The sequence below is a fragment of the Monomorium pharaonis genome, chromosome 2 (assembly GCF_013373865.1).
Source record: "Monomorium pharaonis isolate MP-MQ-018 chromosome 2, ASM1337386v2, whole genome shotgun sequence".
NCBI classification, from domain to species: domain Eukaryota; kingdom Metazoa; phylum Arthropoda; class Insecta; order Hymenoptera; family Formicidae; genus Monomorium; species Monomorium pharaonis.
This window is the reverse complement of record NC_050468.1, coordinates 28,325,462-28,469,640: the sequence shown is the minus strand read 5'-3', so window position 1 is coordinate 28,469,640 and position 144,179 is coordinate 28,325,462. Positions and strand designations below refer to the sequence as shown.

The window sequence follows — 144,179 nt, the reverse complement described above, 5'->3', positions numbered from 1 at the left end:
GTGATCCATGACTGTACCTTTTCTTGATTTTAATTTAATTATTTTAAATTATTATTAGTTAATATTATAAATGTAATCCAGGAACAAGCAATCTCACACTTGAGAAAATGTAAATACAAGATAACAATTTATTGCAGTTGCCAGAAGTGAAAATCTTTTCTGCTACGAAACGAGAGCGATCATCCCGCTCGTAAAACATATCTCGTCGACATTTTGCGTTTTTGCAAAGTAGTTTTACTTTGATACAACGTCGCAATTACGCAGAACGAGAATCGAGACTTTATTTTCTTGCACTTCGTCGTGTCGGCGGCTAATTGCATACGAGAACGACGATCATTTTCCGCGCTCGCAGCCTCAGAATCTCTTCTGCGCCGTGTTTTACGGCACTTTCTTTTCCTGCACGGGAATTTCATGGACCCGGTTATGATAAATTCAACATTGCGCATTTTCTCGTTCTGTTTTCCGGAAGCCTGTCGTCGATCTTGCTAATTGACGTTGAAGATGCATCAGACGGTATGTGTCAAAACAAAGACATAAAAACTCATATTTATATGAGAAATCAGAAGTTCGAGGTAAAAAAAAATATAATCTACAGCCACAAAACTGGAATAATATTTTTCAATGATAAAATTTTTTATTATTATCAAATAACTTGTTTTTTTTAACATTAATCTAATCTCATATTTTATTTATTACTATTATTAGTAAATTGTAAATAAAAATAATTTTAGACTTTATTACTAAATTTTTAAGTTTATTATTATCTATTGTATACATTAATTGTATGCAATTTGTAACAAACTGCATTAAATTAATAATGCATTAGCTCTAAGTACAATACATTTTCACGGTGGTTCTGTGATAATTATGCCAATCTCCGAAGAATTAATGCCGCGGGCATTAACAAATTGTCAGACATTAAAAGCAAACAGTTAGAAACTGTTTGACTTCGTTTACACCGTCGATTAAGTTTCAATGTCTGCAATTTCTTCACTAAGGTAAAAGCCTCCATTCTTAAAGAGTAATCGTCCTGTTAAATTTTCCCGTGTGTTTTTGTTAATGTCGCATCGCCAGGCACGGGCAGCGAATAATGCGGCCACGGGAATACGTGAGATTACGTTGTTGGCGGATTTTGTGGTCGAGCGGAGTCATTAAGGGATGCCGTATAATTTCTAATGTCGGCGAGATGCACAATATTACACGAAGAGAAGTCATTTGGCGCGCGCCGGGACGCACATAAATCGCGGCGAATGTACGCCGTGGTGAATACAACACTGCAATGTGTAACACGATATGCACCATACATCGCGAGGAAATCAGATCTCGGACATGAGGAAGAGAATAGCAGGTCTGATGGTGCAGCGTCCCCTCGTATTGCACCTATTGTTCAGACAAAATTCGCTGGAACGCAAAAAATTGCCTCAAATCGTTTGAATTATAATACAAACACTTGTTTTCTAACATGATGAAGATGACAATAAAATAATAATAATAATTGGATAAAAACAGACAAACAAAATAATCTGTTTAAGAAAGCCAAACAAACAATGAACCAAACCAAGAGAGATAAAGTATAAAGTGTAACATTCTGTATAAAAGATATTCAGTTTTGTTCCGTTTAATCTTGTAAGCGTTTATTAATTTACAGTTAAACGTATTATTCTATTAATAAAAATTTATGAAATAAAACTATGTCAAAAGTGACGAGTACGGACAAGCGGGTAAGCGGTAATATTTCATAGTGTGTATCTCCCCGATTGTATCGACGCTGTAATTGAATTTCCGTACGACAGGTCTTGAATTCAGGTGACTCGTCATTAATCTACTTGCGATGTTCATACGCGAGATCGTGTGCGAGAGTAATAGATAATATAATAGAAGTTTGTGGGGGCTGTCAATTTTTCTACTTCTTTTTTTCTACGGCTCATTATATATAGTTATCTCGAGAACCCGATCTTCGTTACAATCGTGATCCTGCCATATGTAGTGCCGCATGTCGAACTCGTGATCGTGGTTTCTAGGTTATTGCCCAATTATCCGTTTATCTGGCTGGTCTAATGATCCGATACTAATCATCTCTGTACAGGGTACGTTCTTCTTTTGCCGCGCATTGTGTTGGGCTTGCTCGCTTAATTAAAAATCTCGGATGGCACATTTTCTTATTCTCCCCGTTCTTACCACGCTGCCCATCGCGGCCTTCGTTCTTCCGCTTTCTATTGCTTTCACTGAAGGAATTGCATGCGGCTGGGCGTAGTCATTAAAAAAAAACAATATTTCTTTTAAAAAAGTATCGACTTACGTGCCAAGAAGTTCTGAGTTTGGAAATAATTTATATCATTTGAGAAACTTTTCCTTACTTTCAACGCACATCGTCCCATGTATTCTTCGGAGTCTACACAGAAAAAGTGTGTTAGTCTCAAATCTACAATCATTATCTCATCTATCTATATAAATAAAAATGTAAATGTTTGTTCCTCATCTAAGATCTCCGTAAGTTTTTCACCGATCGTTTTGAAATTGTGACACAACGTTGCATTCGTAACCGGAAGTGTTCTTATGGGGTCTGATTTTGGAAATACGTGTGTTTCAAAAATGATGGCCATAATTTAATTTTAAACAATATTTTTTTAATGATATTTTTTTGACACAACGTTGTATTGAATTTAATTAGAAGTACGTGAATAAATGAATATTAGATTTATTACTGGTCGTTTCATAAATGCAGGCCTTTAATTTGAGAATGTTTCTTTTATCGTGTATATGACAATTTAAAATCAATGGCAGGATTTGAAATTTTGACACAATGTTGCATTCAAAAACGGGAGTGTTTTTATGGGGTTTGATTTTGGATATACCGGTGTTTCAAAAATGATAGCTATAATTTAAGTGTAAAAAATAGTTTTTTATTAATATTATTGAAATTTTGACATATTGAGACGGGGAGAGACGGGGAGAGACCGGGAGAGACCGGGAGAGACAGGGAGAGACGGGTAGAGATGGGGAGAGACGGGGAGAGACGGGGAGAGACCGGGAGAGATAGTGAGAGACCGGGAGAGACAGGGAGAGACGGGTAGAGATGGGGAGAGACGGGGAGAGACGGGGAGAGACCGGGAGAGACAAGGAGAGACGGGTAGAGATGGGGAGAGACGGGGAGAGACGGGGAGAGACCGGGAGAGACGGGGAGAGACGGGGAGAGACCGAGAGAGACAGGGAGAGACGGGTAGAGATGGGGAGAGACGGGGAGAGACCGGGAAAGACCGGGAGAGACGGGGAGAGACCGGGAGAGACGCAGAGAAACGGGAGAGACGGGGAGAGACTGGGAGAGACGGAGAGAGACCGGGAGAGACAGCATAGCTAGTACATAATATAAACGTAAATATAAAATCTTTAAAGAATTTATTATAACCTTAGACAGACATAACTTGTTTTGCAGGAGGAGATTTGCATTAATTTAATAAAGTGTTAAATTATTAGACTAATTGGCAAAAAGTGCAAACAAAATGTGCACGTATTTTTAATTTTACACAATAAATGCATTTATTATTATCAATAACAGAATTTATCTGTTAAAATTGAAAAAATGTTGAATTTATTCTATAATATGAAAGTGACTGTTAGTTCTCAACATAACCTTATGATATACATTACATTAACATTATAATAGTTAAAGTAACATGTTACATATGTTATTTTGACATGATTTTCTCATTAAATTGTTACATAAAAGTTATGCCAAATTATAAAATTTACATTTATTTTATGTTAAAATACAATATAACATAATATTTAAGTTAGATTTACATATGCTTAATATGTTAAATTAACAGAAAAATCTTTATAGAACGTTTGGGATATGCAGTATATGTTAAATTTAACTCAAATTCTTCAACTGTGCGACTAAATTGAGACTTGTAAAAAGCGCTAAATTAAAAAAAATATTTTAGAGTGTATTTTTTTTTAATCAACCCATTGCGGTACGAAGAGTCACAATGACACACAAGACATAAATTATTTTCAGTTCTCGAGACTTGAAAACATTTCACGTGAAAAAACGTCGTATGTTTCTCTCATTCTCCCGTAAGCCATATATATAACCGCCTCAAAAAATTTGCCGAAGAGCAACGAGACGATATTCGCGCAGACGTGGACCGCTCGGCGAAGCGATGACGCGCGGCGTCGATGTAGAAGAAGAGGCGTGTCGGCGGGTGCGCGCTGGTGTGAGGTGAGGTGAACTCTCGAGGTCCGATCTGCAAGAACCGCAATGCAAGGGAGTGTAACGGCTTCAAGGACGAGCGTGCATACGCGCCGGCTCTCCCAGGAAACTGCTAACCGACATCCGCGCGAGGACACACGCGTGTGCATCTGGGCTCGCTCGGCTGGGCCGCGCAGGCAAAAACCAGTTGCCGGCAGAATCGAAGAGGTGCCGAAGGGGGAAAGGGGGGGGGGGGAGGAGACAAACGGGGAGGTCCTCGGGAAGGATGAGGGCCGCGGATCCTACTGCGCACGGGGAAGGAGGAGGGAGGACGCGGTTAACGAAGGTTTACGTTCCTGACCTGGAAAGTCTCGCACTTCCTCCTTTTCGTCTCTTTAACGTTGCGGCTCGGCGGCGGCGGCGACGACGACGACGACGTCCCGCAAAATAATATGATATTATGTGTTTACGGGTGATTTATGGGGAGCTTATGATACGTTACGTTATTTTTCTGCGGCGCAATGCTATAATAGAGATATTTCGTTGCGTAAATTCAACACGTGAGTCTTGCGCAATGTCGCTTCGGCAGCGCCGTGTGGAGTGCACGCGCGAATCTCGCTCCCGATAATATATACATATACATATATATAAAACCGTAACCGAGTTTCTTAATATCGCCGGTAAAACGTAATGACACGAATAATAAAAAGTAAATAACGTCCGTTATCGCGTCGTTAACGATAATTAAGAATCCCGTAACTGTGCCGCGAGAACGTCGAAAATGTGCCGTTTATCCCGCAATTGTGGTACAATTACAATGTACAATCTCTTTTTTTTTTGCGCGCGCGCGCGAAAATCCCGCACCGTAATTTATTGGAAGCGCAATACCGGAAGAAGTTACGAACGCCGGCTATTTTCTCAACTTTCCTCGCGGAGTTTTTATCGCTCCGCGCCGCTCCTGAGCGACGCGGACGGACGGCGGCGTTCGGTAAAGACGATCGTTAACGTAATCGTTTCGTTCTGCATCAACGATGCGACTAACGTCGATGCTGTGATTTCGATGAGATGCCGCTAAATTTCAACGTGGCTATTCGCGACGATCAAGTAACGCTGGATCGACGAATTTGTCGACTATCGGATGACAAAAGCGCGCCGTCGAACGGTTAAACAACCGGCGTATACCACTCGTTGTAATATAAACGATGTAAATCGACAATTAAACGATCGGGAAACTTTCAAACGGGATAATCGATTGATTAACATGGCAACATCCGAATCAGCATAATAATGACCACGTTCATTATGTTCTCACTTTATACAACCTATATATTATATTTAATAGCCGCGCCGATCCTTTGTTACGTATGTATGTAGGTATATATATCCCACTACATCGAGAAACAATTCATTGATGCAACGAGGTCGGCAGTGTTTTACGTTCTTCCGTTGAGGCGTATTTAAATCAGTGGCGTAGTTGCCTACTTTCTACACAACTAATTCGCGATCCCTTAAATTTAATTCGGAAGCATTACATTACAAAACAGCGTCTAACATTTAAAATGCTACTTTATCAGACGCAAATAAGCTCCACAAATGGTTGAAACCAGATTTTTAAAAGCAGTTTTTAAAGCAAAAAAAAAGAAAATGTTATTATTTAAAAAATTCAAGTCTTTTTTATGATGAAAATAATGGATTGTTTGACACTGACGTGATACTGCAAGATTTTTCTCATGCATATTCAATTTCTATATTATACGTTAAGAAATCTTGTATGTTTCTTATTTTTTATTTTTATTTACTTTAATTTCGACGGGCGCGCACAACGAGAGCACGCCATTGCACTTTAATACGCAGCAAAGCCGACTTGCAGGTAATTTCGGTTTTTACGAGCGATCAGTTTCACGATCCTTGAGCGTGCTCGATAGCGGCAAAGGAGAAACAACGTAGGAGGTGTTCCCCCTCCGGGCGCGATCGGAAACGTCGAATGATCTTTGGTGGCCACTGAAGGCGGACGGTTGGATTGACGACGGGAGCGATCGTCAACGCTAAGCATTTTCACTCGCGGCAAGGACGTTATTATAATAATGACTCATATTTATTCCGTACAATATTTTTGTGTGTATTAGATAATATTTCCGGAATTTATTTTATGTACAAAAATTCCGCTATTTTAATACATTGTTTTAGAAACAATACAATTTATATATCTAAATTTTATTTTTAATAATGTATAATACGTTACAAATGTATTATATTTTAATATATATTTATTTTGTTTTTTCAACTTTATTACATATACGCAAGTTATAATTGTGAGTCTAATAAATATAATTATAATTATTTTCTTGTGAAATCAGCATTTCATAAGTTTTATTTATTATTTATTACAAATGATAAGAAATCAGTTTGCAGCACATTTGACAACAATGTTGATATTTCAGAATCAAGAAAAGATGCAAACTATTGATTGAATTTCACAATAGATGAGCATTTTTTTCATTAATTGGCAATTACAGGGTATTTATTATTTTTAGGAAAAGGATATATTTACATAAGCATATGTTTATTAAAAATTTGTACATATATTAATATAAGCGTTAATATATTTTACAAGTTTTATAAATTGTTTAGTATAAAATTATATTATATACGCAAAATATCGCCACTACTGTTACAGTGTTTTTCTTCTTGTCACGTGCAAACAGTTGCACCATCTTGTGAACAATGACATCGAGCTCGGCTCCGTCTTTTTGTGATTTTAGAAATCGAGCTTAAGGACACTCGATCCAAGATGGAAACGATTTGTACCGTGGAACGCAGATATTCATTTTCGCTATGAAGATGACATAATCTGTTTCAAAATATTCGAGGAGAAATCAATATTTCTCATACACCGGACAATATACTTAGATAATCATTATCTCAGAATATTCTGTAGAAACGTCGGCCGTTTTGATTGAAGCATTACATTAAGAAGCAATATAAAATTTATGTGAAAATACATTTCAATTTATTAATCCTCTTTTAAAATTTCACATACAAAAATGTAGTTATAATTATACTTTAAAGTAAATAGCGACATATAATATGTCTTTCTACTTTATGGGGTATATCAAATGGGGTTTATTAATTTCTTCGCATCTCCATATATAGCAGCATTTTTTTCGTATTTATAACCAATTATTGAATTTAATGCACATAACAACTAATTTTTTTTAATTGCTACATTCGTGCTTAAATGACATCGGTATTAAGAAATGCCTCCGGATTGCGATTTCATCGCTCGATTGCGAACATTTTACAACAGTCGGCCGGTATTCCTCCCGGTCATTAAGATCAACGGGTCAGATCGAATTCCGTTGTAAATGATAATTGAGCTCGTTTTCGCGAACACTCCAATTAGTCCACTTTTTGCTGGCGTTGTTTTGTCAAAGCATCTCGCGATGTCGCGGCCGTGTCAATGCGATACCAAATAATACGATACCATATAATTATAATGTAAATCGCACTGTCGCGCCGGAAAAACTAATGACCGTGACGATCAGCTACCAACTGGTCGATTTTCCGGTCAATTAATTGACCTTAAGAAACAATTGTTTCTTAAGGCTACTGTACAGTAGTTTGGAGCGAGGAACTTACGACCTAACGATTATTGCCGAGTAGATTTGTCAGTAGTTTCGCCACGATCGAAGTTGCTGTTGGCCAGATAGCAATCCAGAAAACCGAAGATTGAAAAATTGCCAGAAAAAAATCACGTAAAACGCAAAGAATGCAGTTTCCACATTTTGAAATGTCTCGATGATGAAAAAACTTATTTAATATTAAATAAAGATAAAAATAATATTAAATGTTGAAACTGAAGTTATTTAATATTAAATATAAGATTTAAAAAAATATGTGCCATTAAACTGGCGAATTATTACACCGAGTAATGCCGAGAGTAACGACCGCGATGGATCGCAAACAATGCATCGGAAAGAATTTTAAGTCGCTCTATCGCGCAGACAAGGTGCTTCGGCCTAAGCAAGGAAGTCTGGAAATTTTATTGGATGCGGTACGAAGGCTTCGCTTCGCAAAGTATCGTGATTTATCGCGATATTGCGACACGACGAGGTAGCGAAATCTACATCATGGCGGATGTCTTTTCTTTCTCAAATGCGTCGATCACGTCGGTGTTACACGACCCCGTTTTACTTGATTGAATAAACCGTAAATACCACACGGTGTACAATACGAACAAATCAAGAATGCGCGGTACATAAAAATTTAATCAGAAAATGTTAACAATGGCGACTTGCTAGTCGGTAATTGACAGACTAGGAAGTGAAGGATGTGTTTTTTTTTGCCGATTTTTTTATCGTAAGGAATGATTTTTACGCGTTTTTTTTGTGGACATATAACATAACATACAATATATTTTAATAAACAAGAATCATTTTGTACAACTTTGTAAGTTTCAATATTGATATAAACAGTTAAGCTTAATTGTAATACATTTAATAGATTTTTTTCAATAAATAGACTCGATTTAATAAATATTTAAATCGTTAAAAATTATGAATTCAAATTAAAACTAAAAAATTTAGTATATAAATATGATTAATGTAAATTGAGTTTTATTAAAGCGAGAGGATTATTACACAAATATTTAAAACGTTACAACTACGTAAACTATATATTTTAATTAAATGAGAAAATGTTCTTTGCATTATTATTATGCTACTAAATTATTATTATATACTATTATTATGTCCTCAAAAGAGATGAAATTCATTTCTTTACATTTCTTATTTATTTTATATATTATTATATCACACAAAAAATATAGACGTTTAGGAGATTTCAGGGATTCAAACCCTCTAAAATTATTTCTTTATTTTTTATTGTTAGTTATATAAAATACGATAAAATATAATTTTACTTTTGATTAATCTCTGCATTATATAAAATATTATTTTCTCTTTGTTACAATTGTGTAAATAATTTCTGGAATCTGGAATTTCGCAATATAAAAGTTTAAAATATTTTATTTTTATAATAACTGTATTTTATCTATATTTTCTTCAGGAAAAAAATATAGATAAAATACAGAATATTTTTCCATTTAAAATAAAAAACGAGAAGATATTCTAAACTCCAAAATATACAAAAAGCATTTCATTAACAAAAAATTGCGGTTTTGTGTTAACATGAAGATTAAGATCCCTCTCTATTCACCGAATCCTGGATATGTCTAAATAAATATATGCACCGTAATATCTGAAAATGTGATAACATAAATATAGTGAAGATACTAGCTATATCATTGCCTACATATATCGCTGTCTGAAGAATCGATCGTTCTATCAACTGCTAACGCCGCTATATGCGTATATACGAAGATTCCGCTTGAAGATCGAATCGACACGTTCCGCGACTTGTTATCGTCGCTGGATTACCGGATTATGTACTACACGGCCGACGAAGGAAAGCTTTCCCGCGCGGTGGATTCGCGCCGAGTGCGAATGCCGACGTGTCGCTGATAGCATGGCCAGGATGTTGTTGTGTCAACGCGCGATTACCACGCGGTCTCTCGCGGCGAAAGCGTCTCGCTTCGACGGCGAGGGAGGAAGAGGGAAGGATCCCTGGGGCTCGACGCGGCGAAGAGCACGGGGGAACGGTGGACAGGAAGGGAAAAGGGAAAGGACCCTCTCGATCGATGTAAGAACCGCGAGGCGAGTAATATATACCGACGCCAATAAAGGATCGATAACGACATAAATCGCGATATACGGATGGCTACACGGGCGGTGCTTGTAGCGGCGGTGGATCCGACATGAGCGGCCGCTTATTATGCGCCTGAAGAACGGACCGCGCGGGCCCGGGCAGGGTCGTATCATGGGTGGTCCGTCTGTATGCTAATCCGCATCCTCGCGAACGTCAGGACGGGAAATCACGCTTTACCGAAAGTTCAACTTTGTTTTAAGCCGGCCTCTCCGCTCCGGGGCGAAGCGAGCGAGCGAGCGCGCGCGCGCGCGCGCGCGAGAAAGTCGGATCGCCTGTAATTCATATCGGGCGTCAGCGCGTTGTGGCATCGCGTCGCGTCGTGACGAATCGGATTTGTATCCCTGTGTGTTGTCGGAGCTGTCTCCGTTGTATACCGGGACCGGTACAAAAAAAAACTCGTTTTCCGAGCGCCAACTGCGATATTTTCTCCTCCGTTGACTGATTTTATGAGTAATTGGTGAAACAAAAGATTTTAAATTGTATTTAAATGAGATTATTTTATACAAGTTAAATTAATCGAGCCGGCAGGTGCGGTTGGCAATTAAAATCATTTAAGGGGGAAACGCTTGAATAAGTAGGTGTTAAATCGACATTACTCGCGTCAGCCGGTTAACATTCAACTTTCTTTTACCGCGAGGCGGCTGATGGGCGACGAAATATTAATCTTCACGTAGACAATCGGGATCCTTACACCTCGCTTTCACAGCGCGTCCCGTTTTTTTTTTTTTCTGCATGCGCTCCGTCCGCGTCGATTTCAAAGGGAGGCGATAATTTTAAGGATGGCGCGGAGATCGGTAGGCCGTTCGCCTGCGTTCATTGGCATCTTTTTAGAGCGACTTCCAAGAGATCGGCTCTCTCGCGTTTCCTGAACGCGTTTGCCCCGCCGCTGTTACGTAAGGTAGGCGTTTAAATGCAAATTTCTGCATCGCAGGGAGACGGCCAAGAGAGTTACCCAGCTAGAGAAGCAGCCGGTCGCTTTACCCCAGAAGCGATGGAAAAGAATGTCGCCCCGCAGCACACTCTAACGCGCTCTAACGCGGTTTCGAAAGTTGCCGCCGCTGCTGCTGCTCCGGCGCGCGAACCTCCCGGTCGTGCAAGTTATCCGAGAAAAATATACGGCCTGTGGAATTTTTCGACGGATCGTTTCGCGAGTGTATCAGCGGCGTTAGATCAGATTATAGCACTCCGATGAACCAAGGAAAATACCTAAGGCTTGAGAAACGTAAGGAATAATATTGTGACAAGGTTATAACAACACGAGCGAAGCAACTTTACAACGCGGCGGAATAAGTGTTGCCTTAGCAAGTGGGATAAACTCGCGCGGTGTTGTAGTTAAAAAAAAAAAGGAATTACAAGAGAGTTAACAGATTTCTTTTTGCAAAGGGATACGACGATCATCGTGAACGCAAAGAGCAGCGTGCGGGAAAACGCGAATCGAGGAAATTTTTCATTGTTCAACTTTTAACAAATTATTTTTATACAATCGAACGCGTTTACGCCAATCCAGATATTTCCTGCCAACAATGTACAAAAGTACGTTTGATTTATCATTGAGTCTTTCATTTTCAGACAAAAAGACTTATATCACTTTCGTAGACAGATATTTAATCCATAGTTTAATTACAACTGATTTCTCACGACCAATCGAATCCTAACAGCGACCTTATTCTGACCCATTAGAAAGATGATCTGTAATTACTCTTGACTCTCACACATGTAGACTGACACGTCGGTACACGCTTGCGTGATTCATCGTCCGTTAGTGTACATCGGGCTTAATGATAGCGCTATGCGATGTTTCAAAGGTGGAGGTCGTAGGTGAGAAACGATTTAATTAAATCGTCGGCTCGCTCGTGTCATCGTCGAGTTCGAACGTGGGCAAAACAAAAGGACTGCTCGTAGGAACGCGGAAGATGTCGGAGGCATCGTAATATTATATCTCATCGCGAGATAAGGTCATTGTACGCGTAACTTGTATAGAACAGAATAACAGCTTTGCAATCGGTCTTTGAATTGTCAACGTTACAACTTTATTTCTGCACGAAATGAAAAAAATTTTACGTTTTTATTGCTTGTTACCAATTTTTCGAAATTAACATTTTGTCAACGAAAATGAATGAAAAAAATAACATCTTTTGCTTATAAGTTTTCAAGTACGTAAGTGTTTGAATAATTAATTTTTTACAAGTTGTTTATTATTATTAAAATTTCTTTCTACTGAAAAACATAAGTAAAGAATCTATCGATATTTTACTTTTTTAAATTTTGATTGTTTTTACACTAAGTATATACTTGTCAATAAGAAACACTATGTTTCAATCATCAATGCTACATACGCTTCATTTTTATTTTGGCATTTATAGATCCAAAATTGATAAATACATTTTTATATTTATACATAGAAATTAAATGTTGAAAATATCCAAAACTTTATTATTTAATTAAGATTTTTAGTTTGGTATTTTGGAACATTGCTGTTACATTAGATACTCCAATTACATTAAAGAAACAAGCAATATATAAAGGAAAAGGTGATAATATGACCAGCGCGAATAATATAGCCACCCATATTATCTCCGTTATTAGCTGACGAATTTTAGTAATTATTTGATATCATTTGTTTAGTACTGTTATATAATAATGCTAATATAACAAAACACAACAGTTGTCAACATTTGTTATAAGGCATTTTTTACTTTTAAGAATTTCGAAAATTTTTTAAGGTATATTTTAATATTTAATTACACATACTCATTCTTTTTAAACTTAACCGTATTATCACCCAAACGTAGGTACATTTGAGTACTTTCTTATTATTTAACTCTTTATTCGGCTGTATATATTTCGAATTGTACAAAATTAAACGATGATATAGGATGTTGTCAATATAACCATCTAAATATGCTAGTAATATGGTCACTTTTTTTCGAGATCTCTATATCAACAAAATTCCTCGATAAATCGATTAAAGGGTTAATTTAAGGCTGTTAATTTTTTAAAATCCTTTATATAAATAAGGTTCTTTAGATTTAACGTTATTTTTAATTAACTTTTATTAAATGTGAATAAAAATTACCTGTTTTAATATAATAACTTATTTTATATAAATATATATGTTTCTAATAAAATACTGTAACTTTTTTAAACAAAGCCAATTTTTTTACATTTGTTTTTGTGGTGGCCATATTACCCTCCCTATTTCTCTTCGGCCCATTATGCAGTTACATAACTGTTACATTTTTATAAATAGTATAATAAATATTTTAACTTTGAATTGAAAATCTAATGAGCAACACTTTGATAAATATAATTGTAAAATTTCAACTCAAAACATTGATTATTAATAAAGTTATTAAACAAAATATAAATGGACGTCAATATTACCACCTTCTCCTTTATCGATCATTTTCATATTCTCAATCTATAGTTTTCTCAATATACTTTTTTTCTCGACCTACGTTAATACGGAACACTCCGTATCCCGAGGGCGGAGCAGTGAGTCAGGAATCGAGGAACTAAGAATTGTGGCGTTGACACTGCTGAGGCCGTGCGATAATCTCGAGTAGTTAAGGGGAAAAAATGGCCAGCCCACCGTCTTCGCCTAGGTGTCACGTGCGCGCGCTGTGTAGGCAGAAGGCCGGTTCGGGTTTGGTATCGGGTCTTTCGGACGCAGAGGTCGTAATGTCTCTCCCGACGAAGGAATGGCTATGAGAGAGGAAGGAATCTCTCTCTCTCTCTCTCTCTCTCTCTCTCTCTGTCTTTCCCCGTCGTCCTACCTATGAAACGCGTCGCGTGGGAGAGAAGACGATAGGATCTCGGTGAAGATCGACTTACGGCTTCCGTCGCATCTGACGGAGCACCATGTGCACGACGTCGACTCACCGAGGGATAAATCAATAAATAGATCAGCGAATTCCCACGCCTGCCGTCCTCCCGAGCGCGGTATAATGTATCGCGAGCAGCTTCGTGTCTTCCTCGTCTATCTTAAATCTCATTTCTTGGCAGGTCGGGCAGGTTTATAGAGGACATTTGTAAAGGGAACGTGGAAATAAAAAGGGCGCGCTATTATCCGACATAAACAATATCTCTCCTTGTGTGTTAATTCGCATACAATTTATCATTTTCCCGCGTCGACGCTCTCGAAAACAAAAGCGTTTAACTTAACACCGTCGCATGGGAGAGGATTAGATAACTTTCTCGACTTGTAAGCCGAATCCGCTAAAGGCGGTATGCGCTCGTTACTTTTGTTGCAGCATTTGAGCGTTCGCGTATCTTCGGCCATGTCGCAATCAAAACTTGACTCTCTCGCCGGCGAAAACAAAAATGGCGCTCGTCTAGATTCCTCGCGACCTAATTGGTTTCTAAGACTCCAGACAGACATTAGCGTACCAATCATTATCCGTATATTTCGCCACCGCGTCATGCGCAAAATATTATATTACGCCTCGTCATGATTCGCCCGTTGTCTGTGAAGGGACCGCAAAGACGCTTCTCATAACCGATCACGATATTCGACTTTTTTTGACACGGAGCCCGGTTTCGCAAATTGCTCGTCGTAAATTAATTAAACGTCCGATGGCGCGGCGTGGCATCGTGCGCGGCTCTTCGTGGAATAATTCGACACACAGCGACACGAGGCGTTTTTTTGCAATTACGGAGCGCTTCACATTCAGCGAGGAGAGTCAAGTTTTGTTAATCAAAGGGTACCAGGTAAATTAGACGGTTATAATCAGTATGGTAGATTTTAATGAAATCCAATGATCGAACGCTGAACGTTCGTTTCCAACGAAGGAGAAAATTTTATCCGCGGCGCCTGACGCGGATCAGTCACGTGCTGTTGCAGCGAGGCTGATATCGCGGTCCAGAAGATATCCGTTGCTTTCCCGCGAGCGAGGACTTCTTCTTGAGATTATAACATCGAATATAACGCAATATTAGGCTCTAATTGTATCCGCGATGCGGATGATTCGTTAGCATTTCGATCGCTTTCACTTTCACGCGGTTTGAAAATAATCGTCGTAACATCCACCGAAGCGTTGTTATTAACTCTATCATTGTTGCATGACCGCATTCGTCTGCCGGACGCAACAAATTATATATTTTATTCGTACGCGCAAGTTAACTGCGAATTGATCCAGCGGCGTTCGCGTGAATAATTGCAAGATTAAAGCTCGGTCCCTTTTACAATGCACGCCCGATAAAGGTATACGGTGTATCCGCGATGTGTGTGCAGACCTTTTGGAGAATGTTTCTCGTCTGGCATTATGAAATTTACACACCACGCCTCCGATTACCTCGGCTCGCGCCGTCTTGCGCAGCGACGGCGGCGACGGCGGAGGCGGGCGGCGTTCTCGGTGCGCTCCGGTATTTCCGAAGGATTCTAAGAATGAACGCTGGTATGCCGTGTTCTCGCACAAAGGATTTCAGCCCAGGGGTTAGCGCGGTGAAGAAACGGAGGATCGGAGAGGACGGGATAAGAACGAGGCGTTTGTGAAATTACTTTACAAATTGCGCTACGAGCGAAGCCGGCGCAAACTGCTTCCGGTACTTATCGCCTTTACTTCGGGCAATCGAAGGAGAATCAAAAGCGGATCCGTTCGACAATCTCTAAATGGGTCGCTCTAGTCTGTCTCGCCAGTTGTTGCTGTCAAGAGTTTGTTATCAAGCTCGAATTTTGAAAGCTTAATGCCATTATTTAATAATATTTTTCAATAATAAAAGCAAATTGAAAATCCGATTTAGTAAAAAGAATCTGTAATATGACACAGATAAATAAACAAGTTTTATTTAAAAAATATAAATTTATACTAAAAAATAGATTAAAATTTATATCTTATTACGCTAATCTGTTTATCAATTCATTAACTTTGCTTCTATCTTGATACATTTACATTAACTAAACAGTGGCATCCAATTTTTTAAAGCTGAGATTGATAAAGTGCTAACAAATCGTGTTAGAGTAATCTGATTAAATTTCACATTCAATGAAATTTAAATACTTGATAATTAATGTTATAATAATTTATAGCATTGACATATGTATGTTACATATATCTTGTTAGTAGATAGATAAGATAAATATTTCCTAATTAACGAGAAATATGTAAAGTAGTAACTGTATTGAATTTCACGTTTTCTCTTCATAATACGTTACATATGTTTCAAAAATACAATAAAAAACAAAATAATAATATTTATTATAATAATGCACAATTGTTGATACGAGCAATTATGTATCATTATATATAAAAACGATGCGTTATGTACACGCGGATATTAAGCAGCATTAAGTTTGTATCAGGGTAAAAACTCGTGAGATTCTGGTGTAATTGCAATTACATCCTGTGGCATACCTTCTCCTGGTATTTACTATACTTACGCAACCGAAGACTGTTATTTAGAGTAATTTCAGGTTGATCCGCGAGTTCACTGTTGCAAACCGGACGACATTATGATACCATAATTAGGTCTTAATTAATTGTTTGTGAAATCTTCGACACGTGATAATATATATATGTATAGCAAATATTATAAGTAACGAACGTTTAATTTTAATTGCAAGATGAAATTTAGATTAAACATGAAAATGTGAGAATTTACACATGATAGTAATAAAAAAGACATAGAGCTACATACAATATAAAGATAAAAATGCTTTAATATTAAAACTGTGTTTATTATACACAGCTATCTGCTGTGTTTATTATACACATATATTTCATTAGTTAATATTATATAGTTTATTAATGTATTTTATTAAGAGCCACTGGATACAACTTCGATTAATTTAAGAAACTTATTGTGTAATAAATTAAGAAGTATTATTCAATGAAAATTTTTGATAAATATAATTTAGAGAGTTTATTTGACGAGTTCTTTGCTGTAATGTAATATCTATAGATGTATTGCGAGATAGTAATATCTATTAATTACACGTTGCGCCGCTTGTCCTAATGGTACAGATATCTATATAATCAGGATTATTAAGTCAAGCAAACTGTTTAATAGACAGAATCAGTTTGAGACGTCGGAATCGTTACTTTACAAAGCAATAATTAATAGGAGTAAGTGGAAATAATTCCCGATGTTTAATGACACATCGGCCGAGTCCGAACCATTAGATATTTATAGACGCGACATCAATTTACGTTACATCCTATTACGAAATCGAGAGCAAATATAAAATTCGATGATATAATAAATCTTCAGAAGTTGCACATAGATGTAATGTTTTCTCTAAATTTATATCACTCAATGTAATTTAACAGAAATATATAAAATAAATATTCTAGTGGGGCAATTTCAGAAATTGTGTATGATAAACAAATGAATTAAAAGGAGATTAATTGTCAATGCGTATTGGCCAGTTTGGGAATATTTTGTATGGCATTTAAAGAAGGCAGCCTTTCCGTACAAAGAATTCTCGGAAATGAGAAGAAGTCGCAGAAGAAGTTGACTGCCAACTGAGCAATTGGCTTGATTACGCCATTGTGCAGCGGCAGAAACACTTCTTTCGCGCTATTGTCCGGGCGTATCAAAGCGTTGCTTGTGTATCACGAAAAGTCGACGAACGCGTTGCACGGATTGCCCGATTCGGATCAGTAGAAACTAGATCGCAGTCCATTCGTTCCGGCGTAGCGTTACAAATCGACGAGGGCAAGAGTGTTGCCAATCGAAAGTTCCTATCATATCCGATCAGCCGAGTGACGAACCGCGTTATAACGGAACGTTTCCACTACCATCGGCATCGCCGATCGTGGAAATTGCTTTCGTTTAGACGGGCCCGCATTTAAACGCGGCGAGGCTTCTTTTCGAGTAAACGTATGCATCATATATGCTCCGGGAGTAACAGACTTCCATAAAGCCGATCCCTCAGCTCAGCGGGACGTTCAATGGATATCCGTCCGACGCGGCGGATTTATTCCGCGGCGTCATCACGATTGGAGAACGCGGAGAGATACCTTTAAGAATTATGAAGGAATATTTACATATTTTTTTGAAAAATGATACAACGATACATTCCGTGACAATTATGTTACGCAATCATATGCCTATTCCACATTTCTTAAAATTCAATTGTCCTATAACAATCCCATTCCGCTCGGCGCTTCGCGCCGAAGGCACCGGGAGGCGTGCACGAGCGAGGCTGGACGGCGAAGCGGCGACGGTCCAGCGTGCCCGCGCGTTTCCTCGCTTCTCGGGGCCCGGGCATCGGACTCCCGGGCACTCTGTCGGGGCACCATGCGTTACACTTCTAATGACGCACCGCGCGGCATTACGTCCACCGCGGCCGGCGTGGCGCAGCGCGACGGGCGTGTATACGTGCGTCTTGCGCGCGCGGGCAGGGCGCGTGGCCGGCCAGCGGCGCGTTACTTTCACTCGATCTTGCTCGCTCCTGCTCGCTCGTGGCCGTCCGCTCGATGCTCCTCTTCCCCCCCTCTTGCACGAAGCTCCTGGCTCTCCTCGACGGTGGCGCGGGCGCGCACCATCGCCGGCGTGGCACCGTCCGGCGCGGACTCTCCCTCCTCACGCCGCGCCCCGCGATCTAATCTTAATTACCATTTTACTCTTCCTTTCGAGCGAGCTGCAGCTGCGGCAACTGCGGAAACGCATGCAGCCCGCCGACTCGCCGCCGGTTTACCTTTCATCCGCTCCTTTTTCACTCTGTCCTTTTTTCTTTCTTCTCTTTCTCTTCGTCTCTCTCTCTCTCTCTCTCTCTCTCTCCCCCCGATCGAATGGAGAGAACGCTCGTTCTCGAGATCGATGAGGTCGCCCACTGCGCGGGACGCAAAAGACGCGCGATTTTAATTGCGATTTTTAAATGCGTCGCGCCGCCGCCGGTGAAACGCGTTTTCGCGAGGCGGAAGAGAAACTTCGAGGCTGCAGGATGTGTTCACGTGCGAGTAGGTGGCGCACTAAACGCGTTTTTTCTGCGTTTTGATCGCACGGACAATGAGACGCGGTCACGTCTCGAGGTGCTCCAGTTTAGATCGGTATTCACAATTGTGTCTCCGTTTGCACGATAATTTTCGATTTTTCATGAAGGTACGCTCAGGTTTAACAAAATGATTTAATCATAAATTTTCGAGAGCATCGATACATTTCTTTGTGCATTAACAAAAAAATATTATTTTCGCACATCTTTTATTACACTCTGGGAAAAAATAGTTTCCTTAAAATGTGGTTACAAGCCACTTTAAAGCTTACGATTTAGTAATCAAATTATTTGAATTGCTTGTAACCCTAATTTTACGTTTATTTTTTCAAATTAACCCTGTACTAAAAATTACAATTAGCTATTTTATCTATTTCAAAGATTTTTAAGTTATATTAGTCAAATCTCTCAATTAGTTCCGTTGATATTCAAATGCGCAAAGATAAGTTCTTTTTTACTTAAGTAAGGCACTAATCAAAATATTAAGTTGTTTAATTACAAAAAAAGGTCCAAATTTTCCTACAGTACGAATAATCCAAATAATTTGACCATTTAGTCCTGGACCCCAAAGCGGGCTATTTTGGGAAAACTATTTTTCTCAGAGTATTATTATATTAATTAGCATTTTTGTCTCTTACGCCTAATCATATATTAAACAACTCATCAACAATCATATAATAAACTGCACAATATGTGTGCGTGCAACAATTAATTAACGATATTACTTATTTAAAAAATAAATTACCTTCATTTTTCTTTCTTAACCATTTTACAAGTAGGGTACATCGAGTTGAATCCTATTTCGCAAGTTCGCTGAAGAATCGTGCCAAAGTCGGACGGTTTCTCAGCGGAATTTATCTCGAGATGCTGCCGTTTAGTAATATGCAACCGCGAGCGGCGGCGTGAACGCTACCCGATTTGTGGATTGGAACGTTAGCCACCGTCAGCGAATTCGGTCATCTCGGCAGGTGGCTGGAAAATGAATTTTGCATCCGCGCACAACGGCGAGCTTTGTGCGCTCCGCTGAGTAGAGATAGCCAAGGCTAGGAGTTTTGCCAGGAGGTATCGCGTTTGTGAGGTTTCTATATATAGGAAACGGGAACGAGGCTTTTTATCTTCGGTACATCCTGATATCGCGTGAAACTCTTATAGGTGAGACGAACATCGTCCGGCGCGCCAAATCGGTAACGATCACCTAATTATAGATACAGCGCGAGGAGCCAGCCGACCGTGTCCTTTTAAAGAGTATTCTCGCGGTTTTTATTGTTTGAGGCTCCGGATGTAACAATATCTTCCTGCATGCATGTGTCAATACTATTAAAGCATATGCATAACAACTGTGATGTACGTGTAGATATAAGAATGCGAAACGGATCGCAATTAAAAGGGAGACATCTCAATGTCAAATAAGTGAAACGACACCGAGAAAAACGGCAGAGATATATATTCTCCTCGAAACCTACGCCAAACGAGCACTTTCGTGAACGCAATCTACATGAATAATCGCGGCACTTCGTGTCGCGGCAAATCCCACGTGTTTTTTGGATGCGAGTGTCGTAAGTCCACTCGAACGGGCGAGAGGACGAGAGATCGATCGCTCCGGGTCGCGGAACGGTCGCGCAAACTGGGCGCCGTTCAAATTGTCACGCGCGCACCGTCCGGGAGTCGACTTCGCCGTCGCCGGAGCGGCTTCGGAGCGATCGGGAGCGGCAGCGCGCGTATCACATACGGGATCCGTACTACGATCGACGAGCGCAAGAGAGACAGAGCGAGCGCACAACATTGTGGGCGGGGTGGTCCAGAGAAATCCTCCTCGCGCGTACGTACGCTGCTCGGTTGCACGGGAGAAACACGCACACAACGCCACCGCGAGGCGTGTGCCGTTTTTTACTTTTAACCGCTCTCGGTTCCGCTTCATGTTTTAGACAGGACGGTTGAGAGAGAGAGAGAGAAGTCTGGGACGAAACGCGGCACGTAGACGCGAGGCAAGAGCAGACATGTGCATTAAGCTGGAATGCGAAAATTAATTACTTGGGATATACTAGACCGAAGGAAAAATCGATAGGAGTAATAGGGGGAACTGGAATACCATATTTAACTCGAGCGAGATGGAGAGAAAGATAGCGTTTGACATTTTCTAACGCAATTTGTTTTTTTTTTTTACGTTCTTCGAAGCTCAATGTTCGATCGGCTTTTTATTACAGGGAGGTCTATAGGCGCACAGCTAGAACTACTGTTTTTTATTAAAGTCCTTGCTTTGATTTCTTTGATCACGTATAAGTTGTAAAACAAGATCTAAAACATAGTGAGATACGCTTTTAACACTTGTTCACTCTTGCACATGATTGAAAATCCTTGATTGAATCCGTCGGTGTATTAAACTTTAATATCTTTAATATTATGAATTTTACATTAACACCTCGGAACGAATTAATAATAAATGGTTAATCCAGTTCCAATTGACTGAGCGCATTTTCTACGTATCAGAATGCGGATTCTTGACTTTTTTTCGAGCATACTAGAAATAGGGAAGTAGCTCTTTCGCGAACGGCAGCGTGCAATAGCATCCAATTAAACGTCATTATGCGCTCTTGCTTCAAATGACTTCAGAAGGAGTCGTGTCGATTGAACAGCGATACGAAGAAGCCGTAATATCGATACCGAGTATATGCGTTTATGCAATTTCCTTCTTACAGAAATTCGATCAAAAGCTGCGAGATATCCTTCGACAAATATATATCAAGTGAACACAAGATTAAAATGATGCATTTTCGTTAATTAATCAAATAAATTGGAAATTAATAAAATAAATTCTAAGAATAAGTTATCTTTACCGTTTAATATATTCCTAAATGAAGCCTTCGGCTCGGATGATTACTTCACCAATCGTAAGCCAATAAGGATACGTAGTAAGACGCCTCGTATGCGATCTAGCATGAAAAATCGTATCGTGTGCCGAAGGCATCATTTAGGAATATATTAAATAGTAAGAAGATAACTTATTGCTAAAATTTATTTTATTTATCTCCAATTTATTTGATTACATAACGAAAATGCATCGTTTTAATCTTGTGTTGTAATGCTACCATAATAAATAATAATATTTTGCGCCGAGACAATAATCTTAATAATATTTCTTTTAACCTATCTTGCAATACAAATTTACATATAATACTTTATAAAAGAATATACCTGCGATGTATTTCATTCGCATTTTCCATCAAGAAGAGAGTTAAAGAAAGTCGGTGGAAATTCGTAATCGCGTCAAATTCCGCGAGTTTTACCTTTGCGGTTGACAGCCTCAAGAATCGCCCCGAAGACACGCACTTGCGTATACGAAGAAGTGTAGATCAGCCGGTCGGTCTAGTTTCTTCCACGGCTTTACATCCGATGAAAGCGAAGAGACTCTCTCGTTTGGCCGTGGAAGGATTGGATACTGGATACGTCGCTGGGCACGAAAGTAATATCGAAAGTGAAGCCGCCGACGACCAACAAAAAGTGCGGATCCGGCAGTCCGTTTCCTCGATCGTTCCATCAGACCGCTTGAAAGCGGATACCGTGGCTAGCTGGACTTCGACAGTTTCCGATAAAATCGAGATCGGATTCGCGCGTAATGGTGTAGCCATTTATTTAACCGGTCGCTATTGGGGCTTGAATACTGGTTACGTCGCACTAAATAGTTCCATTTACGATCCAAATGGGCGGTTAAACCTAAACGCGCCCGACAATTTTCTATGTAGGAGTATGACAGTTATTTGTCGTACAATAATATTTATTTCTCGACAATCTCGTAACGTTGATTTTTATTTTGATCGATAAAAGTTATTTTTTTATAATTGCATCTTATCTCGATTATTCAGGTAGTATATACATTATATCTTTTTATTCTTTAAGAATCTTTTTCTAATTCTTACTCATTAAGACATAAGCGAGCGTTCAATTCAGCTAAACTAAGCGATATTGGAGATAGTCATTGTTGGTCTATCATCTAACAAACTGTCTGGCAATTTGTAAACCGTTCCAGTCATTAAACGACTAAACTCTAGTTATTATAGATATACTCGTGTGCAATTGAGCTCAAAATTTATACTCGGAGAGAATTTTCTCTTAAAATTTACCCTTAAAATTTGGTAATTGTGGGGTAATGTGTGACCTCGAGGAATTTTACTATACTCTTTAGTAAAATGTATTAAAAGTTCTAGTAAAATTTATTTAAAATATACTAAATTTTACTAAAAAGTATAGTAAAATCCCTCGAGGTCACACATTATCCTATAATTACTAGATTTCGAGTGTAAATTTTAAGAGAAAATTCTCTCCGTACAGAATGGCGTTGCAGTGCGAAAAAATTTGACGATAATTTTGTGCAGTATACACGTGCAGTGTACAATATTGCCATAGCGTTACTAATATAGGTATTGCCAGAATATATAAAGCTAGAAACTATATATAAGTACGATCAGTGTCATGCTCCATTAATATTATCTTGTATTTTTATTATTCACATCTTTTTATTTATGTTTAACTACTTTTACTTTGTAATTTGCACTATTTAATTATTAATACAATTTACTATATATATAAAAGAGCTAAAATACTATTAATAAATTATATAAATAATTATATTGTACTATATTATAATTAAATGCAACCAAACGTAAGCTGAAAAGGTATACATATTTCTTTAACTAATAATAATTTATAATTGAACTAATAGTAATACAATTTTTACATACAAATTTTCTGTTCATAATTATTTCGCCCCATAATACTCAACGAATTTATTGGCAGCAAACCGACAGAAACTTACATGATCAATTGATTCGGGCATCGCCTCGAGATTATATAGAAATCATAACCGTAATATTACCGTCACGATTTACTACGTCGTAAAGGTTCCGGAAAGTGCAACGGAGTTTAAAAAAAAAAAAAAAACCCTCTCTCGCGGCGAAGAACACGACGTTTCTCACCGTCTCTTCCGTGGACACATAAATTTCGAAATATCCGGATCGGCGGTGGCGAGCACGGAATCGCCGCGAATTACGCGGCAAGTCCATAAATCGACAAGCTCCCAAGCCGTTGATTGTAAGTTGCGGCAAACCTCTTCGGCGTGTAGGGGAGGACGGAGGAAGTTGCGCATTTTCTGCTGGAAGTGGATTGCGCCGACGGCGCCGGCGGCGGCGGTGGCCGATGGATCGTCGATCATTAACTTCCCGCAGCCTCGTTTCGAGGATGGAAAGTGGGAAGCCGCGCCGAGATGGACTTCTTCTTCTATCGGGAGCATAATGCGCCGCACAAATTTGCCGCACGCGCGCCGATTATGCTCCGCGAAAGTCGGAGATGATTGTATAATGCGTTAGGCGAATATGAAAATAAGCCTCTTTATGCAAATTTCGCGCGCATTAGCATTTAGCGTTTTCCCGCGTCGCGTGCCCCGCTCTTACCGTATCTTTCCTCGGGGCGCCACGCACACCGAACAGTGAAAACGTCTAATCGACGTCTTCCCCGACCTCTGACGTATCGGGATTAATTGAGAGTAAGATGAATAAGAGAAATCCGCCGGAGTTTTCAAGCTCCGCGAACCATCTACCTACCGTTTGGACACGGGATATCGCGGTAGCGGCGGTAATGATCGTCATTATCTTCGATCTGGACACCAAAGGCGATAGTCGCTCGCATGGTTCGGGTGATCATTACGCTACGTGGGATGTATTCGAGGAAGCGCGAAGCGTGTCGCCGAGCGTGACGCCGCCGCTCGCTCGCGCCTGCGGACCAGGTGTGGACCGGCCTTAAGATGGTGGTGGTGTGCGCTGTGAGCTCGCGTGGCGGGCGGCAGTCGCGACCCACATCCCGGACTCCGGAGATAAAGTGCTTCGAGAGTCCGCTTCCCGGGCAGTGGTTCTCATCGCGACCCCGCCTTTCCGTTATTTCGACGCAAAAATCATGATGGAAGGTTCAACTTCAAAATCATCGATGTATATAAAGAGATATATATATTTGACAGTTCATCACGCAAAAGGCTTCTTTTAGGCTAATTAACATTTTGGTATAAATAGAAATAGATTTCTAACATAAGGAACATAAAAAAGGTAACATAAGGTAATATAAAGAAATTAATAGTAACGGTTATAACAAGTTATTGCATCTTTGTTTTCAATAATAAATGAATATTTTTACAATTTGTAAACATAATAATTTCTTTATTCTCGTTTACTTCTCGGAGTTATTTAAGTACAGTAATTTAACAATTTCTTTTATGTTCTGTTAAAGGTATCAACATGTTCTTTCAAGCTTGCCGTTTAATTAATTTCCCTTTTCCAAGTGGTAAGCCTCTAAATTGCGATCCTCTGGAATCAGCGCAGCGTTGCGACGCAAATGACGGTCCGCTCCCTACATTTTTGAAGACGTCGGCCACCGTCGAGCGACCAGACCGCCCATACGTCCGCTCGCATTCTCTCTCTCCTAGGCTAGATAATGTGTGCACATACGAGGAAGAGAAGAAGTAGGGGGCGGCGAGAGTGGACACTTCTCGGGAGGAGAGAAGCGCTTTTGTATGCGTATAGAACGGGGAGGGAGTGGAGGTGGAATCTACCGCGGCGGACAGTATCTGCGTAGTCTGGACATGCCCTGGAGATCAGCAGCGGTTGAGTAGGATAGCCGGCCGATTCCTATCGATGCATCTGCGCTTTAGATTACGCCTCGGTTTCTCGACGTTCACCACCTCTTCCTTCTCCTCCCCTTTCTCCGCGGGCCACCTAGTTGGCGCGCCATCATCGCCGACACCGTCGTCATTGCCACCACCATCGGCTACGTTCTCCTCCCCGGGAGAAGTTTGCACGTGTAGTCGCTTCTTCGTTTTTCCTTCTCGTCGTCGTCATACGACATTGTGGACTTATCACGTACGCCTCCAGGAAGAGACTCGCGCGTGGCTGTGGTAGCGGAGGAACTTCCGGAAATTCCGACTGTCGTGCACAGTAGCGGCGCGAAAGCAATATTTTTTAATGCAAAGTAGAAATCTCGCGAGAATTTAGAGATTACGCTCATTAATTCTATTTGAGTTTGGCAGTAATTTAATAATTGTCATTAAAAACATATTGAAACATTTATAAAAATGCAGTTTAATTGATATTTCTTACTTCTTTATTGACACAAGATTTTATTTGTCACATCAAGATGTGCAGAGATAATATAAAATACTTCAAAGAATTTTAATATAGAGAATATATTATAACATTTAAATTTTTTATTAAAATAAAAAATATATATCTCATAAATATATAATTTTTCGCATTTTATGTTTATTCTTCTTTGTGGTTTCTATTTTATAAACCATTATTTATTAATGGTTTATATATAAATTACTCAAGAATAAGAATACGTTTTTATCCTTGCTGTAAATAATAATATTTATTTTTAATAAATAATAAACATAATAATTTAATAATTTAGAATTTTATGTTAATATTATTTTATTTTATGTGTGTGTATAATAAGTTTGCACTTTATTTCTTGTAATATTTATTACTGTTTATAAAATTTTATCCGTATCTTATAATATATTTCATTATTTAGAGACTTTATTTTTCTATTTTTTACTTTATTATTGTTAACACTGAAGTTAAATTTCAGTTTTTGAGACTTTTATTAATTGAAGACCTAATATTTCTTAAGAGTTGTATATAAATTAAAAGCCTATGCATTTATCAGAATGTTAATTTAAAAAATTTCTTATTATTTACTCTACTATATCCCGATGCGGTAATATTAGCAAATTCATTCCGGTTCATTAATGTGGGAGGGAAATTATTGCTATCGAAAACAAGGCTAGGATAATCAGCGAGTGCACTTGCCACTCGGAACTTTCTCCTTACGTCCTCGCTGTACATTTCTTCGTCGCCCCTTTCTCTCGCCTTCTCATCATCACGCATGTGCTTTTATTTCGTTTTTCGTCGGCGCGCCGCCCGAGATAGCATTAAATTATTAACGCGTCCACCGCCAGGAAAAGACGCACGCACCGACGGTGAATTTTTACCTCCCGCCAGGCAAACTTAACGTGGTGGTGAGTCGAGCTCGCTTCCGGGGCTACCTCGCTACCGTCGATATGCATCTCACCGCGCGGAAGTTCTAGCGATGCCGCCTCTCTGCGGTTTCGTATCGGGGCTATCGGGCTTTCGACGGGTTCTCGAATGATGCTCGATATCATGTTTTTTTTTTCCTCACGACGTGAGGTATCGAGGCACTGCCGGCTTCCGGTATTTTCTTCCGGCAGGCATGGAAATCTATTCGCGTGGATAATTAAAGATCAATTCGTCTTGTCATTTACGGTATGCAGCGCAGTGTCAGGTGAACCTTTTGTTGTTATTTATATTTCGACAACCTTTAAATCTCTCTTTTTATTTTAGTAAGGAATATTAAAGAAATATGTAATTGCAACTGAGTTAATTATCTTTTAAGAGTTTTCAATTAACATTAATTAAAATTTTACTGAGAAATGAATACGCTCGGTAATGAATACGTAGATATCCTAATTCCGAGAGTCATTTCACCTGTGATATGATACCACACGCGACGCCATAGAGGATCACCCTCCGGCATCGGTCGAAATAGATAGTGAACTCGTGCGCACGGCCGCTACTGCTGATAATTAGAAATGTCGAAAGCCTGCAGAACTGCCGGCTACAATTAACCATCGAGGTAAGCACGATTATCTGAGCTATTAGATGGGTCACTTTCTACGAAACCACGCGATTCTTCCTGGAAGATACGCGGACCGGGTCGACCAAGAGTGTCGGCAGAGGATACGTTCCCAGAAGCCTCCGGTGCCGGGGTCCCGCATTCCACGACATCGGATGATTACATCGACATCATCGCGTACCTCTCTCTGTCTCTCTCTCTTTCTCTCTCGTAACTGCGCGCTAGTAGAAAAAGAAGTCCCGCTAAGAAGAACGCAGGCTGGGCGTGCGCGCCTCTTCCTTGTCCCATGATAGGATAGTGTGTTACAACTCGCGAACCGATGGAACCATAAAAGTGCTCCTGGAGAAATTGCAGGAGCGAATTGGCGGTAAAACGAGCTGATGCAGTTGTTGTGCGCGAGAGAAATGGTGAAATAGCGATAGAGGAAAAAAAGTTGTATCAAAGCTTCGAAAGAATTTTCGACTTCTCTACTGATTCTCTCCTATGTATATTATACATTTTAATTTAAAATAACTCTTTTGTTATCTAATTAACTTCACGTAAAAGTTTTCTTTTCAAGTTAAAAGAATATAAAAGATACGAAACTTTAATAAGTATAATTTATCGTGTTTGCTGCAAAATAACGTTCTGTTGCAATCGCATGAAACTACAACGGTCGATTTTTTTGTATTTGATCGAAGCTTATATCAAGTTGCGTTTTGATAGCGACGATAAATCTTCTCGGTTATGTCAGAAGATATTCCGAGGATGATCGTCGTTTGGACTAGTATTTGGAAAACTGCAAGTGATATTTTCCCTCGACATTTATGTCGATTATTTGGCCGACTTACGTTTGACAGACATTATTATGCGTTTTGTTATTTCGCCAATTTTACGATTGTTCTGACCTTTACTTCGCTGCAACGCCAATTTCGATGTCGGTTTATCGCGGCAATTTCCCCGACCATCTTTACGATTTATTCTATAAACGCACACGCAAAGATAACATTTTCGCATTTATACGAAAAGTATGACACGAGAAGATATTGGTTTTAGGTCAACATTTCCGTGCAATAACAACAAGATGTAAATATCGTCTTTTGGAGTTTGGAAAAATAGAAAAATGTATCCATTATTCTGTCTTTAAATATATAATACAAGTTAAACATGCGTTTGCTTACGACACTGTAAATTTGCTTATGTTGTACATATTAAAAAGAGGATATCGCGCATTTTGTAAAGAGACAGAGATATTTGTTTCGCAAAATTATAAAAAAATTCCACAGGTGGTTCTTTACCTGATTATGCGATAGATAATTGAAAAAGATAAATTGGTTAAGATATATATTCTGATTTATGCAATCGTTTATTATCACCACGTCTCAAACATCTTGGCGCATAATTGAAAAAAGAAGAAACAAGCAATGCTTCATAAATAATTGAACGAGAAGAAGCCAAAGATGCAGTGCAGTCATATATTTTCTCGATCAGAGTAATTCGACGGTGGCGCGCATTAAAATCAAGCCGGGATAAAATATGCTCTTATTTGCATTCCCGGGATTTTATGAGTTGATATCGTTAATCAGACTGGTTCGACAATATATCGATCGCCGACGGAGAGTGAGAAAACTATTACACGCACTTTGCTAAAGTAAAACGGCGTGTAATACATCGAATTATTGTTACAATTAATATTATCAAATGGAATAAAAGATAATATTGCGACGATGATTGATAACATACGACATATATTCGCAGATTTTGAAAGTCTTGAAAAAGTGATCAAAGAAAATTAAATGTGTGAAAATTAAATTACAAAAAGTTGTTTCTACATGGAAATTTTCAAGAATTAATTATCCAATACTAGATTAGAGATTTTTGTAATCGCTTTATGATTCTTTGATTGTATGTAATTGATTTTAATAAATCTAACAAGAGATTTTAAAGCGATAATGATTTTCTCTAAAGTTACCTTATTTATATCTTAATTTACAGTAATATATTTAAAAAAAAAACAACATTGCTGGACTAAACAAAAAACCAGTGAAAACAATTTATAAGTACTAGTGAATTTAATCTGAACGTTATTATTTTATTATATTTGAAATTAAAAAAAAATTTTATACCTATATAGATCTTTCTACAAATCTTTTTTAAAGATAATAATTTTGTTTAATATTAATACAGTAGTCTAATTTAATCGAATATATCAATATTCAGCATTTCAGATATTAAATTTATTATTCCATTCGTGCATGCATTCCGAATATAGTTTAATACGAATATAGTTTAATAAATCTCCATATTATTATAAAATAATTTCGATTAATTAGCTTACTTATCGTCTATATTTAAGATGGTACGATATATATACTTCACCGAGCTCATTTTAATAACTATGTAGAAAGGTACTATATTAGCGCAAGTCATTAATCTGTGCCGTGCTGCTCTTGTTATAGGTACTTAACGTTCAAAGAAAACGATTCGATCGGTTGAACGCTGATCCAGTTGTGTCTTCAATGCAGCGCGCACTTCCATATTAGACACGCGACCGGTCTAGGCGTATGCATTTAAGTATCTTTTTTACATTCAAAGAATTGGATGCTATTAGCGGAAACTTCCTGCGCAGCACAAGGAGACATCGATTAGCTAAAACTCGTAATGATTCTTATTCCGTACATATCTATATTTAGATACGATGGATTTGTATATCTAATAAAAAAAATTATAATTACTAATAAGTGCCACTAAAGTCTAATAAGTGCCACTTTCTAACTAAATGACAAAAGTCATATACAATTTAAATGTTTTTCAACTTTGTCACATACGCACTTATGTATGTACAATATTAGGTTTTATTTTATTTTATATCACAAATATAATATATTTTCTTTTTTAAAGATAAACACAACGTTGGCTTTAACAATCCATATTGTACAATTATTTGCGTGTTACAACTTTGTGTAAAATACTTTGATATAAAGCGGATTCGCTCTTTTTAAGAACTCTAGTTCGCAGAATGGAGCGCACACTAATTAATCGCTGTACACTCGTTCGATTTAGTCGCATATACGTCAACTTGTTTTTTCTTTTATCGATAAACAGGTTCATTAAAAGAGCATGTTTGTCTCGTCATTAACTGCGAAAAGTGCCACTTCAAATGGTGAAACGTAATGCCAAAAAAGGGGTTTGGAATCAATCGTGATAATTTTACGTATTTGTGCAAATTTAATTTAACAGAAAATAATAAAACAAGAGCGATATGTTTTTTGTAATACTCCTTTCTTTTTCCTTGCAACTCTCTTTTTCATTAAAATTATTTTTAAAAAGCTTTTGAAAGTTATAAGCTTTTGCGTGCGATTATTCACGCTCGTATTTAACAGTTACATTTAAAAATTACATTCGAATTACATATCGATAGAAGGAACCCTATACTTTATCGATATGAGAAATAAATTTATAATGACATATAACGAAAGGTAATTATTTAAATTTACAAGTTGATATTAATATTAATAATACAATTTTTTTTATTTGAACGGCAAATGTTCGATTCGTTTTCTCTCGCGTGATAATTACCGAAACGGTATGATTACCGTGCAATCGCTCAAAGCGGAGGCTGTACATGGCAATTATGAGAAAGAGAAATAAAAGTGTCCGAGAAAGTAATTGATACCGTCACGGCAGATGCTTCTAATAGCTTGGACTTAAAAAATGCAAAGCAGATTACAAAATGTCGCCGTTTTAACAATGTATATTAAGTTAAGTTGATCAAATATAAATTTTAGCTAACCGACTCTAACAGCTAATTATAATATTCTAATAAATTCACTAGAGGATTTTATAGCTTAAGAGATTGTAAATCAATTGAGGAATTAAAACAATTTGTTATAATAGTACAAATTAAATAATATATTAATATTTTTTTATGTGTAGAAAAAATTGTGTGGAACTTTAAGAAACAACTGTTTACAGATTTATAAAAAAATAAGTTGACATAAATCATAGGTCGATTTACAAGAGGAAAGAATATTTAAGAATTGTTTAAGAATTTATTACGATCATGTGCGCATCAACTTTAATATTTAACAATATAACACTTCTTATCTTTTTGTGTTATCGTATTTTACGTGTATGTATCAAAATTTTGATACAATAATAATATTTAAAAATCCGCACAGACTTGTGTATTACGATTTGATATGCAACGATGATACGGTGCGCGAATACGCAACGGGTAACCCGCCTTTAGACTACTTAGATCGGTAAATCCCGCTGCCTGCGCAGCATGGGTTCGCGTGAAGACGCATGGGACACGAGCGATGCCGGAAATGAAGATATGGTCATTCGTGCCCCTTTTGTATCTACAGGTACGGGCAAAGGGGCAGGGGCCGCGCAAATTCCGCGCGCGCGCGCGCGCGCGCGCTATATACACGTGGTATCTCTTCCTACTCTGCGATTATTACAACAGTGGACAGTAGTTAGTGCATACGGAGCGCGCGCGCAACTCTGGCGCAATCATAACGGTACTTCATCCACTCCTCGGGCTGAGCTACGGAGTGGAGCACGAGCTTGGCGGCTTAGCGAGCGATAATGTACTGTTCGAATATCTTGAGCGAATCGGGCTGCGGAGACGCCCGACGTACGCGTTAATGGAATGCTTTCGTTTCTTATGCGAAACACGAATCTCTGCGTTTCCATAAATTTGGTTTATTATTAACTGTACTTGTATTCAATGTAGCGTGCTCTCGCGTGAGATATATCTTACATTAATTGCCGTACCCCTTTCGCATATGAATTTTCTTAAAGTAGTTAATTTATTTTGTTAAAAAAAGCAGAGAAGAAATTTTGACGTTACGTACATGATAAATGAACTTCAGAGGCAAGCAAAGTGTTGCCGTTTAGATAATAACTTAAAATTATGCAGATAAAACAAATTACGTATCTTGGATAATCTTGGATAAGATAAAGATGATTTAATTTTATATTAATCTAGATAAAAGGTAAATTATATCTTTATATCTAGACATTTTTAGGCTAATATAATTATTCAGCAAACAATTTAGAATATAAAGACAATACATATTTTTATTCAATAAGACAATAAATATTTATTTCTTAAAAAACAAAATTTTTCTAATAACCTTTAATCTGACAAATTTTTTTTTATATAATTCATATTTTAATAATTAACAGTTTCTTGTAAAAATTTACAGATCACTTATAATTTTGAAACAATTTTATGTTACACTAGCTATGCCCTGCCACGCGTTGCTGTGGCTCTCTATTCTTATGCTACGTTTTTTTCAAATTTTCTTTGCTTTCGTTGTTTAACTTTCAAGAGTCTTGCTTTACTGTTGCTCTTTTTATTTTATTTTTAAATAAGCATTTATCTATCTTTAATAAATCTAATATTCATTTATTCACGTACTTATAACTTTTTTTCTAAAAGCTGCCATGGATTTAGAAATTTATTCAAAAGACTGTTTAAATAAGTTCCTTTTTTTCAATAAAATAACAGCCATCTCTATTTTTCTTATTATTTTAATTTAAACACAATAGAAACATTCTTTGCGTCTCCCGATCTCTCCCAGTCTCTCCCCGTCTCTACCCGTCTCTCCCGGTCTCTCCCCGTCTCTCCTGGTCTCTTCTCGTCTCTTCCCGTCTCTACTCGTCTCTCCCGGTCACTCCCCGTCTCTCCCGGTCTCTCCCCGTCTCTCCCCGTCTCTCCCCGTCTCTCCCCGTTTCTCCCCGTCTCTCCCGATCTCTCCCGGTCTCAAAACTTATAGTTTTGAAACAATTTTATATTACATTAATATTTTTAAATCTATCTATCGTTATCAACAAATTTTGCTGTTAAATCATCTCCTGTCCTCCTTTTAAATGATTATTATAATATTGAAATAAATTTATGTTGCTATAATTTAAGATTGTCAAATTCCTTAAACAAGATTCTTGTTTATATATGTGTGTATCATATATAAGACAATAATTGTTGAATTGCTACAAATTTCTTTTGTGTACTCTGCAAACAGATAAAACTTATTACAGTAAATCTACAAAAAAATAAAATAAAATTTTAATTAGAATTTTTGACAATAATTTAAAATTATGAGAAAATGCATTATCTACAGCAAGATCAAAACATACTTAAAATCTGCATCGACGTGACTGTCGGCCCGATTGAAAATAAATCAGATTCACGAATGCGTCTCAATCACACTCTTAATTATCCTCCCTCCGCATAGGCTCGCTCGTCATAATTAATCGCGTGGATTCTTTTCCGCGTACGCGCGCGCGAGCTTAATAATCGTTACCGGTAATCGGGCGCGTCGCGAATCGCAATGAAGCGCCGTTAATGTAAACCCGGTCTCGGCCCGCAATTACTGCGTTTCACGCCCATCGCGTTGGATCGCGGGGTCCGATCGGCCAGCTCGCCGGCCAGCCGGCGGGGTCGCGCGTAAAGCAGCGAAAATCAAGAGAAGACTTATTGCGCCTCGCGAAACGCGCAATGCGGGGGTCATCGGTCGAATGCCGAAGCCCTGCGCGATCGGACCTCCTCCGTTTTCGTTGCTGAAACTATATATATTATGTAGAGGCGTGTACCGGTAGTAGCGAGTGAACGAGCGAAGCGAGCGTACGTTTTCTTACGAAATAGAAGCGCGTACGTTTTCTTATGTAATTCACTTCGCAGCTGGCAATGCAACACCACGCGTCTCGCAATTCAATAACGTCGAATGGATTAATGAACGGGATGGATTGATGAATTTAAGAAAAGCGTCGGCACTACAGAAAAAGCAGACTATTTTTACTTTTGAGATAAAAAAACGAAAAAAAACTGTTTCTATCAAAATAATTAATGAAATAAAGGTAAAATTAATTTTTCTTGGTATTCATGGACACATTTAATTCTACGTTATTTCGATGTGTAATTTTTTTGCATTTATAATTTTGAATCAAGACGAAAATGTCCTTGCGTCATTAATTGCACGGAAAGAATTTTCTCTTAAAAATTATTCTGAAAATCGTGGTAATTGTAGGACAACGTAAACCAAATTTTATTAAAATTTTACTAAATTTTAGTAAATTTTATTAAAAGTATGGTAAAATTCTTCAAGGTTCACATTGTCTCACAATTTACCACGATTTTCTGGGTAATTTTTAACAGAAAATTCTTTTCGTGTGCAATATCTAATGAATTAATAATGCCTGCGCGAATTTGGCTTTCACGCGTCGGAGATATAGAAAAAATTTTATTCGACGAAGTGCTCATTCACGTATCTCGCCGCAGAGCAGCGTATCGCGAAGGATATCGACCGATAAATAAGATCGGCAAATAAATTAGTTTGCCTGGAAATTATACGTTACGCGAAATGCGTTTGGTTGTGCAACCGAAATGGACGAGTCGGTCTGACGGCTTACCCTCGGAAGGCTTTCTTACTCGTGTGGTAACCACCAATCAGTACAATTATATGAATAGTTAAAACGCCTATATAATTCGTAGCGGCAATTTGTGAAAATGACATGTGTTTTGGTTAGGTTTTTGATATTTAATGCCACGCATATTTTTCTAATTCTCTTTTATATAACATTCCTACAATTCATTTTCACCAAGATAGATTAACTTTGGTGTCTTTCCAACTCCTCTTTATCTATTTCTAATGTTTAGAAACTAAAAAAAAGATAAAGAGTAACTGCACTCGCGACCAAAGTTAATCTGTCTTGATGAAAACGAAACGTTAAAGCTAGGTCTCATTGATGAAAGGAAAGGAAAGTCGAAAGAGAACGCGAAAAATCGGAGAATCCGTGTACTATATGCGTTAAATGGGTATCCTGTTGCCCCAAGTGCAGCGTACCGTTTGACGACGAACCGAATTATATACGAAACTGGTTTCGCAGGAGCAGGTCGTATAAATAATCCCGGCCGTGCATACTCGCGGCTCCTTTCCTCTTTGTTGCGGTTTAATTAGCCTTTCCGACTGGGGCACCGCAGGAAAGTGCAAGTATCCGCGCTGCCGGCCGATGACGTTGGGGAAGGCCACGGCAAGTTGCAGCTGCAAGCCGCCTCGCTTCGCCCCGGAAAGGATAAGATTCCTTGCCGCGCGGCGCAAGACTCGTGACTACGGCTATTTTCCATCCATTTTTCATGTAGCAACACGTTTTCAGCGGAAAAGATTATATTTTTCAAAAATGACTTTTATTTTGCAACATTCTACTTTAGACAGATTTTATTTATTTAAATTTTTATATCTTGAAAAACTATACTAAATATACACAGCAATAAAATAATAATAATTATATTCCGTATTATTTTTTTAGCATTCTCATTATTATTATTAGTTTCATATTTTTTAATTATACATACGTACATAAAATATAATATTTTTATAGAATTCTTAATAAAATGTAATTAAAAAAATGAAATTATATCTAAACAAAATACAAATAGCTTTATTTAAAAAGTTATTCTATTTATTGTAAATAATTGTCGTTTTTCTAACAACGTTTTATTTAAAAAGTTAATAGGTGTTACAGATTAAATTTTTAACAAAATAATTGAACGAAAAGAATAATCCTTCCACGATTCTTATAAAAATTTACCGTTTTCGCGTGTTTTGATCTGTATTTATTAAGAATTTTACAAAGAGGCCAATTACACCTAATTCATTACCTTTTTTAGTTTAATTACTTTAATTTTGTTTTTGCATCAATTTTTATGCAAAGAGATTAATGCGCATTGCACATGCACGAAATTATGTAAGGAATTCGATTTTACATTTCATCTGATAAAGCATACAGCATAAGTTATCGAGATTTTAGTTACGTGTCTCAGAGATTTAGTTCTCGAATTAAGATTATCGTGCCGTGAAGAAATAAATTTGGATCGCCAGATTGTAACACAAATTTCGGCGATGTGTGCCAGGAGCATTCGTTCGTGGTCATATCGAGTAAACGTCATTATCGTTTGCCCGTTTTATCGTTAACGACTCAATCAATTTGCCGACTGCACGAAAGCTCGTCCGCTCGCTTGCTTGTGTTAACACGCCAACGTATAAAAAAGCGAGGCGTCCGTTGTATAACCCGTAGGCATAAAAAAAATCGATTATCACGGCTAGAGTGACGCAAAAGTCGTGCCCGCGTCCTCTCGTCGAAAGATTGATATACTCCCGATCGTCGAAAAGCCGCAAAAGTAATTATAATTATCGGTCGCACGTGATGCAACGTCGGCTCCTTGTCGCAGCGTGTGTCTCTCCCTTTTTCTTGCCTTTTTATTCTCTCCATCTTCTCCTTTCCCTTCCTCTAATCGCATTTTATCACCGGGGAGAGCGATCGTTTCTTATTTACGGTTGAATGGCCGCGGGTGAAAATTACTCCCTATATATAATATGCAATTATTTCAGGAAAATACCAATTGGTTAGTCGTGCATCAGATACGGTGTCGATCGCCTAGGCATCGGCGGCGGATCGTTCGCGGCACATAAATGCACGTATCTATACCTGTCACGTTGCATAGATTGCAAGGAAAAAAAAAGAATAAAAAGCGGGAGCGCACAGAAGGAAAAGGGAGCGTTTCGTTTACCCGGATTACGCCGGGCAAGTGGGTGATTGTAAAATCCGAGCGACTAATTTATACGACGTAAAACGGGACAATGCTTTCGCTCCATTATTTCGCGTGCGTTAATACTCGACGAACGCGAAGCGGACTACTTCATCGAAACGCGTTCCCTCGATCAGCGATAACTGAGCGGCATTCTCGCGGATTCCGTTATAACGATAAAATGGAATCTGCACAATGAAATTGGACATCGATGAGCATTTCGCTTACATCGATTTGCGGTCAATTAGAAAGCAGCGACGAGTGAATAGAATTGGAGGTCATATTGGATACAAATTAAAATCAGATATCTCGGGTCAGCGTATGCTACTAATCGTTAAAAAGAATTGGTTAACAAGGTTGCGTTTTGATGAAAAAGTGCACGTTTTATTCTCATGCTAAGAAAAGCAAGTTCTCAATTTTTAGTTTTTTTTTCCTTTAAGTAATTGCTATCTTTGCAAAGAATATATTCTTAATAAAATACACTTATTATTTATTTAAAACAAGTAAGATTTACTTAAAACAAAGCTTCTTCGTACAAATAAATGTGTGTACTTGAATAAAACAAATATCACTTATTTTAAATTCATAAGTTTATATATTCGCAAATCTATCGTAAGTTTGTCACAATATATTTATTCAAAATATATCCTGAATTCTAGTAATTTAATACTTAATTAAGAATATCAATACTTTAATACAATTAATATTTAATACTTAAGAATATTAGGTCAAAATAAAAATTCGACTTATTACTTTGACTTATAATACTTATTACTTTTCTTCAATTTGATTTTATAATATTGTAGAAAAAAGTATAAATTCTTTTTTCAAATATATGATAATAAATTTCTCTAAAATTTACGACAAGTATATTTTAAAATTATTATCAAGAAAATACTTTATTAAATAACTATTACCTGTTATGAGGAAAGAAGTAAATTGCGTAAACGCTTTTCTTGCAATAGAATAAATATTCTGTGTGTACTATTATATCCCCCTCCGCTCTCAATCCTACTCTGTACCTCAATGAAATTTCGGTGGCAGCGGATTTATTTCGAAAGTATCTCACGGAGCCACGAAATTTCACCGTGATTGGCAACGAATTTACACCTGTCCGCCTTTATAAGTGCGCATCGCGTCTCTCTCTCTCTCTTTCTCTCTCTCTCTCTCTCTCGGCTCGTCGTTGCCGTCACTCGCGTTTCAAGGAGTAATTTGCGAGCGAGCATTTTCGCACTCGCGCACTTAAGCCGGGCTAAGATCACCCTCGGTATTCTCCTGTCCCGCGAAGTAGTCCGCAATCAATTAATCCGCTTTTCGTCGTGTCTGCCCACCCTTGACGCTCATAAATTCTCTGCTCTTTTTTTTACGACGCACGCAAGAAGCGAAAAGAAGCATTTATATCTCGGCGCAATAAAAGCCCGAGTAAATGCGCCGTGTCGCGCCAGCGTTTCTTCCACGTTTTCTCCTTTTTGACAATCTGCGGAACCCCAAAAACGTGCGCGCGGAGGCCCCCGTCGAGTCGGCCCGTGGATTCGTCCCGGAAATTTACGTAACTTGCGAAAAACAAGCCCGGCGAATAACAACGCGGCGATGGTAGTCCAATGATGTGGTCCGGTGTCTGTGACGCATTTCGACGTTCGAAAGAAACGGTTGCCGTATCGGTCCATTGTTAATTGACTGTGGCGAACGGCAAAAAGAAAAATAAATGATGGATGATTTAATTTCCCGTCCGTATGTCGAAATACACGTGCGGGTGCGTAACGCCGAAGAGAAATTGATCACGAAGAATACATTTTTACTATGTATGTAATTTTTTTTATATATATTTATATATATAATTCTTTATATATATATTGCGGTCGGAAATCGCGCGACCGTATTAATAATCTTGTCTCTCTTTCTCTCGGGAGAGCATTTTAAAAACAACAAAATTAGCGCAAATTAACGGATTAATATTTCAAAAGTTACCCGCCTTTGCGAATAAGATGTAAAAGCGCTCTCTTTTCACCGTTCGTCTCGGGAAAGAGAAATTTACGCGGACGCGTTCTGCCGATTAATTGTAATTCGATTTATTGGACGGCGCGCGAACGAAGATCGGCGCGGTCCAGGGTGCCCACGTCTTTACGGCGTGGCGCCGGCAAGCGACTTACATAAATTTTGCCAGAGGAGCCGCATTCATCTCGCGGTGCGACTTGCGGTACCTGGATCTCTGCGGTTTTCACAGACGCGCCGCAGCTGCACCTGTCGCCGGCCGCAGAGAGCCTTCTTTAACGAGGCGGAGAAGCCTTGGTTGAATCTCCGGCGCGACGAAAGTGCAAGATATCCTATTAGCCGTCTGATTGGCCTCGCCGGTGCGTCCATAACTCATAGGGTAATTAGACAACACCTAAGGAGATGCGTCACCTCTATGAAAGATTAATACGCCGCGATTGACGGACAAGTAGAACGAGTCTCATCACCGCAGCTTGGTAATGGAGACGAATTATCGAGATGTCTTCAACGTTGTTTTAAAGCGATGTAACGCAATCTTTTTTTTCTAATATTTTTCTAAAGTAACAACGGCTATTTATTAAGAAGAAAATTAATCTTTTTCGACAGCTGATTCTTGCAACTGCTTCAGGAATCTTTCAGGGAAGGAAATTCAAATAGATTCGAATAGAGTCGGTTTCTCCTCGCGAGATCTCGAGGTGTTCTATGCGCCTTGCGGTACATCGACGCGGTGCCGCGTGTGTTTCGTGTGCGTATACCTTGGGCGCACTATGTCCTCTCTACCCGCCTTCCCCCCTCGCGGTACCGTTCTCTCTCTCTCTCTCTTTCTCTCTTGCTCTTCGCTCCTCCGGGTCTATCCTCTCCGCGTCTCCGTCGAGCCTCGCTCCCGGTGAAAGTGAGCGCATTCCATGGCCACCGGGACCACGCCCGACCAACACATTCTCGCCGCCGAGATCTGCGAGAGCGTTCAGCCAGAGAGACCGTCGATCGTCGGAGGAGAGTGTCGGTGTGCTCCCCGATCGCGGCCGGTGATAGTCGCAACGTGGAGACGTCCGTAATGCTCGGCCTGGGCCGCGCGCTCCGGTTCGAGATCCAGAACGGGTCTCTCTCTCTCTCTCTCTCATTCTCTCTCCTCTATTCGACCACCTAAGTGATATGTATTTAACGTACCTTATCGCGCGTGTCCGTCCGTCCCTTTCCCTCGTACTTCACGCCATCGCCGTCGCTGCCGGCGCCGCCTTCTATGCTCGGCGCGTCAACATAAAAGCGAGGGTGGATTGGCGCTGTGAAAAATGAACGCGTTCAACCCGACTCGTCGGGATTGCGCAACCCAGATACTGACGTCGTCGGCTCGGACATTGGAGCGATCGTAATTTCCTCTCCATTTCAAACGATACCGCAACTCCCGACAAAGGAAATCTTAATTCATAAAAAATAATATAAACGTTTATTGGTACAATAAAGACACTGGAATTATTATCGAGATATGCATCTTTTGTGTTTGTTGACTTCTAAAGAATTTAATTTAAATTTAATTTAAATATTGATAAAAAAAGAAAATAATTTTAAAAGATGTTAATTTGTCAGTTTTGATTTTGTTTTTTTCTCTTTTAATAGATATATTAAGGTTTTTTTTCTGTAATTGCGTTCACGGTGTATGTCAATATCGTTGCAATAGAGAGCGAGAATAAATTTGTTTGATGCAAGCAGAGATGTATTAGATTGCCACTCTGGCGTAACGCACGACAGGATCACGCATTCGACCGGAATATTAAATGTTCGCAAACGTAGGGAAAGATTTATTATTTTTATTTAACATCTGCATCGCGTTGGTTTATGCTCCGTTAGAGATCAGGACGGGTTTCTGTTGCATGACTACCTAGGCGATACTAGAGTTCCTATAATAAGAGTCTGGACATCATTGTCAGTAATTCTATTGGTGCCAACAAAGTACGGCGGAACCAATAAGGTGTCTCGAATTAATACTTTGCTTGCAATATTTTTTAACTGATAGAAATTGAACGATAGGAAACACATTTGTTTTTAAAGGTTTTATTTGTACAAAAATATGAACAATATAATTTTGAATTAAAAATAGGTAACATTATTTAATAGCTGCATGCCTAGCCATAATTTTACTACTATAATCTTATTTTTTAATCGCCCTTTCTTACAATCAATTTTTTTTTCAAAATAAAATAGAACGTTTTATTATTTTGTTGAATAAATTGCAGCAAGTTTCCAGCGTGTGTAACGAATATTAACCATCTTGGAAATAAAGAATTTTATTAAATTACAGTTTTTGTACATTGAATGCAATTTTAAAGATTAGAAATTGTGATTTTTATGATCATGCATTACAATGTTTCTTTTTTCTAACTTCATTTCATTTTTTATAATATTGTGTTTTTATTATTTATACCTTTATAAATCACAATATCTTTTACACAGTAACACACCACTGTTTATGTTTACGACGCCATGTTTTGTCGAACTAGAAATGATGTCCAGACTCTTATTATAGGGACTCTAGGCGATACGCGTTCAACGCGCCACGTCCCGCTTATTCGTCTATGCTTCTCGCATCTATTATATCTTTTTCCTCTATATTTTACGAGCATGCGTGGATAAACGCGGGAAGAAATAGATGCGTTTTACTGCTACTCTTATGCAACTGCGAAATGGACGGTCTTGCGTCAAACGAGATACTTTTATTATTTTTATTATGATAAGTTAATAGATTTCTACATTATCCTTCTTAAAGCACTTAAGTGCTTGAGTAAATAAAAATATATAGAAAAAGATCGCCAATAATAGACTTCCTAAACAGCATCCCCTATATTTCGGAAACTAAACATTGTACTGTGTTAATATTTATAAAACATGATTTGTTTAAATAATTAAAGAAATAAAAACCAATAGTTTATACATTAATGGATTTTTTTCTATATACAATATATTAAAAATATATCTAATTTTTACATATATTTGCGTTATATGTTACATTTTGCGGAACAGCATAAGATATTTGTATAATCGACAAAAATGTTTTACATCGAAGTGAAAGGTTTCTAGGAAGTCTCACATATATTAACTTATAAATATTTTGTACAAATGACACGTTAAAAAAAATGCAAAAAAAGAGTCAATTATATCAATTATATCAACGGTCCAGTTTTTCAGACATTTATTTTTAGTTATGTCGCAAAAACACTAATTATTAAAATATAAAACAGTATTATTAAAATTGCTACACCTTCTGATACACTTTTCAGTTTACATTTATGTTTTCAAGTTTTATTTTTAATTTTTGTTTAAGAAATATTATCCAAAAATGGTATGGCAGTATTAGTGACTTTACTCTATTTTCTAAATTGAAATTAGTATATTAGCATTAAAAAACAGTGAAGTATTGATGATGAGTTATTAATAATTATTATATGCATTGCATTGCAAATCAGATTTTATCGATTCCGATTTAGAGAGTATAAAAATATAATCGCAAGAATTGTAAGAATGCAGATATAGATAAATAGATAAAGATGCAGAGAGAGAGAGAGAGATAGAAAAAAAGGAAAAAAAGAAAGAAATCTTGCTATTTATTGTTCTATACTTTTAAATAACATTTATAAAAAAACATTTAATTATCTCCTCTCACTGTGCCAGTTTCGTGCATTTATTAATTAACGATAGTTTCGTTTACCATTTCTGGTTACGTCATAACTGGCATTTCGCTTATAGACTCGTCGAGTCTATACATATGTACGATGCGAAAAGATTTTTATTAATTGTGCTCGATTTACTATGCCTACTTTTATAGTTGCGCATATTATTACGCCGGATGAGTAGGAGCATACAAACACAAACACACACACACACACACACACACACACACACACACACACACACAGAGAGACATTCGCCGTTATCGATAATTACACATACAGCCAAGTGTATCTGAAATTTATATTAAATGAATCTATGACATTATATTGCTCCTTTTATAGTTGCTTGATAATTATATAGCTCTGTTATAATTAGAAGGCAACATTTTACACTCGTTAGAAACGGTCGTTAGAAACATATCATTCGTGTTCGGAACAAGGTATGAGCATATATTAATTGCTGTTTCTCTTATGAATTATTATTTTGTCGTGTACCATAGAAGATATCAAAGAAGATGACACACAAGAATATAATGCATAATCGATAAAAATATTTCTTGAAAAGCTAATTCTTTTTATGAAATATTTAATTTATATGTTTACAAAATTGAACAATCTTGGATCTACCCGGTTACCAAAGCATTAATTTTATGTAAAAAAAAAAAAGATTTGCATCATGAGTGATGCATTAAATACACAATGCAATAAAATTGCACATTTCTCTTTCAATACAATTAGTTTCCTTCTAATACATTATCCTCTTACACTCTTCAACTAAGAATAATTAAGAAAGTCTAAACTATACTTTCAAACTCTAAATAAAGTTAGAATTACTTTTTATTATCTTCAATGTTACATAAAAAAATATTCTTAAATATAAATGTTTTATAAAACATAACACTGATAAATTAACGAAAACAATAAAACCACGTACTATAATATTGGTGTTTTACACATCCATTATTGCAATTATATTTATATTTCTAATATTTATCGAATTGAACGGAATTTTATATAAAGAAACGGTCTCTTTGATTTTTATCATTATTATTGCATTTTTGCGTCAAATATCTTTTCGACGAAACTATAACTATACTTAAAAAAAGAAGCGAGATAATGTCATTTCTTGCGTTTCCAGGTCCGAGAGCTCGTTGTAACGGACACGCGTGCAGGATTCCCGTGTTCCTCAAAGAACCGTAAGCGCCAGGTCGCACTGCCCCAGGAGGCGAGACGCGTAGTTACGCGATAGAAAATAGGCGCACGAGCGCACAAACCCGTATTCGGGATCTTTTATCGAGAACGTAACGGTAGCGAGTGAAGAAGTATCTCGGGACGGTAACGCGTGCCCCCATGGCCCGATACAGTTATCGGAAAGATGAGATGATGGTAATTTTCAGCGTCTCTCGAATTCAGTAATTCCGAAGAATTCAGGAGTTACGAGATGCCTGACCGAACATGATAAACGGCCCATCGCGAGCGAAACGCAAGCGAGAGGGAATAAAGAAAACGAGAAATAGTCGCTCCTATTTTGCCGGGATTCGCAGAATCGGGGAAGATGATATCGCGTAACAGAACAATCCACATCCTGCCTGTTGAGCTTTAAAATTATTTATGACTCACGGCGGTGAAACATATATCAGATTATACCGGCGGTTTGTATGGGTTGCAGCATATGATTCGGGTATGGCAAAATTATAGTTAGCGCGGGAATTGTTTCTTCTGAATGAGCGCACCTGCAGCCAATTCTTTCGTGGATTCTCGCTCGCTTTCAGAAGAAAACCCTTTTTATACCTCATAACTAATTGAAAATGAAATATAATTGCGATCGTAATCACGGGGAGGGAGGAGATGAAAGTAAGTTATGAGGAAGCGTCAACCAGTAACATGAGCTTTGACCCGATCATGTAATTGATAGAGTGGTGCTTGTCTATACCGCACTGACGTTTTCAGAGGGGCACACACGTCTTCTCCATGCCGCGCGGCAACAGGAAAGCAACAGGGAAAAGTGATAACATAATTGGCGGATGTTAGCGATAATAACGAGGCAACGCTAACGGCCGCCTTCCATAATTTATAGAGATCCGCCGTGCGTACGTCGCGGAAGTAACATGATCTCTCTCTCTCTCTCTCTCTCTCGTTATTGAAGAACGATCGGTATTAAAGGAAAGTAATACCAAGTATAGTCGAAGCCGCCCCTTTCTCCTGTCAGAAGAAAGAATCGGCTTTTGCACGTAAAAAATATTAATCCGAGAGGAATAACGTTATCTGTCGACAGCTGTCGATGTCGTCGTTTATCTATCGCCCCGGCATTGTAAAAAGCGTTAATAGGTACACGATAGAGACGGCGGCGGGGCTGGAAAGCAAATGATTAGAAACATTTCGTGAAATGCTCCACTTTTCACGGTCTGTCGCACGGACATCTTCCGCCATCGTACGGTTCATCGCAGCTCGAGAAGGAAACCTTGTGCAGCTGGCGAAGCGACCTTCTGATGATCGAAGAACGCGTTTAATTTCGCTTTCGCAATCCGCGGCCGGATTGCGATTAATACATCGCCGAATTTCGAGGCCGACATGTCGCGACAACATAAATCCTCTTTGAGACGACCGGTATCATGGAGTAAAGAGCAAATTAATTTTATTCAAAGAGATCCTTCTCTCGATTAAAGTGCGCAAAAAAGAACAATTAAAAATACACTTTAATAATATTTTTTAATTTACAAGATGAAAAGAGAGAAAGAGAGAAAAGGAGAAAGAGAGAGTAGGAAATATTTACAAGTTAATAATATTGCGATTTTGGGAGCGTCCCAGATGCGCACAGATCGAAACGAACACCACCAATCAGATTGCTGAGTTAGAGTTAGGATAAATTTATAGAATTTGATTAGTAATGTCCGTTCCGATCTGTGCGCATCTGGGACTCACTCGCGATTTTGTGTAATAAAGACAAATTTTTTCACAATACTATTTGCAATAATTTCGTCAGTTATATGTGAAGGATTCATCCTCACTTTGCTTATACGATTTATTAAACTTCTGGAAATAAGAAAATTAAAAAGTTCTATAAAAAATTTATTTATTTATTATATTGTAACGATTTTAAATATCTTTTTCACGCGTCTTTTATTGTTTCCATGTTTATGCATGAATTAGTAAGTCATACGTTTGGTTTATTCAACTGTGTGTCATGTATAATATAATACAATGACTATTCTCTTTATTTTAACAGATTTTGAATTTATTGAGGCAAGTTGAACAAATACTATCCCGATTTTATTTTACAGGATACATAGAATTTACATTACTCTTATGTGCTTTATTTCACAAATATGGCGTATAAAATTTTTCGTTATTTTTTGCGTAAAAAATAAAACTATCTATTTTGTAAGAAATAAGTATTGTTAAGAAAGAATATAACAAGAGCAGCATATTTTCTTATTTCTATAAATTATGTATCATTTATGTTACTTGTAATCAAAATATTAGAAACCATATAACTTTAGTTTATCTAAATTCTCATTTTATCTAACTTTTAAAAACTTTTAAAAATTGTCTTTCTATATTACTATCCAAGGTATGTAATAAATAAATTTTTGTAATTAAAATCAAAATAAATATATTGATCAAATCTTTCAGCTGGTATTATTGTTTTACGCATGAATAAGAATTAAAAATGTATCTCAATCAAGAGTTACTTGTGATATCTGCTCCCATAACTTATCCTGTAAAATTAATAAGTTTTTTTGACTACTTAAAAGTAAAAGTAAAAGTATAAAAATTTAGCAGTAAAAGTATACGTAATAACAAGATAAGAAAACTTGATAGTATAAAAAATCTCATATACATACAAAGAATAATCTTGAAATATTTTTACTCCTGTTTACTTCTACCTTGCACACTTGTCACTTTACACAATTAACTTCGTTTTTTAAGTATAAAGAAAAAATTCCTGACGGAATAGAGCATCTAAAATTGCGGCCATTAGAAATCGTCGCAAATGGAGCAATGACAGAGACGGTTTTGCCAAGGTGTAAAATTACGCTCGAGCGTAAAATTCGATAAAAGACAACGAGTCCTCGGAGCGATTGTTAACAAATCGGCGCCGGTACACGTTTCCCCTGGTATAATATATCACTGTAATCGTCAGAAACGCCTGGAAATACCAGGCCGGCTTGCTAGATTGGTCGAGATAGAATCTCGAGAAGTATTTTGAGGATTTAGCAAGCAACCGGTAGACTTTCGTTCCGGTGCCCTACGAACACCCACGTAAGGCAATGCCAGTGGAGAGTCCATCGGAATAGGAGAGACCGCAATGTGCTGTATGTACATTGGTGCCGACTGTAAAGCAGCAGCTATCGACACGCTTCGAGAGGAGCGCATAGACGGGAGCAAGCGCGCGCGAACACGCACACATACACACACACGTACACACGACGACACATCCGACGATGCACATACCTACACGAACGGCGAACATGCTCCGGCAGGGCGTGGTCCGTTTATGTAAGGCACTAACGTTTTTTCGTCACCCGTTTCGCGGTCCCCGATTTATCTCTCAGGCTCCCGCGATCTATCGAGGCACCCGGTCAACCCTCTCACCCTTCTCCCCGTCGCCTCTCCTCGCAAGCGCACCTATCGAGAGAGATCTCCCCTGACATTTTCGCCGGCGCGCGAGATGTCGCCGATGAGATTCGATATTTCCTCTTGTGTGTGAATGGGATGCTCTCTCTGCTTCTTTCTCACCATCTTTCTTTCTACTCTTCTCTCTCTCTCTCTCTCTCTCTCTCTCTCTCTCTCTCTCTCTCTCTCTCTCTCTCTCTCTCTCTTTCTTTCCCTTTCTCGATCGCGGTGTGATTCATGGGATCCCCTGACATTTGCCTATCGATACCCACGTGGGGGAGGGTCGACGATCCGAGACGTCGCACGTCGAATGTGCGCAATGGTGTAGATGTATGTACGCGAGAACCTCCTTCCTCTACTCACGATGTATTTTCCACTTTGATCCCTCTCCGCCATTCAGTGATAGGGCGTAACAGGCGCCCGACAGAAAATTAAAATCACTCGTGGATAACGGCGGAGAAACAACGCCGATGTTGATTGATGCCTGCACCATTCGTTAAAGCATTCTGCACGCTGCGAACGGAGATGGATCTATGTGTGTGCGAAAACCTCAGTTTCAGACCGATTATCGATTATTAAAGTGTAAAATTTTACGGGACACATTTTATTTACAAGTGCTTACTAAGGACATTTGTAAATAAAATACATTTCGTGAAAATTATTAGTAGTTTTTAAAATTTATTTTGAAAATATATGTAACTTGCATATTTATTATAGATATTTGTATATAAAATAGATATGTGTATATATACTGTAAAAAATAAAAAATATGTATGGAGAACAAAATATATACTTGCGTATATAACATGTAGATTGTATCTTAGGCACGCTTATTCTCAATATTCTCGTACGTAGTTGTGCTCTTACTGAAAACAAAGAGTCATTAATTCGAACAATCCGGAAACACGTGTTTTCAAATACAGATTCCTGTGCTTCAGCTTTCCATGTTGAACTGAAGGTACATTGAAGTTCCCTGCTCGGTACGCGTTTTCCTATTCTCGCCTGTGAATAAGATCGTCTATCTTCCTACGATCTAAAGTATCTTTCGACATTTGTTTAGAAGTACACTTCTCTCAATATCGATATGTATCAATGAACAATAGTAGTCGTTAAATTTATCTGTTCCACTTCAAACTGTGTAACTAGTAGAAACTGGAACCGTATTCTGTATTACTTATTGTTAGTCGACATCTCTTTACTGATCCACAATATGCGTGGCATTGAATGGGAAGAGTAACGGTATCTTTTTTTTTATTTTGAGAAATTAGAAAATATATATATATATGCAACTACTGTAAAAAGCAGGATAAAATAAAGCTGTGCCATATTTCTCCCGTTTATTTAATAATTACATTCGAATCTTGCCGGATTAAGTCCGTGTGAATTTTCTGGTTGAAATTTAAACAAAAATCGTATGCAACGCGAATGATGTGTGTGCACCACGTGCACACAAGACTAGTTGCGCCACAATTTAAGTCACGTCTTCGAGCATGTGCGCGCTGCTCAATGCTCGCTGCTCCAGTCCGATCGGGAGGAATCCCTTGACATTTGCACTCTGCGTGGCTGTGTGCAAAATACACACGTCGCATACACACGTGCCTATGCGCCAGGCCTCCACCCAACAGCGACGACTCCCACACCGCCATGCGCTTAGTTCTCCATGCGATGCGGCGCGTTCGCCTGTACACATAGAATATCAACAGGCAGACAAACATTATTTATTGCCGAACGTTCTTACGTAATAGATTCGTCTTCTTCATTCGATCACTGGGAACATCGTTCAGCATTGAGGACCGTGCGACTTAACGTTTCGCAAATATTTTATCGAAAGTGCCGACAAAGAGGAGGAAAATTATAAGAATGAATACGTAGACGTGAAAACACTTTATGATTCTTTAGATATATTCTTTAGATTATCCCTCGCAATTATCACAATCGAATCCGCCCACGTAACAGATCGTTAATCATGGAGGACGCGATCATTCGAGTTGGCAGGTCAGAAGATTCTCAAGAGTATAATGGCGCGCGGATGTGGTATGCCAATAACAATTATTTGTACCGATCGAGAGCACGCGATAAGGCGTAATTGCCAATGGAAATTTTCCGATGCACGATCTTGCGGTTGCGACCATCGATTGGCTCATCGTCAAGGTGCCTCTTGTTATCTGCCTACTTGCTAACCGGAAAAAGATCAGTTATATAAATCACTTCTTCTTCTGCATATGGCCGTCACGGTTACGTTTGTTTGGCATACGATATGGCGTTTGCTTTATGTCTTGTATTTATGTCATTTAATCTCTTCATACATAGATAACAAAATTAATTTCTATAGGAAAACAGTAAATTAGATAAGAGTGTTGTAATACAGATAATTAACAAACAAACAACTAACTTTCTTTACGTGAAAAATACGAACGATATTTTTTTCTTATCTCAAGCAATCAATATTGTTTGTATGTTTTGTGTAGCTGATTAGCTCCAATTGAGGTAACTGTAAAATGTAAATAACATCCTTTTAATCGCATTAGAATATATAATTGCTGCTAATTCAAGAACGGAATTTGTTAATCGCTTGCGTTTAACAAATTGGCTGAGTCAGCGACGAGCATCTTTTTCTGACGGCCTTTAATCATATACCTGATTCTTTTTTGCTGTGGCGCTGATACTAGAGGAGAGTCATCGTGAGAGGCGGTCGCGAAGCGAATATTCCATGCCTGCCAATGTTAATCAATTTTCTTCTTTCTCTCTCTCTCTCTCTCTCTCTCTCTCTCTCTTTGTTTTCATTTTGCAGGAAAATCCAGTGATGGAAATGAGAACGATAAGAACGAAAGGCTGTCCTGGTAGGTTCGAGTGAACTTCGCCGAACAGTGAAAGTAATGTAAACCGATTTGCCTAGACATCTTGAGAGAAAGATAGTGAGAGATAGAGAGGGAGAGTCTTTCAAGCTTGCCTTCCTGGACATGAATGTCCTTCCTGCATATATATATACGTCCAAGTGGACGTACGATATTATCGCATGGTTGACACGCGATTCATTATCTTTCACGCTGGACGAGAAGGAAGAAATTCATCAAGTTTTTTTTAAATAAAGGAAAAGCAACGCTGAATGAATACACAGCTTGTTCTCACTGTTTACGCTATGTTTAAAAAGTATCTTGTTTGTTCCAATTAGATGATTATGTTTGGTTATGATTACTCAACAATTGCAACAAATAATGTTTCACTTTTCTGTGGATGCCCATGTAGATCTTGTAAAATTTTATAGATTTTAAATTGAAAAAAATTTATAACTACAATATAGATTAAATTAATCAAAAGGAACCTATTAAATCCTTGCAAATCTTTTAAACACGTTGAGAAGAAACTGTAGTTAATTTTTTTTTTAATGCAGTAATATTAAAATATTTAATAGAAATTATATAGACCTGTAAGTATGATATATACATTAAAGATATACAATAAGATAGTAAATAATTTATGCAAAATAATATCGCAACGTCGTTTCTATAATGAAGTTGCAAATATGGTTTTGCTTTACGTCTTGAGAATCGTAGGTGGCGGCGATCGAGTTAATTATATAACGACGTAGAAGAAGATGTTGTTGATCAGCAGGACAACTTTTTATAACGATCATATATGTAAAACGATGATTGCACGAGCATCTCCAGGTAGTTAATAAAATATCGCTCGAATATTCAAGGATATCGGACGATATCCTTCGCATAACTTTGCGTAGGACAGCTAAAGCTTATTAGAGTCCTCGAGCAGCGTGAAACTACGTGGAAGCTGATTACTGCGATAATGACGTATGGAAGCCAAGAGGATTTTTTGGCAAGCGAATCGTAAATTTAATATTATTACGCTATTACTTACGTTCCGTTATTCATCGGGTGAAAATAATTTCGTCCCCGTGCGCATAATTTATCGGCCGGGATATTTATTTGTAAACGGATAACCGTGCATCTCTCTCTTTCTCTCCCCCCGTCTCTCTCTCTCTCTCTCTCTCTCTCTCTCTCTCTCTCTCTCTCTATCTATCTCTCTCTACCGAGCTATCCGTTTTCTATTCCACGATCTACGAGCCCGACCGGCCGTCTCTGCGTATACACGGCAGGATTAGAGATCGGTGGGTGTGTTGCGCGCCGGTCAGATCGGGTGTGCGATCATGCGTTAAAATGAAAGGAGACGCGCGACGTGCCGAGATGAGAAATAAGAAAAACGAGCGTGCAAGACTCGATGTAAGCTGGTCGGTTGGTGTCCTAAAAGGAGAGTCCGATATCCCCGAGCGAGACGGGATCCGCGATCGTTGTGCGTTGCGCTCGCGAAGAGACTCACTCATTTAATCCGCGAGCGCGATGATGAATAAGCACGCGCCTCGGACCTCTCGGAATCCGTGCGCCGAAAATTAATCAATCGCACGCTGCGAGTGTGCGTTACATTGCACACTCGGTTTCTCCCTCATTTCTCTTTTTTTGCCCCACCGCCGAAACGACGCCGCGGTTTGAAAAATTTGCGACTCCGCGCGACATAACTCAACTTTGTAAATCGGAGATGCGACAATTTGTCAAAATCCAGCTCTCGCTATTAAAATACGGAATTGAAACTGTTGCACGTATAATTTCAATTCTTATTTGAATCTGCATCCAGTCGGGCAGGAATCGATCAAACTGTCGTAAGAGACTTCGCGTTCGCGATTTTAATTATAACGCCTATCAAAAGCCAGCAGATAATAGATAACGAAGCGGCACTATTAGCGACGTACTATCGATCTCTGCGCCGCGGCGCCGCCAGTCGATCGATCGAGTTGCCGCGCGCGCGGTACGATTTTTTCCACTTTCTAAACGCGCGGGTTCTCCGCACCGAGACCGGAGACCGCGTGGAATTTCGTGATTAGCTCGGCCGTTTTTGTCAACGTCACGTTGGCAATAATGTTCGTTGGCGCGTAGAATTATTGCCCCATCGATGCCGTTGTAGGCTCGCTTGTCTCTCTCGGGCCGCTCTTTTGTGGCTCGGAGCGATCGCCGATACCCCTATCTCCGTTCATGAGCCGCAAGCCGAGAGAAGCCGTCCGACTCCTTTTCGCAACAAAGGAATCCTCTCGCGCCTACCGCCCCTTTCGGCCATTTTCTTCCTTCTGTTTGCATCCCAGCTTTCATTCACACGATTCTAGAACGCGATTGGCGCTACTAGAATTTTGGAGGCGCCATTCGGATACTTCCACTACGATCGGTTGGCGATTCTGTCCGAAAGCGAGCGCTCTGCTTGACCAATCATTATCTTTCGCTGGCCGTCTTACCACAGAAAAAAAAAGTAGGAACATGATTGACCCATTATATGTTCTTTCGCCATAAAATTGGAAACTAAATTTTATGTCCGCATTGAGAAAAAAAATGTGATTTTGCAACTACAATTGCATAGTAAAATAATTACAGTCGCGTGAATATCATTTATAATAATTTTTATAGTAATTATTATTATAAAATTAGTAAAAATAACTATATGCTTATAATAATACCTATATTATAATGATTATTTTATAATACAGCTTACTTAAAGTTTTTATTTTAGTTATAGCAATATCATGAGTTGCGTAGATTAATATTATAATTATGAAAACTTAAATATAGTATAAACAAACTCTAATTTATATTATTAAATAATTATAAAAATATGGTCGGATCCAAAAATGACTATAAATTATAAATTATATTATTACTGCAACTTTTTTTCTTTTACTGTATTATATTTATATGTTAAGTCTATATGTAAGTATATTTTGTAGTGACACAATAATTATTTAAAAACTGTATTTAATTATAAAGTAAAATTTATTTAATATATAAACATGTATTATAAATTTTACTTTAAAATATATTATATTTTATAATATATAAATTGTATATAAGCGCTATAAAATACTTATATATTTTTTTTATATACTTATATACTTATATATTATAACAATATCAAATTAAATAATCTAAATACATGGAATTTTTTTTATTTCTATTACATTTTCTTGACTTACACCTCTTGATTATTTCATACGTGCCCTTCATCGATGCGGTGAAAAATTGACTTTGTGGTCGTGATGAGTTATAAGGCATGGACTTTTACAACTTTGCTGATAAAAATACTCTGCTCTTTTTGCAATCAAATCAGACTGTATAAAAACATAATAACGATGCATTTTCCATAACTTCATGGCAAATTATTTAAAAGGATTGTAACAAAATGTTTTAAAATTTTACGTGTATGTATTGAAAGTTATTCGACAGAATTGTCGGTTTGTTTGTGCAACTATATTCACTTTTGCTTTGCAAATAGAAAATTGTTTAGATTATGACATAATGCTTACCTAAACGCAACACTCTATAATCAACGATAAAGAATCCAAATAAATTCGCAGTTTAAATAGTATTATTAAACGGTGTAACGAGAATATCAGTTTGACTTTTTATTTTATTAAAGCGTGAACTAGAGAGCGCGTTATCCGAGTTTCTTCCGCGATATCTTTACGTAACAATGTTATCACCTTGGCACTTACGTACAGCCAAGATCCGTGAATGCAGCGCAAGAATGCAAGAAGATAATAATACTTAATTACATATATCGCCAATATAGAATATAGAAGTTATTACTAATTATATTTTATTTAGAAATAAAAATAAAAGTGCTTACGGTTTACATAAATTTAAATAGAGCAACTATGTATTAAATTGTTGATTTACAGTACAATTATAAATATAAAAATAATTTGTGGTTTTTATTTACAATGCAATTCAATTATAAACATTATTAGCGTGACAATTGTTGTACTGTCAAATTACATGTAGCGTCATTTATTTGTTTTCTTTCGCGATTCGATGATAAGAGGTTGTGTAGTGTATGTGCAAACATTGTTGTTCAGTCAGACAGACTTGAATGGAATCGAATGGAGTACGATAATACATCGGATCGAGTGGGCGTCGAGAATCGATTCAAACGATTGCATAGTACAGGCAAAGTTCAACCTTCATTAATTCAACGCCAGGTCATCCGTCAATTAACTCACTTAATCGCTCATAGCTGAGATTTTTTCTAACTTATAACAATATTTGTTTTTTATTTCTTACATTGACTGCATATAATATTATCAATATTAAATTAATAATAAATTATAATCAGTTTTTCTAAAATTTTTGTAACATATAAATTTATCAATAATTATCAATATTATTGCAAAAACAGACATAATTTATGATCTCTTTTATTAAAAATTTTTTTATGATTTAAAAAGTATATTTTCTTTTTGTGAAAACAATTGTAGTTGAACAATACAAGGAATAAAGCGTAATCTAGCGTCTTAAGGATGAATGGATAACTGCTGCAGCGCATCTTGCCTTTAGAGCAGACCTTATTTATCGTCGATAAAAGAGAAGCCTCTTTACACTCCGTAACAAGTTTGTAAACTGTTTTACATAGATATAGTTCTTAGCCAAACAAAAGTTGTACAATAAATTTCAATTTCCGATATAATATTGTCCAAACTCGATTTTTTAAATTAAAAATCAATCGTTAATCATTTTTATAACAAAATTAAGTTAAAGATAATTCTATCATCAAATAAAAATTCTGAAATAAAATTTAATTTTTTATATAGCCGGTATTTATTAAAAAAAAAATAAAAAATTAGTTTTAGACTATTTTTGTGAAAAAATTAAAATTAAATACTGGTTATTAAACATTCACATATATGAGACACAGGTTCTCATAAATTTTTATGTTTGTTATTCGTTTCTTCAATTTATATACCCAAGATATTTTATTATAACTTTTAATATATTCTTTAAATAATTTAAAGATAGATATTTAAAAAATGAAGTTGCCGAATTTGATTACAACTCAAAAAATTTATCCAAATTGTTACATATTCGAAATTTTTACTTCTATAATATTATAATTTGTTACAATAATGCAGAATACGTTTACACTAATCTTTCTGACGGGTGATGCCAAGCGGTATTGCAATTTTTAACAGGCTCGTACTATATAAAAAATGTATAATTTAAACAAGCCTTTTTTAGGCACCTACGAAATTTGATTTTATATGATAGAACTATCTTACATATAGTAAAAAGTCTATGACATGTATGTTGTCATACATTTAGCTAATAATGTTTATAAATTTTTAATTTATATGCAACTATTTGATAAATATAAAGTTGTTTATCTCGAAGTATGCAGTAATAGAGTGCAGCACAAGTCAATAGAGAGTGACCACTGAAGAAATACGTTGCATTTGCCTTTTACAATCGTGAAAGTTGAAGTATTTGATCAGAAGTAAGATGAATACATAAACAACTATCTAGTAGTGAAATTGTTTAATTAATAAAAGTAGAATACATCCTTACTTTAATTTTAATGTTGTTCATGATAAAACATAAATAATAATATTATAATAACCTAAATATACTTAATATCTTTCTAATCAATCAAAAATTGATTAAGCTTGATTTATTATATATAAAAAAATATATATTTTTTAAGTTTTTCTTTTAAGGTTTTTACTTTAATTTGATTTATCTTTTTCATTTTAGCAGCCACTACGTAATTATTTTTAAGAAGAAAAATATATAACATTGTTTTCCTATATACAGAATAATAAAAATATGATTTATCAAATTTTGTTAGATTAAATAAAAGATCTTAAAGGAATTTAAGGCAAAGGAAAATCGATAGGTAACATTATCGCTTAGGTAACCAACTTGAAGTGTAATATTTTAATAGTAATCATAATGAAGTTACAGGATGCCTTTATACAGTATGTATAGATAGACAGCGTCATAATATAGTTTTCCTTAAGTAATTCGTTCAATATATTTATGCTTAATCATTTCATAAGTTTATTATCGTCTATAATGAGAGAGAAAGAGAGAGAGAGAGAGAGAGAGAGAGAGAGAGAGAGAGAGAGAGAGAAACAGAGATATGTAGAATGTGTATTCGTAAAACCTTTATGTGAAAAAACAAGCCTCAATTCGGTGATTACAAACGAATAATATATTCTTTGTTTCATTTGTTTATTAATTGCGAGCGTACTTGGTACACATGTATACGCGTATACTATGCTTATCTCTCATCATCATTAATTTCCTCGTTCCATCGGTGACACGTTGGGGACACGCATTTTAATATTTCTACTAGATCAGTGAAACGCGAGGAACGTTTTTCTTTAGCTTACATGATTCTCCTGTCTTGCCTACCGCAAGAAAAACCGTTCTAGAATTGTATTTATATATTAATAAAAATTACGCTGAAATTTTTTTCCTTTTTATCTTTACAAATGTTATATCACCTAATTGTGGAAATTTGTACAGTTTTTCGTAAGGATTTTGTTGCCTTCCAATTTTATTTAATTATACACATTCTCGCACATAATAAGTGACTACGCGCGATACGTTAATTTTTTCTTTTCGTCGCTTTGGCTTCGCGGATAGGACTAATATACATCAATTTTGATGCACGAACACGATGCGAAAGTGTACTTTTTTTTATACTTCGCTTTTCTTATACTTCCTAGGTTTTGCAGCTAGATCCTGCATCCAGAAGGTGAAATTTTTCTTTTTGTAATATGTTATTTCGTTCAGCAATATTCCAACATAATTTAACAATCTTGGGGGAAATCTTCAAACTGATTAAAGCGATTACAGTCATCTTACGACTGAAGTTTTACAACAATCTAATTTCGAACTCTCGAAGGGCGCCCGCGTTCTGAACGCGATGCAACTAACACTGCCGTTCAAAAACAAACCAATCGAGAATAACGCAATCAGATACATATAGATATATATTTAGGATCTAAAAAACATAAGTGGCTGGAACGTTAATCGTAGTGGATACATCGCAAGCCGTTTAACAATTTGCAGAGCTCTCGCAGAGACGCTTCGATCGTTCTCGCTGACGTATGATCCTCTTTGCCGAGCGATGATGTAATAATAACGATAAATTAACTTTTTTTTTTATTAATAATAGTAATAAATAATATTACAGATATGCGCTTCGTCTAATCGACGCTAAGGACAAAGAGGAGCGGAAATGGGGATAATATTAAATTTAGTGCGCATTTATATTCATAATAAATCTGTAGAAATTATAGAACTAGACTATAGAAGAGCTTGTGACATGCGTGTGTAAGGGAGCTAAATGGTCCATTCGTTATTCTTTACAATACGCTTTTCCAGTGCAAACAAACGTGGAGTGTAAAAAAGGATTAAGTAACAAGAATCTTCGGGGAACTTTGTTATGTTCGTCGAGTTCTTTACGTTCTTTTTTTTTTTTACAGAGCACCTGTTTTACAAGTATAATGGGGTTTACTAAATTTCTTCTAAAAAATTCCGGTATAGATATATTAATGTATAATTATAATTATTACTATAAGCTGTCTTCCATAGGTTTTACGGTATCGTCACGGTGTGTGATCACGAAGAATAATAACCCGATTATACTCGAGAATTGTTCGCTTTGTAGAAGCAAATAATTGATATTCTGCAAAGTCGAAGTACGCGGATCGTTCTAAGCTAAATAATTCTGCATCGACGTTATTTCCGAAGTAACGCCGTCACAATCGAGAGTTCTAAGACGAACGTATATCCCACAATAGTTCTGTACATTTTACTGAAGCCAAGTTCTCCTTGTTCTTAGAAGCGATCACGTAGACCACCCAGACTGATCTCTGGGCTATGTCGAAATCTCGATCACCGGCTCTGCGGTATTATTATTGAGCAGCTCTTGCTTCTCCCTCAGTTTCAGGTCATACTGCGACGGCGACGGAGATTCCTTGGCCTCGATCGGCGACAGTCCATCCGTCTCTTCCAAAGGAGATGCACCCTCCTCACTGTCCTCGTCCTCGTCATATTCAACCTCCATTTTGGATTCGTTCATCTCGTGCAGACGATTGGGAATATAAGCTGGGTGCGGCAGTCCGTAACCGCTCTCACCGCTGTAAGTAACCTTGCCCATAAAGGACCTGATCTCGTCGAAGTAGGTGTCCTCCCGCTCGTTCTCGTTACTGCTTCCAGGCGAGTCGGCCACCGACACCACTCCGCTACCGTCGTCAGCCTCGTGCTTCTTCAAATGTCTGTCCAGATTGGTCTGCTGCCCGAAGCACCTTTCGCAAAGCGGACACTTGAACGGCCGCTGCTTATCGTGAATATTCCTCACATGTCTCTGCAGGTTGCTCGAGATGCTGAAAGACCTTTCGCAGTACTTACACTTGTACGGCTGCTCGCCCGTATGAGTCCTCAGGTGTCTCGTTAAATTTGCCGAGCGGGGGAACACTTTGCCGCAGAACTTACAGGAATACCGATCCTTCATCTTGCCATGGACGTGATGATGATGGTGATGATGATGGTGATGATGGGGCGCCATTACGGCTTCCTGAAACGGCTTGACACCAGGGAACGCGCTCAGCGGCGGACGGGCAAGCAGATCAAATCCTCCTCCTGGCCTAGCGCCGCTGAGCCCGTTCATAAGCGAGCCTAAAAAAGGAAGCCCGCGCGGTGGAGCGAAGGGTGGAAGCGTAGGTATCAGCCGAGATTCTGGGGTAGCTCCACTTGGAGGTGGTGGTGCGCTGGGAAAGCCCGGGAAGGCTCCCGCAGGACTACGATACATCGTTTCGAGAAACATTGGATGTATCGGTCTGGGATAAGCCATATGCGGCGGTGTATTGGTCGGTGGTTGTTCGATTGACAGGCTTGTTCTCAAGTGAGGACTACTCCCTTGAATGTCCTTAGACTCGAGCTCCATCGGTGGCGGAGCGGCAATATCTTCTTCCGGTTTCGGGGGATCAGGAGGTGCAGGTGTCCCCTCCATTGGTACTGGCGCTGGCGACGGAGTACGGCTTTTCCTGTCCGCGGCTTTTGAAATGGTGTCCTGCTTCTTAGTCTGCACCCTTAGATCCAACGGTTGCTCGGTCGTCTCCTCCTTCGAAGTGCTTTCGGTTTCCATTTTTCGTTCATTGCTTCTGGCTGCTTCTTTTCTCTTCGAAAGATCGTCGTCACTCTCCGGTGTCGGTTGAACGGGAGGTCTAGCCGGAGATGGCCTGAATGTAGAGGTTGCTTCCTCTGCCGTGGAAGGAGAAACCTTATTGTGATGTGATAATACTCGTGGAGGAGTAAAACGTTCCTTTTTGGGACTGTCGCTCCTTTTCTCGGCCTCCTCGATTTTCGGCGGGAAAAGCAGAGGCGTGTTCAGAAAATTCGGGGCGTTCGGAAAAAGTCCCGGATAAGGGCCCATTAAACTAGGTGGATAAAAAGGCAAACCGCCTGGTAGGCTCACAGGAGGTCGTGGGTATACCAGAAAGGGGCTCGTTGCTGGCGTCGGTAATTGAGGCATCGTACCAGGCGGACCGGTCGGGGTCGTGGAGTCGCAAAATCGCTTATGTTTCGATAACGATGTCACCGTGCTGAAGGATTGTCCGCATTTAACGCACTTGATCTGCATGCGGCAGTCGGCGTGCATGCGCTTGTGTCGGCATAAATTGGAGAACTGGGTGTACGCCTTAAAACAGACCTCGCACTGGAAGGGTTTCACGCTGCTGTGGATGTGAGTGTGCTGTTTCAGGCCGGAACTGGTCGCGAAGGTCTTACCGCACTCCGTGCAAGCGTGGCTCCTCGCGCCCACGTGATGCGTTCTGATATGGCGTTGTAGGTTTGATGGGTCCGTGAAGACCTGCCGGATGTTCGACTTTTAGCGATACAAGAAGATGCTACTAGGTCGGGATGTATTGTCTGGTTTTAGCGAATAAACCACGAATTTGAAGCTTACCTTCGGGCAATTTTCACAGGGATAATTTCGAAGGTCACCGTGGACGATGGCACGATGTCGCACCAGAAGCGGCCGCCAGGCGTAAGCACGAGGACAGCTGTCGCAACGATGTTGTTCCGCTGGATATCTATGACAAGTCACCAGGTGGCTATCCAATCTGGAAATAAAAAATGCAAGTCTCACTCAATGCAATATAAAATATAAGCAATAAAATAAATCAAAGAGAGATACAAAAAAAAGAGAAAATAAAATTGAAAGATAACAAACGTTCATAAAAGTCAAGATAAGTTAAAGATTATACATAATCTATATCATTTCTAATAAAGGAATGAACTTATAACAGTATTCTCCTTTATTTCTTCACAAATTTATTCGGATTAAACATTTGGCAAAAACTTTATTGTCACGTAAAACTGTTTTCAGACATTACTCTCTATATATCTTGCCCGTAAAATTTGATATTATTTAATCAAAGTACCACATTAAGCGAGCAGGATGTGATACGGCAACCAACCTGTATCGACAAAGATTACGTCGCGCGCAGTCTTGGACTAAGTTACTTCGACTGCACAGTGGCGAGTCGACGGCTCTCGTGCAATAACGGTCGCACGCCCATGAAGAAGAGGGCGGCCGCACGAATGCACGCCGTCACGAAGAAAAGCCGTCCTAAGGGGATTGTCACACACGGGGTAAGCACATGGGTTATCGTCACACGGGATGGTGCGCCATAGTGTGCGGCATTGATTTTACACCCCCGAACACACGCGCCGTGTGAAACCCATTCGTAGCGAGATAGTGCCCTCATGGTGCCACACCAATGTGCTGCGTCAGATGAGCTACGAGCACGCGACGCCTTCGATGATGCATAAGGGGGTGGCTCTAGTGCGCCCGATTATGAATCCCGGGTTTAACGCCCCACAACAGGTGAATCCGCTGTGTCGAAAAATGCGGTTTAATGTCGGCTAAGAAAGTGAAGACTAGACACAGAAACATCAATGTAGAAATTAAATTCATTTTTTTTAATCAATACTTTAATTTGCTGATGTCATTTGAATTATTCGGAAATACATTATTTTTGCTAGTCCTATAAAGAATGGCAGATATAAATCGAATTACAATTATTTCAAAAAACAAATACGATCGATTGTAAATAGAAGTTAATAAGGGAGAGAAACAAAAGGGTGGCATGAACTCATCTACAGAAGAGCTAAACGAGAGAAGAGAACGGAATATTTGTTTTCAGTTATAATTCTTGCATTCTTGAAAAATTGAGTATGAATGTTGCAGGCATCAATAGAACTTCATTTATAGGAAAAAGAGCGCTTAACAAAAAAATGTACCATATGTTAAATATCATATGTTATGAATTTTTGACTGGCATGTATAATATTTGATTGAGTGTGTCATTAACGAGATATAAAATATTTAGTGACAAAATTATATTTTTAAAAGAATTTAATAATACTTATGGAAACTGACATAAGATATTCGTGTACACCAAAACAATTTATTATAAAAATATCATAAAATAAATGTTTTGATCCATTATTGAGTCTCTTTCAATGCACACTTCTTCAATAAATAACTTTAATAAATAAATAACAAGTATAAAAATCAGTTGACCTATTTAAAAATAACAATTGAAGACGTCGTATTATGTAGCTATAAAGTCAGTTAAATTATTAAAATTTTTTACAATTAAATTATTAATATTTTTCACAATTTTCAAAATACAGTTATCTAATAAAGAATTCATGACTGGCGTTCTTTCTCTTAAATAAAAAAACTTGTATAGATTACTAGTATTATAACTTATAATAAATAATAAATAATACAAGATAATAAAATGTAGTCAACAGTAATTATTACCAATTTGAAATAAACAAGCAAAACTTTAATAAATTGTGTATAAATAAGACCAAAAATTATATACTTATAAGAAGTCCCAATAACGAATTAAGATGTTTACTTTGTGATATTTTTGGATATTTGAAATAATTACTCAAGTACATTTTTTTAATAATAAATCTTGAGGTATATACACATGAGCAACTTTCTATTCTTCATATTCTTCAGTTTTTATATTTAATTGTGCCAAAATTTTATGTTTATTAAAGCGAGAGAAAGAGAGAGACAGAGAAGGAAAGAATATTATATTCTTTATATATTAATTAAACAATTATACAAAATTGAATATAGTTAAATATTTGATAAAACATTTATATTCTCTCTCTCTCTCTCTCTCTCTCTCTCTCTCTCTCTCTCTCTCTCTCTCTCTCTCTCTCTTTCTCTCTTTAATAAACATAAAATTTAGGTTCAGTTAAAGTAAACATTTAGCATTATTTTACTTGTTACAAGTTCATGCTAATTACTCTTTCATTAAAGGCAATGACGTGAGCCTGAAACAGAATAAAGGCTGACTAAGCATCATATTCAATCCGAGCAAGAAGTTTGAAATGTTTAGGGTTCTAAAGAAGCCGCTCGCGTGACAAAAGGCTTTTGTGACGGCATATCGCTAGTTTCGAGATTTGAAAGTGATTATGTACCACTCGATCTCTAAATTTGATCGATTAATTAATAATTAATGACAAAATCAACGGACGCGGGGAACGTTTAATGTCGAAGCGTTGTCTTTTGATTTCAATCCGGTGTGTTGCTCTGTCAAGCACGTAATTATCGCTCATCTGATTTGAAAAGCGTATAATGATGTACCATAAATTCTTGATGAGTCTGCTCTTTGTATCGTCGCGCAACGATAATAATCTTGGAATAATGGAATGCATGGAATAAAGGCGTTTTGCGGCAACAGAACTTTTACAGGATATATACAACTATATAACAAATAAAAAAGTAAAAGTAAAAAAATAGCTGTTTTATTTACAATTTAGTATAAACATTAATAAATAAATACAAATAATATTAAAGCGCGATATTTTTTCTTATGTAATTTTTTTAACAGTACATATATCTCTTGAAATATTAAGATATTTTGCGCTTTTCTTAATGCTTAAAGTTTTGCCAAAATACTTTTCTAAGAGACACAAATAAAATATTATCTTTTCTTGTGTATTTTGTTATTTGTTAAAAAAAATAAAATAACTAGTACAATAAATACTTACAGCTCGATATCTTGGAATGGCTTGTCGCAGACAGTGCACCTCGTTTCTCCTTCCTCCTCGTCCTCCTTATCCTCATCGACAGTTCCACTGTGCTGAGAGGCTGTAAATGACGAATACAATAATACAGATCACAAGTGTTCCCGACACATTGGCGATAGCGCGAGTAAAACTCGCAATCTTTTCACAATTTATGTGTATATGTGTGAGTGGTCGTATTGCTCTATAAATTATAACCCCCTGCAAACGATGATACGTGACATGTCATGGTGTGGGCGAATTACGTGATCCAGAACCGCGCGAGGGCCACAGGAGTGGCGTGACAAGTGGATTGTTTCTGAATTATTAAATTAAAGTGGCAATATCGTCTGATCTACTAAACGAAGACGTCGATACTTCATGGAATTCGATAATGATTTAACTGAGCTTTGTAGAAATAATTTTCAACAAACTCGCAAAGTTCACGCCAAATTACTCAATTGGTATTACAATATTTACGTAATTATACGCTTTTGGTTGCGTTTGTTAAATAATTTTCGTATTCAAATTTGCGCTAGTATTGATTCATTTTTATTAATTAATTTGATACAGAAATTATATATATATATATATAGTTTAAGCGTAGATTTAACATAAATTATATTCATTTTCAAAATTTAGCTGATCACACAGAATCATATATAGCTTCTTAATTATAAATTAATTTGAAACACACACACATCAGTTTTTTTAATTGTTGCTCTAGTAAGATAAATAAAATAATTTATTATATAAAATATTTACCGTCCAACTAAAAATCTCTGCCAAATACTGATTTATATTTATTATTTATAAGACAATTGTACGCGCGTGCGGGCAAGCGAGTTTGTAAAATCAAAAAGATTGACTTGATCACAACGCGATTCAAATTACTTCACTACACTCTCATTTCTTTCTTTTCAACAAGTACGATCCGACACACAAGCGATCGCGAAGACAATAGACACAATGATATTTTCGTTAGTTGACGGTACACCGTCCAGTAACTGTAAACGCAAACGGGGGTGCCTAGAATCGCTTGCTATTGGTACAAGCGACGTTGGGGATCAGCCAATCGCAGGTGAGTCTCGGCAGCCCCCCAGCGGCATTTCACCCCCGAATATCAGAGCGCAACGGCAGGTAAAATCAGGGATCCATGAAGAAGACGAAGCGCGATGATCAATGATCGAACACGCAACTATCATGAGTGATAGTGTGAAATATAGCGTACAAAATAATGTATAAAATAATCAATTTTTACATATAAATTTATTTATAATATATCAATTTTCTGTTTTGCGTGCAAATATTTAAAAATATAATAATGGATAAAATTAGTAACAAATAAATATTAAAAAAAAGAACCAATTATTAAGTTAAAAAGCCAAAAATAATTTCGAAATATTACTTTAATTCTATACTGCGAGTATACGCAAAATCCAGCTTAAGTTTGAACGATATCCGACCTCCAACGGTTATTTAAATCTGCCGCTACACTTGTTTTAACCATATGGTCGAGTGATGGCCCCCAACGGACCTTCATGGGAACTGGGCACAACCCCCGTACCACCAACTACGCCCAACGCCACGTTAACCCCCCTTAGTACGTTAATCGTTCCTCTCTCCACGACTAATTCGTAGCAGCACGCCGTGAATTTAGACAATGAAAGATGCGGTCGATCTCCGGTACCCTCGAGCATCGTTTGAACGCAGTGTTGAAAACGCAATCCAAATAAAAAACAAATTAATAAGTAACTAACAATTAAAAATAAAGAAAAGTGTAATAATGTTCAGTCAAAAAGATACTAAAATGACAGTCAAAGGAAATACTAATTTACATACACAAACACGAGATAGAAACATTAACTTTAAAAATAATTTTTTAATGTATATAAACATTTGTAAGGTATAATGCAATTTTACAAAATATTTTATATACATTATTTATGTATAAAATAATATAATATGCAATAACATAAATAAATAATTTTATTTATCAGTAAATAGATATGTATAAGATAAGATTATAAATAAAAAGTAATAAATATAATTCTCTTCGTCGTATATAATATTCTCACAATAAGAATTTTTTACATAAACTGAAAAAAAATTACAAATTAAATACATTTCAAGCAATCTCTAAAATTTATAAAAACAGTTGAAATATTATGTTAATCTGTCGCGTAGAAGGTGTAGCAAAGTCACGTTGCGGAAAGTCAACAGGTGGGATCTGCTGGCAACACCCCCCGCAGTCGAGTAGTCAGTTGGCAGTTGCATGGGAAAAAGTAACGGAAATCAATGTTCTTGTATCGTGGCGTCCACAATTTTCTCTCAAACGACATCATTAAAATAAATCGATAAATATATCGAAATATTTAAATCTATTTGCTTATTAATTTATGCGTTTACTTACTTCATTACACTTTTCTTTCAAAATTAAAAAATTTTAATTTTTATAATTTTTTAAGTTATTAATTTTAAATTTTTAATTTTTAATTATATATACACTCTTTTTTTCTTTCATTAAAATTAAAAGCTTTAATAAGTTTGAATTGCATTAAAATTAAAAGCTTTAATAAGTTTGAATTGCATCTTTGTAGTCATTGTAAAAATAACAATATATGTAAATTATTTTTTATAAATAAAAAATTAAGTCTCTTAAATACCTTTTCTTTTCTAAAATATTACAAAATTGGAAAGATTATTTGATTTAAATATATATATGTTATTAATGCAATTCAAATAACTATTTTATATAAACCAAATAATATTTATCTGATAGTTACTATAATAACACTAAAAATAGAATATATTTATTTAATTCAAGTAATCTTTCTGTTGCCCTTGTAATATATAAAATTATATAAAAATATTAAAAAATCATATAAAACCTTTAACAATTTTATTGCAATAGGAAAAACTCTCATTATTTTAGATATAAGAAAATAGTTTTATAAAATCGTCATATATTTTGACCAAAAAAAAATATTTAGAATTCTTGATAATCATGACATTATATTATATAATATCAAACATTATATTACATAATTGTCAAAAATTTTATGTAATCTTTTATATTAAATATTTTAACTTAATGATTTAAGAAAGAAAACATCTTTCTTTGATAAGATAAACGAAAAATCGTTATCTGCTTGCAACTTTCAGTAAAAATTTGTCGCACGCGACCGTAGCGATTTCGAATCAAACGTCAAATAAATGTGTCATTAGTCTGATGAATCAGATGGGGTTGTAACATGTCACACGCACCTCCCTGCCTCGGAGTACACCACCCCCTCAGGAAAGAGTGTCGCGTGCCCTTTTGTATGCGTATACCCCTTTTTTCTCATTTTGACCCGTGCCCTTTTTTCGGTCGTCCCTGAGACCTGGTTATGCGCGTGTTAATCGACAATAGTTGGCTATAAATTATCCGCTACCCTAATAGAGCTAACCTCGGAAAGCACGCCAATGATATAGACGCGTTTCTCGAGCGCAAAAAAAGAGAAAACGGCGATACAAAAAACAAGCGTCGCCAAAAGTCACAGCCATAAGTCACCACAATTATCCGCAATTACATCTGTCATGGTACCGCAACTCAATTCGTGGTAAGTTTAAAAATTTTTGAAAAAAATCAATGTTACAATTAGCACAAGTATAAATATCGTGTCGATTAACATATACATACAAATATAATATTAAACAATAATATCAATTATAGTAAAACCAATACAATATCATCATTATAAGTTAAAGTTATTTGTAATAAGATCTTAAATTATTTGTAAATTTTTTTTACATTTAACTCGATTAAAATACAATATTAAAAGAATTTTTATTTTAATAACTCATCATTTTTATTTTATATTAAAATATTTTTAAATTTTACTCAAACATTTATCTCCGAGAATAACATAATATTAAAAAAAAGAGCAAGATCTGTATTTATAAAGAATTTATAAGGAGATGGTAAATTTTTTAACGCCATGTGTGAATGAAGTATAAATTTTTTAATGCGAACATTCGATATAGATATATATGTCTGCGAGATTAAGTTAACACACAACTCCGGTTGAATGCCTTACTACGTGCACCCCATGTAGGCGTGTTAAAATGATTCCTCGCATCTTTTTCTTTCGCTTTCCCTTGCTCCCTGTCCCCGCGGAAAAAAATGATCCGTCCGAGGGAGAGGCGCAGCGCAGATGCCCCTCGCAAGGGTTGATACGGAGCGTACGTCGTTTGTTTGACATCATTATTCCTGCTACACGCACCAGCTTGCCAGAGATTCCCTCGTAAAAATGGCTTTACTGGATTAACGCCAGTACCACTCTCTTACGCCATTTAAAGTCGGCATTAATCTCTCTTAACGCGTAAAATTACATGTTTGCTAAGAACAAAGCTCTACAGAATCAAGATATTAGAATTATTAATTATATAGTTAATAATAATTATTATGTATAATGCTCCTTCTTGTATATCAGTTCATATATCAATGGTAATTATTAAATACATCAATGTAATTAAACATTACTACGGAAAAAATTTTATGGTAAAAAGTAAGCACGGATCAAGAAAGAAATTATGAAAATTTTTACTGTTTTTTATCAAATTACCATAATATATATATTTACACTACTTATGGTATAATTGCCTAAAATTTCTTCTCATGGTCCATGGCTATTACTGTACATAATAATTTTTTATATAAAATTTTTTCTGTGTACGTTAATAAAAGTATGTCATTTTATTTGAATCAATGTTGATGCTTTCAAATTATCATAAAATAATAAGCATGAAAAAGATGTTATAATATTTACTCTTACAAAACAAACAGTTTGTTCTTTGGTATAATATTTTTTATTAAAAACAACAGAGATATTCTAAATAATTGAATAACAGATAATGATTCTGAAAAAAGAGAGAGAGAGAGAGAGAGAGAGAGAGAGAGAGGCGAGCAATTTTAATATAAAGAAAATTCGCAGATGCAATTTCTTTCACAATCTAATATGCCTATTATCGTAAGATTCTTAATTTCCAAATTAATTTAGAGAAAGTAATATTATTGGTAGACTCGACTTAATTACCACTCTAACTTTCGCTACTAAAGCTATCTCATAAAATTGCGTCTCCCTTTTGGAGTTTGCTCCACCATTCCATTTAAATGTGTATGTAAATGAACATGTTCTCTCTGAAGATATTTTTTATAAAAAGCATTATTTTTATCATATTTCTTCTTTAAATGACAAAGTTAGTTTATTTAATCAAATTTTTATATAGATGTTATTATATATAATAAATGATAAGAATGTAATATGCACTACTTTATAATGTGTTTAAACGACAAAAAATTTAAACAAAATGTAATATTAAAAAATATATTGCATTATATTTTTATCAGATATGTTACACAAATTACCAACATTCAAACTTTATCAAAACTTTTTTAAAATCAAATAACAGCTTTAAATTTGTCTATAACAGTCATATTATGTGCAAAATTACTAATAATGTAATAACATATCTTCGCTGACTTTGTTAAAGAAAAATTTACTAATGAACCTATTAATGCAAACAACGTATCTTCTACAAAGACGTATTTTACGAGCATTTCCTAAAATTATAACAAAAAACTGTGGGCAAATTAACCGTAGACTCTGTGACGGCGGAACTTCGACAATAAGCCCAGTTTTAATTGTCGCGACATCTGGGTGTCGCCTATAACCCTCCGGTCCTAACTCGGCCTTACCTAAGTCATCATCCAGATTTTGACCATCGTGCAGAAGTTACAACCAGATAATTGTCGAGCAGTGAGGCACGTAAACGTCCTCACTGCTACCCTTCTTCATAAATATCGTGAATATGTTAATGGCTCAATAATTCACACAATAAAATCTAACAAATTCAATTAACTAGATTAAACGGATTAAGCATTTTAAAGTAATTTCAAAAATTAATAGAAAGATGTTTAAATATTGATGTAAGTATTTTCTAAATAAAAAAAGACAAAAAATAAAAATTCTCTAATAAACAAACTATAATTAACCGGTGTGAAAAATATGCAAAAATATGTATATTGTCAATGTGTATATAATGCAATGCAATTTTATAAACGTATATTAAACAATAACTTTTTTATAATAAATTAAAAAAATCTTAATTTTCATGATTTGATCGCGCAGTGTTTTTATTCGTATGAACGACAAACGAGAAGGATGGTTCCGGACGAAAGTCGAAGCGACACGAGACACGGCGACATGTGACTCGAACACGTCTATCTGCAAATAATCAACGCTTATTACCGGACGAGGGTTAATACGCAACGGCCGACCAGGTGAATCACGCCAAAGTCAAGGGTGCATGACGAGCAGCTCGTGCACACAACGATCCACGATTTACCCTCTGCCCGCCCTCGATTCGTCGTTTCGGAAAACACCTGCCCCTGCCCTTCATTTGCGTTCATACGCGTAATTGTACGGGCACGAGCTGCCAACGTGCGCGATGTGTATCGGTACAGAAAGTCGTAAAGCCGTGCCGAAACGATTGTGAATGCCGATATCTTGCCGGCCATCTAGATATTATTTTATTTTGTATTTTCTGCTTTCTTTATTTCTTCTAGACTTCTAGACATTATTTCTTAAACATTGTACATTGCTTATTTTTTGTCTTCTCACTAAAATTATTTATTCAATTTATAAAACGGATCATTTGGATTTATTAATATTTTCAGATAACGATAATATTCAATTTGTCAATGTTAAAAGAGTTATGATTATTTGCACAAAATAAAAAAGTAAAAAACTTTTAATTTAAAAGATTTAATTATTGAAATAAAATAACATTTTTCTGTTTAAAATATTTAGAGAAATAAGCTTCAATGGTTTGTTTTTGTAGAAAAAATTAATAAAAAAATAAATAAAAAATATATAATGTCTAAGCGCAAATTTTTGCGTGCTGAATACTCACCAGTTTCACGATCGCTTCTGTCCTCGGTTATATTTTCACCCAGCATGTCCTGCAGCTGAAGCGGCTCCCGAAGACCCAAAAGTAGCTCTTCACCCGTTGCAATGTCGCGAACAGTTTCATACATCATCTGTCATCAGAATTATTATTTAATAATAAATATTTCAAAATGTTAGAATTATTTATTTTTATAGTGCTAGAAATTATGACATAAAAATTAACTCCGCAAGGCGTTTGTAAATTTATAAAGTATATCTGCCAAAGTTATTTGTTTTTTATCTAGACTGCACAACTGCACCACATGTAATCGTGAAATCTAATTTTCGCAAAATAGTGTGTATACGAAAAGTTGTATTATTTTAAAGAAGTTTATCAAGTATTCCTAATTTTGTGAAATTCTTATATGCTTTAATAATGTTGAATGAAAAAGAATCGCTACAAGTACATTACAAAAGCAATATAACTTTTTCAACTTAACAATTATTTTTGTACTTATATTGCTTATGAACCTAAATTACAATTAAACTAGTGATACAGTTCTTATAATATCCGCCAGAGAAAAAACAGTTTCTATATCGATATTTCGGACGATTGTTCGCGTTTCGATTTTATTAGAAAGAATCCCTTCACACGCGGCAGATAAATCTGCATGCGACTCTATGGAGTTCGGTAGCGTTCGGGAGGCCATAAAACGATCTTTATATTATCGTCACGGGGCCCCGAAGCGCCATTACGATGGCGATTCTGCAGGGCACTGATAGAGAGCTTCGCGTCCCCCCATTCCCACAGCGATTGCGAAAGAGGGCGTATAGGAAGTCAGAGAAACGACCCGATGGGGTGACTTAATAACTAAACACCCTGTATACATGTAGCTTACGTTGCGCCCACAACATCGAGAATACCATGTGCTACGGTTCACAGAGAGAAAGAGAGAAAGAGCCAAATGGACAGAAGCATGAGCTCGACCCTAAATTGACACCGTGACCTCCATCGTTTCCGTTTATACGTCTATTCGACGGACAATCTTATATGAGTGTAATGCTTTTCAAGGCAATTAGAACAAAAATTTGCTTTTTTTAAATATTGTCTTTTATTAAGAAGTTACTTCGAAATCCAGAAGGACTAATTATATTCTTTAAGGATTATTATATTCTTTAAAATGTATTCCATAAATACATTTTTCCAAAATTTTCTATTAAAAACAAACGTAACTTTTTATATTGAGTAGATTTTTAAAAAAACATTTTTGCATATATTGCAGGAAGAGAGTTATTCGAAACGAATGGTTAAAAATGTGAAAAAAAGTATAATGATTTTGTGAAATACTAATAAGCTTTTTAACAATCGATGACATATGTGCAATAAATTGAAATTCTGTTTGGTACGTAATTATTGTTTCCTGTTAACTGCAACTGTCGATCGAGTGTCAGTTGCGTATAAAAGTTAAATAGAGGGTGAATCAGAGAGTGTCTACCAAGTGTCTAGAAGGGGGTGATTTTGTTTGTAATGATGCAACAGCTCTAATTTTTTCCTTGTATCATTATTAGCATTATTGCCAATAATATCAAAGGCAATAAAAGAGGTTTAAATAGATAAAATTTATTTGCATCTTAATAATAAAATAAGTTATTCGATAAGCACCATATGTTTGTTATAATATTCTTTTAATTTTTAATAATTGCAAATATTTCCAGCATCCAAATTTCAATACAGAATTATTGTTCGTGCATGTCACTTGCACATGAAAAGCGTAGAAGTGAAGGATTTCTTTTTATACGCGTGTACAAGGCACCCGGGTCGAAGCCGACGATCGCAGATGCCGATCTGTGATACCAATAATTCGCTCTGCAAAATTATCTCACCACCGATCTGTACGCGTGTTTTTGCGCCGCTATAAAATAGGTTACGAAACAGGCAAATGTCGATTCTAATTATTAACATTGTCTATTTTTGCCATTCTAATCGCTAACTTGAAAGTTCTTTCTTTCTTTTGTTTATTATTTTGCAATAACCTTATCCAGATTAAATTACAAAGCTTGCGACGCCGCATAACAAAAGGAGTGTAATTCACTTATCACACTTTATATCGGTAACAAAATATCATATTGCTGATTTTTTAATTTAACTCTTAACGTTAATTATTTGAGTTTTCCTTACCTGACCGCCGATGAGTACGTGGCGCATGTTAACCGCATGTGAGCTAGGAGTACTTCGAATATATTTGAGCCAGTTGTTCGTCTCGTGAGACGCGTCAAACCAGCCTCTCACTCCGCTCCCCGCTATGCGTACCTGAAACACAAAGTAAACATCCACAAAATAAACATCATCCTACATCACTAATTGTGTAAAATACCATAACAAAATTTAGATATTAATATGTGATGATTAAATGTTTATCATGCAAGCACCTAACATTATAAAATTGTACTTATGGTAGCTGGTAACTGAGTAATAAATTGTGTAATAGTACTAGTAATAGAAAATTAAATTTTAATATTTAACATATCACGGTTTTTGTGCAACTTTGGTTAAAATAAAATTAGTCTATTCAGATTCTTTGCTATATCCAAAAAATTTTTTACTGATATAAACAGATTTCTTGATATCACAACCAAAATGTGTCATTATTTTTTGTATCTGCTAGAATTTTGGCTGTCGTATAGAATTAAAAAATTCTAGATTGATTAGCTGCAATATATATACAGTATTTGCTAATTTATCAATCTCAGATAATTTTTACACACATATAATTTTTGTTGAAGTTGCAAGATCTTTTTTTTGTAGTGTACTAACGCAATGTCAACGTATATGATGTCTAAGTCGTGCAACAAAATTGTTTTTCGAATTAGATCGAAGCACGCGCGCGAAATGTAAGCACCATATATTTATGGCGGCGCGAAACCGCAACGTTTTGGATTCGGAACATTGCGTTTAACGGACTGTCGCTCACGGATATCGTTCTCTCATCGCCCTTGCATCTATTCTGACTTCCCGCTACAGCATCCATGAAGCGTCCCTACTTTTAGGGCGAGACAAGTGACTTTTTTTCAATTGTCTAGTGCGGTCTCGACGCGCCCCGCGACGCTTGGCCGGCCAAGCGTCTCACCCCGATGCGTCGGCGTCGTTCCTGGACACCCCATTTGCCAACGGGAAGCTACGAATATTCCCCTCGTCACCCTCGTCTCGTGCGGTAAAACATATTTTGCACTTCGGTCACGAGTCTCGTTGTCTCCATCGTTTACGAAAATATTTCAGTCATTACAGTTGCATATGTTCAAAGATCGCTTGCAATAACTGTTGTCGTGTGGAATATCATTAAGTATCATTAAGTAGACAAAAAACATATTTAAAAAACAAAAGTAAGATTATATTACCTTATGTGTGAAATTAGTGAAATTTTTAACGGTGATGAATATAACGTTCTATTTGTCCTTTTATTTTTTAGTTTTATAATACTGCTTTAAAATATTTAAAAAGTAATTAAATAAAAATATTTACTAGAAACAAAGTAATAATTAAATTAATAAATGAAATAACTAAATATCATTTTGTAATTGCGAAATTTGATAACTACGTAACACAAAAAATTTTTCTTTCTTTCTTTAATATTATTTTTTAACTTATTAAGTTGAATTGTCTTGAGCAAAAAAACAAAAATTCAGACATCAACAATTTTTTAACAATATGAAGAATTAAATTTTTACAAATAAAATGTATGTTGCTGACACGAGGCAGTTTAGAAGAATTGTGTCCTTGCAGTTTTAAGCAATTATCAAAATTTATATCAAGATCACACGATTATTTACAATAGGAGTTTACCTGTAGGCTTGCACCACCTGCTGGTCTTAAATACAACTAGTATGCGTCCATAAAAATCAATAAATCTCACAGGTGGATAAGGGTTGATGGATAAGAGTCCTACAGGTAAGTAATCCCGGTTAGAGTGCGCTTCAAATAATAGGAAATATTTTTTCGCTGGAAGCTTAAAGATCCGTAATTTATGAATGAATAATCCGGGCGGATTTCAAAAAACATCGGATGAACCGCAAGACATTTGGTTCACTCTGACATTTCCCTTTCATTTACGAACCGCCGCTCTTTCCCGATTCAGTTTAATCTTCATCTTCCTATTCTTTTGTGAACCTTTCACATCATTCCTATCCCATCTTTATTTATAGTTCGTGGAAGGCAAAATACATTTCTATATTTTATTTTGTTCGCTTTTGTATATTTTAAAAATCAATATGTAAATATTTAATTATCTTATTTTACGTAAACTCTAATTCTTAATGTAAGAATTTATAATGTGTATGCTTCGCGTTATTTGGAATAAAAATAATTTATAAAAAAATAGTTTTGTATAAAATCACAAGAGTATAAAACATAAAAAACTAAAATCAAAGTTTTATAAAGTTATGTAAAGTTTATCAAACTTTTCCTAAATTAATGATATTCTAAAATTAATGTATTATTTTTCAAAACTTTATAAAAATTAGTGGAAAAAAGTAGAAAAAGAGAGAGAGAGAGAGAGAGAGAAAACTCACATGTATCTATATAAATAAAATAAATCCATATATAAGCACATTATGTGAATTGAAATAAATACACCACCTCCTACAGTATCAAGACGCTTGACGCATTAGTCCATGTAGTGGAATTGAAAAACTCGTGTGGCAGTCTACAATGACATAGGAAACAGGACAGTTTGGTAAAGGACGCTGAAAAGGAATCAAGGCGGCACGAATCCTCGATGGTCATAATGGATACTTTGCTACTGGGGACCATTAACGTGCGTTTTTGGAAGATGGGCACGAACCTGAACATTACAATGGGACTTCTCACTAGGTTACACGACAGATTAGGATCTGTCCCAGAGTCTCACCCACGACAATGATGCGCTAACTTGTTCATTGGCGTAGCAATAAATTTCTTTAGAAAAAATGATAGATTGATTATTTACAAAAAGCTGACGTCAGAAGACAGCAAAGAAAGCAGGCTACAGGATGAGAATAGGAAGACGAATCTGTAAAATTTCGTATAGAATATTGCGATGTATTTTATTACATTTAATTTAAAATGTAATATTTGTATAAAATTTTAATAAAATATATTTTGAATCCAACACTAGTAGATAAATAACAACTATTATTTCTTTATAACTGTTTGTAAAATATATGCTCTAGTTACAACGGAAAATTTTTGGCTACATTTTCCGATATTTGTCAGGAAAGCTGAGATGCGGAGGACAGAGAGATTCGTCACTGGCTTTAACGACCCAGCAGGAAAGTTTCATTCGCTTTGTCGGCATACGCGGACATGTGCTAACAATTCGTAGGATAGATTTGTCTGGCTGAATATCTCCCATGATCGTGCCGCGCCATTCTATACGAAACGGAAAATTATAATACTAGAAATTGTATCGCCGCAAACATGGAACGTCTTAATAGGTCGTCTCAGGTCGCGAGAAAAATCTTTTCATAATATTGAAGATCTCGCGCTTTTCGCGCATAAAATATACAAAATGTATTGTTTTATAAAACACATTTCAAATAATTATTAAATGTACAATCAGATAATAATAAGTAAAGAATAAAGTAATAATAAGAAATTATCACTTAATGTTAAAAATAATAAGTTTAAATCGATATATTTGCCAATATAAGTTACATTTGAATTTTAATTTTTATAAAATATTTGACAGATAGTTTTTATTTCTGCCAATACATAGAACCCAAAAATTTTATGAATCAAACTTTCTCGGAAAAAGCAGAAGGTATTTGCAAGATATTTACTCACTAAAAGATTTGCACTAACAGAAAGATCGGGTAAGTAACGATCCAAATGATACATTCTGTCCTTCAGATGATCCGCAGGACATGTGGTTCTTGGATAGCTCTGCATGGGGTTCACAGGATTGTCCCAATACACAAAACACGCGATCGTCTCTCTCTCTCTCTCTCTCTCTCTCTCTCTCTCTTTTTCTCTCTCCTTCTTTCTTTTCTTTTGTAATCTCACACCTTTGACAAAGTAAAATCCTTAAAAGATTTCTAGCCGCTTAGGTTTTACTGAAGATATTCTGTGAAAAAGAAGCTGCCTGACAAGACACGACAGATTCTCACTCGTTTTGTATATTTCTGAATGAAACTAACGGCGACCGCATCGTTGTCCGAGCAATCCATCAAAATGAAGTATCAAATGTAGTGCATATCGATATTTATCGTCCAGAATTTTTACAAAAATTTGTATATTTGCTTTCTCAACAACTGTAAAAAGTATTTATAACAATATTTATTATAGTATGATGTTATATTTCTATTATACTTCAAAGATCTCTTCTTCTCTTTTTTTTTAAATTTAACATATTTCGATAAAAAGTTCTTTCTTCTTTAAATTTTTTATGATTTTATAAATTAAAAATAAATGTACTGCTTTTGTTAATATTTTAAATAAAAAAACATTTTACAATTTTTTTATTTAATCTGGCCTCGTTTTAGCATCAAAAAACTAATGGAAAAAGTAATGAATCGTTACTTTTTAAATAGTGATATCTAGTTACTTTCAAAAAGTAATTTTCCCATGACTGGATGTTATTAAGAATACTTTATGTGATTCTTAATTCTAAATAAGAATGTGAGTTTATGTAAATATATAAATGCATTAATAAAGAAATATAAAGTACATATGATGAAAATTACTTTACAGATAAAAAGAAAGTGTCCTCGGCTATAGCAACGGTCAGCGAAAGTTATGAATAAAACGGATCGATGGTGGATGATAGGCTCCATGATGGCCGACGCAAAAATGCTTTTAGCCGACACACTGTATCCTCCCTCTCTTGCGGAGTAAATCCATTCCGGAACTTAACTGACAAGCAGGATTGTCGACGAGTGTCGACGTTACTTCCATATTTAATAAAGTTTTTATTGAAAATGTTATCAAAATTACCATTATAAATTATAAACTGTAACAAAATAATCAGTTTTTCCAGTATCTTTAAATTAAAAATTAATTTAACAAATATGTCAGATTATATTTGTTGATAAAAGGTACGTATGATTTCGTAATTTATTTATTGTATGTGGCAAAAAATTAATTTTAGAAATAAATAAGATTAGGTAATAAATTGGCGTATTAAGCTTAAATAAATAATTTCTTTTCTTTTATTTGCTGACAACTTTTTATTTTTAAGGCTGTTTATTATTAAAACAGTTATGACAAAAAATTGATTACCATTATTAATATCGATTCGCTTGGCAATAAACATGAATGCACCGTATGTATCCATCATGGGAGCGAGTACGCGAGATTATGCTCGTATGACATACAACAATGGCGTATCGAATTTCACTTCTCTCTATCCCCTTTCGACGAGAGAAGAGAAAAAGAGATGAAAGAATGTAGAAGAGAGAGAGAAAGAAGAATAGAAGGCGAGATCGTCTCCCGTAAACATCAACTGCGCTAAAGCGCACTGGCGAATTTCCCAGACTCGTTGATGTCACCTTCCACTGTTTCGGGAGATTCGTGGAGTGAGAGTGCGAAACGGGGGTGAGCGAAACGGTCAATTATCATCCCCTAAATAACGGAGCTGTTTACGAGTTTAGGCGTCACGTAGCGCTGGCGCGATCCTTACGACCGACCGAGGCATTAGGCACTGCGACATCTTTGCTTAATTTCCTCCTAGCATCGCGAGAAGCGAGAGCGAGAGAGAAAGAGAGAGAGAGAGAGAGCGACGAGAGGAGAAGTCCTGGGAGCCAGCCGCTCTAGTCTTAATTAACGCTTGATTAATCCCAAGGAATCGCCTTCATCCCCTCTCAAGCTCGAGCGATTCTCGTAACGAAGTCCTCTGATCCAGACCCATGAAAATTATTATGACGCTCAAACACCTCTCGAAGCAACACGGCGATTACCCCGAATTCTCTCGCGCGAGATCACGCGCGGATGACGTGTTAATTGGTTTAATGATTCGTTTCCGCTTGATTAGAATTCATCGGCACAGCCGCGCTTGCCGCCTTTGTGTGCGTTTCATGCGTTTCCGTCTGTGAAATTACGTGATTTAGCGACGCACGTTTGCACGAATAATTACATTACCTCGTATCTATAATTGACGCCAAGTTGAGTTTCCAGAGTTTTAAAAAACTCTGGAAACATTTTGCGTTTGCGACTGAGTTCATGATTTTTCATGTTGAGTAATAGATGTACAACAGTTCATCACGTATATTCAACAGATTTGGTTTTTCCTCCACTCTCTAATTCAAGTGGTACAATTTAAACCTTTTAAATACAAGCGCCAGCAATAATCAAATGGGATTTCGCAGTGATGATTGCAAAAGGATTTCGTCCTATACGAAATTTATTCTCTCGAATAACTCAAGATAATTTCGTCGTTCAGTTGCCACCGACGATTTTTCCCCGATTATTGCATACATATGTCTCTACTCATACTACTTGACCCACTTGACTCGCGGCAGGAAAGTAATGCAAGTAATGATAGAGCAAACGGTGCCCTCCGACCCGTGTCTAACACGCAGCAGATGCCACCCCCGGTATACACGTTTGCCTTCTCTGCAGTTCAACTTCTAAGGGAAGCTACCCTCGACGTATCTCTCTCTCCTCTAGCGGTATAAATTATATCCGAGTCGCGTCACTGCCAGCCCCTTATATGATCGATCATTAGAGAGGCCGGCCGCCAGAAAATTTGGCAAAATTCGCCGATCCGCCGCCCGACCCTTCAAAACAAGTTTCCGCTTGCTGTAACTCTTGATGTAACAAAGAATAATGACAATCCTCATATCTAACAAATGAATTTAATCGTGTGCATCATTTTCTTGATCGGTGCCTCCAATTTTCAAACTTTCTTAATATAATATATATAAGATTTTGTGTAAAAAAAGTTGAGCAAATAATGAGAACAAAATTGAAAAATATTAAAATAATTATCAAAGATTAAACCTGAAAAATTATATTGCATTTAATTTCGAAATTAGACATTGTCATTTGTATAGAATCATAAATATTATATAATTTATAATAATTTTATAACATCTTAAATTGATAATTCACTTTAATTGTATAGCGCAATGTATAGTTCTTTCTGTATTAAATTTTATAAACGATATGAATTTATGTCGCAGTTGAGATTCATTTAAACGCGCAATGATAATAGAAACAGAAACGTACGGACAATTGCAAATTGATTGAGTCTTCGTGCATCTGGGATTACTAAATGCGCATCTCATAAGCCGAGATCCCTCATCCTTTGCGCAGCATGCAGGACAATTAAGTCGACGCCGCGATTCACGAAGCTCCGGACTAGCCGGGGGCAGCATGATTTATACAGGGCAATAGTCGAAAGCACACACGAATCGCCTGCGGGCTCCAGTGTATTCCTGTGTGTATATTGAACTTAGGCTACCTCCCTGCGCCGGACCAGATTAGTTCGGTCATTGTAGCCGGGCCCGCGTGCGCTCGCACAATCTGTCAACCCGGAGCTCCGCCAATCTCTCGTCTGGGTCTAGGCGGACCTACGTGTGAAAACCAGGCGGCGGATATTCCGCGGTCGCGTGAATTTTCCGACAAATCCGGCATCAAGAGGCGCTTTTTGTGCGCTCTCGCCGACCGCGGCGACGTCCAGTGTCGTGGGCACCGTGGCCTCGAAAAATGAATTCTCGCCGCGTTTTCAACGGCGCGGCAAAAAGTTAAATTCAATCACCGATCGTTAGCCGATGCTAACTGTATAATTTCAATGCATAACATTTTGCCTCCGGGCTAGAAAAAAAAATTCCAATCAGTGCCGCCGGCACGCCGATGCACTTCCGTAATTTCATTCGGCCGCGCCGAGGGTCATTGGGCTGATCAAACAAGCAGGCCTGCATTTCAAAGTGTCGTTAACGAACGAACCTTTTTTTTACCTCCCTCCCGTGACAAAACAATTACCACCATTGATTGGCTGTCGATTCACGAGTTAAATTGGGTTTACATTTTAAACGGCAGTAGATTTGCACGGACGCAATAGAAATTACGAATGCGGAGAAATTACCCTCTGATCAATGCGTCTGAAGCCCGATGCTTCGCTAACCGATCCTATTCGTGATGCTTGTACATCAAGATTATATACGTATTGATGGATGTGTTTGCAATGTAACTCTAATTGAAATATTACCTATTAAATCATTGGTTTTACTTATTCCCTGTTCCATTTAATTCTAGTATGTAAAAAATTAATATACTAGAAAAAATCTATTAATCTATAAAAAAAAGTTGCATTTAAATATAATAAAATATAATGTATATATAAATCAATTTTTAATATTTTAATTTATAAATGCTTGTCTCGATTTTGACCTGAAAAGAAAGCAGAGAATCTATTAAACTGAAAAGTTTAAGTTTTATTTAAAAATAATATAGACATAAAAAAAGTAATATAACCAATAACATAAGTAATTGCGGGCTGTTAACTACATAAAATACTCAATACAATAGTATTTACTGTTAACGCAAGTTATGTCATCAACAATGTTGATACTGCAATATTATTGTATTAAATTATTGTATTAAATATATCTGTAGTTGGCAGCCCGCAACTACATATCTTATTGGATATATTGCATTTTTTTTCAGTGTAGGTATAAAATTAGCTGCTTTAATATATAAAGATATGTTTGCTTCACACATACACTCTTAATCTGAACAAGCGTTCCTTTTCACTCGACTTCTTCCGCGAATACGGAGGGCACGAACAATTAACCGTATCACGTGAAGACTGTTAGCAGTGATTGCTTTATAATTCTTAAGTTGGTCTTTGAATGCGCATGATCACACGAAAACTCTCCCACCGGTGAACACCATCGAAGGTAATAGCTCCCGCGAATACGAGACAATCGTCGGCACATCAAAGGCGACGATTGTTTCACGTAAATTATTACCGAGAGAGCACTTGCCCGGCTTCTCGTTATGAGTTGGCGAACAAGTTCAATTAAGTCCACGCCTAGGAAGACGAAGGACGGCTTCCTACACACGCGGAGGCCTTATCCTACATCGAACGACACCATCAACCCCGCAAACCCACCCCAACCGTTGCGACGAGAGGGGTGAACGTTGACTACGAAAGTGCGGAAAGGCCAATTGCCTTGTCTCCGATATTGTAAGTGCAAAATAATTTAATGCCACAACTTTAGTCACAGAGATACAAACGTGTTAAATTTTACATCTTCTTTTAAATACATAACACAAATTTCTCTTAAATAAATAAAAAATAATTATACATTTGTAGAGAAAGGTAATTTATTTTTTTAGGAAAGTTCTAAAAGATGTAATTGATAATTGTAAGAAATATAGAATGCCTGATAATAGCTGAATTATTAGCGATATTAAAGAAGATTTATAGTGTTGAGAAGTTCAGCAGATTACGTTATATCTTAATTCTGAACGTGACTGATAATCTCAAAATGGGAAATAACGAAATAAATTAGATATGTCTATTGAAAATTAATGATTACTTGTCTACCTTTAAGATTTATGGATATATTTTATTTTAATCCAAATTCAATACTTGAGACAATAAGTTTGTAGAATCAATCATTCTAGAAGAGCGGGTCAGAAGGATAAGAAAAGAAACATCATGAGGGCCCTGTCTTTTGACACCGACGATCCTGGCGACCGTCAGCTCCGTACAGGACACCCAGGACCTCAGCCTGACGATTCGGGCAACACGTGTCGGTTATGTCTATTATCGACAGATAGTGGGATAACGAGCAGGAGAGATTTATCACCCTTCGCTGCCACCCCAGAGGAACGGGACACTTCGAGGGTGCGATGGGGTGCAAAGCGGAGAATTGGAGTTACAGTTGAGTTGGCGGAGAAAGAGAAGTGAGTTAAACCTTAACAGAGTCTCCTATGGCCTCTTAATGCGCCCGCGGCCGTAAACAATTTCCATGAAAAGCGCCATTTTAATTAATATCAATGAAAACATTGGAAAATTACTGTCATCATTGATGTATGTAAAATTATGTTACATTTAAAATTACACCGTACTTATGGATAAAAAGAATTCCGAATGTTTATTAATTTCCGCTATTGTTGCCGGATGTAAAATATTTGACAGAAGGTAGCGCATAGCTAAACACAATGCGCGACATTAAATATGAAGGGCAGAATAAAACATAATGTAAATCAATCTCTCGGAACTTCGCAGCGTTCGCAATTTTCAAGCCATAGGCTTATTTCGTAACCGAGCTCGCTGGCTCGATGAACAAGCGAAAGGGCGAACGCCGATGATTTGTTCGCAGTTAAAGGCAAGTAAATTTAAATGTCAAAATATGCGCTTTAACGGCACGGGTCGCACAAAGGTGTATCATATCTTTATTAACATAATGCGAGAAGGTGCTCTCGCGCGCGAGCGAGGACCTGGCAAAACCCGTCAATCAAAAACCCGATCCTCGAGAAAAGGGCTAGTTAGCCTGGTCGCCCTTGCATCCGTGCCCTTGCGAAAAAATAACGTATGCGCCGCGCTGCGATGCATGCCGCTTTTGTAGAAAAACTTTTTTCGGAACTGTTACATTATATTCCACCGAGTCACCGCTCGGGCACCGCCGTCTCACGCGTCGCCGCTCCTGTTTTCTCGCGACACTCACGGGTCAACTTCAGGACCGTAGTCCGAACGTGAGTGCGATTTTATTAAAAAAAAAAAAAAAAAAAAAACAAACAAAGAAAAGTGTTACCAAAAAAAAAAATTACATCGCGCTCTTGTGCACGCGAAAACTCGCGCACCCCTCTGCGCGGCATATTTTCTGATAACCGCGAATTTTTTATTTCTCTGATTTGCACCTACGAGGATTTAAAGATTTAAAACGTTTAGATAACAGCTCGTAAAGAAACGTACGCACAATTGAAATTATTGTCTCGTGATGTTAAATTAACATTTGAATTGATAAATGTAATGCACAGGGCGCCGCAACTCCGTGTTACACGATTGTTACGTCGTCTTCTTGACCAGTATACGTATTCGCATAGATGACCGGACGGGGATCCTTTGATATCCTAGCGTGTCAAACATGTGACAGCTCGGACAATACCGGAGATCCCCGCGTCACTGATTGTCACTTGTTTCTTGCTATTTCTTTTTCTTTTCTTCCTTCGATTTCGGCCACTGCGATTCCGCGCAGGTTCTCTCAACAAAGTTCGCCGTTCGACGCCTCTTTCTCCTATTTCAAATTCAAATACGGGAAATCCGCAAGGCGGACCGTAACCCTACGCCTTGAGAACTGGCGAACGCGAAATCCCGTTGACCATTCGGGTATCGATTTGAAATGCCTAGCGCGACGCCCTGTGGATGCAGACGAAAAGTGCGATCACGTTGCACTTACGCGCGCTAAGGGAGTTAATAAGGGCGAGGAACGGCCTTCGAGGAGGAGGTGGAAGGTGAAGGAGAAGGGGAGGTGGAAGAGCATAATGTACCTCATTGTCGAATCACTTCCGGGGCTTGACCTCCAGTTACACTCTAAAGACCAGTTTGCATGGACAACGTCTGCGGATAATAGGTACCGATATGCTTTATTGTACGTCTGAAACGGCGGACGCGCGGATTGTCTAAAATACCTACTTCAGGATGGACCAACAATTTAATAATATCGACAATGCGATCTCTATTGATGTCTTCTCTTCCTCCTCCCCTTCCTATCCGAGGAATCTTAATAAAAGGGATACACATCTTCGATGCTGCGATTTCTCTCTCATGGAAATCGGTGTGATAACTACATAAACGTATAAAAATATTGATATAAATAAATTTATCAAAGTAACTCTCACGAAAATTATAGACTACACAGATTCAGCTAACTAGCTATAGATTCTCCACATCTTAATCTTCTCTTTTTATGTGAAATTAAGTAATCAAGAGGCATACCGTAGCGTAGCGTGTATCGATCTCAAATGTATTCGGTTTACATCAATATGACAACATCATATATCGCGCATCAACCACGGAATGGAACTCGTGCGGTTGACGATGGCACGTTTCATCGAGGATCACCATTAATATAATTTGTCAGTTGCATACGTCGCTAACAGCGAAATTTTCCGACCAATTTGCCGAAAAAGTGCCCCGTATGGGCGACGAGGCGCGTGCGGCTGCTTCAACATGAAAAACAAGCGGCACTCTGGTCCTCCTTTTCTCCCACGTGGTCGTTCCGGAAGGCGAACGGTCTCCAATCCGAGTCAAGAGACCTTAAGAGGGGTTGTCGGCAACCGCGTGGAAAAAAAAACGCCACCGGTTTCAATATGTAGACGAATAAAAGTGAGAAGGAAAATACTGAAAAGAGAATATGCACGAATAGCCGGAGAGTAGTAGGGGCAGTATAGTAAATCTCAAGAGAGTGGGCGCGTAAATTCGACGTCTCACATGAATGATTCTCAATAAAACATGCGGGAAAAAAGTTTTGTTAATGTTTCAATCCACAATATATAACGCGAATTTAATGAGAGATCCATTTATCCCGAATACGATTAGCAATCATCGCGATATTACTTCATTATTAATTTAATTAGTTGCGTTTCAAAACCGCATAATAATAATATATATTGCATTTAATAGTGCAATATATATCTCGGTTTAATATATACATATTAAAATCTATTCTCCTCTTTCCCCTTTCCAGTATAGTACACCTGTATAATTTAGAAAGTACGTACAATGCATAAAATCTAAAAATATAATAAAGCTTATGCATTTATAAAACATTCATTAATTGCTCTAATATTGGTTATTAAAATGTATATGAACTTTATATATATATATATCTCGCAAAACAAATTCCGAAACAATTCTCTCTCTCTCTCTCTCTCTCTCTCTCTCTCTCTCTCTCTCTCTCTCTCTCTCTCTCTCTCTCTCTCTCTGACTGTCTTGCAAGATTAAAGAGAAAGATTATTGAATAATAAAAATACATTCTTCTTGATAAAATTTTTCTTGATAAAATCATACAAAATTTCTTTATTTTAGTTTGCAAACAAATTATGCATGTCTGTTTAACGATATGTAATCTCATTTCAATATTTAACATTTCAAAAACAAAGATACTCTCAAAACAAACATGTTCTTATTTTTTATATGCTTCTCGCTAGTATGACAATTTCTTAAATATACAAGACTAGAATATATTTTTTTATTCATTCTGAACTATTATAAGTCTTGACTCCTACAATTTCTGGAAGATGTGCTTCCATCCGCGGTTCTCCTTCTCTTCTCCTTCATTTGCGCCCACTCTCCTTCACCGATATTTCGCGTTGATCATTTAACTTGGGTTCTCGAAATCATTCGGCAAATTGGAACCCGGCCCTCACGCGAGGGGTCTCTCGGCCGAGTGAACTTAAGCCTTAGATTGGTTTAGTCGCCACGCAGGCACGCCGCAGGTCGGTCGTCCTGCGGATCACGCGTCACCGAACAGGATACACCGGGAGAAAGCGAATCCTGATCCCCACCCCACTCTTCTCTCGCCTTTCTCACCTTTTTTCTCCTATACTAACTCACCCTTTCCGGAAGATTGGGAAAACGAGGTGGAAATCTCGTGGCAGGTGATGTAATAGTGATACCTAAACTACCGACAACCATCTTCTGGATTCGAATTCTGACAATAACTCGAGATCCCCGGGACTGTTGCGTTCCCTTTCGCAAATTTTAAAGTTACGCGTGCGATAAAATAACGGAAATATATGTATATTATTATTATCCAAAAATAAAATTTTGTTCTTGCCTTTTTCATAGAAAAAATGCGATCGTGATACATTTCATAAAATAATAAAAATTAATTAGAAATATTTCTCCCAGAGAAGAAATAATAAATTATATCTTTTAATGCTTAAATTATTATCTGATTATTTTTGATTACTATTAATTAAGATTAGATTAACATGTGTGTTGCTCAGAAAATTGATGTTTCCGGACTGACCGGAAAATTGATTCAGAGTGAACATCCTTAATCCGATAATCCTATAAAAACTTTCCGATTTTCCGCAGGATATTTCGGGGTGGATAAACACCAAGGAAATTTGGGGCAAATTTCGGTTTCGATATTCTTGTTCTCCCTTCCTTGATCTCGCGCCGAGAACTTCAGTGCGTTTCTCGGAGGATGTGAGAAAAGGATTAGGATCGGGGAATAACGTGCGAATCGACCGAAAGGGAGTTTTTTTTTTTTTGCTTCACCGGGTTCTGAGAAAGGCTCGTGAGAGCCCAAGGATTCGTTACCGATATTGTCGTAGAAATTTGATCATAAGGTGTATCCGATGTGATTTTAATATTTTTAACATTTCTATATATATTTAAAATTTTAGCATAAAGAGAGTCTCAGTTTAAATTGATGGAATATACAATAGAATCAACACATTTTTAAGAATAAAATATTCTTTCTCTAAAAATTCAACTAAAAGTCTCGATAATTTTGAAAACTTCTCTTTGCGTCTCTCAGTTTGCAGGGCATTTAGAATAAACATAGATCGATATGAGAAATCGCAGGCGACTCTCTCTCGACTCGCGATGTTTTCCCTCTCGCGCGTTCGCACGTTTACGCGCGTGGGGTTGATAGATCGGCCCGACGAAACGAAGGGGTAGTTTGGCTTTAATCGATCCTGTAATCGCCGGTCCGACAGTTGGCCCCGGCTGCCTTTTTGTCGGCAGTTAGATGGATGGTGCCATTTACATTTTGTCAGTGCGACATGCGCTAACGCCGCCGCTATCATATCTATCACACCCTTTGGACCAGTACGCGATCAGTTTCCTACCGTCCAAATTTTCCGGAAATCTTTCCTGATTCGTTCAAACGTGAAAATGCCAATATCAGTAAATTTCCCGAAATAAAATCAATCGTGAAGATCAGTTTATCCTATCGCGTTAATCTCCCGAAACGTTATCACGTCGCGTCCTAAAAAAAAAACCGTTTTAAATTAATTATAAATTGCAAATACTCTTATTATGCAACAGGAAGAGCAAGGAGTTATCCGTTATTCACGATTTCATGGGCTGACTCTCCGATTCTGACTTTGAACATCGATTTTACGGTCGACCTAGGAATGTGCGGTCCACCGTATGCACTTCCAACAGATTCCATAGGAATCCGAAAATTTTCAGAGGAACTGAAAGAGAAAGCTGTCCGAGACGATCCAATTGACAGATCTGTCAACGTGGATGACACCTTCGGCGAACGAGTCGGCCAGGTGTCTGCTGTCGAAGCACGGAGACGGCTCTGTCTATCTGCTCTTCCCTCTCTCTCCTCCACTGTTACCGGCATCTGCCGGATAATACCCGGGATTATAGCAGTAGGATAGAGAAAACCCAGCGACATCGGCGCGGAATGAAACATTCCTCCGCCGAATTCGAGCCATAAACAGATCGATCATCTTTCAAACGGTTTGACGACAATCTAAAATCGAGATGATATCGAATAAGATTCACGTGTGAATCCTCTCGTGAAATCTCGAATAAATGCGTAAACGTATATCACTGAGATGAGAAAAGTCACAAGTATTTAAGTTAAAAAAATATTAAATACTTCCAAATTGGAATTAGTATTATAATTGATTAATATGGTTAACAGCATAGTACTGAAATAAGTAAATTTTTACTAATTTCGATTTAGAGAGAGTAGATAAAAGAATTAATATTGTACAAATATTTTTCTTCTCTTATTTTTTTTCTATACATTAATTCTTTGCGTTGGATTTATAAGCCGATGCTCTTTCCTTAATCGGCAAAGGTTGGAAAAAAAATACCCGGAGTGTTGATTGGCCTCGATAAAAAGCACCATGGGGTTAGAAGACTATTTCGCAACATTGAGAGCGCAGCAAACATCTTTCGCTTCAAAAGGTCAGTTCGAACTGATCGAGCACCGACCTATTCGCTTTACGATCGCCTCGACTGCCTCCACTCAAGAATTCGAAAGCGGGCGGAAACGATAAACACGTACACACATCTATATACACCGCGAAAAGAAATATACGACTCACCTCCCACGCGTAACGGGGGTTGAAAGGCTCGCTCGCCCATTTGCCGTGGAACGGACCGAATCTCGTGCCACGAGGGATGTCTTTGCGTGCACGAACGTACGGGCCCCCGGGTGCCGAACCGCCGATCTCGACCTCCGAAACCGGTGACACCCACTCGCGACTCGAGTGATCCTTGGGCTCCTGCTTTATCGCATCCTCTACGCAGACAAACATCAAAATATATTTATTGAATATTTATCAAGAAAGATATTGGCTTATAAGTGATTATAAAATCGCAAAATCATTCAGATCACAGATAAATCTCTATTCTGTTAAAAATTTAATTCACGTGAAATAAAAATGGTTCGTATCACTTTTCTCATGGGTAAAGTCGCTGATTTCAGAACTTTAACATTTATTGCACAGTTCTTGTCCTCTAATAAATGGCATGAATCGTAGCGAAAAACAATCCAGCACGACTTTTTCAACACTCGAACGCGCGTCATCTCGCAATACGCATATGTAACTCTCGTACAATTTACCAATGCTTCGTCGCTAACCTAATCTTGTCAATTTGTGAGAATCCAGGGTACTCAAGAGACCATACACCGACGGACAAATAACAAAAAATACAGTACGCAACACGAGTGTAACGGCCTAACAAAAGACCAACTTTATGCCCTTGCAAAATAATGTACTATTTCATTGTATCAATTAAATATTTTGTTGGTTCTATTTCATTCAACTTTTGGCAACTATTAAACTCTTTTCAGTGACATTCGTGATATAAGTCTAAAGACTCTAAAGTATTTTAAAAGCGTTTTCTATTTTGTAACCGACGCTATTTTGCTAAAACAAGTGTCACGTGAATGTCTTGTAGTCGCGTGCATAAAGACTTCTATTCAGCGAGACTCACGGTATTCCGTATTGCTGTAGTCCCGCGACCTCGAGTACTCCTTCCGCGTGTTCTTCTCGCCGTAGTCCCAACAAGATTTTATCTCCTCGTCCCTAGAAGACAGCGACGGTTGTTCCTTCGTGAATTTCCGCTGTCGCAGTTCCATCCCCGATGAGAATAAGCGCTCCTGATAAACAGTCCGCGATTGCAGATTGTAATCCTGCCGAATTTCGCCACCGGCCTGACTTAGATCCCTGTAGGGATTGTTGTTGCTGCTGCTGTTGCTGCTCGTACGAGTCGATCCGTTCTCCTCCATTTCTGCGTTTTCGCTACCTCCACCCCCGCCAGTCGCGCCCGACGTCGACTCGCCTTCGTCGCTGCTTCCTAAGGAGAATGAATAATTCGAGATATAAAACCGATGTATCTTGAATAAATAGTTATAAGGAATAGAATTTAAATTATTTGTGTAAACATCGTAGTGACATTTATAAGAGAGATTATATTGAACTGTGATTTTAATATTTTTCCTTAATTTTCTATAGCTCATGTTACTTATAATTAAAAAATTTTTTTTAATACATAATGACTTTTTAATTCGATGAGTCAACCGAGATAAAATTAACGATGTTTCTTAAAATAATATTTGAATTATAACCGTTGATTTTTTTTGTAAAAAGTTTTATCTTAATTAAGTCAATTACCTAAAAAGTTATACTAAACATTTGTTGCATTTTTAGTTGCATATTTGCCGCCATTTGCGAAAATTATGTTTACTAAGAAAGGTTTGCACATAGAACAGTGATGAGAGACGACTTTCCGGAACGTGACGTATTGATTGGTCATTTCTGAGAAAGCGGTAGCCCGTTGTTCCCGCGATAAAGCCGCAGTTCGTGATATTAAACGCAAGTACGAGCGTTTTGTTGCGGGAAAGGTCGTGGCTTCGTGTAAACTTTGCGTTTCGATGAAGGTGTCGGAAAATCATGAATGGTTTTGCACCAGAGAGGTGAAATAAATTTATATTTACGAGACCCTCTCTTTCCTTTTTCCTCTCTCTCTCTCTCTCTCTTTCTCTCTTTACGACTTTTCCCTTGGACGGAATCCTAGGCATACAAGAACAAGTGTCAATTGGAGTATGCGCTATCTGCGGCACGTTTCTTCGTACGCAGCTGCCGCGTGCACGAAGTGACATCCAAGACGAGGATGTTTGCTGTGATAAGAATTTTATTGTCCTCTTGTCGGCTGTTTTTGATGCGTTAGTAAGTATTCGAGGCTAAAGGGGATTTATCCTACATATATTGTTAAATTAATTTGCGCTTATTTTTTCGCAGCTCGTTGCGCTGCAAATATATGATAAAAAAACATGCGAGTTATGTGACAGTATAATTATACGAATAGCAATATTAAATAAAGTCAAAATTAAGAATATGTACGTTTTAAACACATTTAATTTTGCGTACAAGCACGCATTCCCAATGACAGCATTTAAATATATTATCTACTCGTGGCAATTATATCACGCTCGAAGCGACAAAGGAACATCACACGAATCTGGTTTTGTTTGTACAACTCGCTTTAGCCGGATACGACGGGCCCTTTTTAACGGCGGTCTTATCTCCGAATCGAAAGATATCTACGCGGTGTATCGGCTATCTAAAAACAAACTACGAACTTTATGCGCGTCCTCGAGCCAGCCGTGAAACCTGCGAAGAGAGATCGAGAGTCCTCTGCAAACAGGGAGAGTTCCGTGTGAATCAGCGACGACTAAGCAAATGATCGTCCGTTTTAGCGACGAGCTGGCAGGTGCATCGAAGAGGAGGACAAATTGTCGTGGAGAGACAGAGAAGAATGGAAGGAAGGAAGCACTATAATTTTACGATCAAAGTTTTCTCACGATTAATTTCGATATTGCAACGGTAACATTAAATAATTAAATTACAGATTTGTTTTGTTATAATACGTCTCTCCCTTAAAAGTTTAAATGGAGCGGAAAGAAAAAGCAGATGATATTTCTACGACATTCTAGAATCGTGTATGAAAAGCAGTCCACACACGTCGTATACCGCAATAAAACGTTAAAAATATCAATTTTACGATGCCGGCTTCAATTCCATTCTAATCGAGAGAGTAAACAAAGGCTTAAAGATCCGTCGACTTACGTCGGCGCGGGTGAGTCGTAAAAGAAAACGGTGATCCTGCAAGGCGTGCTTGTCGACACGAAGCTCAAAGAGACAGGACGTCTGCGAGTGTCGATATCGATGCAACACGGTTAATGGAAAGAAATAAATTGCTTATACAATAATCCATAGATTTAATCCTAAATTAGTCTACATAGAAAATAAATGGAAATATTTATCATTATCAGCGCAATCAAAAGCAAAATCAATTAATTTCGATAAAGATAAAAACAAATTTAACAAAATTTTTAAATATCTCTTTTTAACCAGCAAATTAAAAAAACTTTCTTAGACAGAGATATCTTTGATTTTTTGGTCTTTTAAAATAATATTACATTGCTTCCGAATCAAATTTTATAATATTCATTAATTCATAAGGTAAAGAAAACATTAAAACTTACAATCAATTAAGAGAGGTGATCACAATAGTGCAGAAAGCATAACCGTAACATATACGATACCAATACCGATTATCCAAAATTTAGTCCTAATCGGCAGAATAAACACGATTTAGCGGATCTTCGCGCTCATGGTCGGTGATGATCGTAAAGAAGAGACCCCGATCACGTGGGGGGTAACCAAGATACGCACTCCAGATCCACACACGGTTAGTAACCGATATGATACAACAACAATATTTGGAAAACCCTCGAAAGCCAGGGGTCTTTGACTCCTGTGGGATACAAGTGCTGGAATACTTTCTCCCTTGACAGAGAGGTACGAGTGTACTTGTTGAACCATACGTGACATTATCCCTGATGATAGTGGCTCGAGAGGCCCTGAAGATGATTAGAGCGAAGTGGCGCTCTAGCCGCGACTTACACCCTAAACGAATTAATCGTGGGAAGAATCTCTTTTTTCGTACATCAATTAAAAATTTTTCCGAAGACGTGGTGCAACCTTCGATTATTCACAGCTGTTTAATTCTGAAGAATAACGTAAGCAGATGTCAGTTTCTAAAACAAACGCATATTATTTTTAATTAAAAAATTCGTTTTCAACGACAAAAAATAATTTTTTTTATGTTAAACAAAATGAAAGAATTAGATTTCACGACACATAAGATTTTACAGGAGTATATTATGAGTCATTTTATAACCGATGAACAATAATTAGAATATTATTGGCGATGGCGTATAGGCGGTTAATGAAAATTATTCTATCAGTTGTCCATTGTGTGTCACATGATGTTTACTGTGAAAATAATAATATATGTTTGTCTATGGCGATGAAGTAGTTAGCGAGTTATAAAGCAAATGACTCTTTTGCATCGCACGGGTCTATTGTGATCGATGATTGATGCGCGTGTGCGATACTTTGTGAATTCGTCTATTGATTGCTATGTAGTTGCATGCGTCGAATATATAGGCAGTTGACGTTTCACGATTGAAGGGTTTAACAAACGATCAATCAATGATCGATTAATCTACCGTTAAGTAGATACACGAGGCCAAATGCATGCGTGTCCAAATATTACCGAGAGAGTAAATATCTTACAGGAGGAACTAAGTAAAATAAGACAAAGTTTATAAGTATCAAATTATATACCCCTTTTCACTAAACTATAGTTACCGATCATGGAAAGTAGCTATTATCACTGACATAACAGTCCAAATTTATTTTACTCCGTAATTTTACTTAAATAATTAAATCCTTATTTTATATTGCACATAATACCTTTTACATGAATTAAATATAACGTTAAGCATTTGAAAACGTTGAATTAATTCTCATAATTTATAAGTCACTCGATTATTATTGAGCAAAGTAGAATCTAGAGTAACGCATCTCGAGCAGCAGAGAAGCAGGACACGGAGATTACTGCGAGGTTCAAGAAACATAAGTGTGACTTCCGGAAAAGATAATTAAACAAATTGGCGACTACAGAAATGTCGGAAGAGCGATTGCACCGCGAATTACGTTCGCGCTCGTGCAGACCGTCGTTAGCTCTAACCGCACAGGACATCCTGGTGATACGGGGATCCTCTAGAAAACACTCTTGAGAGATGTGTTTTTTAATGTACCATGTTGCGAGGTGGCGAGAGGCGACGCCGGTGTTTCCGAAAGCTCCGCTGCAGATAGAGCGATTAATGGCCAATCTCGCTGACAGTATCACATCTCCCTCCCACGAGGCGCAGATTGGCAATTGGGGTTAATTAGAAAAACGGCGCGGTGGGATCCTGCGGCCAGGAGCAGTATCGTGAGATGTCGATAAGACTATCAGCGTGTATCAGAGAATTACCAGGCCGAGGCAGGCCAAATTGGACAGAAGATCGAATCTCCAGAGCCTGACTTCCGGACAGGCTGCGGTCAAGCTTCCTTGCCGATATTTGCACGTAATATCGGAACAAACGGAAGGGTTCTATTTTCGTTAATGAGTCAAACCTTGCAAGGGTACCGAACTCAATGAATATCATTCTCGAGTGTGCAATGTTATATCTGACGTTTAAAATATGCTGATTTTACGCCGGTTTCGTTCAAGATTGATTTTACAATCGAGAGCAAAATAAACAGCTACAAATACAAGACTATTTATGTGCGTTATATCAATTTTATGAAAATAAATTGACACGTGCGAGTCAATCCAAAATTAGATAAAGAACCGGTAGCTCTGTTAGATCTATTTTTGCAAGTATGCATATTGCTGAGAAAGTGTCTAATCACATTTTGTTAAATCACTCTTGCAACGACTTGTAAACACTTTGTCTCGTCAACTCGTGTGTCTCGTTCTGTCGACGTAAATCGCATCGTGAATATTCTTCAATTCCACTTGATTGTCAACGCGATTCGACTTACCGTTCATCTTGCAATCCACGACGGACCGGGACAGATCAAGGCCGTTCATCGGTGGTTTCGCCTCGGATCCGGATCCGAAATCCTAGATCTCCCAAATGATTCTGGACGAGACGAGGATTCGGATCACTCCCGACACATCGGCATCACAAGAGTGTTTTTTCCCTTCACGAGATCACGTCAACATCACGAGAACGACAAGCGACATCGATGGAAATCCGTCGGCGGGCCGACTGTCTTCATGATCGAGCGATCGATCGGTTGGGGGCACGAGATAGGAAACCCGAGGCCACCACGAAGAGGTGGTTGCGTTCGTGGGGGGCAGCAGCCCGCGTAGCGCGAACCTTTCCGGGCGAGCGACTGATGGAAGAAACGGACAACGGAAAGAGCGCTGCTACGTGTCAGCTGGCCCTTGGCGGACTAGAGGATCCAAAATCTGTTGAGAAGAGGATGGCACGACGAGGGTTCTCTTGGGATCCCAGGGACGATTCACGGGGTGTGGCGCGTCGCTTCCAGCGGGACCTCTGGTTGGCTCACGGGCGGAGCCACCCCTATCGCATCGTGGTCCCCACCAAGGCGACTACAGCATCCCTCGGGAGAGCGAGCGAGAGGGACGTGGTGCTTCGGCGGTGGAGCGTAATGCGACTGTCTGAGAGGACGTCAGAGGAGGGGGTAACGAGGGGAGGGGGGAATGTAACGTGACGCTGATAACGAAGGAGATTTCGCGGTAGCTGAATGTCAAAGTCGAACACGGGACTTTTTTCCCAAAGGTTCAAGAACCGAGCAAGAATCAATTTCAATGGATATTTTGAAGAATAAAATCAATTTTTTTTTATCTTTTATAAGGCTAACCAAAAATTATTTAAGTGCAATTCACGAATGTATTCTGTCACGCAATATTGATAAACAAAACAATATTCAATACGTAATATAATAAAATATAAATTAAAATTTTTTTCTTACTTTATATATTAGATATCATTTGTTAGGTTGTGCGTCAAAAACCAAAATAACGGTGTTTAGATAAAATTTTAAAAAACCACAAAAGAACATATAACATTATTATGTCGTATATCAAATTTCTAAAATATAGAATTACCATACTTTTATTTTTTTTTTCAAAGATGATTTTATGCATAAATGCATAAAATATTAATTAATAAACCAGCAATAATTTAAAAACATTGAGAAAAACATTTATACATTCAACCGTTTAAAATTTGAACAACAACCGAAATCGTATTACATTTCCTGCATCAACGTTCTTCCTCACTTTCGAATTCACGAATGGGCGTAGAGCAACGCAAGATGTTGGATTTCATTAGTATGCAACGGTTAGATGTCGACGCGCTAAGATATTTTTTTTTATCGCAAAAAGAGTCTATCGAAAAGCACTTCGATGAGAACGCAGGGAAGAAAAGACCCCACGCAGAGACGAGGTCAGCGGGACAGCCATCACAAGTTCTCATTGGAGCGGCCACAAAGGCGGCCACTTTTTCACTGCGAAAAGTCGCTGTCACGAACCTCCCAGTCGATTCCCAATTTTTTCCGATCACACTCCACAATTCGCCGCGATTTGTCCATCGACTCAAAGTCAATCGAAGGAGTAGAGTATCAGAAATGCCAATCGTTTCGCGTATTGTTGCGCTTCACGTCCCGATGGAAAAAAAATATCTATTCTACGGACACGTAACGTTCGTCTTAGTTAAGAGCACGAGATTCGAGATTTTCTTCAAAATCGTTGCAGTTGGAAAACGGTCGAAGCAGCGCTTTCCAGTCACTCTCTCAGGTATCCAATTTTTTCTAAATTTTTTTATTTAAAGGCGACCTACAAAAATGTTTCACGTAACGAAATCTCGTTTCTTCTTTCATCTCAGAAAAATCGAAATCTTGAGAATATATGTACATAATATAATACCAGAAAAACTAACACACGGAGGTCGACTTATATTTTATTGAAATATTTTTATAAAGAAATTATCCAAAAGGGATTTCTAAATTTATTTTTGTTTAAGACGACACGTTTCTCTTTTCTAAGTACAAATAGTTTTCTATTTGCGTTTGTTTTTTCGGTTTGTTATCCTTGACTTCGAGAAACAGGAAGATAATCGAGAGTTATTAGTCCGCATTTCCCAGTCGGTTTATTTCCGAGGCGAGCAGGCACGATGATTTAAATCCTGAGCGCGAAACGCCATAAAATCGGGACGACCGCGGATAAAGCCGCGCGGGAATATATGACGGAGCCGAAAGACGCCGAAACAAATCTTCATTTTCCCCGGTGGCGAAGGCGCGTGCGGAAAAAGGAGGCAGTAACGACGATATGACTGTGTTTCGCACCCGGGAAGACATGTGTCGCGTGCAGTTATATCATTCTTTATGGCCGGCAACGCCGGTACCCTTCGTTCATTCGGCGTCGACTTTGTCCTTCGCGGCAATATTTGGAGGGGCTTGATTTACACCGGCATAAAAATGTCTCTACCTCGGTTGTTGATATCACCTACTGCGCGCACCTTCGTTCCTGCGCGCGATAAGTAACCGTGTCCTTTAATAAAACGCTACGCTTTCGTTTTCTCGCAAATTTCTGAAACTATCATCTTACGCGAATACGTTCCTTCCTCATATACTAAGAAGAATTTTTTGTTCTTATGAATTAAAATGTACTCAACAAAACTATTTAGTTATGAACAAAAATTTCCTTTATATGTATTTTATTGTCTTCTGTACTTTCTTTACAAGTAATATTGCTTTTTTAACAAAATATTTGTTTATACTAACTGAATGGTTTGGTTAGGTACATTCTGGTTCACAAGAACAAAACATGTTTTCTAGTGTACCATGGATTTTCATAATTTTCCACGGATATTATTGCCGAATTAATAATATAATTATTAATAGATATTATTTATAAACCTTCAAATATTAAATTAAACCAGTAAAGCACATAAATGTTTAAATAATAATATACATAAAAATATAATATCCATATTATCAAACTCGTGTGATTAACAAAATTGATCGAATTTATAAGAAGTGCGGCTAAATAATTTAAATACATTTAAATAACAAAATAATTAAATACTAAAAATCGGCAATTATACATGTTTATATAACATTTATTTGTAATGCGTTATTTCCATGTTATACGTGTGTAATATTTAGAAACTTTGCAAATATATATTTATAATTAAAATATTTATATATTATTACACAAAATTAAATGTTATTTCACTCTGGCTTAATAATTTGATATTTATTATTACCTGCATAGACCACATCTCTGCGGCACGTGTAGTGCTGCTTAATTTCACGCAATTACTCTTTATGATACAAAAATATATCGGCCGCTGTAAAATCGTGTATTTTCTCACGTTTCGCCAACTTATCATTTATTCGTTTTGCAATCTTTCAGAGTCCTGTTTCGCAAAACTGCGAGACCCGTAATTCTAGAAACGTTTGGGGGACGGGGGATATGTCGCTCTTACTCCTACTTCGTAGTATTACACTTACAAACGTTAATCGGTACGTTACAACGCCGAGGTCAAAGTCTAAAATTATCACCGACCGATTAGATCGACGTGAAATCTGTCGCGAATCATTTATTTTCATTTATCATCGAATACCATAACCGCCGTGATCCGGTTGACGCGGGATTGCCCGAGGATCGAGCTCGATCGATTCTCACGCGTGGTGACGACGCCAACGGCGCTGACGGCGGCCAACTATACGAGGGGAGGCAATAAATAACGGGAATATCAAAGGGTTATCAGATCTAAGCAGACCTCCTACGTCTGGCGCAACTTCTGACACGTGGAGTGACGATGCTGTAATGTCGGCGGCAAAGTGTACGCGTGCAGGGTGAGTTTGTGCGAGTAAAGAGGGAGGGTCCGGGGGAGAGGGGAGGGATGAGGAGGTTAGGTAGGCGCGAAGCTATTAAACTGACAGAAACACTTGCCACCCCCTCGTCGCTTCCCCCGGTCTACTGCCACCCCCCCCCCCCGCGCCCTCGCCCGCCGCTCACGACCTCCCCCTCGAACATGCCATCCCTTACTCGGGAAGCCCTTCGTCCTTTACTCCGCAACACCGAAGTTATTAATATTTTTCGCAGCCCCCGAAAAATTGTCTCTCACTCGTGCTGCAGCCGTGCTTCCACGTCGGAGAAGCAATTTTGCGGGCGTGTCGCCGACTGCCCCTGTCAAAGGATGGAGCGACAGATAGATAGACGCTTTTTCCCTCCGCGATCCACGACACGCTTGGTTTGTGTATTTTAATGAACAGCCAAATATGTATACAAATCCGTTTTCTCTTAATTAAATTACTATACTGTATTGTTGTGTAACACTGTGTTATATAATTATTACTGTGTTTATGATTATCATACGAGCATAATGCTGCCTCGGATGCCGATTTTGACGTTTCTTTAAGATTCAAGACTTTTATTCTTAATCCATCGGATTTTTTATTTTTATTCATTTCTGTCGCAGAGTTTTATTTTAAATAATTATTGCATATAAGCAATGTTGTTTACTAAAAACAAATTATACGGAAATAAAAGTTAAATTGAGAAAATTTTGGCACATTATCACGAATACATTATCCATCAGTTTGATTTTTGCACGGCACCCGAGGTATCGACAATATCTCATTATGCGATTCCCCGTAGCTCGATTGGGAATCTGTCAACACCGAGATAGAGAGCAGACCGCTCGGCGACGTCTCAGTCGACCGTTAACGGTCGCGCGGGGAAGAAGTTGGTTGATCGACTAAGAGAACAGAGGAAAAAAAGGAGGGGAGGGGAAGGAGCGCAGCCAACTCATTGATGAGGCAGAGAAGGAGAGAAAGAAGTCAATCCTCGAGGCGACTAAACAATTGTCTCGCGCTCGAGTGGCCTCCTGTAAATTCGCGTGGCCGACTCCTCGATGTGCCCCCGAAAACGAGTGGCGCGTCTCCCCACAAAGACACCAGGAGCGAGGAGAATGAGAGTCGGGCTGGCGCGATCCGCTGAAAAGGATCGAGATTCGAGAGAGACGTGCGTGTCCGTGAATGCCATTGCCATCGCTCGCGAACAACGAGTACGCGTACCGTGAGCCCGCGTGTATCCCGAGTGGCCGAAATAGCGAACGGCGAATCTACTGCGAGTCGACGAGTCAACGGTCGACCGGGGAGTCTATAATTTGTGTTCGAGAATCGCATTGGCCTTTCTCTCTCTCTCTCTCTCTCTCTCTCTCTCTCTCTCTCTCTCTCTCTCTCTCTCTCTCTCTCTCTCTCTCTCTCTCTCCCTCCCTCTCGTCTCGTCGGTGTTGTCGCACGCACACGCCTCGCCTTTCGGAGCGCTGGCTTCTAATGTGTCATTGAGGGCCACGTTACGCGGCGTAAGTAGTCGAGAAGAAGAAGAAAGAATGGGAAGCGGAGACGAGGAAAGCGAGACCGGCAGCACCGCCCTCCCGCCTGGAGGAACTTGAGACGCGATTGTTGTGCGCCGCGTGCACAGCGTGCACCAGGAGCATTGTCCCTCGTTAGAGGCCACCGGAAGTCACCGGAAGACGATGAACTAACGGAAGACCCTGTGCCGCGGGGCTCCTCCTGTTCGCGCCCGGAACGCCCCCCGTCTCGATAGATTCAGCAGCTTGTCGTCGTCTAACCCCCCAGAGAGATTCATTCGACTTAACGATTTTCAGAGTCGAATTAAGGTCGTTTCGAGATAGAGCGCGATAACTTTTATAGAAAAGCTTTTCCACTCCGGACCGATCGACATTTAAATTTCGTCATTAATAATGGCAAACATTGTGTACTTCAAAAGTTAGAAAAAAAAAATACAGAAATATTATAAACCTACGTGGTAGTACGAAATTTTATACCTTATCTTCAAAAGATATTGTGTTGCAAGTACATCACATAAAGATTTAATTCTTTAATGTCTTATAACTTGAAAATATTTCTCTTCCGCCTTGTTTTATGTATCAGTAAGAAAGAAACAATATCGTATTTTATTTAAAAGACTGTATCATACGTGATCTGGTTAAAGAAGTAAATCACAATATGCCGCGGAAGCGATATCGATATCAATAAGTCTTTAGAGCAACGGACCGATTATTTAATAATGAAGCAATTAATTGAAGGGAAAGCCTTGCACGGTAGAAAATTGGGTTACGCGGCCAAGATCGGCAGAAGGAAAGATCCAGATGCAGGCGATAGAATTGCGGCACGCGAGCAACCGGAAGTCGGTGAAGTAGGGAAAATCCGGTATACGTCGAGCCCTCTTTCACCCGTGCAACGCCCTCATTTCATCGCTTCTGTTAGCTTTGCAGTATGTCTGTATGTCTTATGCGTCCTTTAAAGTTACAGACTCCGGCTCAATTCTCAAACGTCAATCTTCAACCAACAGCTTCTTCAATTCAACCGTGACTGTATTTGTTTGATGATTTGTATTATAATTTTCATATTTCTTACGAAGGCTGTAAATAATTAATGGATATTGCCCGTTACATTATATAAGATATAGACTTTCATCCAATTTATTTTATCGTGCTTTAAATTGACACAATAAAGCAATCATCGTACGTTTGATTCTTAATGTAACAATCAAAACACCTGTAGTTAATGCTGCAAATTACACTGGGCGCTTAGTATATATCTTTCCGCGGCGAACGAAAATTCGCTTATGAATTAATCCTGAGTGGCACGCGATTCGTCAGTTCGCAACTGCGCCGCGATTAATTCAGGTGGGTTTGTGCATCGAGTTTACCGCGCGCAAGCGGGGTGGCGGTGTACGTTAACGTATGTCCAGGTAAGCGTCCACCAAAACGAGTGAGTGAGAGAGAGAGGGAAAGAGAGAGAGAGAGTGAGAAGGGGAGGGGAGAAACGGGGAGGGGGGAGGAGAGAGGCAAAGGGAGAACAAGAGAAGGAAAAATCAACCGATAATCAACAGCGATATACTCGCGTAATATCGGGTGTAACAAAGTGCGAGCTTATTGGAAAGCGCGGAACTCGCGCGCCACGGCTGGAAGGCAGGACAGCGTGCAAATATTGATGCATTAACAATGCAGGCTAATTATGTTTTGGTTCGAGCGTGGCCTACCCGCGCGCGCCCCGGCGATGTTGATGGTGGTGAAGCGTGCGGTGGTAGTGGTGCTGACGATGGTAATGCTGCTGGCATACAACGTGGTGACGACGATGCCGAAGCAACGTTGGTGTGCGGAGTTTGCTGTGCCCACCGGCCAGGCCATTGCGCCATTGTGATCCAGGCTTCAGTACATAGCCCCCGGGTAGTTCACAGCCGCAGCTCGCCGTTAAATTAATTTTATCTCGTGTCCGTCATTAAATTTGAATCTCCCGGCGGCCCCCGGTTTGTCCACCCCAGGTCGGCCGCTCATTCATCTGTTCTTATGTCCGAGCGGAAGCTTGAAAGAGATGACGGCGCGGATTCGCCGGTCGCAACTTCGGGCGAAAAAGTTGGCAACGTTTTTAATCAAGCCCCCGGTAAGACGGCTCATAGTAATTAAGGTCGCGCCGCTGATGAGGATTTTTTTCGCCACGCAGCGAGACTTCGTTCCCCTTCAATTACCAGAATACACACATTGCTTCGTTACTTCAAAATTTTCTCGCAAAAGTATTAGTATTAAGAAAAAGGATGCAGTCTTTTAACTGTGTAACGATAAAAAATATAATAATATTATGCATATAACAAAATAATATTCACGCACACACAAATAAATATTTTATTTTACTTATTTATAGCTTCATATATAATAAACATTTACATATTTAAATTATATATGTATAAACAAGAATTAAGATGTAATTGAGTTTTTTTTGTCCACGTAAATAGCTCGCAGTAGATTAAAAAAAATATATAATTTTTCTTCAACTATATACAATATTGCGACTAGAAGCACGAAATCTATTTGCAAAGCGGTCAGAAAGTCGATAAGGATGATTAAATTTTAATTAGGCCCAGCATCTTATCCTTCGGGGTGTTTAAACGAGGCGCACGCTCTCGATGTATTCTCGACGATCGACGTTTTCTCGCGCGCGGAGAAGCAGGGTGAAACCCCTGCGGATATCGGTCCTTAGCGGGGGCAAACTATGCAAGGGTAGAACTCGTCCGAGGAAGGAAAGGGAACAGATGTTCTTGAGCGCGAGCAAACGTCATAATCTATGTTCCGCAACATCGTAATTAAAGGAAAATGAAAGTTTTCACATCTTTCTTCTTCTATTTTCTTGCGCATTCATTCGATTTTTATTGATTTTAACGAACCTTTAAACATTAATACACTTGATACAATAAATAACATTTTTTAATGCAATAAAAATGTTTTAAGTAAGAATATGAGTTAGAAATAAATACATTAAAACATACGAAATAAATAATGCAAAATCTACTTTTATTAAAAGCAAATTATTTTCTATAATAATCTGTAAAATATTTCACAAATGAAAAATTAATCACTTGATATACCTCGCAAATTTTCGATACTTTACAAAGATGCCTGTTTGTTTGAAGATTGTGAAAATTAACCGCAAACTGGTCAAGAGATCAAAAACTTCAGTCAACAATTTAAAGCGACGAAAAAATTTATCCGTTTCAGATCGTCTCGGCGCCCGTAAAAAAGTCGCCTCCTTTATTTCGCACCCCCGGAGAGAATACATCACCATGGTCGTGAACGCCGCCGCGCCGCGGCGCGGCGTTGGCAACGCGCGGGCCAAGTAATCCAATCCCGTTGCTCCGGATATCGGCCGGAGTTAATCCTCGCGCGTGTATATGCACGAAGGTCCTCGGCCGAATAAATCGTCGCGGAAAGAATCGAATCTGCACGGCGGAATCTCACGCCCGGCTCGTAAACAAGGGGCCGACAATGGCGCGCCGCTTGACCGAACCCTCCGGCATTTCGTTCCGGCATTTACCACGCATCCCCGACATCGATTGCGATGCTGCTCGGAACGGACGGACCGGGCCGCCCCGCGAGATAAAGCGAATTCGAAAGTTTAAATCCTCGCACTCGGCGTGCGACTTCCTCCCGGAGACGCGGGACCGCGAGCGAGAGGAGAGTCACGGGGGTTGGGGGGAGGGGGGGAACAGCCTGGCCACTTCTCGGCCCGGGTAGATACGATCTGACCGTTTACACCCCCGTTTCACCCCTATGACGAAATGGAAATACGAGAAACAGCCCCGCGCACGCGAGGGCTGCCATTTCGCGGACGGAGAGAAGGCAGGACGATTGTGCGTTCGCCTTCGATTCGCGCGGCAGACTAGATCGTTATCACTCGGCCGCGATCATTATTTATCCGCAAACTGAAATTTGATGGCGCTCAATTAAAGTTACAAAGTTTCTGTTGAAACAAATGTCTATTTGAATGTACACATTTAACATCCGTTCCCTTTGGATAGATCGAAATCGATGATTCACGAAATAATGCTTCAAGAGAAGTAAAATTACATCTATGAATTCTGGTCAATCGCGTGCTCATTGAAAAACATCCAGCAAACAAATCCATGATTAATAGAAAGCCACTAAACGAGATTCTCTTTATCTCACGATTTTCTCACATCCCTATATCCTGTACGTATCGGCTAAGGGATGGGTGAAGATTCGATCGAAATCTCGCGTCAGGCCAGCGGGATCATCGCTCGCTAACAAACGGATTCGCAATGGCGGAGATAAGAGGCCAGATATCTCCGGCAATCGTCGTTTCATCGCATGCGAATAGGCTGCCTCCGACTCCGTTCACAATGCTTGGAAGAATAGCTCCGTGATTCTATTCAAAGAGAAGAACGAGAAAGAGAGGCCGCGTCCGACACTGGTGAACGACACGGTCTCGATCGGCGGAAAGAGGGATGAAAGCGGAAGGGGAGGAAGGGGATGACGGTACGACAGCCATCTGGGAATCGAATATCTCCGATCTAACGGCACCTCTCCGTCGAAATATCCGCAATTGTGGAAGAGTAATCGATGGACAGTGTACCCCGCGAGGATTTTAGGGGAAGCAACTCGTCACCCTTTGGGACCTTCGAGGGCGCGATTGAAAGGGCGCCGAAGGTAGTAAGATGTTTCTCATCTCGGGGACATCGGCACTCGTCTCGTAACCTACAGTTGCATCCTATGATTTTCGGATGTGAGACGGAACGGGTAAGAAGGGAAGAGATTGAAAGGCGTGAAGCCGGAGGGCCGAGGGTTAAAGGAACCCTGCGGTGACATCGATGGAACTGTAATTGAAATTTCATAAAGATCGTCCCGGCGAGTTTCTGACAAAATTTAATCGCGTGCCTTAAGAACAAACGACGTCGAATCATTTCTCGAGCAAAAGATTGCGCGCGAAACTAATGTAAGATGTAGAATAAATGGTTTCTTTTACGCTGAAAAAAAAATTTACTAAATTGAAATGAACATTTTTTTCAAATAGTACCATGCAGAAGTTTTGTAAAAATAAATAATATTTATTTCAAATAAGATAATATTTTTTATAATTTAGAAAATGTATTGTACATTTTCTAAATTGTAAAAAATATTATTTGATTATAAATACTATTTTAAAAAATATTTATTTCAATTTAATAAATTATTTTTTAATGTATATCTCTATCAATATCTTGTTTAAAACAAATTCTCATATATTTTGTCAGTTGCTTTATTAATTAACAAAATGTTTCAAATGTTTTCAATTTTATATAAAAAGTATACCTCAAAGTATTGCAATTACAATACGTCAAGTCTAACTAAGGGAACACAAAGCAAAAATGCTAGGCTTCTTCAAAAGCCGTTATGTAAGATTTATACGCTACATCGCATAACAAGTTGAAGACCAATCGAGTAGCGATCATCCGAAAAAAAGAGTAGAATCATGTCTGATCTAAAAAAAAAAAACAAAAAAAAACACTTATCCCGGTGTCAAAAAGTCGACCCTTTTCTAAATTGCGACACCGTGCAAAAAATCGAGGAAGAGCCGTAAAACCTCGTCGGTTTCCAAAGCGGAAAGAGTTCCTCTTCTCTGCTCAAGGGCTCGCGCGTCATTTCGGAGACATTGTTTGCGGTTAACCCGTCGCGCTCTTCTCGAAAGTGTCAATTGAAGGCGGGGAGAATCAATCCGAGGCGTGAGAAATCGCATCGCGACGCTTTCAAAGAGTCTCGCAGCCAATAAACGAGAATCTATATTTCACCCGAAATCGTTCAGCCTCAGAGGGTGCGCAGCGGGCTCTTCCTTCCCTCCTTTGTTCTAATTTGATTTTGATAGTCGCGACACTCGACGCTCCTCGCAAGGAGGAGGAACAATGAAAATCATAAATAACTGATGGGAATCGAAATGCCAAGAATAAAAAATTAGAGAGTCGCGGATGGCAGCGGGGGAAGATCCAATTTCGTTGTCGTTTTAAAACAAATGGTCATCAAATTCGAATCGCGCGAATTCGAGAAGGTAGGAAAGCGCGAGAATTTACTACGACCCCTCCTCGAAATATTTTTAAATTGAAAAGATACACGTACGCGTGCACACATCGGAATATATAAAAGAGGAAATATTTTGAAATTGAATAAATTACGATGGATATATTTCCCGATAATGTTGCGTGTGTTACTTCAATCGCATAGCTTTTCGTTGTTTTTCGAAAATTTCATTACCGTGTCATACGGCCGACATCGATCTGGAAAAATATGAAATATCAAAGGATCTCGAAATATCCGTTAAAACCTGTGGTACGCTTCGATTGGGTGTCCTATCGAAATCCGAAGTTCGATCGCGAATTCGAATTCAGCCGGCGGCTGCTGACCGTTGAAACGGGAGCGCGTGCATCAGACATCAAACGCCTGGCTTGGTCCTTTGATCAAGCTCTGTCATTCTGACGACTCCTGTCGCGTTACGAGCGGGACTCGCGATCGACGCTAAATGGCAGCAGCGCTAAAAAATTGATTATCGTGCCATCGACAATGGCACGACATCATATGCCAATTCGCGCCCGGCTCGACACGGCATTCACAGCCTCGTTCTTCGAAAAACATTTTCATCCTTTGCAAAATCAATCCCGCTGTAACAGACGTACCTGCTGCGACGCGCGGGCAACGAACATGTTGAACGCGAGGAACGTACTTATTTTCGTTGTTTTCGTTGCCCGGTGCGCGCCTCGCAACTGACACGTTTTATTCCGCCTCTTCGTTTTGTAATGCTCGAAAATGAATTTCCACCCACGACGAGAGGCGGCCGCTAAACATTTGAGGGGGAAATGTATGAAAATTCGTCTCATACCAGTTTTCTCCGTGGCGCAGACACCGAGCTGTGACGTTTCGAGGATTTGCCCACCAAGCTTAATAAAGATAACAAAGCACGAGGAGTATTAATTTCCTCTTTTTTTTCCAATTAAGAAAAAATTATTACTTTTATACGTAAAATAGATAAGCACGCGCAAAATGTGTCCGTTGAAAATCCATTTACTTTGATAAGTAAAAGCGCCAAGTGCATTGTGATGTCAAGTTATGTGTCATCGCCACATATTCGGTCGTGGAGACTTCCGATTAAGGGACCGAAGATGGCAATGACGTCTCGACGTGAAGGATTAATCGTTCCCAGCCATGACCGTGATATTATATATATATATATATATATATATATATATATATATATATAACGGAATATCGTGAACGTGTACCTGGATATAACGATGCCAATGTCCGATACCCACTGCTCGGCGAAATGGCTTACATAGCGAAGCACTCAGAGAGGGTTTCCCGGTTTTGCTCGCTACCAACGTAAGACAACACGATATAAAGAAGCCTGGATGGCAGCTTCTTGCCGCAGTATCGCCGTTACAGCGATCTAAGGACACGTACATGACCGGTTGGCCTCGTAATGGATGTTTTTCCGCGACAGACTCTCGCCACGTCGTGACCAAAAATAAAACATCAGCAAAAAGTTTGCAGTAAATTTTATCGTCAAGCAATTTTATATAATTATGGTTATCACATCGTTAACTTTGTATTCTTTCACTTTAAAAGAGAAAATATACATTTTAAGGCTCAAAAACGACCTAAAGAACTCTTCATTATAACAACTGTTTAAGGTAAACGTGTGGCCGGACATGTACCTATATATCCGAACACTTACACAAACTTTATTATTATTAATCTCAAATGCCTTTGTTACTATAATATTACAATTTAATTGTAATCTTTAAATATTTAAGATTATAATTAAATGTTATTATTATTAAAAAAAGAACACTTGAGATTAATATTGAGTTTTTATGCGTAAGTATCCGAATATAGGTACATGTCCGGCCACTGGGACGTTTACCTTACTTGGCTTAGTAAATTGTTTTTACTTTCAAGTGGTATTAAAATATTTTCTATTTTTAAAAAGTATTAAAATTATGTAAGTTTGTCTCACTAGAGATTTACTAAAACTGAAGGAAAGAAACGTATCGAGGAATGGAATATCTGTCGAATATGTGGAAGACAGAATTGTTGAGAAAGAATCAAAATGGCGGTCTGCGGAAGTATCGCAAGGACTTAAGTACTCCACACGAATTCGAAAATCGAGTCGTGCTAAAACATCCCTCGACTCTCGTCCTAATGGGGCTCCGTCTCTAAGGGTACTTGAGGGCGTGTAATTGCTAGAATCCACGACCCTGCTACTACACCGCATTTACGCGTTATGCGGGGTGCGTGTTAGGCACAGATCGACCACCTACTGGGTGTCCCATATATTTCAAACCGCAGCTTGCCGTAAACTTCATCAAGTCGTGCTTCCGATCGTAAATTACTTCGCTATCGCGAAATTGGCGGCTCCTATAGGATCGAGAAATTTACGTGGGCTTTTGTCACTATACACTATATATAGCTAACACTTAAACTTGACGTAACATCTTATTTGCTAATCTTAGTTCGATGACGTACATGTATTTTTTTTTTTATAAATAAAAAACAGTAAGAATAGAATTTTTCATATTTACGTGCATCATTATCATTTTAATTAAAAAACAATTATTTATAGTGGTATCATTTCCAGTATTTTTAAATGCTGCCGATCAAATATCGCGTGGTCGATTTAATGATTTAACACATCCGTGAAGTTTGCTTTTCAGAAACGAAGACCTCGATACATGGAAGGCAACAAAGGATCAAAGATCGAAATCCTAAACGGTGTTATCGACGACCCTTTGGAAGAGGAGGGGAGATGGCCCCCGTCGCGAAGGGAGGATCATGGCGGGGGCTAAACGACGAGCCACTAGAAAACAATCCCTCGGCCGCATTTACGGATGCTCTTTTCTTTCATTCCCGCAGCTCGCCCGTCTCTCTTTCTCACGCACACACGTGCGTCCGCCTCTTTCGATCCGACAGATGGTACGGCCGCGTTTTTGTTTCAAGGCTCGCGCCAACAATCGTCGCATTACCGGGGACAAAACGGCTCGACGATCGGTTCTTTGAAAAAAAAAAAAGAAGAGAAGAGTGGTTGGAAATAGAGGTAGCGGTAGGGGTAAAAACGGTGATCCACCGTGGTCCAGGAAGTCCTAGATCGGACCACATCATCTCGTGTCGGCAGCAATAAACCACATGTCCAAACAGAAAAAGAATTGCTATCGAGAGAATGATACGATTGGTACAGCACGCGACCAGTGAACAATAATTATAATCGTATAGTCATTCTGCCATACGAATGTATGCCAGCGATCTTTGTTGCAAGTACATATTGCCAAATGTATACAAGGCTTGCTCTGGGGGCGGGTGTAATCGTTGCGAATTGTTGAAGGCATCTGCCGCTAGTAACTCGTAAACAATATTACCATTCAGTTTTTATATTCATCATGAATGTAAGAAAAACAGATGAAGAGACTTATTGAAAGATTTACTTGTTTAAGAATTTAAAGAATTTTATTAAAGAAATTCTCAAAATTCTGCTTTTATCCCTTAAAAATTCAAAATAAATATATAAAAAATTAATAATAAAAGGCAGAAAACAGTAATAATACCTTTAGCAAATACTTGTACGAATGGTACAAGTAATAACCGAAAAGCAACGTTAAAATCCATACCCGAATTACATCATTATGCCAATTATACGAGTTTACATTTCTGTAGACAAGTATCTCGCTAATTAATATGAACGTCGCGCGTGAGCAGCGGGCATAAACCGAAAAGTGCATTAACGATGCACGTGACGCAGCGACTGGAACATCACGCTTGCGACAGCGAGGGATTTCTACTTTGTCGCGCTTCAAACACCGACGGAGGATTCGTGTGACACATCCGCGTGTGAATGTGTAACGTCGTGAATGCGAGCGCAGATCGGCATAGGTCAGAGGCACGGAATCTCCCCTCTAATGGATTTCACTCATTTTTCTCCCCCCCCCCCTCCCCCAACGTCACCGCGACCCCGACGCCAGCACCCCCTAAAGTATCTCGGGGATCCTTGAGGGCAGCCTCGTAAGAACTCGTTTACTTGCACCTTCTTTTCAATTCATAAAAGCGTGAAGAGACGCGCATCGTTCGACTCTCATTTGCTCGCGTCGATTAACACCTTTCGATCGAAAATTATGATTTATCATTCAGAGCCTTCTCCTTTTTTCAGACAGTTTATAAACTAAGCAGTTTTTATTGAAGAATCACAAATAGATCATTGCAATTTAAACAGCGCGAACATTCTTATTATGTAATCTATAATAATGAGCGTGTAGTTTTAATTTTTTTAACATAATGTATTATATACAAATATACATAGATACTGAGCAATAATGCTAGGATACATAAATAACAAATTTAAATCCTTACTTAATAATACATGAAAATCCATGACACTGTTCGTATAGTATAATAATTATAGTATAATAACCTCGTTAAATATGGCAAATAAAATTTGAATAAAATTATACAACATTATATATTAGTAAATATTAATATAATATTAATCGTCAGTTAAACTGGTAAATTCAGTTTACATAAAGAAAAGAAACTTTAGGCACAAATAGAACTTTCAAAAGATAGATTTCCCTGAATTGTAGTATTATCACGTTATCATTTTCTAATAACTGTAGTGATGTCATTAAATGTTCAAGCAAATTCAGCTGCTTAATACTATAATTAGTTGTTTATAAATAATCCTTTTTAAATTACTAAAATATTTTATATGTTTTGACAAAAATCTTTTCGTGGGTGTATCAAATTTCACAAAATCTGTTTAATGATTAATTTTATTTTAGTTTAAAGCTTACTCTTATATAAACGAAAAGTAGTAACTATTCTTTGCAAAGTTAAATTACAAATTTCCTTAAAAGTTGTGCGCAATTTTTTTTTCACGGCACATCTTTAATTACGCAGGAATGACCCTCTTAATAGATCTGCTCTCTCACTTCCTGATTCGGACCTTTCCCCCTTATCTTATCAATCGTGACGGACATGTGATCCTATCAACGAGATTGAGGACTGTCTTGTCGAGACCGAAACGAATATCATTAGATGCACGAGATAACTGATGTTAAAGTTACAAATGTTTCATTTTGCATTCAAGATATTAGTTTCTTTCTTTCTAATATTTTTGCATTATATTTTAAATATTCTATTTTTTATATTACGTGACAATTATATCTTAAAAATCATTTTTATTCGATCAAGTTTTATTTTATACTATTAATACTATAATTTCTGTACGAAATAATGATTCAAAAATTAATTTCACTAAAAAATTGAATAAGATTTTATCGTCAACAAGATAAGTGATTTACTTGATGATAAATTGTTTTGAGATTCTATTTAGATAATATATACAATTTATTTACATAAAGAAATAGAACAATATTTAAATAATGAACAACGGTCGATGTTTATTAAATTACTTTTTGCTTCCTCAAGACACTCTCAAGATACCTGCGTGCGATTCTTTTCTTTTCTTCGTCGAAATGCGAAACGGAAGCATACGAGTTATGTAGCACGCTGCTCAAGATTGCGTGCTAAAAGTTGTTTTTTCTAGCAAGGACAACTCGTAGCGCCGACAGAAGGAGAGTGAAAAAGTCCAAGAACAAGAGACGCAGAAAGAAAGAGAGGGTGAGAGTCGCGAGAGAGGGTGAGAGTCGATAAGGCAAATGAGCACTTCGTAAAGTTCGCCGAACAAGAAACGACACGAATTGTGGCTCGGGCTTTCGATCTCTCTGTCATTATTCTACGGCGGGTAATCACAGGAGGAAGGACCGATGCGACTCGCTCATTATCAAGTTTGAAAATCACTGCGAATCTTGCACAAACTTCGGGCTGTCATTAACCCTATTAATACTTCTCATTTCTTTAATCAAAGTACATGTCTATGAGACCATAAATTACATTTACAAAAATCAATTTTATTGATAATTTGGTCATAGAAACTTGTTTAATCAATTTTTAAAAACTGAAATACAAAACTATTATAATATATTATTAAAATATAAACTATGAAATATAGAACAGATATAAAAAGCCATTATGGTTTCATAGACTAATACTTTTTGTTACGGATTAAATTCTATTTTCTACTTAAGCCATTGTTTTCCGAACTCGTAATACTCACAATTACCTTCGTAGAAGACACAAAGTTTAAGGTTGCACTGTGTATCCATAATTTTTATTAGCACACTCATTTATCACATTTATTTAAATTCACTGTAAAAAAAAATCTGACCCGTAGAAGAACGTACAATAACAGAATGACGTCTGGATGTTTACTGAATCAACGGAATTTGCTTTTGATAATAATCAAATTTACCGACAAGACTTTGGTGATATCTGCCTCTATCTATTTAAGATCCTCTACTACCCTTCTTTATCACTAGAATGACTCAGAAAACTGTAAATTTCTATATGTATTTATAGATTTATACATATAAGATAGAAAAAAAAAACATATCATACACTACGTTATTATTTATATACTATAAATACTATAAATAAGACATTAAAAAATTGGACTGTAATTAAATCTTAATATGACTTTAATATAAAAAAATCACATTTAAATTGCTGTCTATCATAATATTTGCAAAATAAATAACTATGAAATAAACAATTTTTTCCTTTGATATTTTCTCGTATCATTAAAAATAGTGGTGATATTTTTAATGAGTTACAGGAAATACTATAATACAAATGTACAACATCATATATATTTTATAAATTATATATAATGTTATATGCAAATTAATTGGACCCTTAAAGAATGTAAAATATATATAGTATGTACAAACGTGTTCCAAGAATTATAAAATAATAATCGTTTCATAAAAACTTTCTCAGGGAAGGTTTCAAGTTCTAAAAATAAATTGTATCGCGGCAGCGTGGCTGCTAACCGCAACTCGCCATGACAGAGAGGAACGGCATGGTAAATGGCAGCTAATGAGCGCGATATGATAGCACGAAGCGAATGACAGTACGGTGCGTACATTGCGCGCCTTATTTTTTTTCGCGCCAGGCAATCCGATATGTGCTCCTCGATCGTATTCATGAAATTAACGTTATCTGTTAAACCGGATGAGTCGTTTTACGTGGCACTCGATACGATCGGAATTGCATCTGATTGACTACAAAAATATAGATCACGTCAGACAGAATCAATGTTCATCAATGTTGATTAATGTTCAATAATAAAGTATCTGTTTCCAGAGATATGATCCGCTTGCGCAAAAATTGAACGTTCTTGCACAACTTTAAATTCGCCTTTGGCTGTTTACTTTACGATACGCATCGAAATATTTTATTGACCAATTGGAACAAAGAATTTTACGAATTGACCAATCAAAAAAAAAAAAAATACTTCGAAGCGTTTGTAGCATCAAGTGGCCTTAGTCTTTGTTTATTAAAACCGAAGCAAAGATATTAAATAAATTGCTTCAAAGTACATTATATAAAATGTAACCCTTAATTACAGAAATTAATCTATTAATTAAACGTAAAACATGATGTGTACAATAATGTGTAATATAAGAAAATATATACATGTATAAAATTTTATACTATAAGCAATTAAAAATGTTTTAATATTATCGTAAGAATTTATATTTTGTCATGTGTCATTTTGTTTATTATTTTACTCAATTATTTTATCAAAAATATATTATTTTATTATTTGCGTTTGTTCGCCGCAATTGAAAATTATATATGTTTACTGTCATGGCGTTACGGTTTGTATGCACACTATGAGATTCTTTATCAAACATTCTTTGCCAGAAAGATAGACTTCGGGGGTCCTATGTCACAGGCGCCTTTTAGTCGTCGGACCACCTGTACAGCGTGAGATCGAGCCAACCGTGATGCACCTAAACGTGTCATGAGAGGCTTCAGCAGCCTAAACAACCGACGAGATAAAGGCAAGCCGCTCCAAGAAGCCTTTAGAGACATTCATAGCCTCTGTTTACACAGGAAGAGATAAAGAGGAAGATGACATAACCGCAATGATATTTGGGATCTTATTGGTCGCCGCCCATGACGGTGATTATTTAGCTAATCAACTGTATTGTCCGGCGTTATCATGAGGCTTCGCGATGAGGAAGAATTGTAAACTGTCATTCGGGGGACAAAGGACAGATTTACGCTTCGTAATAGGTTTCGTCGAAGGATTTCGAAGCGTAAAAGCAATAATAGATGAGACTCGCAATAATAGCGCAGCCGCAGGTGCACGAATTAATAAATGTCCGCAATCCGTTTGAAACCGGCACTGGTGTTGAGAATGCGCAGATTGTGTACGGAAAATTTGTTTTGATGAAAGCGGCATTCGATGCACGCCTGACGTGCGCAAGTGGCTAAATCGAACATACGCAACTTAGGTAGAATCTAAGCGATATATGTGTGCCAATTTAAAAATATTTGAGCAAGCGATATTCTTATACCGAAATATCAGTGACCGATAGCGACAATGGATTTTCCACAGCGCTGTTTAATCGGAGAAATGGAGATTGCATTATTGATTACACGCTGCTAATAAGATAAACCATTAATGAGATTTAGTATTCCCCACACGGTCGGCATTTAGAGTTATAAATAAATTGAAATAAATGAAAATTATATTACTCTTCTGCCTGTTGTGTGTGTGTGTGTGTCATATTATTTTATTAATTGATAACAATGTATATATGTTGCGTACTAATAATGGCAGTAATAGAAATGCAAATATATCAATAAGTGTGTATTGAATTTTTTTTAAATAATATATGTTAAAAGTACAACATATACGCGATGCACAATTGATTGTACTATTTTTTACATATGTATTTAAAAATATATATATGATATATGTGTATATAAAAAAAGTCAATGTATCATAAAGCATATGAAATTTTGCCCTATATTTGAAAATAGATTATTTTCTCATCTTTTTCTCTGTCTCTAAAAAAAAATATCGACATGCTCTGATATAGACTTCCTTCTTCCTGTTGATAGGGAAAATTCGGGCGCCAGTATTGTGGGTGGATAGACGAGTGTACATTTATCTGGATGCTATTCATTACGGGCTTCCATTATCTGTGTCACGTTTCGCTATCAATAATACGATAACGTGCACATTGTTATTTCTGCACACGCAATCGCGATATCAAGATAATAGTTAAGAATACAGACTGCAAATAACAATTGACTTGTTAAGATTATGACATATTATATGATTAATATCTTATTATTACTTTAATAAAGCTTTTAATTAAAAAATTGCCTGTTTAATCTCTTTTAACTTGAAAAGTACATATTATTTCTGTATACTTTTTAAAGTTTTCATATTTTCTTAATGTTTATTACAATTGGAAAGCGTAATTCTACTGTACTACACATTACTAAAAAATAATGTTATTTACTCGTTCTTGGCTGTTATATTAATTTAATTTCAATTTGTTTTTGAAATAATGTGCTATTTTTTTTAGTAATATAAAAAGTAAAATTATTTATTTACTGGTCTTCTTGGCCCTTATATTGACTTAATTAATATTAATTTGTTTTTACAATAACGCGCTCTGGCTTATATTAAACATTATATCAATTTTAAAACCTTAAAAAATTTTTCTTTAATATAGAATTTAAATATAGAATAATATAATATCTTTTGCCAACAATTTTTTCTGCCTTATTTCTATTAGCTTCCATTTAAAAACAATAAAAAATTTTTCTGATTATATTTCTAATTAAAACAATTGAAATTAAAATTATATTTCTTTCTTATACACAATAAAGCAAAACAATTTATAGGAAATAGAATAAAAATATGAGAGGTGATCCTAAAGAGACGGCTGTTCGCCAAGCAGGCGTGAAATGAAGCTTCGAATTCGAGAGGCGAGCTCGCCTCTTCGGTGACACAGAAGGAGCCCAGGGGCCAATGAATGTCCCAGTGCTTTATGGGGCAACCTGAGAACGTAGGAACCAACGTGCTCTAGGAGGACGTCCATCAAAGGGTTCCAAATAATTACCGCCTGAAACAGTTTCGTCGGGGAGATGCATCGGCAAAGGAGGTGCCACCACACGACGGTTGTGATAAGTTAGTGAAATATTTTGTAAGGAAAGAGAGGATCTCCTTTTCCCGCTTTTTACTCGTATATCATATCCCCAAGTCAATAAAGTCGTCGTATAAAATGCTCGTTTGTAGAAGCGCTACGTAACGACCGACATTATTAATCTTTCAGAAAAACTGTTAGATCTAATTTTACACAGATAGAACTTACGGAAAGCACGTTGTAAAAAACAATCGATATCAAAAACTTGCTTTCTCTTTTACAAATAAATTTTCAATAATTGTATAGAAGATATATGTGTGATTCTATACCTATTTTTATTTATTTCTGGTAGAAATTATAAATTAATAATGTATTATATTATTATATATGCATCGTATTACATGAAATTATTTATGAAAATAAATATTATGGTAGTAACTGCTTTCTCTCTCTTTGAAATAATTTTCATTACAAGCCCTTTTCCTTTTTTTCCACTGTTCTGTTATTTACCGAACATTTATATGCAAGTGAAAATGTGGTATGTCAAAATACATTAAAGAGTTAAAAGTAGAGACTCATATCTTCAAATAATGCTTCATAAATTCATCATTTGCAAATGAAGAATGCAAAATTTCGAGCGGAACGTGGCACAGACGAGTATCTCTGAAATATTCGGACGAGCCTCTTCGAGTTCTAGTGTTTGATCGATGGATCCTCGGGTCTCGGACCGGAAATTATGCGTCAGCCTATCGTCCGCGCCGGAAGTGACAGTACGGCGCCACACCGATCACGCCACTATCTGTCGTTTTCTTAATTGCATTCTTTTTCGTGTGCCGAAAAGAGCTATCGGCATGTTTGTTTTTCCCACCGTAAGCGGATCAGCGACAATTTTTGCGCGGTGGAAATAAAACAAAATTTCCGTAAAATATAATCTAACCGAGATTGATTTAATAATAAATTAATTTTTAATTAGTCTTATACTTGCTATAAATAATTATATAAAGTATAATTATGTGGAATATACAGTAATATTAAAAATATATAAATTGCAAAACATTTTAATGAATATCTTAAATATAGCCTTTTTTTAAGATTAAATAATTTCTGGCGACAATTAAAAGTTTTCAAAATACAAATATGATGTGCGGTTAAGAATTCTAATACTGTGTGTAATATGGAAAGATTTGACAGAAAGCAAGAGTCAAGATAACGCGGAATCGAGCTGACTGCATGGAAATGCGTCGCGTGCCGTTACGACACGCAAACTGTATAGCTGCATTCATATTCTAATGACGACATTGTACGCGAGGTCAGATGTTGGTAACCATACGCTATTGTATTCGATCTTTGACGTAGTTAGACACGCGTAACGTTAGGAGCAAAGATCCGCCTACGACTGAGCGTCTTTGCTATGATCAATGGAAGGAGAAAGAGTCGTCATATCGAAGAAAAGACGAAAGAACACGATACTAGGGGGAACGTACTGCTAAAAAATTTCAGTGGGGTTATTTTTTGTAAATAATTTTTTTAGATGCTGCTATATTATATCAAAAAATATTTTATAAATTAATGGTAATAAACATTTTTTTCAGTCAATAAACATCAATTGTATTATATTCTTTCGTGCGTTAATAAACAAAAAAATATTGTAACAAAACTATTCTAATTACTATAAACCTACTACTTTAAAAATAAAAAGAACAAACTCCTATTTTGAAAGAACAGAAATATTACACGTGTAAGAAAAATGGAAAGCGAAATCCAAAGTTAAGATGAGAAAATTAGGAGGCAAAGGGCGAAAGGCTTGATGGCTGGACAGAAACGAACTTTTGGATTAGAATGAAATAACTGGAATTACGGGCAATCCGTGAGCTTCGAGGGACCAATAAATCAAGCTTGGAAGCACGAGCATCCGGTAACTCGTGCCATTGTCTCGACACACGCAACGATAGCCGCTCGTGTCGGGCCAATAATGCTCGTCCGACGACGAAATGATAGAACAACGATTGAAAGAGAATGAGTCGGTAATTTTCAGGATCTTAATAAGATCTCTGTCTTTATGTTGGATGAATAAAAAAATTTTGATTATAAAATAAGATTACTTACACTTATATATTATCAACAAAAAAAAAATCTTATTATAATTCATTTTGTTTTGTATATATTATTAATAGTTTAAAAAATCAGGTACAATATTAACTTTTGATATTAATTTAGCCAATAATTATATAATCATGCAATTTTATACTAAACTTTTATATTTCATAAAAGTAAATTTATGGTAAAATATTTCATATTTAATTTGTATATACGTATTTACAATTATTATAAAAATTAAATAATAATTTTATAAAATATGTAAAGTTTTCTAAATGATGTCATCACTCAAATTTTGCAATATATGATATCGATGTAAGATTGATAAGTGATAATAGTTAAAACTAATGATTAATGGTGTAAATAAAAGTATGTCAATTGGGAAAAATAGATTTGATCCTTTTTTTAAATAAATTATTAATAAAATAAATATTAGTTAAGTGACTATATTTCAAAGTATTTTAATGTATTAATTTATAACTTCAATACTTTCAAAGGTACGACATAAAAGATGATTAAATGATCAATTGCCTAAATTGTACCTTCTGCAGCATATTGCTGAAAGGCTTATAATAAATTAATTTATACTTAAACATTATTTTAATAATACCTAAAATATCAACCTACAATTTTCCATGTTTAATTGTTTAATATAAATCAATGCCAAATGGAAAATATAAAAAATAACTTAAGTAACTCCTATTCAGCAACTCTCCTACTTTTACCATTAAAATATTAAATATGACATGTTTCAATAATCAATTAAAATTAAATTTTATGTGTATTTAAAGACATGTATCATGCCGTTTTATTGTTACTATTTTTGTCTTCTTATAAAAAAATAATATCAAGAATAATAAAATAAGATACAGTGTATATTAAAATGTCTTGTGTGTGCGTAAATATAAATTTTTCCACGTCACGATTAGCAGTATTATATTCGTGGCGGCCGCTCGCTGTTTCTAAATCGTCTATTTAATGTCCGATCGCTAAACCCTTATCTCGCATCTCACACCGGAAGTTAGCTTTCCAATAAACAATGCGTGCGAGCAGGGACAAGGGTGCTATTCGCGATCGCCGCGCAACGATCACAAGAATTACGCGTTCTGGTATCGTGATCTGGACCCCAAAGCAGACTCCCGACGCAAACGCTATCTACGATCGCCAGCGGAGGAAGAGGAGGACAGTGAAGTACAGAGGGACAGAAAGAAACGCCCAGTCGAGAGGGGGGTAGATATGTTCCGTTGCATCTGTCGTCACGCCCTTTACCGCGTGCACACACGCGTACATGCGCGCAGTCTGCGTGCGCTCGAAGTTACGCTCGATCGAATGGAGACGTACACGGGTGCCCCCGGAATCGGGGGATGTTTTTCAGTTTGGCGAGGGGGGTCTCTAAATGTTTTATTACTTAATCATAACGCTCGCGGAGCGTAGGAAGCGGCTCTCGCTCGTGCGACGCGAGAGGGGCGGCGAAATAAGCCAGGGGGAGGGTGGGACACGCGGCGGAATCATTGTTCGACGCCAATTATTCATACTTTTCTCGTAATATTCATAGTAAGATGACGAATGCGTGTGACGTTAAGATCGGCAACCGCGCGGAGTGAATCGCACCCCTTCGAAGATAGCATCTCTCTGCTCTCGAACTATCCGCCGATATTTCTTAAGGATATCCGGATATCGAATTTCGTGTCTCTAAATATACTGTACAAAGTGCTTTTCGAAATATCGCACGGAAGGAAAAGATCTCTGTGGATTCTCTTATAAAATTCGACGAGACTTTCGCGTAAGTCAGAAGACGAACGCGCGAAAATAATGCGTTCGTCGAAAACGAACCGCCGATAATCCGAATTAGTCCGATAAATAGGGATGGGGCTTGTGTGGTGTGAGTCTGGCCTGACAACGGAGACAGGCGTTCACGTGGACGAGCGGAAAGGAGACAGGGAGAGATCGAAAAGTAGGCGAGAGACTCGGTGTGCATTGACGCGGGAACCGCCGTAACAAAAGGGCTGAGGCATCCCCGATCATTGTCGGCCGTGTCGCGTGAAATTCTACGAGTGTGTGCGCGCGTGCAACGAGCGTCGGTGTGCGCCCGTGTTGGAAAGTACACTATATAACTACATTAGGGGTCGCAACCTACCCTGCAGCACGCGCCAGCTGGCTCATTGTTAAATTACTGCACCGCCGATATCTGCTCGTCAATGGCGTCGGACTAAGCCAATCGCGAATGTATATCGCGCTCGTTTCTGCGTGGACAAACGGTAGAAGTGGTTCTTCTTCTTTTTAATGTTATTCTTGCTTACGTTGGTTAGCAAAATGCAAGATGAGACGGGAATTTGAAACACAAAACTTTAAAAATTAATAATTAAAAAAACATAATTAGCTCTATGTATTATATAGAATATAGATAATATTAAATTATACTACTCACGCTATTAAAATATATATATTGCTAAAATATAACAATCTCATTTGTAAAGATTTTTTGAGATTTTTTAATATTATATATAATTAGTCAATTTTATTTTCTATTTACGACATTTACTGTAATATGAAGAGATGACAATTGGAATATTAAACAAAATATTTAATTTTAACATACATTCCAATTCTAAATTATTGTTAAAAACAATAATGTTGTTATAAATATTAAAAATCTTGCGAAAATGTCTACGCCAATGGGAGGATCATCCTCTAATGTATTTACACGGGGAGACAGCAGCGGGACAGGGGTGTCGACTGGGTGAGATTTGTCACCCTGTACACGGGACGATACGTGTCGTACACGCACTACGTTTGTATCACCATTGTCATCCGAGCTCAAAGATTAAGCTAATTTCACACATGTCCGCCCGCTCTACACCATTCACGTATACGCGTTTGACAGTGTCGCGTGACACAATATGAAACTATTACTCCGCGATGAAAGATTGGTACGGAGGATGACATTCGAATAACGGTCATTGTCATTTCCTTTGTAAATCGACGCAGCATCAAATTTGCGTTCACAAAAATTGGTTTCATTATTAATTTATAACGAATTAACAAATAGGGAAAATATATATAAAGAATATGTAAACATGTTACTGTCGCGCGTACGTCGTAAACATCGCTACTTTCGCAGTTTCCGGAAACTACTAACGACGCTCGGTCAAATAAAATCAGAGAGGAGCAGCCGGACAGTTGCATCCAGAAGATGTTAACATCTGTTCGAATGTAGCGCTCGATTAGTCGGGACCCGACGAAGCCATCCCTCAAAACACGGTCGTTCGGTCACGCAAGAGCATTCCGCCCACATCCTCGGAGGTTTACGATTACGCAAGAATCTGCATGTGTCCTGGGAGGATCAGCGCATATGTCCTACGTTCCTTGAACGTTTTCCGACATACACGCAGTTGTTAATTTGAAGAGACAGTAACGGTAGAAATAGAACTTTAAAAAGTGTAATTTAAAACCCGTATATTCTTTAATTGTATTTTTTAATTTAAATTTAATTCATACGATAATATTTTTATCAGATAAATTTTCTGTTTCTTATTAATTAACTCTAAGACACCAATCATGGGTCTAAGAGAGCCTGTCAAAAACATGTACATTTCATCAAATCATAGAAACACTTTTGCATATCAAAATATTCGATAGGGTCTCATAGATTTTGACATCCGAGTGAGCAAAAAAGTCTGACATCCCAGGATTAAGTTCACAAAGAGTAATCCCCGTGTATAAATATTTTAAAGGACGCATTATATTTAAAAATAAAATAAGGTGCCAAAGGACAACGACGTTTAATTAATATATGAAATGAATGAAAGTCATTGTAAATGTGCATAATGAAATTTCTGAAGCTCTTTGTTTAATATTCGTGATTATTTTCAAAGACAAAATTAAAAACATACTTAGAATTATATAATTATATAAAGAATAATAAGCGCAAATAAGAATTAAATTAAAGAATTAAATTTAGTATTGAAAAAGTTATAAAATACGCATATGAAATAAGAACAGATTTCAGTGATCTTATAATTTATCTTTAATAATGTCGGAAAGCTTTGTTGAATTTTCATTGAAGAAAATTTTTTTTGTTACGCGCGACATTTCGTTAAAGCTAAACTTTTCTACTCTACCCTTTGTGTGTTTACTCTTTCGTTATCTATCAACACGTATATTTCTGATGAGAGCAAGCTAAAAATTACAAAGAACATTTCGCTGAAATAAGACCACGAAGGTATAAGATATACGCGCAGGCGTGTAATTCGGCGCTGGTCTCTCAGCTCACGATGCTCCCTTCATCCCCGTATGACCTGTGACCTACGTGGATCTCCTCGGGAGTTCCATCCCGACCTCATACGAGACTTCATCGTGGAGAAGAAAGGAAATGACGGTAATGGTAAAAGTATTCCCGGGACCATCACCGCGGCAGTCGTGTCCCATGGCCAGTGTCATTTGACACAGTCCTAAACCCGATTCGCGCCACCGGCCGATCTTCGCTCTTCTTCTTCTTCTTTTTCTCCTTTCTCTATCTTCTTCTCTGCATTTATCTCTCTCTCTCTCTCTTTCTCCCTCTCTCGCTTTTTTAAATCGGGAGTTTTTGTCTCAGGCCGTTCCCAAGCGGAGAACAAACGGTATGAAAGCAATAGATGCACACCAGGAACGGACACGCGCGTGCACGTGTGGAACAGTGCATAAATATTCGGGGCTGCGCGTAGGCGAGTATCGTGCGTGCACGCGTTTTAGCGCGTGCGAAAAATGCGCGACAAAAGCATTTTATTGCTTTAGTACATGGATTTTATAAAAATTTTAATTCGAAAGAAATTTGCGGGAAGAATTCGATAGATAATTCTTTTAAAGTTAAATAAATCTTAAAAGTATTCCTGCTAAGTCAACAAATCTAGATGTTCCGTCAGTCGTAGGATATGTCAATTATTTGCTCACATTTATAGATATAAATACATAAATTGAAAAGTTCATCTATGATGACACCGTCGTGCGAATGAGCAAAGCGCATCCGCGCGCGGTCACACATGCGCACGTACGTCTATGAAACTGCGAGAGAACCGGCGATTCCCATAGCGGGATTCAATTCAGCGGAGCGAACGGCGCGAATCTCCGTACAGATAAGGAGGCCGCTATTGAGAAGAGAATAGGACAGAAATGGAAAGAGAAGAGTGCTTAGAAAAGACATTCGAGACCGCGTTCGTCGAAATCCGCTCGGAAGATAATGAACCGCCTCTTTTGTATATAGTTACTCGATAACGCGACGGGATACTCTTTTTTTTTTTTTTTTTTTTTTAAGAAATGAATGAACAAACGTTTCTTTCTCTTCCCAAGGATGGCCAGTTCTCGGGTGTGTGAACAGAACTGAACTGCGAGACAAATTGGAATCAAATAATATTTCAAAGTTGTTATTGGCCGGCAGAAATGTCTTCAATTAAAATTAAAATAACGTAGAACTCTCGTGGAAAACACACACGTACGTGTGTACGCAGAATATCCGAAATTTGCGAATCAAAATGTTATTTGTTGTTAATTTTTATTTCAAGCGGTAGTTGTTGAAATATAAAGTCTTAAAGCTAATCGATCAGAAATTAAATTTAGACGGTCACGCTGTCACTAATACTATCGTATGCGCGACTCACGGACATACAAGTGTATTAAACATAGTTTATGCCTGGTGACAGCTTTAAACTTTTTATATGTCGAAAACTACAGTTTGAAAATAAAAATTTACAAATAGTTATTTTACTAAATTTGTCTTGCTGTAATATTTTGATTCGCAAATTTCGGGACACTCTGTGCATATGCATGCAAATTGCACATTACACTTTTTATCAAAGCAATGCGATCGTTACAAGTAATGTTCAAAATGCATAAACTTTACGATCGTGAAAGGTTAATATTCCCTCTTTACAATTCGCGATCGTGATCGATCAAGCCCTGCAGACATGATTCGCATGGGGCGGCTGTGTTCGTATAAGAATCCACGAAGAGCCATTTGTTTTATGACTCGAGACAATTGAACGGCGTTTAGTGGTCGCCCGAGCGATAAACTGGATATCTTTACGGCCGCTATGCGAATTCTAATCCTCCCCCTGTACGTCCACCTGCATTTGTACATGATCGTGATTATGATTACATGTATAACGATGGTTTCTTTCCCACCAGAGCACACCTGCGACGCAGCCGTAAAATAAAAATCAAATCGGAAACCGATGATTATCTTGAATGACACTACATCGTGCAAATTTGCATGCAATATAATTAAATCGGTTTCTTTTAGTTTGGATTTTCTTTCTAACAAGAGGAAATTCACAAATTTGTATCTCGCGGATTTTAAAAAGTTCGATATTTAATGTCATAAAAGTGAGTAACATTCAATTTTGTTCTTCTTTACTATCGATACCGATTGATATAATATCTCTTTTCTAATAATATTTATATTTCTTAATTTGTTTTATATTTTTATACAAAACATTTAAAAACTTATTTATTTATTAAAAAAATAAAAATTAATATTATTTAAAAAGATTAAAATGTTATCTTAAACGTGTACTGTTTAATAAAAACTGCAAGTTTGAGAGAGTTAGTATTTATGTTAAATGTATATTACTTTTACATCAAAATCTATATCTTAATGTTGAATTTTCCAAAATCCACGAAATATATATCCGGATCTTCCCTTATAATAAATTTTGCTATTTATGTTATGTATTTCGATACAAATGACAAATTTATTTTCAGCTATTTGAACTGCTGTCAAATATTTCAACATTATCAATGCGAGATAAAGCTATTTCGTGGTAATTTTGACGACATTAAAAAAAAAAGTGTAAGCAAATTTAATCACAAACGTGAAGGTTTCAGTAAAATATAAGGATGTATGTGTGTGAGATTATATGATGTACATATGCGAGACACGTCCAAACCTGCTCCGAATTTATTCCGATTTGCCACGCGTATTGATTTCCGTTCAGTTGTCGCGTAAAGACATGACAGGTAGGAATAATAGTTTGAGAGAGTACGTAAACGTTTCGCAGAAACAGGAGCCATCCAGCATGACTGGTGCATATTATTGTAATATACGCAGAAGGCGAAAGGGTAATTTCACACGTCTACTACTGTCATCGAAGCAGAATGCCACACCAGACCAAACAGTCGCTCAAAACAATATAAATCCTCAACACAGAGAGGGATTATATAAAATATATAAACAAATACACGAAATAGATCTATAATTTTCACTCTTTCGTTTTACAAAAGTAAACACATTTTCCCCGTACGAGTTTCCATTTACGTAATCAGTATTTTATGAAAATGCGCGCGCACAATTATATAATTATAATGTTACGTAACTACGCGATTGTATCGCGACACGTGCGAATAAAATTGCTGAATCGCCAACGTTTTCGCTCAATGCAGATATACGAGGAAATCGAAGAATAGCGCTCGAAATCGAATTCCACCGTGCTCGCGTATCCCTAACGCTTTAGAGGAGCATTACCCTCTTGCGCGGAGCTCCACAAGGATAAAATAGACGCAACAGTGGTGTACGTGCCTCGAAACGGCAACACATTTCTCGTGGCCACGTGTTTGTCCGTTTCTTTGTCATTCTAAACCATTTTAAATATTATGTGATGCGTGGAGTCCCGAACCATCGGGATCTCCGAGACAAAATATTCGGACGTCAAGGGATCCCAAGTTCTCGTTGTTATTGGCAATGAATTATTCTTTTTCAATTTACAAAAAGATATTTTCGTAAACTATTTAATAATTAATCTTATCTAATAATTAATTTCCGTATTGTTTTAAAACTACAATACTCTCTGCGTAACTATTAAACTATTGGACTTAATTTATAGAATCGATGTAAAAAGTACATTATATAAATTTCAAAAAGATTAAATATAACGTTTATAATATTGGTATATAAAGAAATAATTATTAGTAACTATTATTAGCTAGGGTATGAAAGAGGTCTTTGACCTTCTTGGCTTTCATCATTACTCCTTGATTCTCGTAAGATCTTGTAAGTTGAATGAAGTTAGTACTCGAGATAATACAAGCACACTAAATATTAGATCAAAAGTGCTCTTAGGATCCGACATGTCTTTCATAGGCTACTGAAGTGTCATGATGAGAAAAAAGTTCTCGAATTATTAATAGCATGCTTTAGAAAATATTAGATATTTCTTATTCATAATATGTCATTAATGTACAATTACACGTATTATTATTATTATTATTATTATTATACATACTTATATTATTATGCAATTTATTATTAATGTTATTGTTGCTATATCAAATGATTGTTCAGAGAAGATAAACAAATATAATGAAGTATTTCTGTACCTCCGATATATGTATGTGCTTTCTCATACTTTCTATTATATTTTTACATGATACTGGTTGCGGCAGAGTTGAACGTTTTTCGTGTCTCCGTTTACGTTTCCAAAACTATAAAGGCGATACTTCGGACGTCACGATACCTAAACAACTGTTACGTACGCTGCTGGACTGATCGTAAAATCACGCCACTATCGATAAATCTTTCAGACCTGTCTAAACAGGATCTACATACGATCCTGCACGAATGACTTCTTTCTCAACCAAATCGATTAACTCGAGACTTTATCGCAGTAACAGCAACACGAACATCACTTCCCCAGACAGATCATTAATCCACAGACACTATTAAAAAGTGCAACGGAAACGTTTTACTTAAGGATATTAAAATTTGATAACGTAGTATCTTGTAAACTGAATCGATCTGACGTATTTATAAATAAATACTTAATACAATTTATTGTAGGGATAATTTGCAATTGTCATGATATTTTTTTCGCAATTTGCTAAACTTTTCGTACATCGTTAAATATCGATAAAAATGTTACGACGTAAAACGATGACGTGGGAAAGCGCTGATACGTAAATTAGGGTATTTAAATATACGAGCTTCGTTCAACTCGATGTTAATTCAGCCGTGTTACGTGATTTAGCAAAAGGGGTAACAATTCCGGTTAAAAGAAAGGCTCTGCGGTTAGCTGCTTTCCAATAAACGGCATCATGCGCCGGTGCGCCGCGATTCTCCCAAGGCAGCGCGTAAATCACAAGCCTCGCACCACCATGCAATGCAGGTGCAGCGTGGTGCAGCCGACAACGTGGCAGTGCGCTAATGCGATAGACGTGCTGGAAGGGGGGGGGAGGCGTTGTATGCGGGTGGATTGCACGAAGCGCGCGCGAGAACTTTTCCTCTTTCTTCGACGTTGTCGCAACGTCGTCGTCGACGACGAGAAGTGGCAGCGCAGGGGTGACGGGCGAGTTTGCCGAAGGCGCGCGCGGGGCAAGAGAGAAAGGGAAAGAGAATGAGAGAGAGAAGGAGACAGACGAGATTGAAAGAGGGAGAAATAAAAAAAAAAAGGAGAAAATCTGTAGAGCTAATTCGCGTGCGAGATAACACGCCGGCCGAGCGAGGTGGTGTGCGCTATCGTCGAAATGGTCTCCGTCGAGTCACGGAGGGAGTTGGTCAGGGCAGGGAAAGGCCACTGTCGACTTATGCCAGAGGGTGGTAAGATGATCTTATCGTGTTCTCTCTCTCTCTCTCTCTCCTTCTTTCCTTTCCACCTTCTTCTGTAAGTCCACCTTCGTTCCTTTCACCGCGTCCTCTCTGCTTGCCCTCCCCCTCTCCCTTTCTCGCGTTCTCTCTCTCTATCTCTCTCTCTCTCTCTCACTCCCTCTCTTTTTCCCGCTGTTGCGGTAACTACCTTTACGCCCTCTCACCCCTGATGACAATATCGCGTGGCCACTGAGATAACCGCTCATGTCATTCCTACATCGACTACCTACTTCTTGGTCCCGACCACCACGACGGCGGCCGCCACTACGAGCGAGTTTGCCACGGCACGAGCGGCACCCCCGTCACACCCCCGTGTAGGGACACTTTTATGTTGCACGAGAACCAAGTATACACGCTCGCAGGCCCCCGATTGTCATCGGGAAAATCTTACGCGCGTCTTGGGTAACACCGTCGATCGATAGGGGCACGAAAACCGCGGGCTTATTAAATTACGCGACACAACGGCCGGCGGATTTTACAGTCCACCAGATATGCTCTCCCTTCCTGCTCAAAATTGCGCAAGCATGAATTTGCTTAAAAATATTACAACGGATTAGATCGATTGCCGTTGACTCGGCTGACACGTAGCGTGCGCTGTTGAAATATGCGCGAGAGAAGCAGAGTCCTGAGTGCCGAGATCGGTGTGCGCTCGTGCTAACTTCGCGTTTACCCGTGCGCATATTCGTCCACCGTTTTCCGACGACTCGAGGTGTCGGCACGATCGCGATCTCCCGGGAGTTCTAGCCCAGTTCACTCGAAAATTTGTCGCCGATCATCCTCGGGCGACGGCAACGATTGATGTAAGTAGTGGTTGGTCGCGGCGGAATGACATCGCGGGAAATGAGACTGGTAAAGCAACGCCAGACAGACTAGCCACTCTAAAGAGTGTTAGAGTCTCCTTTCTAAATCGAAAACACTCGCTTTCTTTGTACGTTGGCCTGTCTACTCCGCGTTTTTCATCAAATGCTTTTATCGTTTGGTCGAAAGCTAATTGGCCGATAAACGCGTATGACTTCGTAAGTGCGCGAACATGCATGAACGTGGACATGATTAAATAATATTATTTACCATAATATTGCCTACCATTTTATTAGTAATGTAATCATTACAAATAAGACGATTATAAAAAATTCATCTCAATTCTCTATTCAAATCTTAATAAAAGAAACGAGTTGTTACAAAACGCATTCGACGTCTAATAATGATAATGTGTTATTGTAACAATTTTTATAGATGGATCCAGCTCATGTGTATACCCTTTATGTATTTCTTACATTATCTCTGATCTCGAGATTTTTCTACAAACACGTTATTTTTAATTTATTTAGGATATATATTGATTAAGATACAAGAAAATAAAAGTTATCGAAGATTAAACTGTATTGTTTAACTCGAGAATAATCTCTTAGTTTTTTTTTGCATAAACAATCGCCTGTTTTAAATTTTGAAATTACCATAATATGTATATGCATAAATATAATTTTTTAATGGTAAAAAAAAGAAAATAAAAAGAACAATATGGATTCTCGATCAGCATCAAAAACTATTGATCTTTATTTTCTCGTTGCTGACATATGAAAATCATCCCATGTGACTACTTCCCGGGTTAATATTCATAAAGACAGCCAGGATGAGAGGATATCGCTCGGGCGCAAGACAAAACGACGAGGATCGTCTTTAACGATCGGCGGCTCATGCGCGGACACGCGTGCTCATCCGCCACGGTTCTGTTCGGCTCTTTCTTCTTTCCGTTGTCCTTCGGCCGAGACTCGTTTCTTCGCGGCTCTCTTCATGGTCCTCGCCGCGCGAGAGGCGCGTACCGGGAACCGGGCGAGATAAAGAGGGATTCCGAGATTTAATAACCTCGTCAACAATAATGCACGCTGACACGACGCATTATGCGCATCCATTACCGCGACGCGACCAAAGCGTGCACATCAGCTTCGTCGATGCTAATTCTACAGTCATTATCGACGTCATTATCGTCGCAGAAGCTGGCCAGTCCCGATCACGAGTGGGCACCACTTTATGAATTACAGTACAACGGATTAACGCTTTTTGCCCGTTAAAAAATCTTCCACCTTATTCTCTTCCACCTTATTATCTATATTCTCTTGCTTTTTACAATTTTTTTCTTTTTCTTTCTCTGTCAAATTGCGTAAAGAAGAATGATAAACGTCAATCTTCTCTTAAATAAAACCTCACATTAACAATCACTAATTTTTCTATATTTTTAATTTTATTAGTAAACATCATAAAATGTTTTATCCTTAAATATTGATATCAAAGTATATTTTTAATGTTCAAAAAGTGAGACACACAAGTTAAATCTATATATGACTATAAAATATTTATGTTTAATCTTGAAATTACCTATGTGTTCGCAACACCAAAGAGACAGAGGCGCCTACATTGTCATTCGAGCAATTTCACTACTCAATAGCTTGAAGTGCAGCACGCATCCAGGGGCTAAGCATACACTATCCTTTAAATTCATATCCTAGACCATTCATTTATTTACTAAATATTTACATAGGAAATTAAAAAATAGTTTTACACGCAAATTTTAATGCATGCGTTTGCAATAAGATAATTTTTGTATTATGCAACAAGGCGACTTTAAATAATAAATATTTGTCGAGAATTATTTTATTATGTAGTGTAGATAATGTAACATAAGATAATTCCCAATTAATGTCGTTTTAACCATTAAAAGGTAATATAAATTATATGTATAATCCCTAAATATTCTATTCATTCCACCCATCCTAGCTGTTTCTAAATGCTAAACTATATCCAACTATGTTATTAGTGAGTAGGTCCAACTCTGTTATGTTAAAATATTTATAATTAGGTTATTTATGTTTACAAAGATCTAAATATAAATATTTTGTAATATTTATAAGTTTTTCAGTAAAAGTAAAATATATGAAAATTTTGTGTTAGATTAATTAAGTGTGGACCTGTAAGAACAGCTTATATACATATAATAAATTTTAATTTAAATATATAAATATTTTCTGTCATTATCCAAGTAAAAATTTTAACATACACAAAATAAGAACAACAAACTCAAAAATTGATTAAAAGTTTAAATGTAATAAAAAACATAAAAATAAAAAGTAACAAACCTATTAATATTACTATCAATTAATATTCTATATAATATTCTATTGCACACTCTTCTATCCGATTGCTGCCAAACGTATTGCCTTTTTATTTAATTACCTAAATATTTATTTATGTTTATACGATAATCTAACTTAAAAAAAAATACATTACGCTTTTATACTTTTTATTTTATTAGATGTGCGCAAAAGTTCTACCCGTTTTATAGATATCATTCACGATTGTATTACTGACGTCACGGATGATGCGTAGATTAATTTTCTACCAGACAGATGACAAGAAGTAACACATAATTCAGAAAATATAATTTATTATTTAAATGCAATGTAAACCTGTCAAATATTTCATAAAAGAATAACGACTTATGCAATTTTCATGCAAATCATGACTCAACTTATATTCTCAGTGTATATTTGTTTTATTTCTTTCACTTTTCCTTAAATAATTGCACCTAAAGTAAACCATGAGACGACCATGAGCGCTGATTGTTAAAATTCGTAAAGCACGTTACAACGTGCGTGTACTTATTAAACAGTCTGTTACAGAGAGAACAGATACAAAATAAATGTCTAATTAGATGATTAATTGTTTAATTGCAAACTTGCGGGCAACAATGACGTCTTATCACAAATCTGTGCTTCCAATAACGCTTGTTATGTGCTTGTATTTAGAATTAATATTGTTAAGGAATATCGTAATTTGAATCTACGCAAATGTAATTTTATGCAGAAAAAATACAGTTAAAATATTGCGCATTTATGCAAACGTAAAAAAAGTGTATTATTGTGTATTATATTACTGCAATATTATAATATCGTTATTATTTTTATGTTTATCATAAATAATGTATAATTTCATATATCAATATACATTGGTCTCTCAATTTCCACGTTATTTTTAATACGCGATTTCAATTTTATACGATTATTTCAATTTTTTTGTCAAAAACTATATTTTTCTACGATATTTATTGAAATTATTCTATATTAGTGTCCAAAAGTTTTTACTTAATTAGTTGATTATGTTTATTATACGTCATTACTACTTTAAAATACAATATTGAATTACAATAATAAAATTTATAAATTTGTTTTTCTTAACTTCCACGTTATTATTCTTGTGCAAATATGTGAAATGAATATTTTTATAACGTACATGGGTTTTTTCTCTTACTTTTTTTTTTATATTGGCAAACTTCATTTATGCCCTTCTAAACCGCGTAAAAAACCCATATGAATCGGATACTCCACGTAAATCGAAACCAACGCGCTAAAAATAAGAATTATAAATTGTCAGTTTTTTAAGATTAAGAATATAACTAGCATTTAACTAAATATCTTTGCACGAGATCTTGTATGAGTAGCTCTACTTTTTTAAATTAACGACATTATTTTCGTGATAAAACGGTTACATATCTCCTAAAACGTGAGATGTCTTACATTCATAAATTTACAAAATTCACGTTGTTAGATTAGATACTGCGATCGTACACACAATAGCATACCATTTTGAAAATTCTATCACGTCACACGATCGATTATCGACGTCAGTGTTGAAAGCGTTTGCACTACGCATAGAGATCTGGCCGGCTCAGTCCGTGCGTATTTGTCCGTCATGCCTGATTGGCTGCATTTGTTTCCAGCCGGACTGATTGCATTCCCTGCCGGAAATGGCAAACAAATGACAAACGTAGGCAAAACGAACGTTAATTGGTGACGGCGAATCACGGCGAATGAGCGGAAGGGAAAGAACCGACATAAACTCGCGAAAATATATTGGCTAGCGGCTCTTGAGGAAAGAGGAGATTTAAAGGAAGGGTATGAAAAAGGAAATCGCGGGGTAGAAATGATTGTTCCAAGTTTCTGTTATCGGATTCTGCATAACCACGCTCGCTTTTTCGAGGAAGCATTTGTGTTGGTATTCCAACTTGCGTCGCTGGAATCGATCACGTCCGGCTCGCCATTGAATGTTTAAGCTACTCTTTCAGAAGTGACGTCACGTTGAATTAGCGTTTGATATCGATACCATTGCGCGATTTGACGAACACTCAACAGACGGTTTATATTTACGGCTTCAGCTTTATCTGCGTCGACATTTAATTCCTATTCGAAACTCCAAGATCTCTATTTAATAACATTGACATCAACAAATATAAAAGAAAAAAAGATAATTAAATCGTTCAATTATAAAATTATTGTTTGTTTGATTCTTATTAATTTTTAAGATAATTTTATAACATAAACTTTTTTTAAAGTAAATTCTTTGTATAGTAAAATCTAAATTTTATAATAATTTATCAACTTTTTGCGAGAAAAATTACATATTTATCGTTTAAAAATTAGAAAACTAAATATTGTCTACTTTTCTCAATACAAAGTGTTAACAATAAATTTATAAAAGATATTTTCATATATAATTAAACTCTAGAGTGCTTTTCATAATTTTTTTATATTAATACTAATCTAGGTAAAAATTTATCTAAATTAAAAATTATGAAGTTAAATTTTTCTTACTTTATAAGCTGCAGAATATTAGAATAACTGAATTAACTATTTAAATATAAAAAATTTTATTAAATTTTAATAACAAATTTTATCAAAATTTTAATAACAAAAGCTATTACATTTGAATTAGCATATAGGTCTCTGAAAAAAATTTACCCATAATAGCACTTTAATCTAAATTTATAGTTATAATTATAGAGTTAAATTTAATTTCATAGTTAGATTAAACGTAGATATATAGTTTCCTCTTTAGTTAAAAACACATTATTTAATCACAATAGACTACATTTTATTATTACCATATTCAATACCATTTCGTTACATAATTATCTATCAATATGTAAAAAATTTCTTAAAAAATTTGTGTTAATAAATTTAAAAAAAGAGCTTGGCAAAGTAACAAAAGCTTTCTGGAAAGCATAGAATGCATCATTATCTCATTATACTTGGCTTTACGAGGCGATCGACTCTCGATTGACCATTCCCGTTAGTAGTGCGGTTAAGTATTATTAACATCAAGTCGTATCGTAAAATGTGAGTGCATGAGCTGCCTGACGTGCCTGTCACAAACGACACAACGTGAACCACAATAAAGTATTTAGCCGAGATCAGCAACGTACATGCTGATTAAAAGTTAAGCCAGCGAAAAGAAACAGAAGACAATCTCTGATTTGGCACGAGTAATGTGTATCGCGCCGTAATTTTTAATTATGCTACGTACGATAGTCCCTAAAATTTCTTTAACGTCAAACTTATACGATGACAACAATATTGTCTCAAAGTGCAGAAATAAGAAATTATTTTTCAAATTTTTAATAATCATTGGACATTTTTGATAAAAGTAAAATTAAGCGTATTGGAAAACGGATTCTCTCTCCCTCCCTCCCTCCCTCCCTCCCTCTCTCTCTCTCTCTCTCTCTCTCTTTCTCTCCCTCCCTCTTTCTCTCTATTAAAATGATATAATAATTCAAACTCATTATTTATGTGAATAAAATTAAGTAATTTTTAAGTGACACAAGTAAATCCGATATTCGAGTTTCATCAAGTTTCCAGATCGTCAATCCTCTGATACGATTCATTTTCCTTCCTCTTTCCGTGGTCTTTGTCTTCAATATGTTTGTCGCATACGTCGATATAATACGCCGTAAAAGTTCGTCCGTTGTAATGAAAAAGGAGAAGATATCGCGCGACCATGACCAATTGATCGGCCGCTCAATTGTTCCATCGCCTCGTACGTACGTTTGTTCGTTCGATGCGTGAGACGATCTCAAGATTTGAAATAACCCACTTGCATGATTATTATTGCATATATTTTTACACGTAAAAATGCGAATATATGGCAACAAATAATTTGAGATATTGCGTCACAATGCGTGCCAGTGGTAATGTAATCTCTATCATTCTAGATTGTAGGTTTAAATAAAATTGTCAACATTAGGAAAGCCCAGAAATTTGCGTCTTTCATAAATTTTAAAACCTTAAAAAATTTCAGTGTGCCGTGCAAATTAGCTGATAGCAGTTTATAACATTATTCAAAGAATTCAAATTATTAATTTTAATTCAAAGCTAAAGTTCTTTTTCCAACAATTAATAACCGATTAATTGAAAACTATTCTCTAAGATTAATTAACAATCTTAGGTAGATCTATTCTTCTTCAAGAAATTGTAATTAAGATAGAAAAATCTCAAAGATATCAATTATTTCGCACATTTTATGAATGCAAAAAATCGAGAGAAGGAAGGCGTTCCTAATTGAATCTGTCTGAGGCAGGAACAGCGAGGATAGTGAGGAGAAGAAGAAGAAGAAGAAGAAGAAGAAGAAGAAGAAGAAGATGTGGGATCTATGGTAGCTGGAGTCTCCCGCAGGACGAGAAAGGACTGACCTACCGTATCATCCGATCTATTCATACTTCTCATTCAGTCGTGCTCTCTCTCAGGATGCGAGACAAAAGCAGCGATGAAACAGAACTCCCACCCCCTACTCCTCCTACGTATATTCCGCGTGCGTTGTGTTTCTTTGGCTTTGTCTCCTCTCGGATACGACTTCCGGTGCCGCGGTTAGATGCGACTCTCAATGGGATGATGCGTCTTTCAAACCCGTAGTAGGTAGGTGGATTCCGCGATTATTCCTGCGGTTTAAAGAGAGGGTCCTCTTCTTTCCGCTTCCTATCAGTTTCACGGATTTCCCGTTGTCTCGCGAGCACAATGCAACTCGTGCATCAGAGAAAAAGAGAAAGAGAGAGAGCGAGAGGGAAGAGGGAAATAGATACTTGCAGCAAACAAGATAAATCTCAAGTTCGTGATTAATTCTTTATTAACAATTATTTCATCGGCTAAAAAAGGAACGAATAAAAACTAATTTTTTTGCAAAGTGCAAATATGTTACATTTTTTTATATATTTAGATACACAATTATATAACGTAGAAATATACTGTGAGGCTAATTATTAAATTTAAGTTTAAAATATTAGCCCGATATACTCATTTTTTTCTTCATGTTTATATAAAATAAATTTTATGTGTCGTTAAAAATGTATTTATTTATTTTTAATATTGTTTGTTAAAAATAATCATTTTTATACTCTTCTCGTCTCGCTCCTTTTCTCTCACAAATATTGTCCTCTTCTATAAGATTGCTCTCGATGCAACGGAGAATTCGACGGTCGGACTATTGTTTCGTCGACTTGTGAGTCAAGCGTTAACGGATTTTAGGTCTTATAGATTACAAGACCCATTGAGAACACATACCTTCACAGTGAATTGGGTAGCAATGGAAAGGGAGTTTATTATAAACGCTATAAACTAACTCGCATGTTATGTACAACTAACTTAGAAAACGGTAGTGCAGTATTTATTGGGAAAACGTTATTTTTCAATCACAATTCTGTATTAAATAAAAATAGACGTTTTTCATTAAAATAATATTCCAAAGCAATATTAGGATAAAAGCATATTTCAAAAAATTCATTCACTAAAGAAAAAAGTCGTTAATTTAATTAAATTTTTTAAATCGACTAAATTTCTTCAATTCAAGTAACCATATAAATATTTAAATTGAAGTTTAAATATTTTATGTATTTAGGTTAAATGAATAAATATTTAAACTAAAAAAATTTAATCAAGTTAAAAAATTTAATTAAATTAACAACATTCTTTTCTCAGTGTAATAGCAAAAAATATAAATCCTAATAATTCAAAAAGTACAGTATTTTATGTTTCGTATATATAACAAGTAAGTGTAATGTTCGCCTAGTGAAAAAGTGTACCATCAGCTTCTACTTTCCATTTCTTGAACCTAGTCACCCTAAGAGAGCCAGAAGAGAGCGAGGTTAATAATAAATTCCGCGCAGCAACATGCCAGAAATAAATGCAAGTCAACGGTTCATACTACAGAGGCACGCTTGATGTTTCCGTCTTTATGCGCTGCGCTGTCATTGTCCTTCTGTCGCGTTTGACAGAAAATACCAGCGGATACTCGTTATGGCCACACGTTAAAAATTTATTCTACACACCATTCACGGCATAACAATAAAATTAATGCCGGCACGCTGGCGCGGACGAATCTTTTATAGACCAAACGATGCTGCATTGTTAACCAGAGCACAAAGAGAGATCAATTTCGCATTTTTGCCGGACACGCTCGTTGATCCAATATTTACTTCCTTCCAAAATTTCAATTTTGTTTTCTCGATAAAGTAACAGCGGGATTCAATTCAAATTTCCAAATTGATACAACACTGTCAAATTAAATATAGAACGGAGGCCGCGATACAACGGACAAGGGAGTAAACAACCGGATGGTCTCCGAGTATCAAAAAGTCTCCCGTCAGTTTTGCAGAATGCGGTCGTTACGACCGAGATTTGTTTTGCTCGCCAAGAATCATCGCGTGGGATGATGAAACGAGGAAGAAATTGCGAATATTGTGTCGACGAGCGGCGATGGGCGGGCCTTCCGTTCGCGAAGAGGTGGAATGGGGGACGAGAGGACGAGCAGAGACAAGACAGGAAAAGAAGGAATGATATCGACGTTGCGCTGGTGCGCCAGCGCGAGAACCGCCTACTCCTCTTCCACGCTATCCTCGTCGTGTCACTCTCCGGGGGGACACCATCAGGGACAATGACACGCTCGTCGTTCGCGACGCCGTTATCGGAAATTTACGTCGCGGTCGATCTCGCGAGCGACCAATCGGCTGGGCGCGTCCCCGATCTCTCGAATGGCCATAAAGCCGTTATCGAAATTTTACACATCCCCGCGTCGTAGTTCCTACCAAAAGTACCCCGTTCCAACAATTCAACAACGCGCATTTTCCACAGGGACCGGATCATATCAATTCACTCTGCAGATTTACGTGCTACTTATCCACTTATACCGATCAAATCGATGATTTATAGGATCTACGTTATCCCAGGGTAACACTGGCGCGGGAGATTGAGAGTAAGAAGCGTGTACCAATCGTACAAAAGTTATATGATGGTGCTTTCCCCGGCACGTGTTTAAAACGATTTGAGGAGAAAGCTAATTGGCAATTGTCAGCGTAAAGGGATTAAAAGCGGACTGTGTACAGAACGTTTGTCACGCGACCGGCATGTCAAAAATAAAATCTGTCAAATAATCGCGAGGTAATATCGCGAAGTCTCGACTTGGCTGAGACACAAGCTCATTTTGCAACGGCGGAGTCTCGAAAATGAGTTTTATATAGTACTCATGCCATGGTATGCTTTTATTGCCTCGTTAAATAAGTTCCGCGGAAAGACTCGTAATGTCTTCCGTTCTAGTATAGCAGTTTCCAGGAGCGCGATGGAATCGAGTTTCATTTCTGATTCCGTTATCGATCATGAAGATTCGCAAGCAATTGCACCGGATTGCTAATAATAATTGATGAACATTTAAATTTGACTTATTTTTGTAACAACTCTATGTGGGCAAGCGCGCATTGTAATTTCGGTTAATTCTTTTAAGACAAATGTATATACAATTTATGAGCCAATTTTTATCTCAGTCCGCCTTGATAATTCAAAACGCATAAATAAATAAATATATATTTATATATAAAATATAAAATTGCAATAAGATAAATATTTAAAAAATGATTTGTAACAAAGAGTACATATAAGAATCCTTTGCATCTTATGATATAACAACGAAACAGAAATAATTAATAAAATGGAGACATTTCTCTAGAAAAGAAATGTACGTATTAAATGCGTTTTATGTTAAATAATTATAAATATATGCAAAAAACACAACAAAAAAACGAAGAGTTTATTAAAATCGCAATATTAGAACTGTATATGTTAAAAAAACAAAAATAATGTTATTTTTAAAACGTTCTATGAGCATTGTTTACCAGTAACGAGAAAATGTGTTATGTACTGTTTACGACGCATAAAGTTTATATGAGAAATTAAAAAACCGCGACGTATTTCTTTTGCGTTCTAAATACTTCTATTCGTCAAGTAATTTAAACATTAATTATAATCTTCCCGCATGCATTTCCCCATCATGATTTCCTGCATTTCTTGCATGTAATTAAAATTATTAAATTCTCTACTAAACAGTACACATGTATATCAATAGATTAGTTCTTACATGTGTAAAAGGGGTTTTGAAGAGAAATATAGAATCACATTATTCCGTTCTTCGTTTATATATGAAAGCTATCACATTTACTCACACAAAATCACAGATACTTATTTATCTCATTGAAATATCAACAATTTGCTGTAAAAGCAAAAAATGTGTGAATAATTAGCATTTTAAGAATTGATTTTACGTAAAAGACTATTATAAAATTTGTAAAAAATATTGTTGATATGTCCCTCCTCAAAAATAAGTAAAAATTAAAAAGTAAAAAGTAAAAGAGTAGAATTATACGTAAATAAGATGCTTTACATCTTTTCTTCACGTATTTTTTTTTTTCAAGACAAATATAAAACATCACGTTGCAATACTTATTGCTAATAATAATAAATAAAAATCATTACTCACCCTGTGCTAGTCTTCTCGCCACCGGCTTGGATCTCATCGCTGCACGACGGGGGGCGAACTCGAAAACAAAACACTAACTGTAAGAACGTCGCTGACGGTCCTCCGAGCCATGCGAGTTTATGCACCGGTTTATTATCCTGTTGATCGGTTCACGCTGTCCACCTCCTCCCTCCTCCCTTCCTGAATTGTCAATCGGTGTCCGCGACACGCGAGTGACAGAGCTTCACTCTCGCGACCAATCGCGGCGAACGAAAGCGAACGAGAAATCTTCGCGGACGCTCAAACACGTACCGGGCGCATACCGGACGACGGTAGCGTCAGAGAGGGTAGTCCGCGCTGCGGTCGGCTTCCGGTACGGACCGCGACCGGTCGCGTTCTCCTCCTCCGTTTCCTCCGCTTATCCGACGGCGGTGAGAGAGAAGAGGTTGGTCGATCGGTCGATCGGTCGGTCGGTCGGTCGGTCGGTCGGTCGGTCGGTCGGTCGGTCGGTCGGTCGGTCGTCGGTCGTTGGTCGTTGGTCGACGGTCGACGGTCCGTCGAATCGTCCGGCTGGGATCCTGACGCACGTCAGATCTGTCCTCCGACAGCACGGAGGAGGCTTCTCCTGTCCTTCGCGTCTCTCTCCTCCTTCTCCGCCACCTTGTCCTCCACCCTCGCGACGCTGTCCCTCTCTTCGCAACCGAGCTCCCCCGCGAGGCCTCCTCCACCGGCCTCCTCCCTCACCCTGCCGCCGTTTGCCTGTTCTCTTCTCCTTTACGCCACCTCCGTCGTTACACCTCCTGCTCTTCCGCCCTCTTCTGCCTCCTCTTCATGTCGCTACCGGTACCACTACCACTGTCCGCGACACTACCACCGCCGCGGCGGCGTCGACGACGCCTCCTCCTCCGCCTTCTCCTGGCCTTCCCCACCTGCGGAGTCGACCTGGTGGCTTCCCCACCACCTAGGCGACCCGGCTCCGCTGTCCACCAATGATCAGCGGCTGTCTCTCCTCCGCGGTGCGAATCGTGCACACGGCAGCTCTCGCGACCTCTCGCCTCTTTGCTCCTGGGGCCTCTGTCCTACCTGCCTCTCTCTCTCTCTCTCTCTCTCTCTCTCTCCCCCTCGCTCTCTTGACCGCTTATGCAGTCTCGTCGGAGAGCGGAAGACGCCGCAGGCCGTTTGACGAGTCCCGTACTCGTCAATAACGAGACATATCATGCTCACGATCGATACCTCTCGCGGAAACTTTGCCTCTACGTAGCTCTTCATTCATGTCTTCCGTACGATAATTATCGTGATTACAGGGCGCTCGCAAGCTCGAGCGTCAATGAAACTTTACGCGCTACTTGAAATCGATATCGATAATAGGTGGTATTCCGTGATATTTGAAATGTAACGTGCGGAAAATCTAATTAATCACTGCTTAAATTCGAATACTTCTTGAAGAAAATAGCGACCTAAGGATCATTGCTATTTTTATTGCTTGCACCATGCGATGGGAGAATTTGCCGTAAGGTTAAACCCAGTCTGAACCGCTGATTCGTAAATGTCGCATATGATAAAGACACCCCTCTCTATCACTTCTTCTTCACACTCGATTTTACGAAAGTCCGCGCTGCTTGATAAAAATATATCGTATATCGTATCGCTCGATTTCTCGATGTCTATGTAGCGTCTAATTCCGTTGCATCTCTTCTTACGTCTGCTCGATACGAACGGCAGCATCCGTTTAAGAACAGGTGTTCTCAGGCTGCTCCCTCATTTGCTGACGATTGCTGATTACTGATCGCCTTCGTGTCCAGCCGCTATCGTTGCCGATTGCTGACGTGTAGTCTGTACCGTTCCGATACGAAGTATTCACCACGTGCACAGATTATAAACATTCTTGTTCGATAAAGGAGCTATCGCATATCAGGTTGCGAATGTTCACGCTTTGAATCGCCACGTCCGAGAAATTCTATTGACAATTTGACAAAACGGGACAATACCAATCGTTTTCTCCCTGTAAAACACGGTACGGATGTTTGCGCGATTATGTTTATAAATATCTGGTTAACTTTTTTACTGTTTTCACATGTTTCACTTATGTATTAATCTCGACACCACGTATCACAATTCCGTTATTGCATATTGTATTTTTGTAATGAACTACTTCTAATGAAAAATTCAGCAATTTACGTGTAAAGCAAGAATAATCGTAGAAAGCGGCAGTATCGTTGAACACGTATTTCAAAATCGTATTTTAGATAAACAGTTTATGAATTGAGTAAAAAAAAAAGAGAATAAAACGTACAATGTGACTTTGCTTAACCGTTTATATTCCAACACATCAGAGTCATTCTCGCAATTGCTAATTTACACGTGGTTACACCCCAAAGACAGCTACTACCACGCTGTCGGCGAACACGTGGCAGCGATCGATTGATATTCCGGTCGATGCCCGAAACGTTGCATTTATTGTTTGCGGCGCGAAAGCAGCACTGATCACGTATACGGCACACCTGATCAACCTCCGAGCGATCCTCGTCGATTTGTCATTGATATTCGAATCACAGTCGCAGTCGGTTACCTCGGTGAAGCGACTTATCTCTCAACCCGCGCGATCCACGAAACCGTCCAACGTTCAAGCACACGGGAAGAGGTTGAGGCGAACTACCGGGGTGGAGTCACGTCGCGGCGACGTCGAACCCCGGCGGGCAACTCGCTTTTACGCCAGCACTTCGACTTTGCATTTCTGGGTGCGTTTGCTCGACTAAGCGTTCTCTCCTCTCCGTCTTCGTCGCACCTGAACGCGACCTCCGACCCCACGAACGGTTCGTTCGGCGCGAAACGCGCCCGCGCACCCTTCCGGGCGCAGCTCCGCCCTGCTCCTTCGTCCTTTTCGATCCAGGATCGGCCGGATTCTCATCCAGCTTTTTTCCATCTCCTCCTGCTTCATCCCACCGCGTTGCCGCGTTCGGATTCAACAAAGGCAACAACTTTTGTTCGGATGAGGGTGAAAATCATTTAGTGCAGTTATGCTTTTGTTTCGATTGCCTCAGGAGTCACGTGAAAATTTGCAATTGCTTAAGGAAGTTGTATGCAATTTTACTTAATTATTTATAAAATTCTTTTATCTATAACATATTATTATTTATAATACGTGACATTTTCTATGACGTAAGTACTTTCACAGATTACTGGACTGGTGCTCCGATAAAGTACGAATACCGCGGTGCTTCTATTTATGAATACCTTAACGTATGGCGAAAATGGCGCCGAAACTTACTGAAAGAAACAAGAATAACCGAAATGTGCCGCTGCATCGTTTCCCGTTGGTAATTACGCGCGTATGAGCGTTACCGTACGAGCTTCTCGAATCGTAAGGACTCGTTATTTTAACGAGAACTGGCTGCAACTCGCGACGGCGGCGACTCCACGCTTATTGTCGTCGGCTCGGCCCGGAGTTCTTGGCTCTCGAATCACGGTGGTGCGCGCGCGCGCGCGCGCGCGATGCAGAAATATCGCGGGCGAATCGCGACGCGGGACGCGTCCGAGCCGCAAACACGCCGCGCGCGGTTTATTTTCATCCTGGAAAATCGTAAAAGACCCGCGGCGCAGGGCGCGCGCGCGCGCGTGTCGTCGTAGAAACGTACGAATACGTTCGAGCAACGGCTTCCAAGGGTTATACGGTTATCGCCGCGGGACTCGTTGCCGCTAGATCAAAGAATCCAATCGTGCGGTTCGCTCGCGCCGATTCTATTTCCGCGCCGGGATTCCGCCGGAAAAATTATGAGCGACGTACCGCAAACATTGGGATTCAATCGAACGGGCGGCAAATGAGATTCTCGCGTGAGATCCCCCTCCTCCCCGGAGCAAAAGCGAAATTTCCAGCGGGCGTATTTAAGAGGGTATTCTGATCGAGTCTATACGCAATGAATAATCGGCACGCAGATCCCATTGTTACGACAGTGATCGCTTATGCGAGGCGTACGTACGCGCGTGTATCGGAATGACTCGAGTAGTCAGGCGCTCGTTACGGACAAACCGCTTCCATCCAGCGCAGAATCGGAAGCGAGACAAATGATATTTATTACGTGCGGTTGGACTCGCTTCTTAGATCCTTGATCGGTGATTCGCGACGGATTAATCGAGGCCACCCGCTCGAACGTCGCTCAAATCGCCGTTTTATTTGCGATTCATTTAACGAGTCATAAACTCCGCTTCTCTCTTGAATTTTAATTTGTATTAAAACATATTCTTCAATTTGAGTACACAAAGTAAATCTCCCGCTTGCACTAAATGTAACAGGTATTACGAGTAATTATCGCGAATCGAGAGTCTCGGATAAAACGGCGTGAAATTGAATTATCGCGAAACTTCACTCTTCCATCGGGTTTTCAATCCGAATCTTTTCTATCGTTTCGTCAACAGAGTCGCCATCGTATATTTTCACCTCCGCTCCAGTTCGTCATCTGCTCTCTCCCGCAACACCGTCGGAGACCATTTTGCACTCCGCGCTCTTCCTCCGGCAACATCATTTTTCTCTTCACCCCATAAACCCCGCTTCACCTTCTCTTTCTCCCGGTCACCTCTCTCGCGTCACCTCTTTTCTTCGTGAAGCGCCCTTTGTTTCCCGTTGCACGTGCTTCACCCGTGCTCGTGCACGGATAAAAAACACGGCCGAACACGAAGAAAGAGAGGGAAAGATCAAGCGAGAGTAGAACTGCGGAAAAAGAAGAGCGTAAAAAAGAAAGAGAGGGAGAGAGTGAGTAAGAGAGAGGGAGGAACGGCAGAGGGTGGAGGACCCAGGTGGGAGGAGGATACGTGTGACTTCATAAGGCATCCATATTCAAATGGATATAGTATTACGTGTGCGTGCTGGTTGCGTTATGCATTCGCGCCAACGAGAGGCAGGTGTTGGTCATTGGTATTAGTGAGGGTCAGCTCACGCGTATCTGCGTACTACGGCCGCGCGCGCACGTTCTATACGCGAATTGAATACGCGCTTGTCAGTGGCGTAGGAACGGGAGTAAGTCTTGATCACTGATAGATATCAACGTGCAGGCGACGCACGATAGCGCATTAATATCCATATTTATAAACCGCGTCCGTACATTTAACGGATAATGTAAGCCAACGAATGACAGGAAGTTAATAAAGTTCGTCTGTGAGTTGGTCTTTGTTAGATGACACGACAGAAAGTGTAATAAGTAAGTATTTCGCGTGCAGTTAATACTTTTATGTGGATGCGAATAAATCGTCCGGCTGTTTGAGAAAAACAAGCGGTTTTATTGAAGGCAAATGCCTTTGATGTCGGATATTGT

At 37.7% G+C, this 144,179-nt stretch overlaps 1 protein-coding gene across 4 annotated transcripts; it reads right to left on the bottom strand.

Moving 5' to 3' along the window:
- Positions 1-56,179: 56,179 nt before the first annotated feature.
- LOC105836708 (histone-lysine N-methyltransferase PRDM16) lies at positions 56,180-139,542 on the bottom strand. Of its 4 annotated transcripts, none has more exons than XM_036282743.1 (8): positions 138,895-139,542; positions 89,208-89,570; positions 88,313-88,509; positions 72,482-72,613; positions 70,328-70,454; positions 63,356-63,455; positions 60,237-60,393; positions 56,180-60,155 (listed from the first exon to the last, which is right to left on the bottom strand). In XM_036282743.1, exons 1-8 carry the CDS (start codon positions 138,929-138,931, stop codon positions 58,149-58,151), a joined length of 3,120 nt encoding a protein of 1,039 aa, XP_036138636.1. In that variant the 5' UTR covers positions 138,932-139,542; the 3' UTR covers positions 56,180-58,148. The 4 variants fall into 4 exon arrangements, with proteins under 4 accessions (XP_036138636.1, XP_036138637.1, XP_036138635.1 ...); XM_036282744.1 differs by lacking the exon at positions 138,895-139,542 and adding an exon at positions 94,157-94,562 and having other exon boundaries at positions 56,180-60,140; XM_036282742.1 differs by lacking the exon at positions 138,895-139,542 and adding an exon at positions 94,157-94,558.
- Positions 139,543-144,179: the final 4,637 nt, after the last annotated feature.

Bases quoted from the DNA above. Each gene is read 5' to 3' on its own strand.
- LOC105836708 (XM_036282742.1), bottom strand. From the start codon at position 94,205: ATGAACGGCCTTGATCTGTCCCGGTCCGTCGTGGATTGCAAGATGAAC. The intron at 72,614-88,312 runs GTGAGTCGTATA...TTTGTGTTTCAG, and splicing joins ACCCCCGTTACGCGTGGGAG to GTACGCATAGCGGGGAGCGG. The intron at 70,455-72,481 runs GTAAGGAAAACT...TTCTGATGACAG, and splicing joins ACGTACTCATCGGCGGTCAG to ATGATGTATGAAACTGTTCG.